At 33.5% G+C, this 144,179-nt stretch overlaps 5 protein-coding genes, 1 long non-coding RNA gene and 1 other non-coding gene across 9 annotated transcripts; 3 read left to right on the top strand and 4 right to left on the bottom strand.

Moving 5' to 3' along the window:
• The first annotated feature begins 1,808 nt into the window (after nucleotides 1-1,808).
• Nucleotides 1,809-13,594, top strand: LOC114936980 (facilitated trehalose transporter Tret1). Its single transcript, XM_085479892.1, has 6 exons — nucleotides 1,809-1,887; nucleotides 4,570-4,820; nucleotides 8,911-9,113; nucleotides 9,600-9,795; nucleotides 11,988-12,276; nucleotides 13,034-13,594. The coding sequence occupies exons 1-6, from the start codon at nucleotides 1,809-1,811 to the stop codon at nucleotides 13,408-13,410; spliced, it is 1,395 nt and encodes a 464-aa protein (XP_085336018.1). The 3' UTR covers nucleotides 13,411-13,594.
• A 39,068-nt stretch (nucleotides 13,595-52,662) lies between these two features.
• On the bottom strand, nucleotides 52,663-109,626 carry LOC114934868 (venom serine protease 34-like). Its single transcript, XM_029307580.2, has 8 exons — nucleotides 109,459-109,626; nucleotides 77,361-77,575; nucleotides 73,772-73,975; nucleotides 73,023-73,230; nucleotides 53,529-53,729; nucleotides 53,262-53,413; nucleotides 52,985-53,138; nucleotides 52,663-52,902 (listed from the first exon to the last, which is right to left on the bottom strand). The coding sequence occupies exons 1-8, from the start codon at nucleotides 109,493-109,495 to the stop codon at nucleotides 52,877-52,879; spliced, it is 1,197 nt and encodes a 398-aa protein (XP_029163413.2). The 5' UTR covers nucleotides 109,496-109,626; the 3' UTR covers nucleotides 52,663-52,876.
• TRNAA-GGC (transfer RNA alanine (anticodon GGC)) lies at nucleotides 85,223-85,295 on the bottom strand. Its single transcript has one exon. It is a non-coding gene; the product is annotated as a tRNA-Ala (tRNA).
• On the bottom strand, nucleotides 88,350-93,719 carry LOC114934866 (uncharacterized). Its single transcript, XM_085479887.1, has 2 exons — nucleotides 92,218-93,719; nucleotides 88,350-88,615 (listed from the first exon to the last, which is right to left on the bottom strand). Exons 1-2 carry the CDS (start codon nucleotides 93,602-93,604, stop codon nucleotides 88,350-88,352), a joined length of 1,653 nt encoding a protein of 550 aa, XP_085336013.1. The 5' UTR covers nucleotides 93,605-93,719.
• LOC146724444 (uncharacterized) lies at nucleotides 101,974-104,191 on the bottom strand. Of its 2 annotated transcripts, XR_014924077.1 has the most exons (4): nucleotides 103,166-104,191; nucleotides 102,302-102,369; nucleotides 102,108-102,226; nucleotides 101,974-102,035 (listed from the first exon to the last, which is right to left on the bottom strand). XR_014924077.1 is itself a non-coding variant. In XM_085479889.1 (3 exons), the coding sequence occupies exons 1-2, from the start codon at nucleotides 104,166-104,168 to the stop codon at nucleotides 102,332-102,334; spliced, it is 1,041 nt and encodes a 346-aa protein (XP_085336015.1). In that variant the 5' UTR covers nucleotides 104,169-104,191; the 3' UTR covers nucleotides 101,974-102,226; nucleotides 102,302-102,331. The 2 variants fall into 2 exon arrangements, 1 of the variants encoding a protein (XP_085336015.1); XM_085479889.1 differs by having other exon boundaries at nucleotides 101,974-102,226.
• A 3,956-nt stretch (nucleotides 109,627-113,582) lies between the features above and the next one.
• LOC114934869 (uncharacterized) lies at nucleotides 113,583-117,895 on the top strand. 2 transcript variants are annotated; one of them, XR_003820378.2, is made up of 3 exons: nucleotides 113,583-113,686; nucleotides 114,129-114,167; nucleotides 116,614-117,895. It is a non-coding gene; the product is annotated as an uncharacterized LOC114934869 (long non-coding RNA). The 2 variants fall into 2 exon arrangements; XR_003820377.2 differs by having other exon boundaries at nucleotides 113,583-113,735.
• A 9,107-nt stretch (nucleotides 117,896-127,002) lies between these two features.
• On the top strand, nucleotides 127,003-133,899 carry LOC114929712 (BTB/POZ domain-containing protein KCTD9). Its single transcript, XM_085479888.1, has 7 exons — nucleotides 127,003-128,231; nucleotides 128,510-128,631; nucleotides 128,785-128,961; nucleotides 129,430-129,590; nucleotides 129,744-129,970; nucleotides 130,066-130,395; nucleotides 130,537-133,899. Exons 1-7 carry the CDS (start codon nucleotides 128,184-128,186, stop codon nucleotides 130,651-130,653), a joined length of 1,182 nt encoding a protein of 393 aa, XP_085336014.1. The 5' UTR covers nucleotides 127,003-128,183; the 3' UTR covers nucleotides 130,654-133,899.
• Nucleotides 133,900-144,179: the final 10,280 nt, after the last annotated feature.

The raw sequence follows: 144,179 nt of genomic DNA, 5'->3' as shown, positions 1-144,179 counted from the left end.
GTATGATTATGACTTTATAGGCGAAATATTTGCTATTTCAGCAAAATTGTATTTAAATATTTCCTAACAAAAATAACTTTTCTTAAAAAAAGTAAGATATCGAAATAAAAAATGCATTTATAGGGAATGCCCTTATAATGAATTTAAACCCATCTTTTCTTTTCTCTCTATCTCTTCCTAGGACATTATCCTCCTTGACCTCCATATCTTCAAAAATTTATCACTAGTAACGCCAATTTATCACTTATTTCAAGTACTTAATCACTTATTTCGAGTACTTAAATTACTATATATCAGTATTTTAAGTATTCGAAATAAGTGATTAATTGGCGTTTCTAGTAATAAATTTTTACAAGAGTGGACAATACATTTATGATATTTGAATAATTTTTAGATAACGTTAATCTTTTTCACAAAAAAATTTCAAATATCAAAAAATACGAATAAGTAAGGCCTAAGAGCCATATGTGGATGTTCCTGCGTACATTTAATGAACAAATTGTGAGGCCGAAAAGACGTTATTTAGAGTATTTATAAGCAGAGAAAAATATAGAATCGAAGGGTCTGAATAGTTCAGTTGGAAGAGCAGTCGCCCGGTAAGCGAAAGGTCTCAGGTTCGATTCCTGATTCAGCGATTTTTGGATCTATATTTTTCTTTCGCATTTATTTATTTTTTTATTTCTTTGGGAGGGTAAGAGGGGTTATAAAATTAAATCTCAGGTATGAGATATTTCATATTATAAAGTCTTGGTATATTTACACCAAGAATAATACGTGTCTTGTGCATAATTTGTTTATTAAATGTACGCAGGAACATCTGCGTATGGCTCTTAGGCCTTACTTATTTGTATTTAATATTAAAAGAATCTTGATATAGTCTTGTTGATTATCAAAAAAGTTATTTTTGCATATTTATTTATATTAAATCTCAATTATACCGGAAACCTGACGTACTAGTAAAAATTGGCTTGTATAGCATCGTTTTCAACATCTAAAAACCTGGTAAAAAATTTTATATGTAATTATATGTAAATAATTACATAATTATATATATAATCTTAAAAAATTATATGTGAAATATTTCCATTTTTATACATAATTATATAAATTTATACATATATAAATTATAAAGGTTCATATATAATTATGTAAAATTATATACATATATTTATATGTATGAAGAAATACTTAAATTATTTTATATATTATATATATAAATTCATATAATTATATATAAAAAACACTTTTATCTAATTATGTATGGACATATTTTATATATAATTTTGCGATTATATGTGTATAACTTTATATATTTCTATATAATTTTATATTGTTATATATAAAAAATTTTTTACCGGAAATTTATAAGAAGCAATCTTTTTGGATTTAAAATAATGAAAAAAAAAATTTTTTTAATTAGTGTTATTTTATATAACAATTTATTGATTCTATACGCATTACTACATAATTGCATTTAACGAATTATATGTAAAATATGTTATCATTCTTGAAAAATATAAAAAAAGATTATGTCAAGGAAATTACATTAGAGAGGGAAAGAAAGAATTATGCAGCGATAATTTGCAGTAAATCATGAAATCAAAACGCTTGACAAACAATAAAGTTTGGTAAAACATCCGGTCGTGTATTAAACGCGAAATCGATATGTTCATATTGAACAGACTCGTCTGTAGCGAGGTCAGTCATACAGCTGAATTCTCTCAACTCGACTTGAATCAGTAATTGACAGTTGGAGAACGACAGCGTGTTTAGACAGCATCATTACGCTCATCACGTCAGTTGCGAAAATGACATCGACATTAGCTTCCGAAATCATTGACGATAATAGAAAGTATTATTGGAATCAGCACATCGCTGCTTTTGTAGGTAAATATATGGACAATATTTTCTTTTGAAAATTATTTTAACAGACATTAAATATTACAATAATAAATATGAGTAAATATTACAACAATAATTAAACAAGGGATTAAATAAGAGACAATAGTAAAAATAATTATTCTTTTACGTCAAAATCAAAACTATGTATACTGAATTTTAAATTCTTTCAGCTTTTTGCGATAATTTATTTTATAAATTTACAAAGATAGAATTTAAATTTTATATTATCTGAAACTAATTATGTATTAATTTAATAGTTCAAAATAATTATGCAGTACGGCTTAATTTTAATTGATTTATTACCACAATATGTTGCCGTTTATTTTTCGAATATTAAGTTGACAAGAACAATTTTTCTTTAAAATAAATAAAGAATTATCATATGCTTAAGTCAAACAAATGTCTTGGTTGATAATTAGTAAATTAAGCAGTATAATGGAATTAAATCCACAATGAGTAAGCTCGGAAAATAATAAATGAGAAGTAGTTGGCCATAGCAATTCAAACAATATATCGCAACTAACAATGTAATAAAATGCGTCCACATAGTTTATAACTAACAATAAGTTAAAATAATCACATAAATTATTACACAGAACGCAAAATCAATCGAAATAAAGGTTAATTACTCATGTAAAATTAAATTTAAAAAATAAATTCCTTCTATGCAAAACATTTATTTAAAAAAAGTCGGCTTTAAAAATAGAAAAATTGATAATATATGTATTTACAGGTTTTTAAATTTGAATTGTGTCTAACAATATTGTATCATCAAATCCATCTCAATGCAGCATCTATTACTTAATATATAAATAGAAAGTACATATTATATTTAAAAAATAATAAATTATGGTATATAATTAATAAATATACATTAATAAATAATTATATATTAATAAAACAATTTAAGATAATTTAAATTATTGAAGAAGTTATGTGTATATACAGTTACAATTACTTTGCTCTTTTAATTAATAAAGAAAAAGAGAGAAAAAGTGAAAGAAAGAAATTGATCGATCTTTATTAAACTCTTTCTTATCTATTTATAATGTAAATCTAATTTATAATATATTCTTTTAACATTTGTTTAAACTGCTCAATTCTTTCACATTGTTTTATCTCAATTAAAGCATTATACTTTTTTGTTCTTTTGTAAAACGTACTCTTTTGTGTACTTGTAATTTTACAAAATTACAATAATGTCTCCGGTTTGTCGTGTTTGTTTTTTCACGTTTCCACCTTGAAATAGGTAGGTAGGTTACGTAACCTGTTTCTTAATTGTTTTGTAATCTATTTCTTAATTGCTCTGATAACAGGTTCTTTAAAATTCTAAAAATAAATATATACTTTATCATTGGCGGATCTTGTGAAAAGGGGGGTTACTTCTAATCTAACCTAATCTACTCCCGCCCTTTCAAAATTGAAAGAAATAATTATAATCCGATTTGCAAAAATACTTTCACTATTAAACCAAATAATTTTATAGAAACCTTTTTCATTATTGACTTCAGAATATGCGCTAATTATAATTACTGTAATATTTTTTATAGTACATCTCTCTGTCTTATAAACATAACATAACCCAATAAGAAATGATTGGTCGAATCGTCATCGATTCAACATCGATTCGACGAATTTGACATCGATTCGACAACGAATTGACGTCGATTTGATCATAATTTCTCACTGGAAAACTGATCTTGCAACATATGCAAGGTGTTCCAAAATTATGGGACACTACTGTTAATAGGGAGATTCCTAAGATTGAGACACCCTGTATACACTTTGATACGTCTCACATTGATAATATAACTCTTATGACCTGATTTTAGCTTAGCAATGTACTCAGCTATTTCTCATATTACTGACAGCGTTACATAATATATTCAAAGTAAGGTGCTATATGATTGGTTTTATACACAGTGTTCTATTCTAAAAATATATTGCTATTATCTAAATCATTTTGTCGAAAAATGTTTCATATATATATATATAAAATGTTCCATCTGGAATAAGACTATGCTTATGATTATAGATATATATGTATATGTATATCAAATGTTTCCATCTGGAATAAGACTATGCTTATAATTAGATGATCTTCCTCGAAACCCTACGTATAAAACATTTTTCGACGAAAGCCTTGGTTTTCGAAAAATAGCAATGTATTTTAGAATAGAAATTTTATATGTATATATATATATATAAATATATATATATATAATTTCTAAATTATTTCTTTTTTAAACAAAATTATCATAATTTTCTTACATAAGCAGTTTCCTCATAACATTTGGCATAAAAATTGTTAAAATAACGAGATATTTTATGCTTTATTCTAACACATTTTGACAAAAAGAATCAATTAAAACATCGTTTCCAACATCCAAAAAATGATAAAAGCATCTTGTCTGGTTTAAAATAATGAAAAACAGAATTTTTTGTAAACTAGTATAATCGTTGGTTTTAGAATATTTTTTAAGAATATTTTGAAAAAATAAATATATATATATATATATATATATATATATATACCTTTTTATCTAAAGCAAATTTGGAATTTTCGAAAATATGCCAATAAGATGTATCGGCAATATAGTTTATTTAATTTATTAAAGTTAACACGCAACAAATTAATAATATATATCCCTTTGTTTATAAATTTAGCCTCTCTCGGCGGTTTCGCTCTCGGTGTTACGCTCGGTTGGAATTCTAGCGCAGCAGAGGTCCTTCGAAATATCTTGAATGCTAGCAATATCGAGATCGGTTTTGTCGGTAGTAGCTTGAACGTTGGTGCTTGCATCGGTATAATATTCGTATCTTTTCTTATGAGATACCTCAGCCGTACCACAATCATATTCTTAACTATACCAGGATTTATCATCGGGTGGACGTTTATCTGCTTCGCCGGCAAGAAAGTATGCTTTTACACTATATCGCACTGTTAAAGCTTAAATTTTGTCGAAATGTCATTTACACATAATAAATTGCACGAGATTAAAGCGTTCTTTGTCACTGAAGGAATCTCAAAGCGTGAAGCGCAAATTTTACTTTGCCTCATTATTGAATCTAATTTTAACGTCAGTCAAATTAGCTCAAATATTGAAGACAATCTTGATGTAAAAACAGAATATTTTATTCAATTTTAAATAAAAAAACGTACAAGTATAATCATTACGTATATAAGTTGTTTTGACACGAAATAGATTAACTTGGTCAGTATATTTGAATAATTATTCGAACAATAGCATAAAATATAATATACACACAATAATGAACAAAAATTAATAGCAAATAAGAGCAATAATTTAAACTTTATTCGATTAAATCTTTACATATTATTCTTAAAGTAAATATATCTAATATAAACTCTAACTATTATTTGTACGTTTCAAAGTTAAAAACAAGAATAACAGAACACAAATCAAATATTAGATGGAACAATAGTAACAATTCGGTCATTACTAACCACAGATTAGAAAACAACCACGACTTTGATTGGGAAAATATTGATATTCTTGATAAAGAAATATATTATAAAAAAAGATTAACATCTGAAATGATTTTTATTAAAAGGCAAATAAATAGTATTAATTTGCAAACAGATACGGAATGTCTTAACACCACATATTTAAATATCAAAGACAAACTGCCTAAAATTTGAAATCATACAGTTACACGTCATGTTTTGTCTGGATTATATATTGAGTGGTAAACAGATAAGGACCGTCAGTCGTTTGAAAGATCTCAATAGTCACAGAATCATATAACAGTGTGAAACGTTATTAATTAAAAGTGTATATCACCAATATATAATAGCGTTTTCGATTGGGGTGCACTGGCTGCACTAAATGTCAGGCGCGTGTTCGATTGGTAGTGCCAATGCGCACTTGACTAGTGTTGCGTGTTCGTTTGAACGCACAACACTCGCATAGTGCGCACTCAGTGCGCACTAAGTGGCACGAGATATTTTGACGGTGCCAGTTCAGTGCACTGGATGCATGCAAGCAGTAGGGCATTCTTTTGAACGAAAATTCGACATAATGAGCAATTCGGATTTGGCTCTCTTTAATATTTTGGAGACATTTTTGGAATCTTCTTCTAGTTCAAGCGAGCAAGAAGAAATAATTACAACTCTTCGAACTAGAAGAATAATTCCAAAAACTGTAAATTATGTAGAATGTGTGAAAAAAATGGATAATGACACCATAAGTGTTATATCTTTTTATATAAACATCGAATCTATACCTTTTTTTAAAATATAATTAATGTACTTAATGTAATAGCATTTTTATACTGAATAATAATAATTTTTATATTTGTCATACGTGATATTCTTGATCATCTTCTATATTTAATTACATATAATAAAAATCATTACTTAACTGAACACAAGATGTCGAGGTTACTTTTTCGTTCTTCCCGGAATCTAGTCAACTCAAGTGGCACTGAAAATTTCGGCGTGTTCTTTTTCACCTGCACTATTCAGTGCAACCCATGGAACTTGTCCAGTGTTCGTGTGAACTGAGTGCGCACTGGTGCGCACTAACTTTTTCCCAATCGAAAACGCTATAAGTCACAACTTTTCAATATATAATTTTAATTGGAGGAGAAAAAAATTTTTCAAGGTAATTTTATTTCATCTTAGATAAACAACTGATGATCATTTTATGTCAGTACATGTTGCGAATTTTTCCTGGCCAATCAACCAAGGGAACGTTTTATCACATGTATTAAATTATATTTTTTATGCTTCTCATTGTATTAACTTGATTTTAACCATTTGACACATAATGTATTTTGCAAGTCTAAATTTCCGACACATCAAATGTACTTGACATTTTATAGACTATCTTGTTTGACGTTGTTATATGAATATTTTTTTAACCGATCTATTGTAAACACTCAATGTGTATTATATTTATATGTATTTATCTTTTTATTTATGCTGAAGAGGGTCATAAAGTTGACCAAAACGTATAAATAATAGTTAGAGTTTATATTAGATATATTTACATTAGGAATAATATGTAGAGATTTAATTGAATAAAGTTTAAATTATTGCTCTTATTTGCCATTAATTTTTGTTCATTATTGTATTTATTTAAAGAGCTTGAAATTGATATAGTTATTATATAATATACACATTAAATTAAATGAAGTCTCTGAATGAAAGCTATCTAATCACTACATAATAATCTGTTAATTTATTGATCTAAACTGCAATTGCATTGAAATCAATATACTAATACTACTAGCAGAATTGCGCACCTTTCACAGATATCCTTCAAATTATCGTGTATGAGTACAGTTTGAACAATACCTATCAAAGGTGTAGAATTCCAGAATAGTGTCAGTGTACTGATTTCAATGTAATTACAATGTAATCAATAAATTAACAGATTATTATGGTCAGATAGCTTTCATTCTGCGACTCCGTACAACAAAATATCTATATCTCGGGAACAAAGTAGAATTTACCCATAGTGCATATTACATTTTTTGCTTAGAATAACCATTCGAATACGTTGCTGAAGTTTGTCAGATTCACGACCGAACATTATATGTATAATGTTGTGTTTAGATGATTTTAAAATTAGCTATTTAAAAATAAGGTAAAAATATGTAAATTTATTTTATTGTTAGATAAGATGAAGATGATTTTATTTTGAATATATTTAGATAAAAGATAAAATTATATGGCGATTTATCTAGATAATTATTTCCAGATAATTTTATTTTTAAGACCGGTTATGTAAACACAGTTATAAAAAATGTAAATTATAAAAAAGATATAAAAATATATTAATATTTTTATGTGCAATGACTCTAAACCAAATTATGTAAATATTATTCTGGATAACTTAGTAAAAATAATACTTGTTTTTAACTAATAAGATGCAGCTATAGACCATACATATTTCTATCTATATGTATAAAGATAAGCCAAAATTTCATCTAGATGATCATCTATATAATTTTATATCTACGAGGTGTGTTCAAAAAGTATCGCGAATTTTGAATTTCCGCGGGTTACGTATATTCGATTTTCGATTTTTTTGTGGCGTTATGTTGGTACTCATGTTTCTCATTTATGCCGACAAGTATGGCCATTTTGAATGTTCAGTTAATTTTTGACAGCTGCTTTGCTTGCACGTGTTTTGGCTCGTCTTCGATTTTTGCCTATTCCAAAAAATGGATCAAAGAATCTGTATCAAATTTTGTGTGAAAAACAAAATTAAGTGCGCGGACGCATTCCGAATGTTGACTGTGGCATATGGTAAAGCTACCTTGGACCGAAGCAACGTTTATCGGTGGTACAAAATGTTTTCCGAGGGCCGAGAAGATGTGAACGACGAAGAGCGTGCCGGACGCCCGAGCACGTCAACAACAGACGAAAACATTGATGAAGTGAAGAAAATAGTATTGGTCAATCGTCGAATCACCGTTAGAGAAGTTGCTGAGGACCTAAACATATCGATTGGCTCGTGCCATTCGATTTTTACCAATAATTTGGGCATGACACGGGTCGCCGCGAAATTCGTACCAAAATTGCTCAATTTTTGGCCAAAAACAACACACTAATAATGCCGCAGCCACCGTATTCCCCAGATCTGGCCCCCTGTGACTTTTTCTTGTTCCCGAAACTGAAGAGGCCCATGAAAGGACGACGCTACGCTACGATTGAGGAGATAAAGACGGCATCGAAGGAGGAGCTGAACAAGATCACAAAAAATGATTTTTTGAAGTGCTTCGAGGATTGGAAAAAACGTTGGCACAAGTGTATAATATCTGGTGGGGATTACTTTGAAGGGGACAAAATAGATATTCATGAATAAATAAATAATTTTTGAAAAAACACAAAGTTCGCGATACTTTTTGAACACACCTCGTATAACAACGATTATTTAGATATAATTTTATTTAGATAACAGCAAACACTAACTATATGTATGTAATATAACTTTTGACAAATATGTTATCAATATCAATTAAATATTTTCACAGATTTTGCTTCTTATAATCGGTCGGTTGATATGTGGTGTGAATGGTGGAATATTCTGCATTCTGATTCCGATTTTTATCGCGGAAATAGCAGATAAAAATTCAAGAGAACAACTTCTTATGTATTTTCATCTCTTGATCAACTGTGGAATTATGTATGCTTTTGTAGTCGCCTATATATTAGATGAATACGATGCTATATGGAGGTACTTGCAATATTAGCGATGTATAACATTTTTTTTTATAAATTTAATTATAATACTCAAATGATAATTAATGACTAAGAAAAGTACACTTGAAGCCGTGTAATATTTTTTAAATGTCTTCAGAAAATTAATTCTTGAAAATAATATATCATACATATTTCTTCTAATATCACCAATTTCTAATACAATATTTCTTCTAATATTACCAACTTCTAATACGATTAGATGCAATCAGATATTTTTCTTTTTAAATTTTTTTCAGGGAAAGAGAAATATAAAAAACATCTTAAATTAAAATTTTATAATTATTAATATTAATAATTGATATTAAAATATCTAAAATATATTGTTATATATATATTGTTAATATAAATCTCATCGCATATTTTATGTTAATCTTAATAAATCATATGAAGTATAAAAGTAAAATTAGGATACTATTTCAAAGAAATTTATGAAATGGTCAATAACGTATAAAATAATTAGATATAGCTTTATCTGCGCTGTAACGTGCCTCGCAATTGCATTAATAAAGATAGTGCCTGAAAGCCCTCTATATCATCTTATTAAGAACAACGAAATTAAGGCTAAGGATTCTTTGAAATGGTACCGTGACCGAGCTTACGATGACGTCGAAATGGAAGAATTAAAATATCTTGCTGTTATAAGCCATACGAAAAAGGTAAAATCTTAATTTTTTATTGTAAGTATTAATCAAGAATAATCAAACGAATATTATGTCTACAATATTATCCACATATACAGATATGAAACTGTATTACTACACTACCGTTAAAAAGTATTTGTTCACCTAGGATAGTTTGTTGAAATGACTATAAATTAATAAAAAATTAATATTTATTTATGATAATCTGAAATTTGATTTTAACATAAAAAAATATAGAGAAATTCAAATTTTGGATTTGTCTATGTGTTCGCCTTTTATAACAGTTTCACAAAGCTTTGGTAGTCTTTTTATATACATTTTTCTAAAATTTCTGTGAATATTTTTTGCACTCGTGTTGTAGTATGTGGAATAAAACATTTCTAACTGTATCTAGTTCACAGTGACTCTATAGGCTACAGATAAAAACAACTATGAGCTTTGTTTACACCAATTGATTCTTTTTATTACTTTGTGCATAAAAATATTGAAGTAACATCGTCGAAAAATGAAAATATTTACGAGATATTTTATTATGTAATAACAATAAATAATATTTAATCGCCAGTAGAGAATTCAAAATTTAGGTTGATATTTTCTTCGACCAAAAACCGGCATGTAATTTGGATGTTCCTTTATTAATTAAAATACGTTTCAACCATTAAATTTTTGGTCCTTATTAAGGATTATTATTAAAAAGTACGTATTATATATTCTTATATTCCGTTTTGCGTAATTAACTTTGGCGTCGCTAATTTTTTTGTAAAATTTTTTGTAATTTTCTATTGATTGTAGCACTTGATAAAACCTAAAAACTTTAATAGTCGAAACGTTGTGTTTTAATTAATAAAGAAACATTCAAATTACATGCCGGTTTTTGATCGAAGAAAATATCAACTTCAATTTTTTTATTATGTAAAATTATATCAAATTAAAGTGTGTAAACCCCTGTGCACACAATAGAGAAATATATTAAATATTTAGGAGAAAATAGAAATTATTTTAAAATAATAAAACATAGAAGACTCTGATAGGTATAAACGACTCTTATACTAGCTTATTAACTCTTACTAGTCCTTCATATCTGAATTTGTATTTTTATACTAGAGTTCTTTCAATTTTATTATTCTAAAATAATTCTTATTCCTAATATTTTGTCTATTGTGCGCAGGAACTTAAATATTTCTTAAATTATTCACTTCTTATCCATTTTACATTTATAACTTTTAATGCCGAATATTACACGGAATCGATTCGTATAAAAAAATTAAAATAGTTCCATTTAAAAAAAATAATAAAAATACACACATAACATGTAAATGATTTTGAAACCCGATTTTCTTTTAGGAAAAAGTCAGTAGCGTGTCATCTTCTTATTTCCCTCTCGAAATCTTACAACTTTTTTTTAAATAAACGAGCTATAAAAGCCAAACGCAGATGTTGTGTTGATTATAACAAAAATTAATTTTTTGTTACAATTAAATAGTTGTGCACAAAGCACGAATTTTTGCTTGGTACACTCTCAAGACTTATTAGGAATTATATATCTCAATTCGAGATTACTTATTCGTGTGTTCTTTTCTGACACCTCTATAGAGAAATAGGCGAAAAAAATATCGGCCAAAAAATTAATTTTCACTATAATCAACGCAATCGACGTCCGCGTTCGACTTCTATAGCTCCTATATTTCAAATATATATTTAATATCAAGAAGCCTTTAAAAATTTCTTAATGCTTACAACTTTTGTTAGAAATCTTCTTTGTAAACGGATAAATAACCGTATTAATCGGAGTAATAAATTAAATAGAACATTCTGTATATACGGAAGATTCGAGGAGAATTCTCCGTTTTAACTACTAAAAAATATTAGTTATTATTGTTAAAATTTAAGCATGTTAATTAAATTTGTAATATGATATTATATAGAGACATATAAAATTTAGCTACGGTGACTAATTTTTTCCGTGAAATTTTTTAAAAATATATAAAATGCTATTAACATCATTATAAAAAAATAAGATACTATGTTGCAAAAAATATTTTAAAGATTTCTAAAAATATTTGCCTCCCCCTCCTCTTCCTCTCTCTCTCTCTCTCTGTAATTCTTACTATTAAAATAGCCTGATATATTGATATAACCCTATACATAATTGATATAATTTTAAAATAATCTGAAATATAATTTTAAAATAAAAAATGGTTTTACAGGACACAATGAATATCTTAAAAAATCGACATATTGTGCGTTCCTTCTTCACGTGCTTCTTCGCATTCTTGGCTCAGCAATTGAGCGGCATTAATATTATGATCTTTTACTCATTGACGCTTTTCAATGTCGGCGGATCGGGCGATTTAACTGCAAGCGAACAAACCATCGTTATAGGTGGAATACAAATACTGTCTTGTTTCCTAGCTATGAGTTTGGTCAACATAATCGGACGTCGAATATTATTAATTATATCTTCGATGCTTATGGGATTGTTCTTGATGTTGTTAGGTAAACAACTTCTGGATAATTGTAATTTTATGATAATAATTATTTATCAGAGCTATGATAATTATAACAATTAATTCGAAAACATTAATAAGTTTAGGGTAATTATTTATATTAGGGTCGATCTAACCTCACAGATTTTAGACCTTAAGAATAACTTTCAAAAGTAACTTTCAAAAATATTATCTCATATATATAGTTTATTGAAAAGATATACGCATATACAAAATTACTATCATGATTATCATGAACAAATTAATGTTTTTTTAATATTATGATTAATATACTCGTACATATATCTAATATCTCAAGATTAAATAAATCTACTACAAATACGTATTAGAATTTTAATAAATCTTCTCCACTTACACGTTAAATTAAAGAAAAACATTTTTTATAGTTTTGTCTTATAAAGTAAAAGCGCGGACGAGGGAAAGACCCTGCTCCTCTCTCTGCATCTTTTCCCTCAAAAAAATTCTGACCTAACCTCCCTTAAAACAAATTTAAAATTAGAAATAGGGTTAGGTTAGGTTAGAATGTTTTGGAGTGGAGGTGCAGAAAGATGAACAAAGACCTTTCATTGCTCACACTTTTATTTTGTAATATACATATATATCATATGTTATAATATGTATATAAAGAGTGTCCCTAAAGCTCCTAAATATCAAGGCTATTAAAATCTATGAGGCCCTAAAGTAAATTGAGTAATGGGAATATGATAAAATAGACTAAAATCATTTTTTCTAAAATATATTTGCAGGATGGTTTTATGAATTGAGGGATCAAGATCCAGAATACGATGACATATATTTTTGGATGCCGCCGACTTGGACAACCCTTTTTTTCGTCGCTTTTAATATTGGTGTTGGTCCGATATCGTGGGCATTGCTGGGCGATACTTTTCCAATGCAAATAAAGGAGATTGCTGTTGCGTCCGCAGTTACTTTCAACTGGCTGTTATGTTTAATAGCAACGATGACCTTCGGGGAAATGCTGGAAGTTCTCGGAGTAACAAAGGTTATGTGGCTCTTTGCTGGTTTTTGCTGGCTAGCTGGAATTTTTTGCGCTCTTCTCGTAAAGGATACTCGTGGTCATAGTCTGGCTAAAATACAAGAGAGTTTTGGCATCGAAGAATAGACGAGTTGAAATGGATAGCGAAGAGTGAACCTGAAATATCGGATGAAATACATGAAGTCACAGATGCAAGTCAAAGATGCAAATCTTCTGCCAATTTTTTAGAAAAGTTTGTCGGAAAATAAATATTTTCTGATACGATAATTTAGTAATCTTCAAATCATTTTTTGCAAGATAAAACAATTGGTTTTGCTTCCAAAAAATCAATTGTTTCATCTTGCGATTTAATGTAAATAAAAAACTATTTAAATTTTCTTAAAAAGAACTAGACGCAAAAATTGATTTTAAAAATCAGGCAAATAAACACATGGTATTTTACGAGTCAACTCGTATATCCGTAATAGACACTGTTGCGACGAAATTGTTCATAAAAGTCTCAATTCAAACAAATCAATCAACACTGAAGTTATATCACATACAAGACACTCGCGAAGACGTAATACTAAATAATAATCTCAATACTTTATAAATTTGTCGATTTAGCCATCAGTCATCAAACAAAAATACGACGATCTAGCAAGAAAATATATTATCTCTGCAATCGCCAAATTATATATATATACATATATATATATATATATATATATATTGGATGTATCCACGTCAGCTGGCGCTCTGCCAGAAAGTGGAAGTTCGCTGTCGTATTTTGTTCTGAGCTGAAATATTGTTAACAGATGTACTTGCGCGACAGTTTTCTCTCTCGTCTAGCTTTTTGACAAAAATAACACGACTGCAAAAGATATTGGCAAAATCAAAGAATAATTTAAGGATTATTGACTTATATGCTTTATTGACAATGCATTATCGAACTTGTCGTCATTTCACAAAAATATAAACCATGTATCTTGAAAAAGTATGGTTATTATAAATTGCAAAGATTAAAAATTTAATGCGGATTAAATGTAAATGTCATATTGAAAAAAATCTGGTTGTATAAATTAAAAAAATGGTAATTTAACCAATCAATCTGTCCAAAAAAGAACAAATTAAAATTCTGGTAAAAAATATCTCATTATTGTAGTACTTCTTTTGATATTGAATTTATTTAACTTTTTAATTATGTAATTTAATTTAATTATTAATTAAATAATTAAATAATTAATTTATTAATTATTTAAACTATGTAAATTAACAACAAAAGTATTTTATGTACTAATTTTTAATAAAATACGTTTGATTGTTTAATATATTTTATTTTAAGAGTGTTCTCCTTAATCGAAATTGCCTAAACAATTTAACTGATAAACACTATTTTCGAAAAAATAGCAAAAATCTTTAAAAATTACAAATATTGGAATTTTTCCTGATTTTTCGAAATGAGTGCTTATTAATTTTGTAAATATTAATATTTTAAAATCAAAATAGTGTGCAAACAACCAAAAAATGCGGTTTTTTGAAAAAAAATCGTAAGCCCGTTTCATTTGTCAGAGATAGCTGGTCGTTTGTTAAAGGCAATGGGATGCCGGAGCGTTGGCCAAACTCCGACGGATTAGCGCCCTCATCTAAGCGGAACTAAAATTGTCGATAATTATCGATAATTTTAATTTAGCTATTATCGGCAGTTTCCATATATTAAAAATTTACATGCATGTCAAAAAAACAATTTTATTGTGTTTAACATATTATATTTTTTTAGACAACATAATATATTCTTACTGTTAAATCATCTCGCAGACGCGTTTTTATCTAAGCGTGTCAATGACAATAAAACATACATGCATAATTGTGTCTATCTTTATCACATAATTTGAACACAATAATATTATATATATATATATATATATATATATATATTTGTTTTTTTGCTTATATATTTACATGCAATTCTTATATACGAGGTGTGATCAAAAAGTAAGGTGACTTTTTGAATTTCGCGCGCTCTGTACACTCTAATGTCAAAATGTTTGTTTGGTTGTGTTGGTACACTCGTCACGATCATATGTTCACAGTGTTGACTATATAGCATGTGTTGTTTTTATGTGAGAGGCATAAAGGTTAGACTCGTGTTTGCGTACTCGGCGATTTTTTGCTGTTGAAAATAATGGAGCAGAGAGTTTGTATTAATTTTTGTGTAAAAAATGGTATTAAGTGTTCAAAAACTCTTGAAATGTTGACAGTGGCGTACAGTGAGTCAACTTTGAGCAAAAAAAATGTTTATAAATGGTATAAGTTATTCTAAGAGGGCCTAGAAAATGTTAACGATGAACCTCGCTCTGGACGCCCCAGCACGTCAAAAACCGACGAAAATGTTCAGGAAGTGAAAGAAATTGTGTTAAAATCGTGATTCGACGATTGTGTGTGTATGAATATAATTACTTATCCTTCACATATGTGTATGAATATATTTACTGAGCATTCATATGTGTGTGTATAAATATATTTGCTGAGTGTTCTAAATAAAACGTTGCAATTTTTTATTTCTAAAAGTATAATTTGTAGAAAATAATGCTGCAAATAAAAGTTCCAGTATTTCAACAGAGATATACATACTTTGATGTTACAGAAATGTTCGTAGAAGGCAATTTTCAATATCATTAGTCAACTTGATTATTTAATATTGATTAGTCTAATAATAAGTATTTATGTAAATTGATTCCTTGTAACATATTCTGCATACAGGGTGACAAAGTCAATAATTGAACGGTTTACGAGATATTTTACATAATCTAACATTATATATATATATATATATATATTGTGACGACTTTTCTCGCCCCTGGAGCACTGAAGTGGCGAGTAGAGGTCGTTGTCAAAAAAAGGGAAAGAGTTATATTATTCCTTAAAAACTCTTACGCGGGAACTGAGGTTGATGGTCGCTCCGCGCATGCCGTAGCAGAACGCCAGCCGACGGACGCGCTAAATTCCCTAATTTTTAGGCGCCAGACGCGGTCTTTCACGCGTCAATTCGCGACACACTAACTAGCACGAATATCCGGCCGGAAGTTCCGCAACGGGCCGGCTGCTCACCTAACGGTAGAGGAGCAGGATGTGGTTGCCGCGAAAGAGATAATAAAACGTAGACTCGAAGTAGACGCGAGATTTCTAATTTTTGATCACCCGTTATTGAGGCGTGACAACTCAAAGAAATAACAGATAATACAGACGCGAACGTATCATGTAAAATATCTCCGATTTATTACAGAAAAAAATAAGAAAAGTAATACAGAACACAATATGAAGTAAATCGAATAACTGTCGGATTACAAAAGAAAATATTAACAAAAATATAATTTCGATAAGTAGGCAATTAGAAAATTTCTCGTGTACTCGGCGTTACAAAATAATACAAAAAAAGGTTAATACAAAACGAAGTGGTTCACTGCAATATTTGCAGAGTGACAGATAGTTACGGTATAAAGCGAACAGACGTCGCTAAGAGTTCGACATAGACGACATATAATGATACTCGAAATACCGCGATAATCTCGACTCGCGAAATAACTTAAACTTTGCACATGTCGGATACACGACAACTCGATAACGTTCTACACGCCAGAAAGAGAGCGGAACAATTAATTCGGCAATCGCGATCGTCAGGACTTAGATTCGAAAGATTCTCAGAGATACTCAGAGAGCACAAGTATCGCCGCAACATGATATAAGTCGATATGTAACGCGAATACGCCAGCGACCGCCAGTTCACGACTATCGCCGTCTCGCTCGCTCTCGCGCGCGCACACGCTCTCTGTCTTTGTCGCTTTCGCGCTCTCGCACACGGTCTCGTTAAATCTTCACTCTCCCTCTCCCTTGCTTATACGCGACAATCGAACTATGAAACGAACAATCGCACTGTTTCCGCGATTCGCTCTATTCACTCACACACGCATGACTCGACATGCTCGCTAAAACGCAATTATACAAACACGAAAAGAAGCGCGACAAAAAGTGAGACGGCGCGACGACTATAAACCCCAGAGAGACTTAAATCGCGAAGATAACGACGACGCGTACAGATTCTCGAAATTTCTCGCCGCTTGACCACGATCGCTCTCGCGAAATCACAAACTCGAAATTATTTCCGATAACGGGCTTAGCCCGTACGCTATCGAAAGACACTAAATTACGCGATTGCGCCAGCACGGTCGAGATTCGGAATTTACTAACATGCGGACGTGTTATTTGCGTGACGAAGGAAGGGTAGCCTCACCGAATGAAAATCCTCTCTCTGTCCTCGGGCCTCCACCTCGGATCGTTAGTCAGCTTCGACTTATTTTCTCTCTCTCTTTCTCGTGACGCGTCGTGTCTGAGCCAGCGGTCGCGCCAATCTGCCGTGTCTGCCGACTCACTATCGGCAGCCGGGCAAATTCGACAAGTCAGGGGTGGGATTCGCGACAGCCAATTATGGCTTTCCGCGTCTTTCCCGATTTTTGAAATTAGTACGGACATGTGTGGGGTACTTTCGGTACCCCTCGCGATAACCAATTTTTATACATGGATCTCGCTGCGGAGGAGCGCTACTGCGAGGTTTTTGCGACCTCGGATGGTGACCTCTTTATTCTACGTCGGCTGACGGGGTTCTGGCGAGGAGGGAGCAGGGTAACGGTGATTATCCGCGGATCTTTGGGGCCCTTCTTGGCGCCTGTTGATGAGCGCGCTCCTGCGGCTCTCTCCCCGCGGCCGTTGGTGTGCTGCCTCCTCTAGGGCCACGTGTTCCATGCGTGTTTTCGCCGCTTGCTGATTTTTGGTTTTTCTTTTCGATAATCCCTTAAATCAATATTCTCGCAGCAAGGCTCCCGCAAGGCATAAAAAATAAAAATAAAACGCGTTAATAATAATGTCTTTCGCGCCGCTAAGTCTCTCGGGGTACGCTCTCGCTCTCTCTCTCTCTCTCTTGCTCGCTCTCTTGGCGCGGCCGCTCGGCTTTACGGCCCCGCGTCGGGGAGTGACGGGCGTCGGGACGACCACGTCACATCATATATATATTATATATAAGAAGAATAGAGATGTAATAAATATGTACCGGATGTTTCAATAAGCGTTACAAATTTTTATCGCTAAAAATGTTTGTAGAAAAAAATGTTTCAAATAAAAGTTTTAGTATCTCAAGGGAGGCATAGTTGATGTCATAGAAATGTTTGTAAGAGGCAATTTTCAAGCTTATTTATTTACTCAATTTAATTATTTTATATAGAATTATTTTAAGCGTTTATGTAAATAGATTTTTTGTAATATTCTGCATAAAAATATAAGAAAATGTAGCCAAGAATTGAACAGTTTCCGAGATATTTCACATAATCTGACATATTTTTTATATAAAATACAAAATATCTCGTAAAATATTTAATTTTCAATAGTCTTGCTTTTATGTATAGAATAATTAGACGAAACAATTGGTATAAACAACAAACATGTTGTTTTTACGAAAAAAATATATAGCTGCATGTAGCAAATTGTATATTTTTTTTTACTGTGTATCTTTTTTTATTTGTCTATAATTATTCTATACATAAAAGTATTATCGAACACTAAATATTTTATTTACAAAATATTTTTTATTTTTTATATCAAAATATGTTAGATTATGTAAAATATCTCGTAAACTGTTCAATTATTGACTTTTACCCTGTATGCAGAATATGTTACAAGGAAAATCAATTTACATAAATACTTAGACTAATCAATATAAAATAATCAAGTTGACTAATAATATTGAAAATTGCCTTCTACAAACATTTCTATAAGATCAAAATATATATATATCCGTTGAAATACTGAAACTTTTATTTGCAGCATTATTTTCTACAAATTATACTTTTAGAAATAAAAAATTGTAACGTTTTATTTAGAACACTAAGTAAATATATTTATACACACATGTGAATGCTCAGTAAATATATTCATACACATACATGTGAATAATAATATTGATAATTATATTGATAATTATATGTAACTCGATAATGAAAAAATATTATATAATATTTTTTTAAATATCGAGGATAAAATGGGCCCCTCCATCGCCCATTCCCGTGAAAACGCAGCCATAAAATGTTTTTTTTTCGTCTCTCCGATTATAGCAAACGAGATATTTGCATTGAGGCGTCTTTTTGCAACGATATGTATTGGAATATAACAAATTATTGATTTGATAAATTTTTATTATTTAGGAAAAGATGACACTTTTTGAATACTAACTTTAGAACCCATCGTATCTGAGAATAATTTCACCGATTTTTGAAAATCGATGGACTCATTGTTAGTATTCTTATATGTTCTATTTCTAGAGCCATTTTCCTCTTGGCCTTCGGTTTTAGTTTTTATGAGTTTCCAATCTTTAAATTGGCACTCTATTTCTTTCATATGATTATTGAATAATCTTTGAAGTTCATTCCACATATGAAAAGAGTCGACAATGCGACGCCTTTGAGCGCATGCTTTTCTGGATACAATTTATATCCAGAGGGCTATTCTCCAGATAACAAAATGATTATAATGTTCGCAAAGTTCGACATTTTTACTACACGTACCTGTATTTGAATTTGATTTCAGGCATTGCATCGTAGGTAACGATTGGATACTAACTTTAATAACCAGAACGCACATGCAAATCGTTCTGGGAGAAGATATTTTTAAAAGCAACTAGCAGACGAATATATCGTCTCTGGTATAAAATATCTTTTTTTAAATAACCAGAACGCACATGCAAATCGTTCTGGGAGAAGATATTTTTAAAAGCAACTAGCAGACGAATATATCGTCTCTGGTATAAAATATCTTTTTTTAAATAACCAAAACGCACATGCAAATCGTTCTGGGAGAAGATATTTTAGAAGCAACTAGCAGACGAATGGATTGTCTTTGGCATGAAATATCTTTTTTTGTTACTACTGCAATTTTATAACTATTATTACTACTATTGTACTATTGTAACTACTATTTATTACTACTATATTTCTATTACTAATAACTATTTAAAATAAGCAAGGGACTGCTTTATTTTTCAGAAATTGTTATTTTTCGAAATTATATTTATATATATATATATATATATATATATTTATTTATTTATGTAAAAAAATTTTATAAAAATTGAACCCCATAAATGTGGAATAAGAATGGGGGGGGGTATCATTAGAATATCGCAAAAAATTTACAGATGGAGAAAATCTTTAAAATTTTAAAATTATGTTTATTTTTAGAATGATCTCAAGAATACAAATATAAGTTTCACTATGGACATCAGTTGCAGGACACCCTATACATACATACATATATACATGCATACATTTATATATACATATATACAATATATACATATATATGTATTACGTATGTATGTATGTATGTATATACAGGGTGTCCTGCAACTGATGTCTACAGTGAAACTTTGTATTCTTGAGATCATTCTAAAAATAAAGATGATTTTGAAATTTTCAATATTTTCTCCATCTATAAATTTTTTGCGATATTTTAATATAAATATATATATATATATATATATTTATATTAGAATATCGCAAAAAATTATAGATGGAGAAAATATTGAAATTTTCAAAATTATCTTTATTTTTATATATATATATATACAGGGTGTCCCAAAAAGATCGGAACACTAAACAATCTCAAAAAGTATACGTTTTACAGAAAAAAGTTTCAAACAAAAATTGTAGTGTAACGGCATAGCCGTTACTATCGCCTCGCGGGCCGAACATCCGCCCGCCACGTGAGGCTCTGGCGCCTAAGGCGCCTCCCTAAACGTCATACACGGGCAGCTCCACCCCGGGGGCGCCCCACTACTGCGCCGTTGCGCTACCCCCGCCATGCGCCCGACGCATGGCGGGAGGCCGCCGGGTATATAAGCCGGCTCGGTGGATGAGTCGGCACCAATCCCGTTCCAGACTCTTATACCAGGTAGCGAGCTTCTCGCTGTTAGGCCGGGCTTCTCGGTTTCTGGTTCCTTCCTTTTGCATCGGGCAACGGGTTTCCCGGTTTCCGATCTTTTCCTGCTACAAGCCGGGCGACGGGCTTCCCGTCGTTAGGCCGGGTTTCCTGGTTTTTGGACACCGTTATAGGCGATACGCCTCCGTACCTAGTACAACCAGTCTTCGTATATCGGGTGACTTGTAAGTCCCTTCCGGACACCGTTATAGGCTATACGCCTCCGTATCTCGTATATCCAGTCTTTGTATATCGGGTGACTTGTAAGTCCCTTCCGGACACCGTTATAGGCTATACGCCTCCGTATCTCGTATATCCAGTCTTTGTATATCGGGTGACTTGTAAGTCCCCTCAGGACACCGTCATAGAATATACGTCATTGTGTAGTGAGTTCGATTTCCGTGCATTGTACATACCGGGTAGTCAGTAAGTCTTTCTGTCCATCGTCCAGGCTATACGCCACCGTGTATTGAGTTCAACCGCCGCGCACTGTATATATCGGATAGTCTGTAAGTCTCTGTTACACCGTCTAGTTTATACGCCTTCGACGCCTAGGTCCGGTTTTGGCCAGGCAACGTAATAAGCGATGCTTTCTTTAGGGGGCAAAATACATCTTTATTTTCTTTAGCATTATATAGCCTCAATCCGTATTACCCGCAGGGTGGCCTGTAAGTCCTCAGCAAACACTCTATTTTTTATTTTCCATAAATAAAGCATTTTTGTAAAGGAATAAGCGAGTCTGAGTCTCCCCTTTCTCCTGAATCCTGGAACCGGCGAGCCGATCCGCGGCGTCGGGAAAGGTGCACCGTTACAGTAGGGAAAAAATCTATTTACTAATCTTATCAATTTGACCTTGGACGGCGTTACCAAGGTCAGAATAAGGTCACCTTGAATTTCTTAGATGGAATCCTATATTTTTTATTACTATATTATTCTGACCTTGATAACGCAATCCAAGGTCTGATAAGATCAATTAATAGATTTTTTACAACTTTTGTTTGAAACTTTTTTCTGTAAAACGTATACTTTTCGAGATTTTTCAGTGTTTCGATCTTTTTGGGACACCCTGTATATGTATATATACACATATATATCGATTTATTTAGCAATCTGTCTGTCTATCTATCGAACTATCTATCGATTTACCTATCTATCTATCTATCTATCTATCTATCTATCTATCTATCTATCTATCTATATGTCTGTTTATCTGTCTATCTATCTATTTATCTATCTATCGATCTATCTGTCTCTATCTCTCTGTCTATTTTCTCTCTTCTACATTGCATTCTTTCATACATGCACACGTATATAATAATTTTTTAAAAATAATGTACATTACCAAAATAAAAATAATTAAATTTATAATCTAAAAATATATAAAAAACTTTTAGGAATATAATTAATTATAAAGTTTTAGTGTATAATTTTTTGTAATAAATAAATGATTTATATGATTTCTTCTCATCTAACTACTGCTCTGTTTTGATAATAATAATGTTATTATCTATTCAATCTCAAAAATACTCTTCAATCTCTAAAAATACAATTTTATATAAATCATTTATTTATTACAAAGAATTATTTACTTTATAATCAATTATAAAAGATAGGCCTGTTTTTACATACACACACACGCGCGCGCGCACACACACACACACACACTCACATATAATTTGTTAGCTAGAATGTGGACAAAAAAATTTTTACACCCTATTCTACATACATACATACACATATACATATATATATATTGTTGCGCCCCCGTGTTACGCCCCTGGATTTACATCTTTGTATCGAAAGATACTTTTCGCGAGATCTACTCTTTACGTCTCCGGGAGATCGTCGTCAAGGGAGTTGTTGTTAAACAACTCGGGGTCTTCTTCTGTTTTCGTGTCGTAAAAAGATAGTAATAGTTTTGCGTCAAGTTTCCGTCTTCAAAAAGCAACTCTAATTTTGATTTTAATTCTGCGAACGTTAATTCTTCAAAATTCTCAACATTTTCTAAAACGGACCGAGCTTTTCCCCTTAAATTTGCCGCGAGAGTAATCATTTTTGCTTTCTCATCCCAATTATTCGCAACGGCTATCAAAAGAAATTGGGAGAGGAACTCCCGCAGCGGAACCCTTCCATCGAATGTATCAGGCTTCAGTTTTAAGCTCGTTTTCGCACGAAAGTCACCGGTCGTCTCGCCTGCGTCTATCACGGCACTCGCGGCTATCGCGGCACTCGCGGTACTCGCGCAAGCTAAATTTAGTCGCGTATCCCCGGAAGCTCTTATATTAGAAGGACTTAGCTGGTTAGTTTGCTGCGAGGAGATCCTCAATTCGAGCTGGTGCAGCTGTTCGTCCTTCTCTCGGAGAAGAGCCTCAAAGCGAGCTTGCTGATGTTCTCGTTTGGCCCGCATTTCTCGTAGTTCTTGCAGTGCGGTCTGCAACGCATCCGTCTCATCTATCTCCATCGTTGTTCGGGAACGCGTCGCTTTCGGCGAATGTTGAGTCGTCATTTTGGCGTTCACTCAGGAAGATGCGATTTTTTCGGTTTTATCCCGGCTGAGCCCTCAAAATGTTGCGTCCTCGGGACGCCTCTCGCTCAGTCACTCACACACAGTCACTCTCACTCGCGCGCGAAATAAAGGCACTCGCGTAATAGGGAAATGAACTTTAATATGAAAATCCAATACACGAAACCAATGAAATATAACAAATAGTGCATTCGTAATGCGAATAAGCTCCGGTCTCGGAAAACGTCCGCACGATGCGACCGCTAGACCAAATCTGTCATGTCACCCGAAAACAGAAGAAGACCCCAAGTTGTTTAACAACAACTTCTTTGACGACGATCTCCCGGAGACGTAAAGAGTAGATCCCGCGAAAAGTATCTTTCGATACAAAGATGTAGATCCAGGGGCGTAACACGGGGGCGCAACACTATATATATATATATATATATATATATATATATAGTATATATATATATATACATATGTATATATATATATATAGTATATATATATATATACATATGTATATATATATATATATATATATATATATATATTGTGACGTGACAAATTGAAATTGTCCGTCACAAGGGCTGAATGGCCCGATCGGGGGAGGGCACGGGACCTCTGCTCTCCCGAGACAGCGAGAGAGAGAGAGAGAGCGTGCGTGCGAAAAGCGCGGGACCGGACGCGATCCCGCTGCTACGCGTTTTCGTATAATTTTTGTTGAGAGTTAGGATTATTTCGGCGGCAGACAGGATGTGCGACGAGTCTCAGCCGAGAGAGAAACCCTGGAGGAGAAATAGGAAAGCATAGGAAGCAGGACGACGGGGACCCCCTTCGTCAGGGACACGCCCGGTAAGCCCAAGATTCAAAATTTCTTCACCGAACATCCGACAACGGAGTAGGTGCCACTGCCTAAAAATGTGTACCTTCCAGGAGCGAGCAGGGGATGGCCACTCAGGTGCAACAAGCACCCGAGTCCCCGCATACGGAGCGCCGGCAGAAAAGCTGCCGCCCCCGGGACATCCGGAATCCCGAAGGAGAGCAAGGAGCGGCCCTGCCGTGCGCTGCCGCGACGACCGCCTACGAAGGGCAACCCGCGGATCAGGACTCCGCGGGTAAGGATAATTAAGCGCGCGGCCGCAAGGATCACCGAGGCCGCGCGCGCGGCCGACCTGATAGCGCCGCGAGTGGCCTGTCTAGGTAATTAAGTCACCGACGTGTCTCCTGAGGGCCCCCGGTTCGGCACTGTCTAGCGAGCGCCCGACGAGAGTGGAGGTCCCGAGACGGAAGCGCGACTGATAGAGATCGAGAGAGGAGAGGACGATAAGGATCGTTACAGGACTGGTGAGACGACGTGGTCATCCTGCTGTCGCCGAATTAAGGTAGCAGGGTGGATGGGTCCCGAATTACCTATCGTTAAGAGATTATGCCGGACTTAGTTGCCGGCCCGTTACAAAATTGCGAGAGATTAGTTTTATTGTCGAGTCGCGGTATTAACGTAACGAAACTCTATTGGGAGAAACTACGACCCATCCACTCTCTTGCGTTTCCGCATATTCTCTCTCCCGCGTGGACAGTCTTCGCGCGTAACATTGTCGCGCGAAAATTACCGCGATTTACGCGTTGCCGAATATTGTTCGAGGCGAAAAATCGGGGAGCTCATAAACGCTTTTGGGCTCATTAAAGTATTGATGTTGTCTTAAGAGAAAAGGCGTGATTACGTTTAATTTTGTGTATGGAATTTATGTACGGCGCACGCGGTGCGCCCTTACGCCGGCCCCTTTGTTGTCGCGCATCCGCGCGGATTACGCGCCCGCGGCGTGGAGTAATATACCCGGTGGCGCATCGCCGATTTAATTAATCATTTTTTTGTGTTATTGGAGACACTACCTCGTTGCCGCGAATTAGTTAAATATTATTCATAACTCGGCACGGCGAACCACTGGTCGTATTGCCTCACCAAACTCTCAATCGTGCGTCTGTGCACGCCGCTTATTTCTGTATATTATATACTCATGTGTCTTATGAACAAAATTTAAATATATGTTTTATTAACTTTAATTCCTCGGGTGATTTCTCGCCGCCACGCACCCGAACCCTTACCCGTACGGAGGCTAGCCGAGCGGGAAAGCTGCCGTCGCGATCTCTCTCTCTCCCGTGATTGACGCCCGCGAGAGGGCTTGGACAATAAGTCCGAGTAAATCAAGACTTAGCGTCCCGCGAATTTATTAATTGAGAGACGGTGCGGCTACCGCACCTGGCGCCCAACTAAATCGAGATTTTAGTTTTCTTTTTATTTTTTTTTTGTTATAATTTTTTTTGTGATCGGACGGAGAGATAGCGCCGAAGGGAACCGATATTCCGCAGGAGACTTTTCTCCTTACGCGACGAATTGATATTCGCTGCGAATTCCGCGCGATACGGTTATAATATATATATATATATATATATATATACATATGTGAGTGTGACAAAAATTTTTTTTGTCCATATTCTAGCTAACAAGTTATATGTGAGTGTGTGTGTGCGTGTGTATGTATGTGTATAACAGGCCTATCTATAATAATTATAATTGATTATAAATTAAATCCTAAAAAAATCATAAAAATGAAAAGGTCAGGCCATGTTCAAAAGAAGGTACTCAAAAATTTAAACGATCTAATAATAAATTATCACGAAAAGTAACTGATATGTTATTCAAGGTGCCAGTTCAAAGTGAACATACGTAAAGTGTATATTATCTAAATTTAGTAATAATATATTACCATGAAAAGTAACTGTGATATTTTATTCAAGGTGCAAGTTCACATTGAATATACATACATATAAGTAAAACTGATTACAATTTGATTCTAGAAAATAAGTGCGATATGTTATTCTTAGTGCACAAAATATAATAGTCGTTTATAGAGATTTGATTTGAAATTCATACTAGCCCGTACAATGAAAAATAATTGCTCGTAATTCCAGAGTACCAATTTGTTAATGACTCAGAAAAATAACATGGCGGCCTGCTCTCAAAAAACTATGATGTTTCTCGATGTCCATTTAGAAATAATGTCAAAGCTCTTACAGAATAATTACTACAACATTTGAAATACGAAAAGTATTACATTAGAAGAAGATTAAATTAGAATAAGGATTCAACGTATTTTTAAAAGCTCTGAACACACAACAAAGTGAATATACAAAACTATATACAAATACCTTTTTCTTCTGTGTTTCTGAAGAAAATTGTAAGTCAAATGAAACCTTGCACTTTGAGAACCATGTCACTTACTTTTCAGAGTCAAATTGATAAATTTTTTTTGTATATTTTAATGATATTTATTTCTCACTTGTATCTTGAATAATTAATATGTAATTTTTTATTGTATATTACGACAAATAATCAGTAAACTTTTCAAGCGTATAGCTTTATTGTAGTTGACCTGAGAACTGTACATTTATAAATTTTACTTAATATACACCCGTTTCGAGCAACAAGGCAAAGTTTTCTGATCAATAACTTACTCCCTGAAAATACGGTATAACACAAATCGGAAGTTGATACGAAAATTTGAAATTTTACTAAAGAAAGATTGGAGGTTTTTAATTTATACAATTTTCACAACTCTTATTTCAATTATTTATTCTACCCATCGAAAGTTTTTTGAGAGCAGGCCGCCATGTTATTTTTCTGAGTCATTAACAAATTGGTACTCTGGAATTACGAGCAATTATTTTTCATTGTACGGGCTAGTATAAATTTCAAATCAAATCTCTATAAACGACTATTATATTTTGTGCACTAAGAATAACATATCGCACTTATTTTCTAGAATCAAATTGTAATCAGTTTTACTTATATGTATGTATATTCAATGTGAACTTGCACCTTGAATAAAATATCACAGTTACTTTTCATGGTAATATATTATTACTAAATTTAGATAATATACACTTTACGTATGTTCACTTTGAACTGGCACCTTGAATAACATATCAGTTACTTTTCGTGATAATTTATTATTAAATCGTTTAAATTTTTGAGTACCTTCTTTTGAACATGGCCTGACCTTTTCATTTTTATGATTTTTTTTAGGATATCACTTACTTTTTAAAGTACAGATATATAGAGCAGCTTTCTAGTAATTCAAGTATCACAAATATATGTATTTTCGATTCTTATCACATAACTTTGTATAAGTAACAATTTATGCAATACAGTTCAAAATAATTGAAATATATGGTATATATGTACATATATAAAATATATAATTATATTATAGTATACATATATATTTTATTTAATCATATATGTAAATGTTTGTATAATTGTAATAACTTTTAACGATACATTGCACATTTATTTCAATTGCAACAGAATGAATTTATATACTTGTATGAATATTGAAAATAAAGAATAGACCCCTCCATCGCCCATTCTGGTGAGAACGCAACCATATATTTTTCTTCGTCTCTCCGATTTTAACACGACATACATATTTCTGTCTGATAATTTTTTTCTTGATGATACTTTTTGAAATGTCATGAAGCCTAGGTCAAATTAGAAACTTATTGCACTCGTTTTAATGCAGCGCTTACAGCAGCTTTTATAAAGCGCCAGAGCAGCCGATATTTTATTTTGGCGCTTACGGCAACTCTTATACAGCGCTAGAACAGTTGATGTTTTAATGTAGCGTTTACGGCAGCCTTTATACAGCGCCATTATTTAATCTGTTCTAAGAACAATATGTATGCCCCTTGTGCTCCTTTGGGCCATTTTTTCTTGAACACTTCCATATCATTAGAGTAATACCATTCCGATTTTGTGTCAGCTCTCAACATACACGTGTAGTGACCACGATTCATTTCTTCACCTTCGTGAAATATAGCGCTTATTACCTTGTACTTTTTTTCATTAATCGTGATATTACTCGTCGGCACGGCGTTAATCCGATTGTTGATAATTTTTTTAGAAGCACCGTTTACAAACGGTGTTTTCTTTTTCAACACGGTGCCCTTACATTCGTTACAATTGCCGTTTATCGTTTCCCATTTAGAAAATTCTACATTAATCAAACTTTGTAGAGTGACACCTTTTTTCCTTTTTAATGTCGAATGTATAGGTAATATTAACAAACTACTGCTTTCCAGCTTAGTTATATTGTAATTACATTTGACATTCGAGCAACATGTTACGCGCTTTAATTCGAGTTTTAATACATCATTGATGTCGGAATACGTCGACATTAGAGCCGTAAAAAATTCCGAAACATCTTGTTGTGTTCGTTCTTCGAAGCGTTTTCCGACAGATCTTCTAACCGCTTGAATGTTGCAATATTTACGTTCACCATACGCGCAGATAGCATCAATCAATGCATTCGATGCTTTATTTTTCAGTATTTGTTGCCTAATACGTACGCAATGAAACGCATATTGTAATATTACATTAGCGTAACACGAAACAGCATCGTTATTGCAAAGGCCATATATTTTTCACGTAACTATACTTTCTGGTTCCTCACAATCATAATTCTGCATATCATCAATGATATTAGGGATATCCCATCGACGATCGTACATTTTCACAACCTTTTTCTCGGACGGATTGATTTGTGGCAGTTCAGATTTGAATATAGATCTCAGTCGATTATATTTTACAATGGCTCTCGAGTTTGCTTTAACTGATGCTGGATTGAAATTTATCAAATGTAGGCCTTCCAATTTACTTACTCGTGACAAACCTACATAGGCTTGACCATCACTGAATACAGTCGTTCCTAAATCCATCATTGCATTGTTACATGTAATTCCTTCGATTATAAATAATTCGACATTCTTTAATTTGTCTCTCAAAATTTTTAAGACCATGTCTGACAATTGCGTATATTTTGGTGTAGATTCATGACTAACGGGTAGTTGAAACATTCTATGGATTGTCAAGCCATCGATATTGAATGCTGCGATACCCGTGGGAGCAGATATGGCAGTCGTTTTTTCCAAATTTATTTTGATCCGATGTTTAATCGTTTCAATTAGAAAACTTTTCCCTGTACCACCCTCGCCACTTACGTACAGTCGCAGAATCTGATTCTTATCTTGTAAAACTTGGCATACTCCATCAAAGACTCTTTTCTGGTCTTCGTTCAATTGCGACATCATTTGCGATAAATCAATCGGGTCGTCAATCTTACCAAAATCTTCCAAATCTTTCATCGCGTCGTCAGCTTCTATCGGATTACAATCCAGTTCATCGTCATCGGATTTGTCTCTGTCTGCTGTTTTCAGATCATTTTCGCGCTTCTCGATTAATTCAGCAACGTTCTCAAAAGCTTTCTGTATTTCTTCGAGCCTTTCGTGATATTTCATTACCTTCGTTAAAACAGACTCTGAATTCTTAAAGGCATCCGTGTAAGTCTCGAATGTACCCTTGAGTTCACTCAAATCTCTCCATGGTTTGAACAGAAGAAGCAGCGAGTAAAAGTATTTTTCGGGCTCAGTTTTTATATTGAATCGATAATGGTTAATTAAATAACCCTTTTTTCGTTTTTTTAAAAATAAACCCGATGCCAGTTTGTAACACTTGACTTCGTCATTATTTGACATCTGTTTCGTAATTTCCCAGAATCTGGCAAAATCGTACAAATTCAATGATTCTAATTCCTGAGGTCTATTTGAATAGTAATCATCGATGAGTGACGAACAGTAAATATTCGTAGAATTTTCATCAAGAGCTTAAATTTCATTAAATGTTTTAACTTTTCTATTTCTCACCTCATTAACATCGATCCATTTGACCATGGTATCATTATCCGTACCGTACAAGGGATTCCCTAATAGTGTATCCGCAGCTTCTAAAGCACCGCATTCTCTGTTATTTAATGAACGCATTGCAAAATTCCACAATTTCGATGCCAAGGACTTATTCGAATCTATCACTTCAAAGTCTGTATTGCATTTTTCCGACTTTGTCGTGTATTTTGTTAAATATGAGTTTAAAAACTCTGATTTTTCTCTAATAAATTGTATGTCCATATTTCCCTCCCAGGCTAATTTGATAGACGGATTATAATCATTTATAAACCTTTCCGACTCCTTGCGAGAAAGATCGTACAATCTGCTCTTACTGCGTAAATTTTTTCTACCGACTATCGAAGTGATAACGTCTCTTAAAACGAAATTCTCAGTAACTGGCCGAGGAAAATCGAACCGACACTTTCTGTATATATTAGTTTCCGTTTTTTTTGTACGCATGCAATATGAGTTATGTTTATGATTTTGATCACTTATTACCGTATCGTACAACGTTGGCGAAACATTTTTATCTGGAATTTCACACGTTACGTATTTTTGAATAAACGTAGCAACTTCTTCATCCGGCGATTTTCCTAATACTGGAGCATCTTTTATCCAAATCATACAATGCATGTGCTGGATACTTCTACGTTAATATTCCAGTCGCCAGAAGTAATGAATAACCTTTCCTATTGGATTATCGGACGAACAAATAAAATCAATCATGGCTTTGAATTTTATGCACATGAATCTAGAAGTACTTACAGGATCGTATGCGATTAGTTCGCTGATGCCTAACTTCTCTTTATCGGGATTCATATCTCGTAAATATTCACCCAAATCGGACCATTTCCATTCACTAGGACTCAAAGTCAAAAACCACGTCGCTGGACCGTAATGCAAAGTCATGCATTTTACATTATTGGACGGTTGTCGCCAAAATTGATCCGTATTTCTCAATTTTGCGAAAATACTCATTAAATTCGATTCTAATTGGTAACCTTTCAATTCGTTCAAGTATCTACCAGCAGTGTATCTCTCTCGTGGGTTAGTAACCATCATCGTATAATAGATACCACTTTTCAACTGTCGGTAGTTAGCATCATTGAGAAGGAGAAACAGATACTGCAGATTCAACCTGAATCTACTATGTTTCGACATCAATCGTGTTCTAATAAATAAATATTCCAGCAATGCAAAGTTTCTATCTTCTCGTTGTCCATTGACACCATCAGGATATAAATCAGGGAAACACATGACATCCAGATATTTATAACGATTATCCATTGGAAAATCTTCAATTTTCACCATTTGATAAAGCTTCAATGCAGATTCGTTATCGATTCTTTTCGCGTGTATTGGGTATATTGTATACTGATCGTTAATATCCGAATGTTCAGTGATTTGTGTGAGAAAAGCCGTACGTTTTAAAACGGTTTGATCATTATTATTTTTGTTTTGCTGTACATTGTACAAATTCAATGCTGGTAATTCCTCAACCACCTCATTTATTTCGTCATTATCGCTTTCCTCATCGACAATCCTATATTCTGTTTCCTGCAACTTATCTTTTAATAGATCATCAGATGACGCTGGAAGACGAATTTTTGAGTAATGAGGATTATTTTCTTTCAACCATTGTAAAGCCTTATACATTTTATTAATATCTACCAAATTTTCCCAAACCACTTTAGATTTCTTGGGTATACCTCGTACGAGAATGTGCAACTCGTGATTCAAATTTATAGGATCTTCCGGAGGACATACCTTATCCAATGTTTCTTGTAAAGGCAGAGGCAAATGAAATGTTCTACCTTTTCCTAAACAGAGTTCGATTATATAAGTTTCTTGATTTAAAATGTGCTATATTTAAATCATTTAATTATTTTTTTCGTTCAAGTACAATTAACAGCAAAAACTGCATATACGTAGGTATGTAATTGACTCTACTGCCATTACTTGAAACAAATACATTATTCGATATTAGCAAATTGGAACTCTGGAATTACGAGTAATTATTTTTCATTGTACAGACTAGGTTTAAATTTTTGAGGACCTTCTTTTGAACATGGCTTGATCTTTTCATTTTTATGATTTTTTGGAGATAGGGTGAGAGAGGACGAATGAGGGTAAGAGAAGACGAGATAGGCGAAAGAGGGTGAAAGAGAACGAAAGAGGGTGAGAAAGGACGTACGAGGGTGAAAGAGGTGAGAGAGGGTGAGAGAGGACGAAAGAGGGTGAAAAAGGCGAAAGAGGGGTGGGAGTGGGGGTGGGAGTGGAGTGGGGGTGGGGTGAAGGTGGGGGTGAGGGCGGGATGTGGGAGGAAAAGAGGTGGGTGGAAGTTGAAGGAGGTGTGAGTGAAAGGTGAGAAGAGATTTATACGCGGACAGAGAAGAAGAAGAAGAAGAAGAAGAAGACGACGTTACTTCATTTTTCATGAAAAACGTCACTTTTTGACCGCTTGTATCTCCGGAACGGCTTGACCGATTTTATTTTTTCTTGGCTCAAATTACTCGTGGCGATGCCGCCTTTCAGGTTATATTACGTGCAATTCAAAATTTTTTATATTTTAGTAGTTCTACACCCCCAAAAAATGGACTTTGATGGTGCAGGATAAGGAGACTTGTAGTGTCTTTTAAGGTCTTTTAGGGTTTGAACATGGCCGGAGACACTACCGCGTCTCCTGATAATCTTTTGTAATAAATAAATGATTTATATAAAAGTATTTTAGAGATTAAATATAATAATACTATTATTATCAAGACAGAGCAGTAGTTAGATAAGAATAATAATCATATAAATCATTTATTTATTACAAAAAATTATCCACTAAAACTTTATAATCAATTATATTCATAAAAGATTTTTATATATTTTTAGATTATAAATTTAATTATTTTTATTTATGTAATGCAGATTATTTAAAAAAAATTATATATACGTGTGCATGTATGAAAGAATGCAATGTAGAAAAGAGAGAAAAGACAGAGAGACAGAAACAGGAATACAGAGAGACAGATAGATAGATAGATAAATAGATAGATATATAAATAGATAGATAGATTGATCGATAGATAGATCGATAGATAGTTCGATAGATAGACAGGCAGATAACTAAATAAGTCGATAGGTATGTATATATATATATATATTTCTTTATAAACATTTTCTACGCATACATACGCATACATACATACATACATACATACATACATGCATGCATATAAAGAAATATACTAACCTTTTCATCCAGCTTTTCTTGAAGGAAACTTTATGTTGACAAAGAGGCAGACGTTTTGCGTTATATTATTCTATGTATGAGAAAGACGAAGATAATATGACTGCCTGTCCTTGTCTAACTGCACGATTGCAGTTTCCTCTATCGCGACATCGCGCAACTAATTTTCTGCTCTGTTTTATTCCTAAATGTCATTTCGCACATACACATGTGAATGAAAAATTCCACAATCGAGATCTTTTTTATTAGACTTCTAAACTTATTTCTGCAAGTTGACTAATATTCCTTCATGCAATTTTTTGGCGGAAGCAGTCTTATTTTGTACGTATAAATTGTGAAACTTTTATACAAGCAAATATTGTTATGACGTGACGTGAGAAGCCAAAAAAACTCGTATTTAAAAATTTTTTGTCTTTTTATCACAAATTCAGACCGCTCCCTTCTTTATTATTGTATTAACTTTAATCGTGGAAAAGCATTTGTTATTCTATTAACGCAATAAAAACTTCTTGATTGTGGAAAAATATCGGTTCGGTCGGTAAAAGTATACCTCCGGCATCCCCAAATCATTGGTAATGTCGGCGATAGGGAAGAGATGGGACGATATATCTCGAAACACTACATTTACCTTGGATCAATTTTTATACGCGATAGAACTTCATTGACTCCACGAATTTTACTTTTGACAATAAATACTACGAACAAATTTTTGGCATGCCGATGGGTTCCCCTCTTTCTCCTGTTTCTTCTGTCTGATCTATAGTCATGGATGATTTGGAAACTCATTGCCTTAATTCTTTACCCTTTTCTTTGTCGGTTTTCGGAAGATATGTAGACGACATTTTTGCGATAGTTCCAAAAAATCAAATCGACATTATATTGACTTACAATTAGTTTAATAGATAGTATCACTCTAGGCTACAATTTACTTGTGAGATTGAATTGAATGGTTGTATTAGTTTCCTTGATACTTCCATTACGAGAGAAAACCCTAATTTAATTACTAACTGGTACCGAAAATCCACCTTTTTGGGAAGATATATTAATTATTATTCTAATCATCCTTACAAGTATAAAGTTAGCACTGTTCTCAGTCTTACGGATAGAGCCATCTTACTATCGGATAGTAGGTTTCACACGCAAAATGGATTGTGTATAAAGCAGATTCTTTCTAACAATTGCTACCCAATAAGGTTAATTAATTTGATCATTAACAAGTGACTGAAGCTGTTACGAGCTAGATCACTTGATAATTATTCATCGAGAAGAAATAATTCTTTTGACACATCGAAGATAATCATTTTTCCTTTTGTAAAAGGATTAAGTTATGATGTGCAAAGAATATTAAATGATTGTGGTCTAAAGGTTTTATATGCTGTTAACAACAGATTAGATAGTTTGATTAGAAAAGGAAAGTACAAACTGCCGACTTATAGGAGAACAAATGTAGTTTATAAAATATCGTGTACAAATTGTGACTTCTGTTATATTGGGCAAACTAAACGTCATTTGGAAACGCGATTAAAAGAACACAACTCTAATATTAAAAAACATGTTTCTAATTATTCGGTCATCAGTAAACACAGAACGATGCTCAACCACGAATTCGATTGGTCAAATATACTTGTAATTTTACCTTTGTAATTTAAAGAACAGGTATTGTACTGTATATTATTATAACTGCAAATTATATTAAAATTTTTTTTGTTTTTTATTGTTTGTAACGGTATTGTATGATCATATTTGTAGCCTGAGGACCCAATTAAAAGTCAAAACGTAGCTTTTTTGTAATAAAAGAACCTTTTATCTTTAGCCAGTGTTGGTCAATTAAGCCCCTGTTTACCTTGTGTTTTAAATAATAGGATGATTGTGTAACAAGAAAATAGATTATCATATTATTATGAAAAAATATAATATATCACATATTATATAATAATGCATATTACATGTATTTAGTAACTATATAAATGCATATTTATATTTTGATATTTACAACTACTTTCTTGTTACGTTACCATTTTAAATTATTTCTTTTATAATAATAACTACTTTCTTGCTACACTTTCTTTTTTTATAAGTACATAATTATTGATGTAAAATAAGGAAGCAATCTTTACCAATAATAATGATTTATATATATGTATATATGAAAGATGTAGTACGATGGTAGCGTTGCAGAAAATTATTATAAAAAATAGTATAAAATGATAACGTAACATAATAAAAGTTGCAAATATCATTATATAAATATATATTAGGTCCTTGAATAAGTTCTCGCTGTTTTTTTGTTAAAAAAAAACATTTATTTAAAATATAAGGCTTACAATAACTTTACTCAAAGTATTGTCCATCATTAGAGACCACACAGCAATGCCTCCAATTCTTCGTCTTCAAACTTTGTCGGTGCTCCAGAACGTTCTTTATCTTCAAGGTCAAAGTCATTATTTTTAAAGCGCCTAAACCAGTCTCTGCATGTCGTATTCGACAGAGCATTGTCACCATATGTTTCAACAAGAATTCTGTGTGCTTCAGCTGCAGATTTCTTTTGAATAAAGCAGTGCAATAAAATTCCCCGCAAAAACACTTTATTTGGCACAAAAGTAGACATTTTCGCAATAGGTAATTAAACACGTGGTTGACACTGTGGTAAACTGTATCTACTAGAATTTGAGGTTACATATAGTACTACTTAACTGATGCGTTTCCGTACGAAATTCCATGCACAGAGTGCCGCTACGCCATCTTTTAAGAAACAGCGAGAACTTATTCAAGGACCTAATATTTATAAAAGAATATGTTTGTGATATACTAAATATGTGATATGCAATACTGCACATATATGTGATTATATTATTATGAAAAAAGATATAGTATATTAGATATACTATCATTAGATAAAAGAATTGCAACAAATTGGTACAGGAAGGAAACGTGTTCGAACAGATATATAAATTTCTTTTCCAACCACCCTTTTAAATATAAAATGAACACAATTTTTAATCTTGTGCATCACGCAATTCTTTTATCTAATGACCAGTTTCACGACGAGAATATTAACATCGTGAAACAGATTTTATTTAATAACTGCTTTCCTAAACAAGTAATCGATCGTTGGGTTAAAAAAAGGATTAATTTTTTAAAACACAGAAACATGAATGAATCGAGTAATAAGCGAAATATTGTTGATAAGTCTCCTTTCATTTCACTATCTGATGTTAATAGCTTAGGCGATATCGATCGAATTTTTAAAAATATCGGATTTAATGTTGTTCATAATGTTCCTAAAAAACCGAATCATTTAATTACACTCGGCAAGGATAGACTGCCTACAGATAAAAAAACTGAAGTAATTTACAAAATTAATTGTAAGGATTGCAACGTGTCATACATCGGACAAACAAAAAGACATCTTTGTATACGTGTAAAGGAACATTTCAGCAACATCAAAATGCATTCAAGTAATTTATCAGTTATCAGTAAACATAAAATTGAATTCGATCACGATTTTGACTGGACTTCGTCTGTTATTTTGCATAGTGAAAAACACGTAAGAAAAAGAGAAATTGCTGAAATGTTTTTTATTAAGGGAAATAATAACGCTATTAATTTACAAAAGAATACCGATAATCTAAGTAATATCTACGACAAAATAATAAAGGTCGTTTAGTCTCCAATAACTCGTCTAAGAGTCTTGACATGTTGTCAAATCGACACTATGTTCGTTTTTGACATCTTAAAATTATAATTTTATTTTAATTTTTACAAGTATGTTTCGCTTCTTTTTCTTTTTATCATTTTGTAATATTGTTAGTGAAGTAATTTTGTTTTTTTATTGTATTAATCTCTGTCTATGTATATCTAGATCACTTGATAAGGACTCCAAGAAGGGTCGAAACGTTGTGATTGAATAAATAATATTTGCCAGTACGGTCGAGAGAAGATTTTTAACTTTTTTACATAAATTAATTAAACTACAAAATATATTTTTACTGCAATAAGTTTTACAGTAACAAATAATTTAATTTTAATATTATTAGAATATTATTTAGCAGGGCGTCAAGTTTTTTTAACTAAAATTTTATTTTTTTTAATTTTATATTAATTTACTATTATATTAATTTATTAGTTTATTATACGATTCTATATACGTATGTTTGCAATTTTAATTTTCCACTAGTACAAGTTTCTACGTAGTAAGATTCTACATGGATTTACAATGGATAATTTTTCATACAATTCTATATGGTTTTGCAATGGTTTATTTTGCATAGAATTCTACATGGGTTTGCAATGATTAATTTTTTATAGAATTCTACATGGGTTTTGTAATGATTAATTTTTCATAGAATTCTACATGGATTTGCAATGAGTAATTTTTTGTTACTGGCATGCCGTTATTGGGCGCCTTTTTTTACCTTTTTTTAAGATAATCAAGAGACACGGTAGTGTCTCGCGACCAGTTAAGGGCGTAGCGGAGACACCGTGTATCTTAACGCGAGTCGGACATTTGAGTCTTTATAATATTTCGAGTCCTCAATAATGGCTGAAGCAATCGAGTTTATACTAGACTTAATCGATAGATTGAGTTCGAATTATATAATACAAGTGTCTTTATTTCTGCTCTACGTGATTTGTAAGCAGAGATATATAAATGCAAAGTCGAAATATGAAAAATTTCTATTAAGAAACGTCCCCGTCATCATTATTATCATCATCGACCACGCATACATAGTAGTATCGTGTTACACGTATTCACACGTATACAACACATGCGCACACATATATCACACGTACACAACACATGCAAGATGCATGTAGTGGTAATCTTGTCCATCTCGCACGTTTTACAACAGATGGCGATAGTGGCGCTCCGCCATATCGGCAGCGTGCGGGGTTATGTTGGCTAACTCTCTCTCTCTCTCTCTCTCTCTCTCTCTCTCTCTCTCTCTCACACACACACACACACACACACACTCTCTCATTCTCACTCACTCACTCACTGTTCGTCTTGTGTACTTATTTAGTACATTCATGATTAAAAATCTATATGCATTAATGTGAAATTTACTTACAATTAGTTTACTTGAAATATCCAATCTCTAAAGTGTTTATCTTATAAGATAGACAAAAAAATCTGAGTAAATAATAAGAAAAAAAAACAAGGATTATTATTGTCATAATTTTTTATCAATTAAGTACTCTCAACTATCCAATAATTAAATAAATACGTACAAATGTGCGCGCGTGTACACACATACACATATTGATATTAAAGAGATTGAAGGAGAGGAAGGAGAAGATAAAAATTTAAATATTCACATATATTTTCAAATATTATATATGAATTTATAGTTTACATATCTAATTAATAATGAATTTCTAATTATATTAAACATATCAAAATAAAGACATACATGTATTTATCAAATGAATAAAATTATTGAATACAGACTTAAAAAATTTATTAAACATAGACTTAAAAAATTAATTAATTAAACATATTCCAAATTTAGAAAAAATAAACTTTATTTATATATGCAACAGCTTTTTAAACTAAATTTTTAAATTCTATTTTATATTAGACAATTATCTCAATCAACATCTATGTCCACATTAGCTGCACTGCAGACTACCTTTACAGCCACATTATCTGCTCCGCGGATATAGCGTTATGCCAATACGATACATTACATGTACTTACTTACTTGCCTTTACTGTACCAACTCTTGTTCTTTCCACGTAATCATGTTTTTACAGTTATCGTTTGCTGTATATCTTCCAACAAACTTTATTTCGTGTGAAGTGTATTTAATTAATTAAATCTCTGCGAAAGATTGAGAAGATGAAGGGATAATTCAAACTATGAAGACATGGTTACATGGAAAAGACAAGAGTTGATACAATAATAAAGACATACATGTATTTGTATCCTGCTGGCATAAGGTTATAGAAGTTGATTGAGATTGAAAAATAATAATGAAAATAATAAAAAAAATAAAGACACATGTATTTGTATCGTGCTGGCATAAAGTTATAAAAGTTGATTGAGATTGAAAAATAATAATAAAAATAATTAAAAAAAGGAAATATTCAATCATCATTTAAAAGCATATTTGAAATCTGTAGAATAAACAGTTTTTGCAAAAAATGTGGAGCATTTGAGCTCTAGTAAGTCTAAAAATAAATGTAAACATCAATTAATAATAACTGATGTTATATATATATATTATATATATAAACCAATTTGTTGCAATATTCACTATAAAAGGTTGTAAGGGTAAGATGGCTAAAAGTGAATAATTTAAAAGATAGTTAACATAATTTTAAATAAACTGAAATATTTCATAAAATAAAATATTTGTAATATTTCGAAGTTTATGTAAGATTATGTAAAAATTATACCTTTACAACGTTTTATAGTAAATATTGCGAGGAATCGATTTATATGAGAAAAATTAAGGTAATTCTATTTTGAAAATATAAGTGACCTTTAAATAACCTTGAAAATCGCCGTTTAGGAAAAAGTCTGTGTCAACTTTTTCTTTTTCGAAATCCTGCAACTTTTATCTAAATTTAATAGAAAATGTATAAAAAATGCTCGACATTAGTACACACACACACACACACACATACACACACATACACACATATGGGTAAATTTATATAAATAGGGTGCTTTAGGAGGAATGATCAGGATTCTAGGATATGATTGTACACATCATTTTAAGCAAAGAAGTTTAGATAAACATGTTTAATAATTGTTCTATTCCGGTCATAAAAATATACAAAAATGAATAATATAATCTCTAAAAACTCACCTTTAAAAAAAGGTAAAAAAAGGCGACCAGTTAAGGGCACGCCATTAACAAAAATTATCCATTGCAAACCCATGTAGAATTTTATCTTATTGCAAACCCATGTAGAATCCTATGAAAAATTAATCATTGCAAACCCATGTAGAATCCTAGGCAAAATTAACCATTGCAAACCCATGTAGAATCGTACCCATTGCAAACCTATGTAGAATCCTATGAAAAATTAATCATTGCAAACTCATGAAGAATCCTATGAAAAATTAACCATTGCAAACCCATGTAGAATTGTATTAAAAATTATCCATTGCAAGCTTATGTAGAATCCTACATTGCAAACCCATGTACAATAGAATTGTATGAAAAATTATTGATTATAAACCCATGTACAATCGTAACAAAAGTAATGAAATAAAAAAAAAAATTGCGCCAAGTGAAAGTAGAAACTTGTACCAGTGGAAAATTAAAGTTGCAGACATATATAGAGTCGTATAATGAATCAGTAAAAATTTAAATTTGCAAATGTAGAATCGTACCATAAAAAAACTTATCTTTTAAAAAAAAAGATAAACAAGATGCCAAGTCCATGCGCCATGTGAAAAAGAAATAAAAAAATTTTAGTTAAAAAAACTGGGAGCGCTGCTAAATAGTATTCTAACAATATTAAAATTAAATTGTTACTGTTAAACTCATTACAGTTAAAATATGTTTTGTGTTTAAATTAATTAATGTTACTTTAAGGTGCATTGTAATTTTGAAACTTAGCAGCGCGCCCAGTTTTTTTAACTAAAATTTTTTTATTTCTTTTTCACATGGCGCATGGACTTGGCATCTTGTTTATCTTTTTTTTTAAAAGATAAGTTTTTTTATGGTACGATTCTACATTTGCAAATTTAAATTTTTACTGATTCATTATACGACTCTATATATGTCTGCAACTTTAATTTTCCACTGGTACAAGTTTCTACTTTCACTTGGCGCAATTTTTTTTTTATTTCATTACTTTTGTTACGATTGTACATGGGTTTATAATCGATAATTTTTCATACAATTCTATTGTACATGGGTTTGCAATGTAGGATTCTACATAAGTTTGCAATGGATAATTTTTAATACAATTCTACATGGGTTTGCAATGGTTAATTTTTCATAGGATTCTACATGAGTTTGCAATGGTTAATTTTTCATAGGATTCTACATAGGTTTGCAATGGGTACGATTCTACATGGGTTTGCAATGGTTAATTTTGCCTAGGATTCTACATGGGTTTGCAATGATTAATTTTTCATAGGATTCTACATGGGTTTGCAATAAGATAGAATTCTACATGGGTTTGCAATGGATATCCCTTTTTCGCCAATAGCTCAAAAATTTTGTTTTGAAGTCTAAAATGTTATACATTTTTATGAAAAAAATTGAAGGAGCCTCATTAAGGAAAACTAAATAATTTTGGTTAAAATTGCATAAACACCATTAAATTTTTTTTTTTTTAATTATTTTATTTGCAAAAATACATTCAAAGACAAAAAAATGATCACCTTATTAATGACAATATATTTATTTTTTTTTAAGTTATAAATATTTAAAATTTTTTAAATTCAAAGAAATCAATGTTTTTAAAAATATATAACTCGGAAATTAATAAAAATAAAAATATAAAAAAATTTATGGAAACTACTTTCAATAGTTACAAAAAGATAAAAAAAATGAAGCAAATAAAAAATGGTCGGGAAAAAAAGTCGTTGATTTGGTATGGAATGCCCTACACACACACACACACACACACACACACACACACACACACACACACACACACACACACACGCACACACGCACACACGCACACACGCACACACGCACACACGCACACACGCACACACGCACACACGCACACGCACACGCACGCACACACACACACACACACACACACACACACACACACACACACACACGCACACACACACACATACATATTTTTACGTTCACCGCAAAAATGTTACGTTCGCCGCCAAAATGAACCACTAGGAATCGCGTCGCACAGCACCGATCACTTGCGCACCGCAAATCAGTCTCGCCCGCTTAAGAAAGAAAAGACCTTTATTTACAATACGGATAAATGCAATACAGATAATACAATACGGAAATACAATAACGGAAATTAGAAATATTGGATCGAGAGTCGAAATCCGCTCGTGACAGCCGCGGTATTCGAACTCAACTCAGCTCAGTTGATCAAAGCTGTTGATCAACAATCCTTAGCAACGCCTTGACAACGCGATGTTCCTTGATCTCACAGAAGACTCGATATTTGCAGACGAACTCAGGGACGCAACGTAACACAGACATAATAATACATATATATATATATATATATATATATATATATACTCGTATATATATATGTATGTATATATATATACATATATGTATATATACATGTATGTACACACACACACACACACACACACACACACCTAAAGTTAAATTGCTGTGTTCCTGCTATCTTTGAAAGTAGGACTTGTAATTAAGTACTAAACCTAGATTAAATTTGATCCGGAAATTAGTCCAATCAACACACGCCCGCGCGGAGACTTATAAGTTCAGAAGTTCCGAAATCGGTTAATTGCTTCTGCGAAGTTTGATCTCAATTTAGAATTCCGGGATTTTAAACTTACTGTTTACAAATCTGCAATTTAGTCAATCTAAATCAACTTAATATGAATATACATATACATACACGTATGACATTTTGCTGTTTGGCTTTGATATGTTTGTATAGATTTGTGTTGATAAATTAAATTAAATTTTTAATAATTGACATACTATAATTTAAGTGTTATATTTTTTAGAATATTTGTGTGATGTATAATTTATAATTACATATATTTATTTATAATTACATATATATACATTCTTCACAATCTACAATATGTAATTCAGGAATCAGCTTCACTCAAAATGCAAATCCAATCGCACAATCGTCTCCACGTGATGCGCTTTAAGTGAAGCTGCTAGCGGTAATTTTGGAAATGATATGCAACTTTACATTTTCTAAATTTTATCTTGAGACAGTTAAAAAATTATAATAGAAATGAAGAAAAGCCACGGATTTTATTCTTCTTAATTTTTTATCAGAGCAAATTGAGTTTTTTCACATATTGTACGCATCGATCATTTTGACCATGTGAATCACTATAAAGAAATATCACAACAAGTCTGTGATTTTTTGTCAAGTTTGAAGTACTAACAAGTAAACCTCGGGAAATGTTAGACTTCGATTTTTTTTTATATTTTTTACAATTGTTTCTGATGTCAAAGTATGAAGAAATCTGTCGTTTTTTAGCTCAAAATAATTTTTTCATTTTTTTAAATTTTTAATTTTGCGCAATTATACGATTTTTCACGTGTTTAAACCAGTTCTTACTTTTTACAAATAAATCTATCCGATTTTGATGAAACTTGACACACAAATAGAACATTAAATAATAGTTTATTAATTTTTTTTACCGCAGTTTTGAGCTGTTTTAAGTATTTTATAAACAATTTTGTAAAAATATTTTTTTTTCTTTGTATCTTTTTTGTTTTATTTATTTTTTCCTTTTTTTATAATTGTATAACTAATTTTTTAAATCTAATAATGGCAACAAATATAATAATATTATTCAATATAATTTTTACAAATGTGAACAGATTCAATAATACTATGATTTGGAACACAAAGGAAGTTTATAGAAACTACATCTATTAAAAGAAACATTTTCACAATTATAAATTTCACATGTATGTTTTTCAAAATTTATACAAAATTGTGAAAATGTTTGGAATTTAGCTGATGGTTTTTGTTTTATATAATCAGCTTTATACCATGCGTAAATTCTTAAAGGTAAACTTCAGGTCTGTAAATTTTATTTGTGTGCAAATCATAGTATTATTGAATCTGTTTACATTTGTGAAAATTATATTGAATAATATTATTATATTCGTTGCAATTATTAAATTAAAAAAAATTAGTTAAAAAAAATTAAATATAAGAGTTTCAACAAGGCTCTGTAATATAAATATAAATTTAACGTATAAGACGGGCAACAAGAGCCAAATCGCGGATGACAATGCGTTATCCTAACGAAACTAAATAATTTTTCGTTAGAATTAAATACCGGTGCACAAGGCACCAAATTTTTACTTGGACACGGCCAAGATTTTAAATATGAAATAATCTCATATTTTGAGATTTAATTTCAATACCCCTTTAACCCCCCTACGGAAAATAAATAAATGAATGCAAGAGAAAAATATAGATCCGAAAATCGCTGAATCGGGAATCGAACCCGAGACCTTTCGCTTGCCGGGCGACTGCTCTTCCAGCTGAGCTATTCAGATCCTTTCGACTCTATACTTTTCTCTGTTATATATATTAATGTTGGTAAACAAACGCATTTTTTAAGCCAGCGTGTATCAAATATAAGAGTTTTAACAAGGCTCTGTAATATAAATATAAATTTAACGTATAAGACGGGCAACAAGAGCCAAATCGCGGATGACAATGCGTTATCCTAACGAAACTAAATAATTTTTCAACGTATAAGACGGGCAACAAGAGCCAAATCGCGGATGACAATGCGTTATCCTAACGAAACTAAATAATTTTTCGTTAGAATTAAATACCGGTGCACAAGGCACCAAATTTTTACTTGGACACGGCCAAGATTTTAAATATGAAATAATCTCATATTTTGAGATTTAATTTCAATACCCCTTTAACCCCCCTACGGAAAATAAATAAATGAATGCAAGAGAAAAATATAGATCCGAAAATCGCTGAATCGGGAATCGAACCCGAGACCTTTCGCTTGCCGGGCGACTGCTCTTCCAGCTGAGCTATTCAGATCCTTTCGATTCTATACTTTTCTCTGTTATATATATTAATGTTGGTAAACAAACGCATTTTTTAAGCCAGCGTGTATCAAATATAAGAGTTTTAACAAGGCTCTGTAATATAAATATAAATTTAACGTATAAGACGGGCAACAAGAGCCAAATCGCGGATGACAATGCGTTATCCTAACGAAACTAAATAATTTTTCGTTAGAATTAAATACCGGTGTACAAGGCACCAAATTTTTACTTGGACACGGCCAAGATTTTAAATATGAAATAATCTCATATTTTGAGATTTAATTTCAATACCCCTTTAACCCCCCTACGGAAAATAAATAAATGAATGCAAGAGAAAAATATAGATCCGAAAATCGCTGAATCGGGAATCGAACCCGAGACCTTTCGCTTGCCGGGCGACTGCTCTTCCAGCTGAGCTATTCAGATCCTTTCGATTCTATACTTTTCTCTGTTATATATATTAATGTTGGTAAACAAACGCATTTTTTAAGCCAGCGTGTATCAAATATAAGAGTTTTAACAAGGCTCTGTAATATAAATATAAATTTAACGTATAAGACGGGCAACAAGAGCCAAATCGCGGATGACAATGCGTTATCCTAACGAAACTAAATAATTTTTCGTTAGAATTAAATACCGGTGCACAAGGCACCAAATTTTTACTTGGACACGGCCAAGATTTTAAATATGAAATAATCTCATATTTTGAGATTTAATTTCAATACCCCTTTAACCCCCCTACGGAAAATAAATAAATAAATGCAAGAGAAAAATATAGATCCGAAAATCGCTGAATCGGGAATCGATAGGATAACGCATTGTCATCCGCGATTTGGCTCTTGTTGCCCGTCTTATACGTTAAATTTATATTTATATTACAGAGCCTTGTTAAAACTCTTATATTTGATACACGCTGGCTTAAAAAATGCGTTTGTTTACCAACATTAATATATATAACAGAGAAAAGTATAGAGTCGAAAGGATCTGAATAGCTCAGCTGGAAGAGCAGTCGCCCGGCAAGCGAAAGGTCTCGTGTTCGATTCCCGATTCAGCGATTTTCGGATCTATATTTTTCTCTTGCATTCATTTATTTATTTTCCGTAGGGGGGTTAAAGGGGTATTGAAATTAAATCTCAAAATATGAGATTATTTCATATTTAAAATCTTGGCCGTGTCCAAGTAAAAATTTGGTGCCTTGTGCACCGGTATTTAATTCTAACGAAAAATTATTTAGTTTCGTTAGGATAACGCATTGTCATCCGCGATTTGGCTCTTGTTGCCCGTCTTATACGTTAAATTTATATTTATATTACAGAGCCTTGTTAAAACTCTTATATTTGATACACGCTGGCTTAAAAAATGCGTTTGTTTACCAACATTAATATATATAACAGAGAAAAGTATAGAATCGAAAGGATCTGAATAGCTCAGCTGGAAGAGCAGTCGCCCGGCAAGCGAAAGGTCTCGGGTTCGATTCCCGATTCAGCGATTTTCGGATCTATATTTTTCTCTTGCATTCATTTATTTATTTTCCGTAGGGGGGTTAAAGGGGTATTGAAATTAAATCTCAAAATATGAGATTATTTCATATTTAAAATCTTGGCCGTGTCCAAGTAAAAATTTGGTGCCTTGTGCACCGGTATTTAATTCTAACAAAAAATTATTTAGTTTCGTTAGGATAACGCATTGTCATCCGCGATTTGGCTCTTGTTGCCCGTCTTATACGTTAAATTTATATTTATATTACAGAGCCTTGTTAAAACTCTTATATTTGATACACGCTGGCTTAAAAAATGCGTTTGTTTACCAACATTAATATATATAACAGAGAAAAGTATAGAGTCGAAAGGATCTGAATAGCTCAGCTGGAAGAGCAGTCGCCCGGCAAGCGAAAGGTCTCGGGTTCGATTCCCGATTCAGCGATTTTCGGATCTATATTTTTCTCTTGCATTCATTTATTTATTTTCCGTAGGGGGGTTAAAGGGGTATTGAAATTAAATCTCAAAATATGAGATTATTTCATATTTAAAATCTTGGCCGTGTCCAAGTAAAAATGTGGTGCCTTGTGCACCGGTATTTAATTCTAACGAAAAATTATTTAGTTTCGTTAGGATAACGCATTGTCATCCGCGATTTGGCTCTTGTTGCCCGTCTTATACGTTAAATTTATATTTATATTACAGAGCCTTGTTAAAACTCTTATATTTGATACACGCTGGCTTAAAAAATGCGTTTGTTTACCAACATTAATATATATAACAGAGAAAAGTATAGAGTCGAAAGGATCTGAATAGCTCAGCTGGAAGAGCAGTCGCCCGGCAAGCGAAAGGTCTCGGGTTCGATTCCCGATTCAGCGATTTTCGGATCTATATTTTTCTCTTGCATTCATTTATTTATTTTCCGTAGGGGGGTTAAAGGGGTATTGAAATTAAATCTCAAAATATGAGATTATTTCATATTTAAAATCTTGGCCGTGTCCAAGTAAAAATTTGGTGCCTTGTGCACCGGTATTTAATTCTAACGAAAAATTATTTAGTTTCGTTAGGATAACGCATTGTCATCCGCGATTTGGCTCTTGTTGCCCGTCTTATACGTTAAAAAAAATTAGTTATACAATTATAAGAAAAAAAGAAAAATATATAAAACAAAAAAGATACAAAGAAATATATATAAAAATATTAAAAAAAAATTGTTTATAAAATACTTAAAAACAGCTCAAAACTGTTTAATGCGGTAAAAAAATAAATAAACTATTATTTAATGAAAAACGTGATCTGATCGCCAGTTGAATTTTTAAAAACCAATAACTATATCCATAACTATATCCGATAAAATAGGGGACAAAGGGAAGCCCATAGGTTACAACTGACAGTTACCTGATTATTTGGTTATTTCCATATGTATTTTAATTCAACAGGTATTTATGTATATCCTATTATATTTTTGAGTTCTTTTTTGCATCGATTATTCACTGATATTTTTATTGTTTTTATTGTATTACCGAAATGTATAATGTAATTTTTGTAGCCTGAAGAGGACCCAATTGATGGTCGAAACGTCGTTTCTTTTTTAATAAAAGAATTTTAACTTTGCCGGTGTTGGTCAATCAATTCTTGCCTAATTTGGCTATTATTTAATGTTTTATTTGTGTGCCGAGTTTCATCAAAATCGGATAGATTTATTTGTAAAAAGTAAAAACTAGTTTAAACACGTGAAAAATCGTATATTTGCGCAAAATTAAAAATTAAAATAAATGAGAAAATCAATTTGAGCTAAAAACGACAGATTTCTTCATACTTTAACATCAGAAACAACTGTACAAAATTTGAAAAAAAATCGGAGTTTGACGTTCCCCGAGGTTTACTGGTAAAAGGCACAAAAATTTAGTCGATCATCGACAAAAGTCGATAAAATTTTATTAATCACCTTACGTAATTTTTTACAAAAAACAAAAAGAAGGAAACTCGGAAAATTTAAAAAAATAAACACATACATACACGCACACACATAGACATTTTTCAAAAATGTTATTTTTCATGTTTTGGGACATTCTGAACATATTGGCATAAAAATCTAAAAAAATTATTTTCCGAAAACAAAGCTTTGTCTATAAGAAAACAAAATTAAAATAGTATATTAGCTAACAAGTGCGGGGGATCGTAAATCGGCCGAGAGTGCAGAAGTTAGGCGCACGAGGCGAAGCCGAGTGTGACAATCCGCACGATCGGCCGATTTATGACCCGCACATGTTGGCTACGATATTTTGTGTGACCGGTGCATGGAAAGGGAGCCCTTTCTAAAATCTCATTATGTGCGTAAAGGGCGACTTTTCGCGCGCTGGTTGCACAAAAAATTTTTTTACCATTGTCGCCATCCCTAAAAAATTTACAAAATTTTGGTACCAATTTCGAGAAAATCAGTCCATTAACAAATGAGTAGTTCGCGGTCAGACAAACAGATAGATAGACAGATGCGATATTTATATGTATTTATTAAAATTACTTTGTATATTACTTCGTAATTACTTCATAATTCATTTTTTATCATAAGTTTTAATAATAGCATTTTAATAATAGCATTTTTTAAATTCTAAATATTATTAAAAAAAGAACACACAAGCAAATTCAGAATATTTTAGCCTTTAGTTTGTATTTTTAATCCTAATTTAAATTTCTATGAAAACAATAAAATAAAATTATGTTGATTTTGAAAGAAATAATAGATTGTTCAAAAAAATTAACATCTTTTCAATTTTATTACATACAATAAAAAATTGAAAAAGGATTGTTATAAAAGTATTAATGTCATCTTGATATTTTTTAAAATAGAATCAACTATTTTATGTATATATCAATCAATTTCTCACAATATTCAGCATAAAATATTATGAAGGATAGTAAAGAAATGAATAGTTTGCGAGGTAATTTATACTTTAACTTTTATAACATATTTTTATGTTTTTATTACACTTTTATAACATATTTTTATGTTTTAATTAAAATTTATAATCACGAATACTTATGTGCATATGCATATATACATATATGTATATGTATGTGTACGTATATCATGTGTATTATATGTATATAACATTTAGTTTATTGTATTTAAATAATAAAAATTAAATAATGAATTAAATAATGAAAAATTTAAATAATTTTTTTCATAAAATTAAAGAAAAGTATTTATGTAGAATTTAAACTTTACAATTTAAGTATTACAATGGGCAAAATTTTTGCTTTTTTAGACATTTATCTATTCAATTTCTGAGCAATCAGTTCAGTACTTCAATATTTTAATTCTCTGTATTGAGATGAAATCGAGAAAATTAAACTAATATAAAAACAAATATGATATATCATTTAGTCTTAAAGCTAATTTCGTCAACTTTATATAATTCTCCTGACTAAATCTATAAAACTTAATACGAGACAGATAGCGAATCGCACTTCGCACAGCGACAAATGAAGGAACTACCTGATTATTAAATTCTACTTTTTTATATTTGCTTTCTTATAGTGGAAGCGTTGTTTTTGTGAAATCTTTTTATCAGATTTTTTGTACCAATGTATTCCAAAGAATACTCCAAAACATCAAAAATTATTTTTTTTTTTTTTTCAAAAATGTCGCTGTATGTGTATATATGTATGTCTATCCACCAATTTAAACGTTGTAAGATAACTGTTTGAGTTATACTTCAATTTGGTAAAATAGGATAATAACTTGTATATATTTACTATCATTTTTATAAAAATGTATGTTTTAAATTTTAATGCAATTTTAATTTTTCAAAAAATGTCTGTGATGGCTTTAACTTCCGTAAATTTTAAGATATTAGAGGATAAATTGTTTTACATAAGTAGACTATTATTAAAGGAGGATTTTGATATTAAATTTGACTAGGATTAGTAAGATTTAATTTTTTATCAAATAATTTATTATTAACAAATGTCTACCTTTTGTTCTAACTTTCATTTCTGAGATATCGAAGTAAATTTTTTTACAGGAATAAAATATCGTTAAAAAATGTTTGATATTGAGTTTGGTGAAAGGATTCATTTTTTATGAAACTTTCATATCAAAATTTTTAAGAAATGTGCATTTTCTAATTTTCACAAATTTTGTGATATCGAGCTAAATTTTTTTGTGTGAATAAAATACCATTAAAAGATATTTGGCATTGAATGGTATGATTCGCTGAAAAGATTCATTTTTATAAAATATTTATAAAATTTTGTTGAAAAATGTATATACATATATATAATATTTGTAGTTGGTCTAACTTTCGTAAATTTTGAAATATTGGATTAATTTTTACATGAATAGAGTATCATTATCATTAGATAGAGAGCATTATTACAGAGTATTTGAATATAGCGAGAATTTTCAGTGAAAGTGTTCATTTTTTATGTCAATTTGTCAAAAAATGTAAATTTTTAAATTTTACAAAAGAAAATGCCATCACCGCATGGATAAGATATAAAAACTTAATGTCTTTGTTACACATCAATGTTGACCGCCTTTCTCGGAACTGCTTATTCCAGTTTTTTACGTTTTCAGTGTTCTTTTATCATTTTATCATTTTATTTAAATTTTGTTGGTTTTCTGCCTTTTTGAATCACTAAATACTGATACGCATAATTTTATAAAGATTATGGCTTAAGAATTTTATAGAGTAATATAAAATTTTTTTTACGTTGAACATAATGTCAGTCATACTTATTCAGTTTCGGTAAAAAACATTTCTTTTTTTTCAAATTATTATTTTTGAATACTACAATTTTTTACTATGTGTGACTAAAGTATGTTGTTGTATTTCAGTTCTTATAAAGTATTCTCTTTATTAAAAAATTAAGATAAAATGTCTTAATTGATTTAGTGTGAGAAAATCAATTCGCCAGTACAAAATTAAAACCTACAATATAAGTATGTAATATTAAAGAAACGACCAATACTGGATTATAAATGCTTTATTCAAATCAATGCGTCATGACGTTTCGACCTGTGGTTTAGGTCATTTTCAAATAAACTGTAAAAAAATATATAATTATTTACCATTGCAATAAAATACGATTAAAAACAACTAAAAAGTACAAGAAATTTTTACATAATCTTGGAGATGACATCATAAATACAGCAATGCGCAAAATTGTAAAATATCACAAAAATAAATATATATAAAGTTAAACTTTGTGACTTCTCGTCAGTAAAAGAGCGTGTTCATATAATACAACGAATTTTAAATTAATCTAATAACCTTATCATAAATAATATTTAGGTTTTCAGTATCCTTTTGAGCATTTAACGTGTTATTAACTTTTTTTATGTAAAACATTTCAGCCAACTCTCTTTTTCTAGTATGTTTTTCGTTATGTAAAATTATTGGATTATCTCAATCAAAGTCGTGATTAAACTCTATCTTGTGTTTGCTTATAATCGACACATTGACTTGAATAAAGCATTTATAGTCCAGTATTAGTCGTTTCTTTAATATTACATACTTATATTGCTCTCTTTATTGTTTCTTCTCCTGAACAAAAATAAATTCAGTTATAAATAATAAATTGAAAGTACAAGATGTATCAAACAGACGAATAACTAAAATAGACAAATAAATGATAAATCATTAAACAAAAGTCATATTTTCTGCATGAAAGCAAATATAATTGAATATTGTCAATGTGTAATTAAAAGTTGATATACATATAAACACAGTGTTATTAAACATTAGTAGCGATATTAAATATTAGTAGATATATTTTATACACATTTTTTTGAAAAAAATGCGAAGTCTCGATTTACTTGTTACGTGACAAAGATCCATAGCTATATGAAAAAATTATGAATATATATAGGTCACTCTACTTGGCAATAATTTGCATCTAAAAAAACACATAATATTAAACCATTTTATAATGATAACATATTTTCGTATTTCTAATTTATTTATTTGTCAATTCTTACCACGTGTCACAGATACTATCCAACCAATGAATTTCCCTACACGTGTATTAATTGCAGGGTTTGAACCACAACCTCTACCAGAAGACGTTATACCACATATTATCTGACGACTTGTAGTAGGATTTTCCCATAAATCAGGTCCGCCGCTGTCCATCTGTGGCCAAGAAAACAGGAAAAAATATAATTTTAAAATCTTTTTATATATTATCGTTTTTGAATAATATTATAATAATTTAGAATTATTATTTATTAAATAATAAAACTTTTGTTTTTATACCTGACAAGTGTCTTTTCCTTGAGTGTACGTACATATATTTTTGTCAGTTACGTCAGAATCATATTTGGCACAGTCTCCAGGATTTATGACATTTAACTTTACTTTTTGTAGTGTATGCGCTTTGGAGCCACCAAATTCCGTCATACCCCAGCCTAAGTAGAATTAGAATAATATTAATAGCGGATGTTAATGTATTTAATAATGAAATTATAATAATGAAATTATAATAATGAAAAATTATAATAAAAGTAATGAAAAAGCACTAACCTAATGCTGTTACAATATCACCACCAAATGTGTCGTCTCTATGTTGAAATGGTAGGCAGGCCGGGCCAACCTCAGCACTATATTCTATGGTACCGTTAATTTTACAAATAGCTATATCGTTATCGTTGTGATTATCGTTGTAATGCTCATGCATTATACAGTTGACTATGCGAAACAGTTTAGTTGCATTGGTCTCTGTACCTATCCACAAAATAGTACACACATGCAAACGAGTGTAGACTTCAGGGAATATCGAAAGTATGTTTTTACCAACTGAATGCAAATATTAAGTTATTTTTAAATATCTTTTTATTGACTATACTGATCAATAAATCCTTTTCCACAATTAAAGTACTTATAAAAACGGACTACACTAGCTATGTAACGGATCGCCCTTTCCTGGCGCCACGGATCGGCTCGTCGGTGCCAGGATTCGGGAAGAGGGGAGACTTAGATTCGCAAGAACTACGCGGTTGTTCTGGTAAAAACAGAATTTATTCAAGTCACCTTTCAGTGGTTGACTTGCTATTTAGTCCACAGATACAGAGAATATTAAGACGGACGAAACGCGACCAGATTATTCGGACGCGAGCACGACTTATAGCTAGAATTTACAAGGAGAAGTACGACGGACGAAATATATACGACGCGGACGCGGATACGGGCGCCCTAAAAAGGGCGAGCTCCGTAGAACGCAGGTGATTCGCGGACAGGACCCGGTGACCAAGAACACTCGGCCTACGCGACGAGAACGCTCGTCGGCCGGGACAGTTAGGAGCTTAGGGTTCGAGGAGTGATTTCTGAGAACGCTCAAGAGACCGGAGTGGGACTGGACCAGAAGCCTCGGCTGAGCCACTTCTTATACCCGCCAGTCGACCCCCTCCAAGCTAGTCTTAGAGTGGGGTGGTTGGTCGGGTGGGGCGAAAAGGCGAATTTCCATCGCGTTTATTATATAGTTGCCCCGAAAGGGGCCGTTTGTATGAGCGCGGGCGGTTGGTCGGCCCTGTGCATGCGCGGCGCCTAGTGACGACTAATCGGGTCGTCACATCACCCTTTTCACGGGGAGATGGGTAGCCGGTGGCTGTCCATGCCGGTTAAACCGGATGATCCAGCGGCTAGTTGGGGTGCGTACCTTGTATCGCCGTGAGATGATGGCGGCGTGGTACGGGACGTCAACCGTTTGGCTGTCCCCCAGGGTAACTCGTATGGGACGTGGCTGGTCCTGGTGTGTCACTGGCGATGTTGGAGCCCCGCTGGTCGGCGGTTGACGCGGTGTCGGTTGGAGTGGCGTCACGGCTGGCAGCCCGGCAGTGAGAAGCGCCGATTGGTCCGCTGCAGCAGGAGGCACCGATTGGCGTGTAGTGGCTGGCGGCCCGGCAGTGGATGGCGCCGGTTGGCGCGTAGCGGCATGAGGCGCTGATCGGCGCGCAGCGTCCGGTGGCGCCGATTGGCGTGCGACGGCTGGCTTCGTTGGTGGTCGGGCTGACTGGCGCGTGTCGGTCGGTGGTGTCGTCGAAGGTTCGGTGACGGCGGCGACGGTGGAGGCCGGAGAGTCCGAGAGGACCGGTGGTCGTCGGTGTAGAATTCTCACCGGAGCTGGTCGGTGTCTGCTCGGTAGTGGCGGTGGCGCCTCGAGGAACACAAGATTCCGGCGTCGCTGCTCTGCGTCAGACCGCTGGATTTAGGTCTCCACTCGTGGTACCGGCCGGTTGGTTTGCCCGGAAATGAACGGATTATTATCCTGGCGCTGGTTAGCTTCCTCGCTCTTGCTCGGTGCTTCCATCGTGACAGGATGAACTCGGAGCCAAGCGGGTCCGTCTTTTATACCTCTAAGGGTAAGAGGTCAGCGGTGCGTGGCGTCTCGTAATTGGCCCTAGCGCGGACCATGACGAGCGACCGTAGCAATTCACTAGCGCGGACCATAAAGAGTGACCGTGTCGGCCTCCGAAGCGCGGTCGGCTGTCCTGCTTGGCGTGCCGTAGGTGCCATCGATAATTAGCGCTGATTGGTGCGTTGCGGATATGGCTGGCAAGTGATCGGCGGCGCTGATCGGTGCGCGCCACTAATGTGCCGCGAGGTACGTATGTGTCCTGTCACGGTCGTCAGAAGGTTTATACCGGACGGTGCAGATGAAGAAGATGGGTACGCCTCCCGATTAACGATGCCGGGTGTTGATTAGCGGGAGCCTACCTTCTGTGGCTCGCCCGCAGGTAGCGGTTCTGAGGCTGGCTTCAAATCTCGGACGTGGATGTGTCGGTGCCATCGACCCCGGTCGTCCTTCAGGTCCATGATGACGGGGGAGATGATGTGACCGACCGTCATCGGGCCGCCAAATCTTGGCGCCAGTTTGGCATTAAAGCCGCGCTCTTTATTTGATAGCTCCTTTTTCCTAACCCGGTCTCCGACCTTTGGGCGCCAGTCGCATCTGCGTAGTCGTAGTTTTGCTGCTGGTGTTAGAAGGCGTGGGCCAGGTTGATTCTGACGATTTCATAGGCGTCTTCGAGGCGACGTCGGACTTCTTCAGGAGCGGTGTTGGCGGTTGCAGGGCGTCGGTCGTCAGGATGCGGCAACTGTAACTCCCGGCCGTACATCAGAAAGGCCGGGGTGTATTCCGTGGATTCTTGTCGCGCGGTATTGAAGGCGAATTGGAGCTGAGGGATGTACTCATCCCAGCGTCGGTGCCGGCCTCTCACATATTGCGTCACCATGGTTTTTATGGTGCGGTTGGCTCGCTCAACCGGATTGCACTGTGATGCGTAGGCGGGGGCGGTCCGGTGTTTGATCCCGAAGGATCGTAGCAACCCCTCGAGCTGGTGTGATCGCAACTGGGTCGTTATCGGAGATGATAATGTCCGGGCAGCCGTGACGGTATATAATGCGCCCGGCTACCTTTCGCGTGACGCTGGCGGCGGTGGCTTGGCGAAGCGGCGTCATTTCTAACCATTTGGAAAACCGATCTTGCATGGTCAGCAGCCAGGTATGTTCATTGGTTGATCGCGGCAAGGGTCCGACCAGGTCAATTGAGACCTGTTGCCACGGATGCGTGACATTGGTGGCCCGGAGTTTCCCGGCTGGCAAGATTTGTGCGGCCTTGTAGGTGGCGCAGTTCCGGCAGTCACGGACGTATCGAGTGACGTCGCGGAACATCCCTGGCCAATAGTATAGGCGGGCCACCCGTGCAATGGTCTTCGTGATGCCAAAGTGTCCGGCGGTCGGGTCGTCATGCAGCCGGTGCAGTATTTCCGCGCGCTGGGGCCTCGGGACGCATTGCTTCCATTGCTCCTCGCTTGGTGAGTCGTGGAAGTTGAGATCGTGCAATATGTGCCGGTATAGCCGGCGGTTCTGAATGCGGTAATCCGCATGATCAGCCGGGTGTTGTTGTACCTCGCGATAAAGGCGTCGGTACCACTGGCAATCTGGAGCAACCTGTATAACACAGGCCTCGGGTTGACAAGAGAGAGCGTCGGCCACGATGTTCAGTTTTCCTTTTCGATACTGGATGTCATAATCGTACTGCTGGAGCTCGAATAGCCATCTCCCTAGGCGACCGGTGGGGGCCTCCAGTCTTTGCAACCATCGAAGCGACTGGTGATCGGTGACAACCGTGAAGCGATAATCCTCCAGATAGTCGCGCATTCGGCGAATTCCCCAAACCACCGCCAGGCATTCTAATTCTGTAGCGCTGTAGTTCCTTTCTGCGCTATTTGGCGTAGACAATAACGCGTTCGCCTTCGGGCAGCTCTTGTGTGAGCACAGCCCCGAGTCCACAAGCGCTGGCGTCGGTCTGGAGGGTAAACGGTCGGCTAAAGTCGGGACAAGCAAGGACCGGCGCGGTGGTGAGCGCCCGCTTCAGCTCGTCAAAAGCCTTCTTCTCCTCAGGTCCCCACGTAAAATGTGCCCCTTTCTGTGGGTCAAGTGTGTCAACGGTGCGGCGGTGGCGGAGAAGTCTGGTACAAAGCGGCGGTACCATGAGGCGACTCCGAGGAATTGACGTACTTGACGGACGGTTATAGGTGCTGTCCACGCGGCTACAGCACTGACCTTGTCTGGGTCAGTTCGAATGCCGTCTTTGTCAACTATATGTTCCACGTATTTAAGACGACTGCAACAGAAGTGGCACTTCTGTGGGTTAAGGCGGAGACACGCTTGTCGCAACCGGTTGAAGACTTTGGCCAGGTGTTCCATATGGGTCTCCAAAGAAGGACTGACTACGATGATGTCGTCGAGATAGACCGATACATGAGGCTCGTGCTCCGGGCCGAGGACATCATCCAGCAACCGTTGGAACGTGGCCGGTGCTGAATGTAACCCAAAGGGCATGACTCTAAATTGAGAGTCCTCGTCCGGGAATCGTAAAGGCGGTGGCTGAACGACTGGCCGGGTCTAGTGGCACCTGCCAATATCCGTCCTTTAAGTCCAGCGTCGAAAGGTACTGGGTCCCGCAGAGCTTGTCGAGTGTAGCGAAAATGTGCGGCAGTGGGTATGCGTCCTTGTCGGAGGCTTGATTCAACTTGCGGAAATCGATACAAAATCGGTGGCCCCCATCTTTCTTTTTTACGAGGACTACCGGGGAACTCCAGGCGCTGCTGGAGGGTTCGATCACTCCGGCTTCTAGCATTTTATTAACCTCGCTATCAATGACGGCCTGCATGGCCGGATTACGTGGCCGGTACCGTTGCTTTATCGGGGCCCCGGGTCGTAGTCTGATCTGGTGTTCGGTGCAATCGGTGGGTCCCTGCACGGATTCAAATAATCGGAGCTCAATGTCCAAAAACGGAAACGCTGGTCCTCCTCTGGCGAGCGTGGAGAGATTCCAGCAGACAATTGGCCGTGAACAGACGCCAAATGGACTGGAGCCGTCTCCCTCGGCCGGTCGGATAGCGGGCGGCAACGTGATGCGTAAACGAGCTCACAGATCGACTCCGATAAGTACCTCACTGCTGAGGTTGTCCAGGACCTGAAAATGGTGGCGGACAGAGCGAGGGCCGATTCGGAAGGCGAAGCAGACTGAACCGGAGGTGGGTGCCCTGGACCCGTCGGCTAAGTTGACCGGTTTTTCGGATGGCTGGATCTGAAAACCGTGTTTGGTTAGGCGTCTGGTCATGGCGGCATTTACGAAGGACACTTCGGACCCGGAATCAAGAAGTGCCCAGGTGGTGAACCGGCGGATCCGAACCAGTAAATGCGGCCGTGGCGTGTACTCTATCTGGACGCGGGTCGGGCAATGGCTGCCTTGGTTCCGACACGCTGGTCGTTTCCCGTCGGAGGATGGCAGTCCCGTGTTAGAACGCCATCCTTCCCGCACTGCGAGCAAAACTTCCGCGCTGGGCGGCGGCAATCGAGCCGTGTGTGCTCTCGCTGTTTGCACCGCCAACAGCAGCTCGAGCGGTCATATGTAGTGGCGGCAAGATTCGCCTCGGTAGGCCGTGAGGCTTTGCGGCGTTGTTCTTGGCGGCGTCGATGGATTTCTTCTCACACGGCGGCGCGGCTGCACAGCTCGGAAACGGTGTGCAGTTCGTTCAGTCGAACGTATAACTGGAGCTCGGGGTCGGCGTTTTCGTATAATTGTTCGAGCTGGTCCTGGCTGGTGTAGCCGCCAGCCCGACGCATCATTGTCTGTACGGCGGTAGCGTATCGAGTGAAAGCCTCCCCCGGCCTTTGTCGCCGGCCTTGTATTTCTCGCCGTAATTGTCGTTGGTACCCGGACGACAGATATTGGGCCAGAAAATCCTTTCGAAATTCGGTCCATGTGGACCGCTGGTCCCTGGTGTTCCTCCACCACAGAAGGGCGTCGCCTTTTAACAGCTCGGACAAACCGGTTAAAAGATCGTGGTCTTCCAGACCATAGGCCACACTGAGTTCCTCCAGATGTTCGAGAAACGCGAGGGGGTCCTTACCATCAAAATATAAGCCCCATTTGCGTATTTGATTAAGGGCCTTAGCCGGGTCGACCTCGGGTGGTTCGAGGGTTCCCCGTGCACTCCGGTAACGGTCCTCGCGGTTAGGCAGCACGTTGAGCGTTTCGGACGCTCCGATGCTCGAATGGGTGACCATCACGTGGTCTCTTATGCGACGGCGGAGGTCGACTAACTTCCCTTCTGGGTCTAGATCGCGGTCGGTGAGATATCGGACGGCTTCCTCTTTGTCTAGGTGGTAGATCCACCCAAGCATGTGGATTGCGAACCGGTGTCTCAGACGGTCGAGTCGAGTCCCTGTTCGAGCGCCATGTAACGGATCGCTCTTTCCCGACGCCACGGATCGGCTCGTCGGTGCCAGGATTTGGGAAGAGGGGAAACTCAGATTCGTAAGAACCACGCGGTTGTTCTGGTAAAAACAGAGTTTATTTAAGTCACCTTTCAGTGATTGACTTGCTATTTAGTCCACAGGTACAGAGAATATTAAGACGGACGAAACGCGACCAGATTATTCGGACGCGAGCACGACTTATAGCTAGAATTTACAAGGAGAGGTACGACGGACGAAATATATACGACGCGGACGCGGGCGCCCTAAAAAAGACGAGCTCCATAGAGCGCAGGTGATTCGCGGACAGGACCCGGTGACCGAGAACACTCGGCCTACGCGACGAGAACGCTTGTCGGCCGGGACAGTTAGGAGGTTAGGGTTCGAGGAGTGATCTCTGAGAACGCTCGAGAGACTGGAGCGGGACTGGACCAGAAGCCTCGGCTGAGCCGCTTCTTATACCCGACCTCCAGTCGACCTCCTCCAAGCTAGTCTTGGAGTGGGATGGCTGGTCGGGTGGGGCGAAAGGCGAATTTCCATCGCGTTTATTATATGGTGGCCCCGAAAGGGGCCGTTTGTATGAGCGCGGGCGGTTGGTCGGCCCTGTGCATGCGCGGCGCCTAGTGACGACCAATCGGGTTGTCACAGCTATAATCCCATATATAAATCATATAAAATCAAAAATTACAGTTTTGTTATCGGCTTCTTTTGTGTCAGTTTGTAACAATACTTATTTAATAAAAAATTCTGCAATTTGTCTGTGTATAAGATATAGCTCACGCAATCGGAGTGACATAAAAGAATATTAATGAATAATTAGAAGTGAGATTACAAATCTAATAAAAATGTTAAATATTAATAAATATTAATAAATTTTTACGCATACATGTGTGTTTAGGATTGAGATGAATTCGCCTCGTTCGATCGAGCGAAAATTCATGTGTCGATTGAAAATCTAGGTAAAAGCGATAACCATGGGCCTAACGCGGCAGCACCTCGCGGCACGCGCCGCGGTAGGCACCGCGGCAGCAAATTTTGGCCAATTAGCGCGTCCCGCGTGTAACCGTTGCGAGCACGCGGTCGATAGCGTGATCGAAAAGGGTCGTTAGCAGTCCGTCGGAGACAGTAGGTGTGGAGAGAGAGTCGGCAAGCTGATCGCAAGTCAGACGAAGGCTTCGTAAAACGAAGTGCGAAGTAGTTCACGTTACAGTGTAACAAGTGCGCGAATATAAGACCGCGACAGATAAGAAAAATATCGCGCGGTATTCTGCGACATATCGAGTGTCGAAAATTAACGGTCCATCGGATCTCGTTCGCGACGCAACATTCACGTTCTCGCGACGAATTCGCCGCTATCTTGTGCACATTACGTGCAAGTGATCGAACACTGCGATTATTCGGATCCTGCTGAAGGATTCATCGCGATAGTCGCTTTCAGATGAATGCATGTCGTGCATTTTTTCTCTCTCTCTCTTTCTCTCTCTCTCTCTCACAATTGTCGTAACACTGTGCTTCCGATCTCCAAAATATTGCACGCGGTGTGCACGTGCCATCGGCCGGCGACTCAACGATTCGGCCAGGATCGCTTGCATCATTCTCACCGAGTGATTGCAATTCTGCTTTAATTCCGTTAATTAGTTGTCGTCGCGAAAAGTGATCGTGAACACGATAATTCAAGATAATTACCGAATCGCGTTAAATCATATGTGCGCGTTCTCGGTAAATTATAACGGTCGTCCCCAAGAGGACAAATTTGTTGTTGAACGCTTCGCGGTCGTGACTTTCAAATAAGAAATTGTTTTCGCGACCAAGGCCATTGGTGCCAATATCGAACGAACAGTTTTTGTGATCGCGAGCTCCGAAGCGAGCAATTGTTCCTTGTACGATGCTTGGTGTACAACTACGCGTTCGATAAGTGATCAATCGTTATATGTAGATTTAGCTGTGTGTACAGCAAGCACTTTCGATTACCATATCGAGTTTTTTTTGTGTGTTAAGTCTGGGTGACGTTCAAATGTGTGACAAATAATAAAGTGAGCTGTTATTGTTAATCAAGTTTAAGATTTCTTTTCAATTCGGCTTCTTGCGTAAACCACTAGTCTCAGCGTACACATGGGTGCGCGACCATCCTATTAAGATACAGTTAACTCAATAATTATATCCTATTGTCCATCCATCACATCTCTCATGAGATTCCTATGATTTCTTTCCAATAAAACTTGAGAGGCGGCGCACGAGACGCGGCCCAAAAAAGGTCGAGCACGCTCGTTCGTCGCAGCTTCGCGTCGGACCGCGCGTCCGCATTAATGTATGTATATGTGTATATGTGCATTGTACGGTAATGTGTAGTGCTAACCTATCGGAGTCCGGCATTCCCTTAAAGTTTAATATTTTGTGTTTTTTAATAGTGTCATGTTTATTTAAGTTTTATTCGGAAAAAAGATTAGATCAGAAAAAGTATGTAATTTGCAATTAACAGCTGCATTTTTTAACACATATGTGTTCTAGTTTTGAGGCTTTCGCGGCCATTGGAATCATCAATGAAAAAGGCTTCCGGATGGATGCCACGTTATTGAATAGCGTAATGCCGACGTTTCGCAAACGTTGCAGTTTGCATCTTCAGGGTTGAGAGCTATTGAACCTTTTTGGATTGTGATTCTTATATATATTTTGGAGGGTTTTTTCATCTACAGGAAAGTATTCTGTTATGACGTCCCCTAGTGGTGTGAATGTATTATTAAGGGCAATGTGCCAAATAGAGTTTATTTGTTTGATAATCTTTATCGCGGTTGAGGTTGTTGGGATGCTTCAGAATTTCTAGAGTTTCACGATGTTTTCTGGCGAAATAGCTTTGCGAGGAGGCTAGTCTGATTGCTTTATCGTATTGTACCGAGTGTCCCGTCTCCATCCAATGTTCTGCCAAGGTTGATTGACTAAAATGACAGTACTTGGCACTCCGTTGGGGTTACTTTATTCGTGTACTAATCTTTCTTTCAGTGTTACATTGGGTTTCGATCGAGTTGTCGCGTCGCGAGGACGCATTTCTTCGACGGCTATCGATATTTTTGTATTCCAGGCTTTCATATCTTATATCTCGTTGTCTTATTAAATTTGCTTTATATATAAACACGATTTATTCCTTTCGCGCGCGAGTAAGTGCGTGAGTTTGACAGTTGTCACAATAAAAATTCCCTTTTCTAAAAAAGACATGTTATTGACATTGTTGTCGCTTTTCCGCGATATTGATTGGCTGTCTCGATTCGCGTTAAATTCGTTAAATTTATAACATCGAGCAGTTATAGAGAGAGTTAATAGTTTGACGGTCGTCTAAATAAAATTAGGATTATTATAAAATTAAATTTCGTATCCCCCTTCACACACACACGCGCGCGCGCACACGCACACGCACACACACACACACACACACACACACATATATTACATAAATATGAATAATGGCGCGCGCGAAGCGCGCTCTTGTATTGTCTAGTAGTAAGTCTAGTATATACAAATTTTATATAAATATGTTAAGATATTAATTATTTTTCGTTCTGCATTCGCGCGCGTATTCGTATACATTCGGAAGATCATATTTAATTTCATATAGAATGCATATGCTGTTATTCAACCTAATGCTATTGCCAAGAGGATAGCAAAGCAGAATGTAGATAAGCGAATTTCCATTATATACATAATTTTAATTCGCCGAATTTTTATTACGTACATAATACTAATTCCCGAATTTCTAGTATGTACATGATTTATCGAATTTCTATGTACATAATATTAATTTTCGAATTTTTATTATTTAAGTTATACATAATTTTAATTTACCAAATTTCTATTACGTATACATAATTATAATTTGCTTGTATTTTTATTATATACATAATAGAAATTTGGTGAATTAACATTATATACATAATAGAAACTCGATAAATTCATATTATATACGTAATGGAAATTCGATAAATTTTTATTCTGTTCGTAATATAAATTTGGTATATTAAATTTATGTACGTGATAGAAATCCGACGAACTAAAATAATGTTCATAATATCATAGGAATTCGGCGAATTTAAATGATGTACATAATAGAAATTCGAAAATTAAAATTATATATACATATAATAGAAATTCGATGAATGAAAATCATGAACATGATAGAAATTCGATGATTTAAAATTATGTAGATAATAGAAAAATTATTACATACATATAATAGAAATTTGGTATTTAAAATTAGATACATAATAGAAATTCGGGAATTAAAATTATGTACATAATTGAAATTTGGCGAATTAATATTATGTATATAATAGAAATTAATATTAAAAACATAATTTTAATTCGTCAAATTTCTATTATGTACATAAATTTAATTCGCCGAATTTCTATTATATACATAATATAAATTTACCGAATTTCTATTATATACATAATATAAATTCACCGAATTAAATTTATGTATAATACATAATAGAAATTTGGCGAATTAAAATTATGTTTTTAATATTAATTCGGCAAATTGAAATTATGTGCATAATAAATATTCGATGAAGTAAAATTATGTAATACATAATAGAAATTCGGGAATTAAAATTATGTCCCTTTTTAAAAAGAGTATTCTTGCAAGTATTGTTGCCGCTTTTCTGCGGTGCTGATTGTTTATGTCGAGTTACTTTGTTGTTAAACTGAAAGTATCAAGCAACTGTCATCGCGAAGATTAACAATTTGACAATTATAAATTAAAAAGGAAATTTTATAAAATAAAAAAGAATACCAATAGCGCGCGCAAAACGCGCGTTGTGTTGTGTACTGATATGAAAAATTTCGTGAAGAATTACTTTTTATATAATCACATTACAAGCGCTTCGCGCGCACAATTGATATTTTTTTTATTGCTGAAATTCATATTTCAACGGACAACTTTTCAGTCTACGAGTGTACATAATTTTAATTAGGAGAATAAAAATGATATACATAATAGAAATTCAGAAAATTAAAATTATATTAATATATAAATAAAATTATATTAATTATATTAATTATATTAAAATTGTATTAATTATATTAAAATTATACAGAGTGTCTCGCAACGTGATGTCCACATTGAAATTATGTATTCTTGGTGTCATTCTAAGTCAAAAAGTTTTAATACATATATGCCCTTAAATCAATTTTTTAAAAGTTACAGTAAAAAAACAAAATTGCATAAAATAAGATAAGTATTATTTTTTGAAGATAATAAGATTATTTATTAAACGATAATATTAAATAATAATTAACTACTTTATCAACTGTGCGGTAAAGTGTCATAAAGGTACTTTTTTCGCACTTGTGCGGGAAAGTAAGTCATACATTAAATCGTTGAGAAATAAACCGCTTTCCGCACGCTAAACAGCAATCGAAAATCGAACTTTCGTGATTAACATTATAAAAAATAATGACCTGCATTGTCAAAATAAAAAAAAATAATAAATCAATTGTAAATAATATTTAAAAATTATAAATAAATAAGTATGTAAATAATTATTTTTGCATTTTTTTCGCCATAACTTTAAAACAATCGATTTTAGGACATATGTGTATTAAAACTTTTTGACTTAGAATGACACCAGGAATAAAATTTAAAATTAAAATTATATACATATATAATGGAAATTCGGCAAATTAAAATTATGTACATAATGGAAATTCAGCGAATTAAAATTATGTACATAATGGAAATTCAGCGAATTAAAATTATGTACATAATGGAAATTCAGCGAATTAAAATTATGTACATAATGCAAATAAAAAATTAAAATTATGTATATACATAATATAAATTCGGCGAATTAAAATTTCTATTATGTTCATAATTTTTATTCTTGAATTTCTATTATGTTCATAATTTTAATTCGTCAATTTCTATCATGTACAATACATAATTTTAATTTGCTGAATTTCTATTAAAAACATAATTTGAATTAACCGAATTTCTATTATGTACATAATTTTAATTCATCTAATTTCTATTTTCCTTTCTAACTGAGAAACTGTATTCGAAACCACTCAATAGCAAAATTAATAAACATTTATCAGATTTTAACAATTATATATATACAAAATTATTTTGTGCAACCGGCGCGCGGAAAGTCGCCCTTTAGGCACATGATGGGATTTTAGAAAGGGCTCCCTTTCCATGCACCGGTCACACAAAATATCGTAGCCAACATGTGCGGGTCATAAATCGGCCGATCGTGCGGATTATCGCACTCGGCTTCGCCTTGTGCGCCAAACTTTCGCACTCTCGGCCGATTTACGATCCCCCGCACTTGTTAGCTAATAAACTATAATAACATAACTTTAAATACATAACTTTCAATATACTTACCCCTCAATATATATAAAACTGTCAAAATATACAATGACAGCCGCTCACGAAGTAAACGCAACGACAAAACCAATCGGCATCGTGGAAAAGACAACAATACATTTCGAGACTTTTGAGATATTCAAGAATCAATAACATGCCTTTTTTAGAGAAGGATTAAACGGTGATTAGAAATTGAGCAAGAACAAAGAAAAGTAAATTTTAAGAAGAAATGAGTGAGACAGAAATGCACATTATCTTCTTTAATTTCAACTTGTTTATTGAGAAGTTGATTAGTAATATTAAACATAGAGCACACTTCGGAATTAACATACAGGAGCAAACGATTGATGTATTTAGATTCACGGACAATATAATGGTATTAGAAGTGACATTGAATGAAATGAGAACGGAGGTCCTCTTGACAGAAGAAATTATATATATAAAGATTAGTGAAAAAAAAACTAAAATCTTAATATATAAGGGGCGCGAAGACAGAGCTAAATCAAAAGATCAAAACGTACATTTATCTAATTAATTAGCAATAAAAGAATGTGATTTTTACCACAGACCTGATTTAATGATTAAACGAACTTACCAAGTGAAGTTCTATCATAATAATGCTGGAGGTCTCGTCCGGATGAATCACAGTGTATTCGTACCTTTTTGCACGTTTTTGCAACAAATTTCAGATTATAAAATATAAGATTTCCATCATAGGAGGCGCGGGTCCCGTTACTATGTTGTTTTATTGTTCAAAAACAGGAGGCAAATCGCAAGGAAAAAACATCAAAGAGAGGGTAATCTAAAGAGTGGGGGGAACTTTATCCGGACGAGATCCCATAATTATGATTCGAACTTCACTTGGTTTAAATGCGTTTAATCATTAAATTATGCCAAGGATCTCGTCCGAATAAATCACAGTGTAGATGTTTAGAGAACGTTTTGCCGATCTTTAACCCGCGAAAGAATCTGAAAAAGCTGGTATTATGATATTAATAAAAAAAAAGGAGGCAAAAAGAAAAAAGTTATTAAAATATGAAGAGTAAAGGAAAATATTTATTATAAAAACATAAAATAGAAACAAGAAAAAATTAATTAGATAATATAGTATTCGCAAACGCGTCAAAATAACAATAGGGCGATTATGAATCTTCACAAAAATTTGAGAATCGGTGGTCCAGCCCGCTCTCTTAATTTAATCTACAGAAATGTCTTTTAGCCGCAAAAGATGTGGACGCATGGCGAGTGCTGTGAGCAGCAAAAACGCTGTTTACTCCGCAGTCAATCAGAGTTTCGCGAATCCTACTTATAGTTTGAACACTAATGGCTTTATACAGTCTCTTGAAGGAGATGAAAAGGTTATCGCAATCCTTAGAACGAAGTTCTTTTGTATGACGCAAATAGTGCTCCAAGAAACTGATAATACGAAGATTATCACGTTCGGTAAAACGCGAGAACGATAGGAGAGGTTGAAAACGGCCAGGGGCAGATGTTTTTAGACGAACTAGAACTCTGATAAGCATCCTTTCTCCGACAATCAAGATTTAAGAAATCCGTAACGCCGCGAGCGTTTGGAAGCGTTGTCCTGAGCCGAGAGCGAGGAGTAATGTTAACTTCTTGGTGATCCTTTTCGAAGGGTAAATCTTCATGAGAAAAGAAAAATCCGAGCTTCGAGATAACAGGAGCAGGATCCCAAATGTATCGAGGCCCCGACGGCTTTAAAACACTCGCTTCGTTACAAAAACGCTTAATTAACGAGTCATCTCCGATTGCATTATAAGATACTAAAGAGACAGCCGATCTGAAAGTATTAAGAGTAGAATGAGAACCAGCTACCCTTAATACGTCCGCAAGGAATTTAAGAACTTCTTTAACGTGTAGAGAAAACGGAGAGACTTGATTATCCTGACAAAAAATCCACCATTCCCGAGGGGGGCGTGTATCTTGTATATTGCTATTGTAGGAGTGAGTGAAGCCAGGAGGGCATCTAACGAAGATTCAGGAACCTGATGGGATTTGAACGCTTTCCTGATAATTTCGCGGCCGCCAGGGAAAGTGTCCTATAGGCCGGATGCTGGTTCCTACGAGGTGAAGAAAGTAATAATTTAGAAGGAGCAAGGATGAGAGGTTCCGAAATTAAGAGGTGACAAAAAATAGGAAATCAAGATCGTGAAGGAACAGTTAGAGTTCCTTCCACTTTGTCATTGACAGTTTTGCGCAACACACGAGGGATAAGAATAAAAGAAGGAAAAGCATAAAAGTAAAAATATTTCCAAGATAAAGTAAAACGATCCACTACAAAAAAATTAGGATCTAGAATCCAAGAAATATATAGATCACATTTTGTATTAAGAAGTGAGGCAAAAAGGTCAATGTCAAAGGGGCCAAATTTGTTTAAGATTTGTTGAAAGCCGGAACAAAGAGTGACCATTCTGTATCGGCATCTGGGAGTTGGGATTCCCTGTCAGTTATTACGTTTTCTGCTGAAGCAATATAGGACGCGAATAAGAAAACGTCTCTCGTTTCACACCATTGCCAGATGTCTCTGACAATAGAGGAAAGGAGAGGATGTTGTACTGAACCGAAACGGTTAATGTAAGAGAGACCTGTGGTGTCAACTCTGAGTAAAATTTTGCAGTTATAAAAATCACCAGCAAAACATTTAAGGCCGAAAAAGGCAGCTTTGAACTCCAGAGCATTGATGTGTAAACTTTTATCAGCTTCTGACCACCAGCCATGAGAACGAGAATTTCCGCAAGAGACATGTCAGCCTGTTAAAGATGCGTCCGAGAAGATTTCCAATGCATATTGGCTCATACAAATGACGTTGAATTTATCCAAATCGGACAAGACTCTGCGCCATCATTAAAAATCATCTTGAAGATTAGGAGAAAGAAGAATTTTTGCTGAATAATCATTCTTTGATTGAACTAGAGTCAAAAATGTTTCGCTCTCAAAACGCTTGATGTAAAAAGAGCCGTAGCAAACTGCCGAACAAATAAAAACAAGCGAACCAATCATGCTAGCAAAATCTCGAATTAAACAATGATATTTGGAAAAAAAATTCGAAATCATGTTGAAGAGTTTTTCTCGACGCTCCGCCGGAATTGCTGATGTTCTAAATTGAAGATAAAACCAAGGTATTTCCTTATCTTTGTGATGGTTCCAACTCCGATTTATTAAAATTAATAATAAAACCTAATAAATTAATAATAAAAGAAGATAATAATTTAATGTGAGCCTGCACGTTCGTTTGACAATTAGCTTTAGACGATTTAAGAAGGAGAAAATCGTCCAAATAAACAATAGATGCAAAAGCTTTCTCTCGAAGAAAAGATGTTACCAGCCGCAGAATTTTAGTAAAAATAAAAAGCACTGTGGAAAGACCAAAAGACTGTAAATTTGTAAATTAAATCTCGCTATTGAAATCTAAAAAATCTTCTGTGCGCAACATGAATAGGAACTAATAAATATGCGTCTTCAATATCTAGAGAAGCCATTTCTGTTCCAGGAAGCATTAGCCGTATGATCATCCTCCAGTTCTCTAGTTTAAAGTGAGGGGGGAAATATCTGAATTTAAATCTTTTAAATTGAAAATAAGGCATATACCCCTCGAAGATTTTTCGCGAAGAAAAAACGGAGAAAGAAATTGGTCTGGAGTAAAATTCACGACGGCTGTGGCATCCTTAAGCAAAAGACAATTATTTTCTTTGTCGCAATGAGAAACCTCTAACAAAGAAAAGTTTGGTTTTTCAAGATGGGATCTTATCGGAGAAGGAGAAGAAAAAGGAATTCTGTATCCTCGAATTGCATCTAGTACTATGTGATCCGACGTCAATTTTAGCCAATTATTAGTGAAAAAAGCAAGACGACCCGCTATTCTTATCGTGTCTAGCGACGACGAGAGCGAGACCGAGTTTGTTCCCAAAAGCGGCTCGAAGTGTGACGCGCCCCTGCATGGCGAGCCGACGAGGGAGGATGACGTACAGGGGCTTTCAAGTTTCCCGGTCTCTTCGCTTGAGGATGATTCTGCTGTTTCGTTGATGTTTGCCTGATCGGTTGATTATTGGGCTTGGAAACAAGTGGAGCTGATCTGAGGAGATCTTTTGCAGCTTTCTCGCAGGCTTGGGCATCTTTCAGATTATCGGCGAAGAAAGTTCTAAAAAGCCACTCATTGGGAGCGTGGCCGGTGCATTCTTGCCGACTAAGCTGAGTGACGGTTTAATAAAAGCCTGTCGAGCCAAAGAAAGGCGATATTGATCTGACAGAAGATGGAAACCATCGCCAAGTTAACGCAAGGCCGAATTAGCCTTTCGGGAAGGAGCTGCTTCACTTCCGGGCCCAGAAGTAACGAGATGGCGAAACCAAAAGCGTTCAACGATACCGCTAGTTGAACTTGAGAATGAGCTTGAAATTCATCTTGTTTAATAATCGAGGCCGAAGGTTTCAAAGCAGAAACTAAAAGTTTATTGAGCTTCGGGGAGCTCAAGATGGCAAGGTCATCCTTAACCTGGTACTGCTTAAGGAGATTGGAACGTCGTTTTTCTTCTAAACTCGAACAAACAATATTCCGAGTAAAGTTGAACATGGCCGAAGGTTATGACGAGTCAGGGGAAGGCTTCTCACAAGGACCGAAGAGCTTATCAATCAACGGGTTGTCATTAAGCGCAACCTCATCTTGTGTCGAATTAGAAGGTTGATCCTGCAAAGTCACCGAGGAGTCTTTTCTACAATAACGTCTGAAAAAATTAAGAAGTGCGGAGAAGAATGGAGTCGGTTATGACCACTCTATGCCACGAATCCCGTAAAAGTAAAACAGAACTCGAGGGTCGGCAAGAGGACATACCTAGTTCAGAGCCCCGGTTCTGGAGAACTGTCTCTTCCTCTATCAACAGATGATCTGAAACCAAAGATTGATTTCCTGGAAAAAAGTAGGTCTTAACTTTAATGGAGGCAAGGCGTTCCTCTTGCAGGAACGCCGTTTTGCAAGATTTGTGTCAAGACATCGTTGAATGGGGAAATACGCGCATTGGTTAGGGTGCGCAAGCAGCTTCGGGAAGCTTCACAAGAATGGCGACGAGATCGACCTCGAGATGAGTCGCAAGATGAATCGCGAGAACTGTGGTGGGATCTCACTTCGCTATCTTTGGACTGGCGACAGTGTGAAGACTTTCGTCGAGAAGAAAAACGGTCTCGGTGCTTCCTTTTCTCCATTAGAAAAACGTAGAAAAATAACTTTTTTCTTAAAAGACACCAAAGAGACGTGTTGCAGTTACGAGCCACAAAAACACAAAGAAACAACACAGTAACGAGACCCGCGTCTTCTATGATGGGAATCTTTTATTTTATAATCTGAAATTTGTTGCAAAAGCGTGCGAAAAGGCACGACTATACTATGATATATCCAGACGAGATTCTTGGCATAATCTCAATTAACCCGTTCTCTCAATTGTATAGATTTTCAAATTTTGATTGTAGATTTAAAATGAGAAAAACCCTTAATGTACAAAATTTTAGTTTATTTACTTATAATCAGAAATTATGTATTGTAAAAATAGAGATATTACCGCAAAACAAACAGATAATTCAGATAATGAATCTGTACATAAAAAATTATTTGTTATTCCATACATTTACAAAATATCAGAAATGAATGTCTCTTTGGTTAAAAATAAGGACCTCATAATAGGATACAGATGTTTTAATAAACTCGACAAAATCATTAAGACACATAAAGATAAAAATGAACATTCATGTAACTCAAATGTAGTGTATAGGATAAACTGTAATGATTGTAACGCATCTTATGTAGGACAAACGAAGAGACAACTGCAGACTAAAGTGAAAGAGCATAGAAACAATATAAAATTAGATTCGATTAGACATTCGGTAATTTCTGAACACATATTAAATAAACAGCTTACCTTTGATTGGAATAATGTTAAAATTTTAGATAGTGAAATTAATTATCATAAAAAACTCATCTCCGAGATGTTACATATTAAGGAACAAAAAAATGGTTTGAATTTAAATAAAGATACCGAATTACTTAGCAAATCTTACTTTGATATTCTAGACATAATATACAATAGCACATAATATACAATAGACATAATAGCAAACATTTAATATAAACACATTAGACAAAATAGGTCGTCAGAGACATTCTCAGATCAAACCTATATAATACACACATAACTAATTGTAAGATAGAGCACAGTTGGAAATGAGAGGTCTTGTCATACGTGACTTTCAGTGAAGAACAACATATATTATAAGTAAGCGTGTGATTTTTATTACTATTTTAATTTGTGTGACACAGTATTAATTAATTAATTTATTTATTTATTTATTAATCATAGTGGGATTGACAACAACGATTTCTCACATAGAAATGAAGAAATTGTACGGAATCTTTCCAACATCTTAAATGTCGCATCATAAGTTGTATAATATGCACAAGTTCAGCGAGATATATATTATATTTGTTAAAATTCCCGACTCATATTAACGAAAGACTTTTAACTTTAAGATATATTATATTGATTTGAATTTTTACTGAAGAAGACTGCGTGCAGTCAAAACGTTTGTTTGTAATATAGATTGAATAAATGGTTTATTTTATATCACCTTTAATAAGTGCTTGTTACGTTGATCTTTAAATAAGTTTCTTGTTGTTAATACATAGTCATTTTTCTCTTTACCGATATTGCATTAAAATATTTGCAATTATTTTATGTCTTTAAATTATAATTGTCTAAATTAATTTGTAACACATACAAGAAAAAAATTATAAGATTTTAATGTGATATTATTACAATTATATATAAACACTTCTCTTTCTCTAATACATTTTTTTTTAAGTATTATCTAGATATTTTAATAATTACCTGTTGTTACATCGTGTTCGCCAACAACAACGCCGATCGTAGAAATATCTCGGTCCTTTACACAATGAGCTGCTGTCAACACGTAGCTTTCAGCTATTATAGTACCACCACAAAATATTGATTCGTTTCCGTTTTTAGTACTATCAACAAGTCCACACATCATAGGATATTCATTTACTCCAGTTTCCGTACCACCTACTATTCTAGTCTAAATAAATGATGAGTTATTATCGATACTTTATTTGAAACGTTTAATCAAATTAAAGTAATTTCAATTAACAATTGTGTACTTGCAACTGAGACATTAGTAAGACTTTTAATGTAAAATACATTATTAATGTAAATTACATATTTAAATTTCAACGTGCTAGAAAGAGCCAGACGGATAATAATATCAAGAAAAATTTATTTTTGTGCAACCGGTGCGCGGAAAGTCGCCCTTTACGCACATAATGGGATTTTAGAAAGGACTCCTTTTCCACGCATCGGTCACACAAAATATCGTAGCCAACATGTACGGGTCATAAATCGTGCGGATTGTCGTATTCGACTTCGCCTCGTGCGCCAAACTTCCGCACTCTCGGCCAATTTACGATCGCCCGCACTTGTTAGCTAATATACTATTCATTGAAACTGATTAGTTGATGCACATGTTACTTTTGCTTCGTATGATATTAAGTAATATGTCACATAAAATGACAAATTATAATTAATTTATTAATAAATATCATTTTACGAGATAAACTTACTTCTTTTTTCCAACCACATTTACAATTGGTTTTATTCTCTGCCTGAATTTCGCATGAAAATCTACCTTTTCTTGAGTTACGTGGTGTATCTAATTTTATAGTTGGATTTATTCCTTTGAGAAAGATTGTCCCACGACCACAATATTGCTGTGCATCATTTTCACCATCAAATAGGATAGAAAAATTCTCTTCAGTACAACTATCCTATAAAATAAAATAATTTTATATAAAATAATATAGCAAAATATATTATAAATAAAATATATTAACTTTTGTCCTATTTCTAGTGAATATAATATTATAATTATTGATATATTGTAATCTGTACTTTAGTTAAATTTATAAAGTTACATCTTACAAAAAAATTTTTTTTGTAGATTTTTTATACTAAATACAAGTTTTTTTGATGCTTTATTTTATACATATAAGAATATTGATTTTGTTGCGGAATAGTAAAAAATTATTTTATAACGGACCGCTTTCCCGGCGCGGCCGGATGGTTCAGACGGGATCACAAGGTTCAGGAAAGGGTTAAATCCAAGAAACGTATGACTCGTTTTGTGTAGCGAAAACTTAACAAGTGTTTATTTGTGTATTTATGTATAAGTGTATGGTGGTGTGTTTGTGTGCGTGGACGCGAGTGTATATAATGTTGATATGCGAATATGTATGTCAATGCAAGTGTGCTAGTCTAACTGTACGCGGCTGGTATATGTGATCGGATGTATGTATATACGTGTGTGCGGATGCGTGTATAAATGCGAGTATAAATATATGCGTATAAATATGTGCGGATGCGTGTATAAATGCGAGTATCAATGTATGCGTATAAATGTGTGCGGATGCGTGTATAAATGCGAGTATTAATGTATGCGTATATGAGAGTAAATGTATCTGTATAAAAGATATGCCAATGCGTGGGTGTATGCGAGTAAATGCGTGTACGGAAGCGTGCTAAGAGAAATGTACGCGAAAATATCTATCATGTATATATAAACTGGCGTGTCCGAGTGTGTTGGTGTGCGACGGTGTTCTACTGGTGATTAGTACGGTGATCGTGTCCTGTAACACATGCGCCAAGTATTATATTAATTGCGCGAGATTAATTGTCGACGCGGAACGTCGGTCTATCAATTCGTCTCGACAATCGGAATGCAGGATTAAAAGGACCGGCTCTTTAAATCCTCACGGCCGCGTTTGTTTTTCTTTTCCGGGCGCGGTGCGATCCCCGTGTTATTATCGTGCGCGAAGCTCTCTTTCTCGCGCGCGAGGAAGCGAGAGAGAGCGGTGGCGGTGCAGTTTTATAAAACGGGTATTCGTTTCCCAGTAATCGCGTTGCGGAGATTCCGTTTGCTTTTTCCCGAGGAAGTTAATGGGAAAATCGGCCGCGAGAACTTCCGATCTCTTGATAAACAGTCGATCTTGCAAGCGGATAGAGTGAGGAGCGGATTCGGTAAGGAGACGCTCGAAGCGGCTTTGTAAGTAGGAACTCATCCACACGAGACAGGGTACCTTCGATCTCTTTATTCTCAGCCTTTTCGGTCACGTTTTCCGGAGCGGTAACTGTCATAAGACGGTACGGAACGGAATGTGTCTTTTCGGTTTTTCGCGAGCTTTTTATTCGGACCGATCGTCGTTCTTCGTGAGGGAAGTGGTAATTCTAAGGTACTTTTCGCGCGGCGTATATATGTCTAGTCATACTTGTATTCCTATATGTATATATCTATATATCTCCATATACCTAGATAAGGGATATTTGGGTTTCGCGGCGCGGGCTGTATCGTTATAATTTTAATGTTTGACTATATATTACTACGTCATATGACGCATCAAAATAACTGTTTTATATATGTATATACCATTCCGAATTAAATACGTTACATTATTTAGTCTTTAAATGTAATTTTCTAGAAATATAAAAATTAATAAGATTTTTATTATTAAATATTGTCTATAAAAGAATCCTATTAATTCATTGGTAATTATAAATCTGTCAAATATATTTTAATAATTTATATAAACATACAATTTTTTTATTTCATTGAATGAGAAAAATATAATTATAAAATAAACTATATAGAATGTCCTGTATCCAGTACTGATTATTTAATAATCTAATAGATTCCTAACGTCATTTGGAGACGACTTTTCCTCAGCAAAAATATCGAAGCACCAATAATTTTCAAGTTTTAATGGAAAATAAAGGTTTTTTCACAAAGTTTTTGTGAAAATAAAATATTAACAAAACCACGTTCAGTTAATTTTAGGTAGAGTTTATTTTAATAGAATTTTAATTTAAGGCTTATTGTTAGTTACAAAAATACACGACATGAAAATTGGAAACATGCAATAAATGATGACCTCTCTCGATATTTTCGTTCAGGACGTTGGGAATCTAACTGTATATCAGTGACTCTGACTCAGATAGCAGTCTGTCAAAATCAGATCATACCAAGTGTTTGATATCAAATGTTGTCATAAAAAAGGTTACAGATTTGTTGCAGAAATAATTATTACTGATGTAATCAACAAATTGATGCCAAAAATTGAACAGATTACTATGCTCACAGAATCTGACAACAGATTGACAACAGAATCTAACATGACTTTAGGTCAGATTATCACCAGAAACCGAACAGTATTGGTGCGCGCACAATTTGATCTCAAGATTTTTCTCGGTTTCTGTCGTCAATCTGCTGTCAGATTCTGTAAGCAGGTTCTGCTAGTAAACAAATTACGGAAATAACGGATGCCGATCTGTTAGCAACTTTTGTAGTTTGTAGCCAATCTGCTAACAATTTGCGCGCATTTTGCTTTCCGGGGAGGTACACTGGATACGGGACACCCTATATTTAAAATGATACCAATAGTCAAAATTTTCAGACTTCTGTAAAAATTTATATATTTATTTTTTTCTAAATTACTAACTACAATAGATGTAAATTAATGAGTGCAATAAAATAGACTCAATGTAGTAGATATACAATAAATAATTAATACAATTTGATAATCACAATCGGTGTGATAAATATAAATAAATATAAGACCGCGTGCGGTCGAAACGTTTGTACTGTATTATTTTATATAGAATAAATACTTAGTTTATATCATCTAATAATGCTCGATTAGTTGGCCTTTTTATACACTAAATTTTGTTTTAATCAATAGACGAGCGAATACACGTTTTTAATATATAAATAAATATATTTGATAATAAAAATTTTATTAAAATATATATTAATTTTTATAACAAATCTCTTTTCAGTTTTCTAAAAGTTAAGTAAAAATATTTTTAATTTAAAACAGAAAATAAATTTTCTCTAACATGTTACATAAATTGTAGTTATAAGTATATGTACATATATTATAGTGTGATTAAATATGAAAATTTGTTATTTTTTTATAATATTACAAATTTTTAAAATTGTGACATTAATGAAAATATTTTTAAGACCAAAATTATATTACATTGCAAAAACTAAAAAATAATAATTTTCTTCTTACATTCTTTTCTGTTAAATTGTGTTAATCTTGAAAATAATGTATTCTAAATCTATGCATATAAACAAGATATTTATTTATAACTTACATGATAAACTGGCATCTCAATACTGCAATTTACTGTAGTAACATAGTAACCTTTTATTTCCCACTTGCAATGATTTTCCCCTTCATACTCATAAGGAAAACCAGGACTTTTTACATCATACTTTTCCCCAGCTTTTAAATCTTTCATAACGCCACAGGTAGATATAGTGACATTTAACATCGAGAAAAACAGCAGGAACCCAAATAAAACCTTGACTACATAATTATAAGATAAATAAAAATGTTTTTTTTTCATTACACTTTATGTACATGTATGTAATTTTTTTATTAAAAAATTTCATGTTATCTAATACATATCTGAAGTTTATTTATTGGTACTTTTTAAGAAAATTTAACATTTTTTAAATAAAAGTAACATACTTTTATAATATTTAAAATTTTTATCATTTGATTTTTAAAGAGCAATAACAAAATAGAAATAAAAAAGTATATAAGTACATCTATTTCTTTTAATAACACATAATATTTTATAAATAAAGAGAATGTTAGATATATATAATAAAAAATTATACAAAGTATACATTTATTATATAGTACAATATACACATAAAATACATAGTTTGCTTTTAAGAAAGAGTACGCAGTTACATGTTGCAAAATTACATACTTTTTAAAAACACAATTATCTGTTTTCTTTCACCAATTGATTGATCTTATTATTCCATGTATAAAAATATTAAGATAAAATTACCGAAAACTAAATATTTTACAAGATATTTTACATTTTACATAAAAAAATTCTGATCTTATAACTTAAGAAGTACTTCAGAGAAAAATACTTTATTAGTGTTTTGGAAAGCTCTCGAAATAAGCTACAAAAATATATATTAAAAAATAGGGGTTTCCATTTAAGAAATTGAAAACTTTTACGTGACCTTAAAATGATTATCTAAGGTTAAATCAATGATACTATCTTATATTCCCTTTGAAATCATAAAACTTTGTACGAAAAGTATTTTTAATCTTCCAAAATTTTCGAAATATTTACCTGCGGCATTTAAAATGGGACACCTTGTATATAAAAGACCATTATTCTCTATAATAGAATAATCTATATAATAGAGCACTATAGACCATTTTTAAGGCTATTTGTAAAATATATTAATAACTAATTTATTATATGTATATTATTATAATTTTAACAAAATGGAAATATGTAATAAATAAAATAAATTAAAAATGTAAATATATAAAAAAAATAAATAAGTAATACATAAATCATAATAAAACACATAATTGATAACAAAAACTATATACATACATTATATATATATATATATATATATATATATATATAATGTATGTATATAGTTTTTGTTATCAATTATGTGTTTTATTATGATTTATGTATTACTTATTTATATATATATATATATATATATATAATGTATGTATATAGTTTTTGTTATCAATTATGTGTTTTATTATGATTTATGTATTACTTATTTATTTTTTTTATATATTTACATTTTTAATTTATTTTATTTATTACATATTTACATTTTGTTAAAATTATAATAATATACATATAATAAATTAGTTATTAATATATTTTACAAATAGCCTTAAAAATGGTCTATAGTGCTCTATTATATAGATTATTCTATTATAGAGAATAATGGTCTTTTATATACAAGATGTCCCATTTTAAATGCCGCAGGTAAATATTTCGAAAATTTTGGATATATATATATATATATATATATATATATATATACTAGGGGGGCTTTGCCCCCATGCCGCTTATGGCGGTCAATCCCCCGGGATCGCTCTGGGTTCATCAAGAGACACGGTAGTGTCTCGCGCCTAGTTACCTGGCATCGCCGAACGAGGCACACCGTGTATCTTAACGCGAGTCAGACGATTGAGTCTACCTATAAAGGACCCCGCAGAAAACATATGGAAAATGGCTTTCGGTAAAATTGGCTGAAACTTTGCCACTTTGTACTTCTAGTAATGCTGATCAAAAGTTACCATAGTCACAAGTCAATCCTACGAGCCGTTTTTGTCCTGGAAAAACTGAAAGTTCGATAATAGTGCCTATGATTCTTTCTCGTTTTCAGCGTTATCCAGGATTAACGACGTGGACGTAGCGAGTATCTGATCCCTTTGTGTGTATGTGTGTGTATGTGTGGGAGAGTGGGTAGGTGGATATGAATGTGCGCGTGTGGGTGGGTGTGTGGATGGATGGGTGAGTATGAGGGGGTGTGGATGTGGGTGTTACCAGAAATAAGGACCCCACGATTCGTCACTTCCGCGACTAGTCGTTAACTACCGTGGAAGTGACGAACCGTGGGGTCCTTATCTCTACTAACACCCACACTCATACTCACCCGCTCACCTATACCCACACATACACACGCACACACGCACGCACGCACACCCCTACCCACACACGCACGCACGCACGTCCCATCTACACCCCCATTCACATACTCACCTATACACACATTTATATCCACCCAACCACTCACCCACACATACACACACATATACACACAAAGGGATCAGATACTCAAAAGGTCCACGTCGTTGATCCTGGATAACGCTGAAAGCGAGAAAGTATCATAAGCACTATTATCGAACTTTGAGTCTTTCCAGACCAAAAACGGCTCGTAAGATTGTGACTATGGTAACTTTTGATCAGCATTATTTGAAGTACAAAATGGCAAAATTTCAGTCAATTTTACCGAAAGCCATTTTCCATATGTTTTCTGCGGGGTCCTTTCGAATGCACAATAATGGCTGAAGCAATCGAGTTTTTACTCGGCTTAATCGATAGATTGAGTTCGAATTATATTATGAAAGTGTCTTTTTTTGCTCTATGTTATTTGTAAGCAGAGATATCATAATGCAAAGTATAAATATGAAAAATTTCTTTTAAGAAACGTCCCCGTCATTATCGTCATCATTATCGTCCATGCATACATAGTAGTATTGTACTACACGTATTCACACGTTAAAATATATTTTGTAGTTAAATTAATTTATGTAACTTTAAGGTGCATTGTAATTTTGAAACTTAGCAGCGCGCCAAGTTTTTTTTAACTAAAATTTTATTCTTTTTAATTTTATATTAATTTACTATTATATTAATTTACTAGTTCATTATACACCTCTATATATATTTGCAATTTTAATTTTTCACTTGGCGCAATTTTTTTTTATATTATTACTTTTGTAGTAAGATTCTATATTGGTTTATAATGGATAACTTTTTATACAACTCTACATGGGTTTGCAATGGTTCATTTTGCATAGAATTTTACATGGGTTTGCAATGATTAATTTTTCATAGAATTCTATATGGGTTTGCAATGATTAATTTTTTATAGGATTCTGCATGGGTTTTGCAATAAATAATTTTTTGTTACTGGTTTTAGTTAACTGGAATTTACTGGATTTATTTGTTTACTAACAAAACCAAAGAAGACGAGAGAAGGCGAGAGAGGGCTAGAAAGCAAGGGAGAGCAAGAAAGGGCGAGAGAGGGCGAGCGAGGGAGCGTTACAGAAAATCATAACATTTTTACATACAGAATGTCCTAGAACTGGCGAAGAAGTTTTTAATGACAAATTTTTCATGGAATTCTAAGTCGAAAAGTTCTTTACAAAAATGTAATTCAATGAATAGAATTTGAATGGTGAGGCATTGAAGTTGACGTATGGGAGCGCATGAAATTCGTGCGGTCAGGGGCGTAACGGCCAAGTTCGGCATGAGTACAACTTATCAAGGTGCCTTTTCACGAGCCGCTGAAACTGATTGTTTGAGCGACAAAATGATCATGTAACAACTTTTGTCGCTGAACTAACAGCGATAATTTTTATACATGAAAAGGATAACAGCGCGATAGAATTGATAAAGTTGAGCGTTTCAGCAATAAATGTTTTGTAATTGAACTGATTCAAACTACAAAATTGTTGATGTTGGATTACGAGCGACAAATCTGTCGCTTTAATCACTTGTTTTAGCAGCACGTGAAATTGCGCCTTCACTCATGTATCGCGCCGCGCCGATGCATGTTTATCGTTACTTTATAATATTTTGTTATTAATAATATTTATTAATTATTTTCATTAATAATAATATTTATCTTTATTAATTAGTCGAGGAGTGACGGGCGTCGGGACGACCATGTCACAATACATATATACATATGTATATATACATATGTATATACATATGTATATATACATATATACATATATATATATATATATATATAGTACATATATTGTTATTTTATGTATATTGTGACGTGACATTTTCCGTCACAAGGACCGAAAGCGGGAAAGGGTACCTCCTCCGTCCTCTCACACTGGAGAGAGGGAGAGAAAGAGGTGAGTGAGAGAAGCCAAAATTTTTGTACGTAATGCGACGACCGCACCCCTCCCGCGTATTTCTTTTATTTTATTTTTAGCGACTTTTTGCGTGCGCGAGCGGCCTAGCTGTAGGGTTACGTGTCTCTACCGGTGAGGGTGGCAGAGAAAGAGGAAGAGGAAGAGCTGTGGATCAAGCGGAGGCCACACATTCCGGATCACATCCAGTAATTATTTATCGCCACGATCATTCTAATTATCCCCACCAGCAAGAACCATGTTACCGTTGTTAAAAGTACTCCTTCTTCCGTAGGTATTCCAAAGGAATAAGGGAATGGCTACCCTGCTCGCAAGGCGCGAGAGAACCCCATTGACAAAATTTTAAATAAAAGTGCTACCGCACGAGCCCGACATCTGCCGCTATGAAACAGTACGATCGACTAGTCAATCGGTCGAGAGGATGTCAGAGGAATAGCGGAAAACGAGAGGCTAGGGAGCACCACAACAGATTTTATAAGGAGAGACACTAGTAATGCGGAAGGATCGGAGGGACGGCGAAGGAAGTAATTAAAAATCGAATTCGCGGGGTCCCGCGAGACGTCCGGCGGCCCTGCCAAGATAGCGCCACGCGTGGCCTATTTAGGATATACTACCGGCGTAATTCCGGCGGGCCTCTCGCTCAACAGTATCACTCATAGAGTACGTTTACACGGCACCCTTAATTAGGTTTAATAACCCATAGTTGTAAAACTGGTCAATCACAGTCATTCCTCTGAATAATGGAACGGCTGTGATTGGCCAGTTTTACAACTACGGATGTTATTAAACCCGATTAAGGATGACATATAAACGTACTCATTGTCAGCACTTATCACTGTTCGGCAGGACGTAACGAGAGACGAAGGCCCCTAATAGCGGATGCCGTCGAGAGAAAACTGCGTAAATACCGATGAAACGAGCGGACCCTTATGTAAAGCTGCCGATTCTTGCGTATGTAACTCGGGAAACACGCGTGTTACGGTATTCGTTGAAGGATTCAGAAATTATTATAGGAAAGTTTGAGAATTATTTTTAAAGTTGTTGCGCGTAAAGTCTTCGTCCCGGCCGATCGCGTGCTCTCTCGCGAGTAAATTTAGAAAGACTCTCTCCCTCTCGCAAACACGCCGACAGTCCTCGCGATCTCGTCTTCGATATTATCGCGTAGAAAAATCTCATCTGTAGTAGTTTGGTTGTTTGTGGTTTTGTAGAGTATTGTTCGTAAGAGCTTATATAGCTCCAGCCAAACAAGAAGAAGAAGAAGAAGTATTGTTCGTAATCGCGTATGAAATATTGCGGAATAGTGTGTTCTTACGCATATTGGTAATGGTGCGTTCCGTCGTACCGAGACGGATTCGGTAATAAGTATTACAGTCTATCTTACGTGCGCTATTATCTCGCGACTTAGCGTGTAGTATTTCTTTCATATTTCATTTTTTTGGATTGTTACATCACGGAGCCTCCTTCACCTTCGCAAATATTCGTCTGTAAATCACGCGGAGCAAACTAGTGATTACGGGAAACTTTTAAAACTGGTAAAAAATATTTAAATAAATTGAAGTTACCCCAGTGATGATTAAAAATAACTCTTAATTTATTCAGTTCGACCAAGCTGGCATATTACAGAAATAACAAATTTTCACAACGTTTCGGCCATCAATTACTGGCCCTTATTAAGTGTATCTACAACATCCATTATTAAAAAGAACCAAAATTATATAATATAATAATTTACATAAATCGTACAAATTAAAACACATACTTAAAAAGAAAAATTACATATTAGACTAAAATTATTATTCGCGACTATACATAGCGGTGTTGATAAAACAAACATGTGAACATAATAATCTCCGGATAAAATTATTTCGTGTTATATAACGTTGATCAAGATTATAAATTATGACATTAATAATAAAACACAGACAGTATGATAAAATAATAAGTCAGCAAGGAAAATAAAAATAAAAAAATAAAATAAAATAAAAACGACACTAAACCTAGGACAGCAATAAATAAATAAAGACAAACCAAACTGTAGCTTATATATTCTGTATTAACATATATATCGGATTTAACTTTTCCGCATCTTTTATGTTTTTCGCAATGTAAAATTTTTGGGTCTTTCCAATTAAAATCGTGCCCATGTGCAACCCGATGTTTACTGATCACATTTTAATTACTAGGATGTTTTTTAATATTACTGCAATGTTCTTTAACACGTGTGGCTCTTTGTTTGTCCCGTGTATGTTGCTTCGCAATTGTTACATTTTAATTCATAAACTATGTTTGTTTTACAGCCATTGTCCACTCTGTCCTTGCCTCTGGTAATTAAGCAATTGAGACTTTTCGGGATGCTGTGCACCACATTGATGCCTACCTTATTCAAAGCTCTGTTTAGATTCTCGCCTAAATTTCTAACGTAAGGAAAGAACATCAAGATTTGGTGTCAAACTTTCTTCCAAGTTCATCATTGTCGCTATCAGACGTACAAGGTGTGTAAATAAAGTAATGAGACTGTTTTGAGATGAACTTTTATTTATAATTTAACTACAATTTAACTCTGTCTCCTTCAAAATAGTTTCCTTGGGAAGCCACACTGCGCCTAAGACATTGTTTCCAGTCTTCATAGCAGTGCTGGAACTCAGAAACCCGAATGGCCTTCAGCTAGTCGGTTACAGCCGCTTTTACGCTAAGATGTCCTTTGAGATAAGTTTTCAATCTCGGGAAGAGAAAGAATTTACAGAGACTCAGGTCAGGCAAATACAGGGGCTGCCGAACGACAGGGATGTTTTTCCGTGCCCAAAACTCCGTAATCAAAAGCGTTGTGGACGGAGTTTTTGGCACGGAAAAACATTCCTGTCGTTCCCCAACCCCTGTATTCGCCTGACCTGAGTCCATGTAACTTCTTTCTCTTCCCAAGATTGACGACTCATTTCAAAGGACATCTCAAGGGACATTGATACGAAAACGTAAAAGCGGCTGTAACCGACTAGCTGAAGGCCATTCGGGTTTCTGAGTTCCAGCACTGCTATGAAGACTGGAAACAATGTCTCAGGTGCAGTGTGACTTCTCAAGAAAACTATTTTGAAGGAGACAGAGTTAAATTGTATTCGAATATCGAACCATGTAATGATTATGGATTTCTGTTAGAGCGTACCGTAGTAAAAGGATTAGTCTGTATTTTGATTTATATTTTATTTTATTTACTAATGTGTTAAAATAATAATACAAAAACAGCGCTAAGTATTTTTGGTACATTACATTTTTTTAAATTTTTTATTTAAATTTTAAATTTTTATTTTTTAATATATATATCTATATCAGCTTATTGGCCATACCGCGATGTTCTTTGCGTCCACGAAAATTAATTTTTTTCGTTAGTTTAGAGAAATAGTATTCTTGATCTGGATCTCTAATTCCTGCAATACTCTTTTAATTTAAAACCTCCTATAAAGCTACAAGGCGAGAAAATATTAGTCTCAAAGTCGGCTGAATCGGGAATCGAACCCGAGACCTTTTGCTTGCCGGGCGAATGCTCTTCCAACTGAGCTATCCAGACACTTACGAAACAATACTTTTCTCTGTCTTTGTAACCAAATAACGCCATGATTTCCGCCAAAGGGTAAATAAATAACATTAAGAATATATAACTCGGCCTCCTACATAAATACAATATATATATATATATATATATATATATATATATATATATATATATATGTGAGCGGCAGTGTGGCTCAGTGGTAGAGCGCCAGACTCGTAACTCGCAGATCGCGGGTTCGAGTCCACTGAGTCACGTAAACATGGAATATTTTTCCGCGCTGCCGCTCATCACCGGAATCGGGGTTTATCTCGGTGGGAAAACTGGGCTCACGTCTTTCGGAAGAGACGTTAAACAGGGGGTCCAAGGGTTGGAGGAGGAGGAGGAAAGGAGGAAAAGATAAGATTGGAGGAGTAGCCGGTGCCTGCCAGGAAAAAGGAGGAATGGGAGACAGGGAAGAAGAAAAAGGAAGGAAGAGGGGGAGAAGTGGATTAAAAAGGGAGCGTAGAGGTTTGGGAACGCTCCTATCAGAAAAAAGCGCCAGGACAAAGGAGGAGAAGGAGAAGTGAGGAAAAAGAAGGGAGACAAGTTTCGACAAAAAGGAGAAAGAGGAAAATGGAAGAAGAGGAAAGGAAAGGAACTGGAAACAAGGAGAAAAGAGACGGAAAAAGGAGGAAGAGGTGAAAGGTGTGAGGGGACCAAAAAGGGAGCGTAGAGGTTCGGGAACGCTCCTAACAGAAAAAAGCGCCAGGGGAAATGGATTTGAAATTGTAAGGTAGTAGAGGAGGAATGTAAAGGTTTGGGTACGCTCCTTAAAAGCGCTTTTAATCCCTAAGGGGGCAAATAAAGAAATGTATGAATATATACATATATATATATATATATATATATATATCGGCTTATTGGCCATACCGCGATGTTCTTTGCGTCCACGAAAATTAATTTTTTTTTTAAATTAAATTAAAGGGGTGTATTGCAGGAATTACAGATCCAAACCAAGAATATTATTCCTAAACCAACAAAAAAAAATTAATTTTCGTGGATACAAAGAACATCGCGGTATAGCCAATAAGCCGATATATATATATATATATATATTGTATTTATGTAGGAGGCCGAATTATATATTCTTAATGTTTTTTAATTTTTAACTTTAAATGTTTTAATTTTCTAAAAATTTTTTGTGCCTTATATTACCTTTTTTGTGAAAATACGTTTAAATATATTTGAATTAAATAATTATTTAGAGATAAATGATTTACTTTATTATATATATATACGTATTTATCTAAATATTTTATAGAAATATATAATCTTACAATATATATACATTTAAGTTTAAGTTAATTAATTACATAATTATTCATGTTATTTAAATTTAAGAAGAAATAAATAAAAATATATATTTTAGTGAATTTATTTTGTTATTATATATATTATAAACATTTTAAAATAAAGCAATATTTATACATTTGTATTATTATAAAAAATTCATCTAAATATTATATACAATATTATATTGTCATTTATTTAGTGCAATTTTTTGATTTCACTACTTTTTTATGCTAATATTTTAAGCTTTTTTCTCGTATTATTAATATAATTATTCAACGCAATTTTTTATTTCAGTAACTAAGAAGTAAAATATATAAGGCTCTGATAAAATAAACACAATAAAAATCCAATAATAGGTCAGTAAGAGTCGCAACGCGGGTGGTAAAGGCGTCAGTAAAAATAATAAAAAGGTATAAATAAAAAATAAACTAAAACAAAAAAATTTATATTAAACGTTTCGATCCTTCCTTGGGATCATCTTCAGTAACTGTCAACACAAAAATAAAGTATGTAACATAAAAAGTTTTTTTAAACACATGACGCTATTAAAAATATCAGACTAAAAATAGATATAAATACAGAAATACGTACATAGGAAAACTTAGCAATTATATAACTCATAAAGTCATAGCAAAATCAGACATAATGGCGTGCGTCGCAAGACAAACCTCTCATCGATTCCAGTCGTTGAAAGACGGAAGTAATGCGTGGAAATGCTACCCATAGCAAAGCTATGAAAAAAAAAACACGTCCAAAACTTAAATAAATTGAGTAATATAACCTAATTAGAACGATAAGAAACTGAGACTCACCAATCCAACACACGCCAAAAGTCGAAGAACAACGCACGACCGTCACGTTCGAGAGTCTAAGTTAAACTAAATGTTAAAGAATAAGCAGACATACACGAATATCCCAAAAACAAAAATAATACAGAATTAAGCAAACACATCAATATGAGTAAAAAATTAAACAGTCGGCATATTTTTCAAAATCGATATATAAGTAGCATGCAAATTTTCGGTATCCTCCTGCTTATTAAGGCCATTTTTTTGTCTCTTAATAAATAACATCTCCGACACAAGTCTTTTATGCAAAAAAGGTTCCTCATCCAAGATTTCCACATTATCCCAATCAAAATTATGTCCCTGTAACCGATGCTCAGTAATAACAGAAGTCTGGTTAGTATTTCTGTTAATATGATTTTTATGCTCTTTAACACGAGTAGACAATAGTCTTTTTGTTTGTCCGATATAAGAAGCGTCACAATCAGAATACGAAATTTTGTAAACAACATTATTGTGTGAGGATCTTGGTAATTTATCTTTATGAACTTTAATATATGGCTTTAATTTGTTTAAACCAGTATAAGAAAGTTTAACATTTGTGCCCCGTATTGTGTTTCTAAATCTTTAAGTTTCGGACATATGGAACATTAAAAAACAAGATTTGATTTTCAGACTGTCAAATCCGAAAAACTTTTATTATTTACATTAATAATATCTTCTTTTTTATTAAATAAATATTTTAATCTGTATGGGTGGTGATAAGGATTTCCAATAAGGCGAGCTTAGTTTGTACCACTACTATTGTGCGTGTGCGTACTTGGCTTGCCGCTGTTGGCGCCACGACTGACTCGTCGCCGGGCCCGATCGTTCGGTCCCCACCATGCGTGCTGCGAGGGGCGCACTCTAACAACATCCTTTTCCTTTTATTAGAAGCATAGCATATACATGGTTAGTGTGTAACAACGTTGCCGTAGAACGCAGGTGGACCGCAAGTTCTTTTAGGTCTGTCCTGGCCGAGCTCGCCCTCAGGACGATAGTCGCTCCCGGCGTGATTTCTTACTCTAGGTTCGGTAACATTAACATTAACATTTTCGTCATCGTTTACATCGAAGTTCAGAGGTGCGTTATTGCTTCTCTCCTCCTCCTTACCTCTATACGGAGCCGGTACTAAATGCCATCGGTTACGCTTTATCCTACTACTCTTTTCCGTTTTCACTAAGAACGAATTAGGCGAACTTAATTTCTTTACTACGAGGGTCACTATTTATATTTCGGGAATTGGCAACACTGATGTCATGTGAGTCCATCTGACGGTTCCATCGTAAAGTTTGACATTTTTGACGATATACGTACTCAGAACATTTTGTCATACGGACGCTATTTGTTTATTTTATATTTAGTTGAAAGTTTCGTCTCGGCAAAAAATGGAACTGAATCGTGAACATTTTCGTGCGATGATTTTTTACGACTTTCGACGTGGATTATCACAACAAGAGTGCGTCAATCAACTTAATTTGACTTTTGGCGATGAAGCTCCATCAAAAACCATTGTGTATCGCTGGTATAGTGAATTCAATCGTGGTCGTAGTTCGCTGTCTGACGAGTTTCGTGAAGGTCGTCCAAAATCGACTGCAGTGCCAGAAAACATCGATGCTGTGCACGAAATGATTAAGCAAGATCGTCATGTAACCTATTGTGAGATTGAGGCATCCCTAAGCATTAGTTCCACCAGCATATATGCGATTTTACATGAACACTTAGCTGTGCGAAAGTTATGTTCGCGTTGGGTCCCACATAATTTGACAATCGCTCAAAAAAAGGCTCGTGTCGATTGGTGCAAAGAAATGCTTAAGAAATACAATCGCGGTGCTTCAAAAGACGTTTATAAAATCGTGACAGGTGACGAATCATGGATATATTCGTATGAGCCCGAAAGTAAGCAGCAGTCGACTGTATGGGTGTTCCAAGATGAACCAAATCCAACAAAAGTTGTTCGCGCACGAAGCACTTCAAAGAAAATGGTGGCCTGTTTCTTCGGAAAAACTGGTCATATTGCAACAGTGCCTCTAGAGGATCGTAGAACAGTAAATTCTGAGTGGTACACAACCATCTGTTTGCCAGAAATCTTCGGTGAAATAAGGAAAACAAACAAGAGACGTCGGATTGTTCTTCATCATGACAATGCGAGCTTTCACACATCGGCTCAAACAAGAGACTATTTGAGCACTCAAAACATCGAATTGATGGGTCATCCGCCGTACAGCCCTGATTTGGCACCCAATGATTTCTTTTTGTTCCCATCCGTGAAGAATAAACTGCGTGGTCAACGATTTTCATCGCCCGAAGAAGCTATTGAAGCGTTCAAAAATCATGTTTTGGAGATACCTCATTCGGAATGGAATAAATGCTTTGAAAATTGGTTTAAGCGCATATAAAAGTGTATCGATCATCGTGGCGAGTACTTTGAAAAACAATAAAAATATATTCGCAGCTTAACTATTTGTTTCTGTTCCTATTCCCGAAATATAAATAGTGACCCTCGTATCTCGCTGTACACTCGTGAGTCGATGACCCATACTTTATTGCCAACACTCAAGCTCGATAGTTTGGTGGATCGATGTCACTTGTCATACGCGTCAGCCTGCTTTTCTTTACTTTTAGTTTTCAGCTCGAATATTTTTTTATGATTTTTGAAAGTCTCTAGATTAGCGGGCAACATCGGTAAATTACAACGTATTCTCCTGGAAAATATTAATTCCGCTGAGCTGTATCCGTGTTCAAGCGGCGTCGATCTATATACAAGTAATCCTTCATTTATATCGTCGCATTTTTTTATTATATTTTTGGCTATTTTTACCGCGGCCTCTGCTGCGCCGTTGCTTTGCTGATATTTTGGCGAGCTGGTTACATGAGAAAAGTTGTATTTCTTAGCGAATTCTTGGAATTCTGTTTCAAATTGCTTACCACAATCCGATCTCACGATTTCCGGTATACCGAACCGAGCAAATGTTTCTTTGCATTTTCCAATGACTTTTTTTGGAGTCAAACTACTTAAGGCGTGGATTTCACAAAATCTGCTGTAGTAATCAGTTATTATTAGATACCACTTTTCGCATTTGAACAAATCTATGCCCACTTTTTGCCATGGTCTACTCGGAAAGTCTTCTTGAACGAAAGGTTCTTTGTTATTCGACCTGTGTTCCACACATTTAGGACAAAATTCGACAATGTTTTTTTAGCTGGGTACTCAGCCCTATCTACCATACCGATTGATTCGCTTTTACTCTGCATTTATTTATACCCAAATGGCCGCTGTGAATTCTGTTGAGTATTTCTAATTGCAACGATAGAGGAATAATCAACCTTGAGTTATATAGTACATATCCTCCCGCATAAGAAATATTATCTTTGAATGCAAAATATGAAAGTAATCCGTCTTTCAATCTATTTTTAGCAGGCCATCCGTGTATGCAGTAATCAATTAATGCTTTGCAAATATAATCTTTTTTTTGTTCAGATTCAATTGTATTTAACATATTCTTGGATGCTGGTAGATTGTTTACAATAAATCTGATATAGTTTTCTATCTCCTCTGAGAAATCGTCTTTAACGCTTTTGTTATCCTCGAGGGGGGCCCTTGATAGACAGTCGGCCAAAACCAGCTGTTTGCCTGGTACGTAATAAATCTCGTAGTTAAACCTCATTAAACGCATATGCATTCTCTGTAATCTCGGGGTGAGATCGTCGAGCGCTTTTGTTTTCAGGATCTGAAGCAACGGCTTGTGATCCGTTTCTAGAAAAACGTCTAAGCCTAATATATAATCTTTGAAATGCTCGCACGCAAAAACTAACGCGAGGGATTCTTTTTCGATTTGGCTGAAATTCTTTTCAGAATCGGAAAGCGTTTTTGAGGCGTATACAACAATTTCGCGATTTTTTTCTTTGTCTTCCTGTATCAATACCGCCCCTAAACCGTAACTTGATGCGTCCGCTTGAACCATAACTTTTTTTTTGATATTGTAATATGCTAACACAAGAGTTTGAGTAATCAGTTTTTTTATGTTTTGAAAGGCGCGTTCTTGCACGTCAGTCCATACGAATTGCGCATCGTCTTTTAAAAATAAATTTAATAGTTCTAACACGTCTGATGTTTTTGGAATAAATTTACTCACATAGTTTACTACTCCCAAAAACTGCACAAGAGTATGTTTGTTTTTGAAGGAGCGCACATTCTACGATAGCTGATATGCGTTTCGGATGTATTTTTATACCTGATTCAGAAACTATGTGCCTCAAAAATTCAATTTTTCCACGCCGAGAATACATTTCTCTTTGTTTAGAATCAAACCGGCTTTCTCGATTCTGGAAAAGATAATTTCTAATATTTCTTTATGCTCGGCCTTTGCTTTCGTATGAATAGAATGTCGTCTACGTGTACAATAACATTTTTTAAATCACCAAACAAATCTGCGAACCATTGAGAGAAATAATCAGGTGCGCCGTTTATTCTGAAAGGTAAACGAGTGAACATAAAACGACCGAAAGAGTGTAATGAACGTAGTCAACTTTTTGCTTTCTTTGTCGAGCTTAGAAACTTGATAGAAACCCGCTTCCGCATCTAATTTCAAGAAGTATTTACTACCCTTAAGGCTTGCTAGAGCGACATCCACCTTTGCTAACGGAAAATGTGATTGTTTTACACTACTATTTAGTTTGGTGTAGTCTCCGCATATATGCACGCTGGCGCTGTTTTTTTTTTGGTACCACCACTATTGGGTTACACCAATCGGTTGGGAAATCTACCTGAGTTATAATACCTTTAGATACTAATCGATCAAGTTTTTCTTTGACTTTTTCTCTCAGAGGCAGGGCTATCGTTCGTGATACTGACTGAAAAAATGGGACTATGTTCTCTTTAAGTTGAATCTTTAAAGGTCTGCCGAATTGACCAATACCATCAAAAACTTTTGGGTATCGTTTTATAAAATCGTTTACGCCCTGATTGCTTTGTAATCTTAGATTATTCAGAACTTTTATGAGATCAAATCTTCTTATTTCCGGCTTGCCCAATAGGCAGTTTTTTAGAATCTCTAATACATAGATACGCGCTTTTACGCTTTGCTTTTTCCATACTATGTTTACATCAATATAGTCTAATAAGGATAATCTTTTGCCGTCCGTCCCTAGCACTATCTTACGGCTACTACGTATTCTATTTCTATACCATTCCGGTACGGCCTTGAGAGATATACACGTCACGTCGGCGCCCGAGTCTACTATAAAGCGAAGGTCGGCACGGAGCTTGTTGACATGTGCTTTAAAAACAAAGTCGCCTATACAGTCGTTTACATCGCTTACCGCACCTAGAAATATTGTCTCCTTCGACTCTTCTTCTGTGTCATCCGCTTCCTCGACTCGATTGACTTTATCGGTGACCTTTGATCTGCATACACTCTCCCAATGTCCTAGCTTACTGCATTTCCGACATCTCGAGCTTGACGCTGGGCATCTCTGCCAGTTCGCATGTTTCGGCAGGCCGCATCTTGTACACGACGCGCTCTCCGCCTTATCGTTCCACGAATGCCGGCTTCCTTTCCCTTTTCTTTTGTTCTCGGCTACTCTGTTTACTTGGGATTGTTGTGACACGTCGTCTCTAATCTTCTTGCCTTCTCTAGCCTGTATTTCGGCTTGCCTCGCCAGTTCGATGGTTTTGTTTATCGTCAAGTCCGATATTAATTGTAGACGCTCGGATGCTCGTGAGTCACGAATTCCGATAATAATGCGATCGCGTATAAGCTCGTCTTTCAAATTCCCGAACTCGCAGGATTCTGCCAGCGTATATAATGCTGTAATGAATGAGTCCACACTCTCTTCGGGCTGTTGAATTCGAGAATTGAATTTGAATCTCTCAAACACGACGTTTTCTCTAGCCGTGAAGTATTCGTCGAACTTTTTCTTCACCGTCTCATACGTCGTGGCGTCGCTCAAATCCGGCACGACTTGGGAAAAAATCTCTTCGGACTTCTCTCCCATTACGTAGCACAACAAATCTATTTTTTCTTTCTTACTCTTCTTTGATGAGTTTGATACCGACAAGTATCTCTCGAACCTTTTGATCCATGTGGGCCACAGCTCTGGTCTCGAAAAATCGAATTCGCTCGGTGGCTGTACCGCTGCATTGACATCAACTTTGCTGTCGGTCATCGTATATGCCTTACTTGCTTTCAACCCCTTCTGATCCCACTTCTGACAGCATGTATGGGTGATGATAAGGATTTGCAATAAGGCGAGCTTAGTTTGTACCACTATTATTGTGCGTGTGCGTACTTGGCTTGCCGCTGTTGGCGCCGCGACTGACTCGTCGCCGGGCCCGATCGTTCGGTCCCCACCATGCGTGCCGCCAGGGGCGCACTCACACAACATAATCTATCATGAATTGTTTTAAAAATAAAATCTGTTGGGTAGCCGTTATCAATTAAAATCTCTATTATTAATTCGAGATTATTCTTGTGGAATCTTGGATGAAAAAGACGAAAAGCTCTATCAGTCAAACAAAAAATTATGCCTCTTTTGTGAATAAGAGGGTGATTAGAAGCATAATTCAAAAATCTTCCCGAAGAAAGTTTGTGATATCAGTCAAAAATTAAAAAACCGTTTTCTAAAATTAAGGTCACGTCTAAAAAATTCAATCTATTATTTGTTCCCTCCTCCAGTGTAAATTGTAACCTCTGATGGTATGAGTTGAATGTATTTAATGCTGATGTCTTCATAGAGGAAGGAACAGCCGTTGCAATATCATCTACATAACGAACGTAAAACGGTAAATAAAACGGAAGATTTCTGATAGCCCAGCATTCTAAATCGCGCATGGTCAGATCTGCTATTATCGGAGACAACGGAGAGCCCATGGGTGTGCCAAAAGTTTGTTGGTAAATCTTACCATCAAATGTGAAAAAAGTAGAAGAAAGCACAAACCGAACTGCCAATAAGAACTCGTCACGTGGTATAGAGCAATTATTATTTATCAAATCCCATCTGTGGGAAACACTATCAATAGCCAGCTCAATAAGGACATTGGTAAACAATGAAATAACATCAAGTGATATCAATTCTCAATGATTATCTATGTAAACTCCGCCATATTTATCTACTAATTGGAAACTGTCTTCAATATAACTATCCGCTAACGGAACAGAATCAAAAATAATTTTATGTAAAAATAAAACGAGAGATTATAACGGAGTGTTAATGGAAGAAACGATGATTTTCAATGGGCAGCCCGGCTTGTGTATTTTTGGAAGTTCATAGGCCCTCGGCAAAACACCATCAGTACAATTAAGCGCTTTATAAGTCTTATTAGATATAAAATCGCAATTTTTCCATCTTGCGAGAACTTCGTGGAGGCAACTAATTAATTTTCTAATAGGATTCTTCTGAACAACAACATACGTCTCATTGTCATTAAGCAAAGTTAACATTTTTTTATGATAATCAGCCTTATCGAGTGCAACAGTTGCATTCCCCTTGTCCGCCCTTGTAAAAATTACATTGGGGTTGTCCCGTATGAATCTCCTAGTTAAACAAAGAGAATCAACAAGCTCTCTATCAAAGGAAGATTTGTTGAAAGGATCATTAGCCAAGTCTTTTATAACAGCAGAAGCCCTTTCTTTAACATGAGAACGAAATTCACCCGATATTTTATTCAAACTAAACTTCGTGCTTTTAATAAACTTAACGATCAAATTTTCTTTATTAATAGCTGGCAAACAAAAATTATCCCCAAGTTGTAAAAGGCCTTGAACTTTAGGCGGGATATGTATAGAAGATAGATTTTCAAACCAATTATCTCGAATATGAAGAGGAGAAGAAGAGAAAGTAGAAAAGGAAGCAGAACAGAGATTAATAGAGAAAGATGTGTCATTAGGAGTGAAAGAGATAGGATTGAAAGAGAAGGTGGGAGAAACAGAATGTTTATTAAGACAATTGTCGTTAATCCCCAAAGATCTACGTGGTAATGAACTTTGTTGGTCAATTCGTAAATTGCAATAATAATCAATAGGACGTATGCTATTAATAATTAACTTTTTTTGTTTATTAAAAAGCCAAACAAATTTTCTATCAATTCTTCTATGCTCACTCACAAAATGGAAAAATAAAGACCTATTCTGTCTACCAAAAAAATTATTACAAATTAATATAGGTAACATCAGTGTAATATCGTGTGTGAATTCGCAAGCAAATCTGTTGGGTAGCCGTTATCAATTAAAATCTCTATTATTAATTCGAGATTATCCTTGTGGAATCTTGGATGAGAAAGACGAAAAGCTCTATCAGTCAAACAAAAAATTATGCCTCTTTTGTGAATGAGAGGGTAATTAGAAACATAATTTAAAAATCTTTCCGAAAAAGTTGGTTTGCGATACCAGTCAAAAATTAAAAAACCATTATCTAAAATTAAGGTCACGTCTAAAAAATTCAATCTATTGTTTGTTCCCTTCTATAGTGTAAGTTGTAACCTCTGATAGTATGAGTTGAAAGTATTAAGAGACAAAAAAATGGCCTTAATAAGCAAGAGAATACCGAAAATCTGCATTCTACTTATATATCGATTTTGAAAAATATGCCGACCGTTTAATTTTTTACTCATATTGATGTGTTTGCTTAATTCTGTATTATTTTTGTTTTTGGGATATTCGTGTATGTCAGCTTATTCTTTGACATTTAGTTTAACTTACACTCTCGAACGTGACGGTCGTGCGTTGTTCTTCGACTTTTGGCGTGTGTTGGATTGGTGAGTCTCAGTTTCTTATCGTTTTAATTGGGTTATATTACTCAATTTATTTAAGTTTTGGACGTGTTTTTTTTTTCATAGCTTTGCTATGGGTAGCATTTCCATGCATTACTTCCGTCTTTCAACGACTGGAATCGATGAGAGGCTTGTCTTGCGACGCACGCCATTATGTCTGATTTTGCTATGACTATGAGTTATATAATTGCTAAGTTTTCCTATGTACGTATTTCTGTATTTATATCTATTTTTAGTCTGATATTTTTGATAGCGTAATGTGTTTAAAAAACTTTTTATGTTACATACTTTATTTTTGTGTTGACAGTTACTGAAGATGATCCCAAGGAAGGATCGAAACGTTTAATATAAATTTTTTTGTCTTAGTTTATTTTTTATTTATACCTTTTTATTGTTTTTACTTACGCCTTTACCACCCGCGTTGCGGGCTCTTACTGGCCTATTATTGAATTTTTATTGTGTTTTTTTTTATTTCACTATTTTTTATGTTAATATTTTTATTTTTTTCTAGTATTATTAATAAAAATAAAATATAATTTATAAATATAATTTTTGGGAAAATATTTTTGATGATGATTAATTGTTGCAAAGATTATTTTTGCTATAAACATAATTTTTGAGAAGATAATATTTTTGATTATTGTAAAAAACTATTTTTGCTGGAGAAAGATATAACTTAGAGCTCTTTTTTTACATCTGTGATGTCTTTTTTAGTGGGATATACATAATAGGAATCGTTATTTTATTAGATAATTTTTCAAACAGCATGATAAATAAGACATTGCAATTTTTTAACATAAAATGACACAGAGTCATATTGATCATCGATATTTTTGTCGACGACTTTCCTTGTCAATAATTATCGGAAAAAAATAAACTGATAAGTTTATGTTTAATTACGTCTTTTGATTTATATAAATAGTTGCATTGTAATCAATGAACATTCTATTGAAAAGTTTGCGATTGAAGATTGCTTGATAGAATTCTCTTTAAAATGACGCCGTCTAATGTTGCAAACGTAATAAACATGTTACTTAGTGACTACGTTTCAAATTATAAATTTAAGACAAATACTTATAACACCTTTTGAAATTGAAGTGCATAATGAAATTCGCAACATTCTACAAAATTATCAAGACGTTCGATATTAATATTTAAACATGATTACATGCTTAATTTTGTCGATCCATCAGAACCACATGGAGCACAAGTTGTAGAGTATATTACATCTGCAGAAAATGAAAATGCTATTTTGATGGTACATATTATGCCACGTCGCATCTACAAGCAGCGATTGATTCTGCTAATAGGAAAGGATACTTTACTCTTGAGACTGGTAAGGGTTGGGGATAATTTTTAAAGGAAGGACGGGGATATAAAATCTGAAACTTCATATTTTGAGGGTATATTATCCCGCGTCACATGTACAAGTTACGATTGATTCTACTAATAAAAAAGAATACTTTACTCTTAAGCTTAATATAGCTAAAATCAATTAGTTATTTCTTTGCAGAATAAATGAAAATATTCCATTTTTTTATAGTACAAATTAGTACAAATTCCAGTACTTTCTATTTCTGCTATTGATTTTAATTTTATCTTTTTTTTATTATGGTCCTGCTAGCTTATTTGAAGGTGGCAGCGCCACTGTGTTTTTGGAAATGGGACGGAGTACAAAAGAGGGTGTTAAAAAAGTGTCGATTTTCGCCCTCAAGTGCAAAATGAATAGACGTTGAAAAATCATTGTTTGGATCCTCAGGTAAGAAGAAATGACAATTATTTGTCCGAGGAATGGTGGGAACATTGCTAGAATAGCTTAAATGTAGTAAAAAATAATATTTATATATAAACGGTTAATAATTGGAAAACCATGATTCTAGTCAGAGTTGTGAGTACTTTGCATGTAAAGATCACGGACTACTTTAGCATTATCCAGAATGCACCACGTGAAGATATAGTCCGCCTAGCATCTCTTAGCAAAGATCAGGAGTCCACAGTTCGTCACTTCTGCGGTATTTAGAGACTCAAAACCCTCTCTGCCGTGTGTGTGTGTGTGTGTGTGTGTGTGTGATGTTACAAATATTCGTATTCGCATTCGCGAATATCCTCTGATTTCAAAGTATTCGCATTCGTATTTGTATTCGCAGAAAATATGCGAATGTTTTACGAATAAGAAAATTAATATTTTAGTATTAAATATATACTTTAGTAAAAGTTGGTCTTTAGAGAAAATAATATATAAAATGTTGTAAAAAACTAGATAATTCAATAATTAAACTTTGAGTAAGATACTATTTCGGAGATTAACTGATATTAAATACTTCGCATAATCAATATGTACAGATTCTTTTGCGATTAGAAATTCAAAATCATGTAAGTGTCGAAAATCGACACTTTTTTAACATTCTCCTTTTTATTAATGGTACAAATTAGTACAAATTGGGTACTAAATATTCTGATATGTCCCAATGAATTCTGCCGATTTGGTTCTGCTAGCTTAATAGAGGTCTACTCGACTCATGGACGGGACACTGCCCGAGCCAGTTAGAGCAGTTGATTCCACAAGACAAAGAAGTACACTTTTTCACCATTCCAAAGACGACGGGCATCATTCAGCCTTTAGATGTGTTTGGATTCCGGATTTGGAAAAATTTCGTGCGAACATTTTCGGACAATGTAATTCTTCAAGAGATAAACGTCAATTTGCACTCCCGTAATCAGGCGTGGATTTACTATAGGGGCTTAATGGGCTATAGCCCAGGGCGGCAAAATATAGGGGCAGCAAAAAATATGGAGACACGACGCGCCGCGGCGGCGCGTCGTGCCGCAGGACCGCGTTTCAGCGGCTGAGGTTCAGCCGTACGCCGCGGTGTGTCGTGCCCACCGAAACCCTATCTTGCGAGAGAAATGAGACTCGATTGTTACATATATGAGGCCGAGCCCGACAACCGGCAATGATACGTGAGAGTTAGCGTGCGGTATAATATATTCATTTTTATGTTCTTTCATATTTTAATATCAAATAAATTTCTTGATTAGTATATATATATATATATATATTTGAATTATTAATCGCGGTTTTTTTTCTTTTTTTACTTTGTTTTTAAAATTTCTTCTTTTTTATAATTTGTATTAGACTGCTACCGCAGTCTTCAATTTTTTTCTTAAATATTAATAATATTATATAAGAAACATGAGTGACGGACGAAAACAGTTAAGTGGAAGTCAGTACAAGAAACGAAGGTTGGATAAGGCTGAGAGAGAACGTAGTGTCATAGAGAAAACTCTTAAAATTGATAATTTTTTTAATCAACCTAAAGTTGTTAATCAACTAAATAACTTTGAAGAACCAGCAATTCCCATTGCTGGTTCGTCAAAACAGCTGGTTCCCATTACTGATTCAGATAATATAAAAGAAATTGTACCAACAGCGTGTGACATAGACTCTAATTCTAATTTCACCTCCAAGTCCCCAGAGCCAACTACCTCGTCTTTTATGATTAATATCAATCAAAGTAATAATTTTGCAGTTAATTCTAATGTGATTGTAAAGGATCCAGCTTTATGGGTAATAAACGATGCTACACGTGAATACGTTTTGCAGCATGAAATTAACCAAGATGTTCATGATAAAAGTTTTGATTTTTCTCGCTCAAAGAGACTTTGTGGTAAGCAATATTTAAATGAATCTTTATTTAAAACCCAACTTGTCAATGGCCAAATAGTAAAGCGATCGTATTTAATGTACTCAGAAAGTTCTGGTTCAGTCTTTTGTGTTCCTTGTCAATTATTTGGTGGAACTACAAAAATAGCAAAAGAAGGATTTGACGACTGGAAGCATGGTAATGATGCATTGAAAAATCACGAGAATTCTTTTGAACACAAGTCGTGTGTTTTAGAAATGAAAATGAGATCAAACACTCTTGGACAAATTGACCCACATTTTTCTTATCAAATAGATACAGAGAAAAAGTACTGGCGCAACGTTTTAAAACGGGTTGTAGCCACTGTCCGTGCTTTGGTAACTTCAGGTTTACCTTTAAGAGATCATATCGAGAAGTTTGGTTCGTCAAGCAGTGGTAATTTTATAATGTGTCTTGAACTTATTTCTGAATTCGATCCTTTTTTGGCAGAGCATATAGCTAAGTACGGTAATCCAGGTCAAGTCCACACTTCGTATTTATCTTCTACTACATATGAACAGTTCGTTAAGTTAATGGCTGAAGAAGTAACAAAACAAATAATTAAAGAATTAAAGAGTGCCAAGTATTTTTCCATTATAGTAGATTTAAGTCCAGACATATCTCATACCGATCAACTTGCAGTGATTGTGAGATATGTTCTGGAAAATGGACATCCTGTAGAGAGGTTTCTCTGTTTTGTTCCGAATGCTGGTCATAAATCAATCGAACTTTTTGATACTATTATCACTGTGCTTGTGGCTTTTGATATCGACATTGCAAATTGTAGAGGTCAATCATATGATAATGCCGCGAATATGTCCGGAAAATATGCCGGATTACAAGCTGGAATTAACAAAATTTCTCCAAATGCTGTATATCCCTGCTCAGCTCATTCCCTGAATTTAGTTGGAGAACATGCAGCAAGTTGTTGTAAAGAAAGTAATGATTTTTTTCTTCTTCTTCAAAATTTGTATGTATTTTTTTCAAGTTCTACTAATCGCTGGGAAATATTACAGAGACATTTAACACAACGTGAAAACAAAACTCTAAAAGGCTTGTCACAAACACGATGGTCAGTCCGTTATGACGCGTGTCAGAGTCTTAATAAAGATTGGAATGAAGTGATTGAAGCTCTTACATCAATTGCGGAAAATGAAACAGAAAAATCTTGTACTCGATGTGAAGCTTCAGGTAACCTTCGTCGACTACAACGCCTTGAAACAACTATTCTTTCTTTAGTATGGGACAATTTATTACAGAGATTTTATTTTTCTAGCAAGAAGCTCCAAGCAGTTGACATTGATCTTTATACTGTAGCAGAACTATACGGTTCACTAATAAACTATGTTGAAAGTATTAGGGAAGCTTTTGATACCTATGAAAATGCTGCTCTTAAAAAATCATTTATTACAGAGTATGAAGATATATCGAGAAAAAAAGGATAAGAAAACTCCAAGACGATGAATCACAAAATTTTGAAACCGAATTCATTGGACGAGAAAACTTTAAAATCAATACTTTTTATGTCATAGTTGATAGAATAGTTGCAGAGTTAGAACGTCGAAAAGCAGTCTATGAAAAGTTGAGCACGAGTTTTGGTTTTTTAACTAATGGAATTACAATGGATGATAAAACTATTGCTAAAAATGCTGCCAGATTAAGTAATGAATATAAAGAAGACTTGCCAGATTCAGAATCATTTCAAAATGAGTGTCTTCATTTCTTTGGATTTTTAAAAAATTTAAATGAACCTCCGAGCACTATTCGAGAGATCTGTAAAATGATTTACGATAAAGGCCTCCAAGAAGTGTATCCTTATATTAACATCGTACTTAGAATCTTCTTATGCATACCTGTAACGAACTGTTCAGCAGAAAGATCTTTCTCAGTACTACGGCGCGTCAAAAATTATCTCCGATCTACGATGTGTGATGAACGCCTCAACTATTCAGCAGTTCTTACAATTGAATATAAAAACAGTTAATCTCGGCTCGAATTATTGTGTTACAATAAAAATAAAATCTCAACGGCAATCGGAGCCTGTGCGGACGACATGCACAAAATTAATAAATTAAAATGAGATCTCAAATCAAACTCATTTATTAAATTCTAAACGTTTCGACCCACTTCGGGTCTTCTTCAGTAGCTGCAAAATACAAAGAAACAAAAATAAAAGATAATCGGTACAAACAGAAAATTATAAAACTCATATACATACAATCCGCAAATAAATTAAATATCATTCTCCTCCCTATTCAAACCGTCCGGCCGTCGGAGCGTCTCCCTAACGGTGACCATCGTCAGGAAGGAAGCAGAGCAGTGACTCCCTTACCAACACTAATCAACATAGTATAGATTAAACGTAGAAAAATCCACAAAAATTAAAAATTAAAAACCGGGAAGTACACTCACCCCGACAGTAAAAACAGAGAGAAGACGATGCTACACGTGACACATCACTCTAACGACTGTGCGGTATTCTACCTCGACCCAGTCGATACATATATACGCAAAAAACAAATATAAAAATAAAATATGAAAATAAAAATAAAAACAACTAAAACTTATCGGCACTCATGTCAAAGGTCTAATAAAAAAACCGGGCTATGTATAATCACAAAGCTAGATTTTGGTAAATTTTTCTATTAACAGATCAAAATTCTCGTTTAATTTATCAGTGTCGCTATGTAAATTTAAACTATTCCTCTGCCGTTTTATGTGGATCATTTCGGATATCAAACGTTTACCTAAAAAAGGCTCCTCGTCTAAAACTTTTACATCCTCCCAATTAAATTCATGGTTCAATAATCTATGTTCCGATATGACTGATAATTGTGACGCGTTTCTTTTTATGTTGTTGCGATGTTCTTTCATCCTAGTTTTCAACAATCTACCCGTCTGCCCTACGTACGACGCATTCACAATCCATACAATCAATTTTATAAACTACATTGTTATGGAGTTCCCTTGGTAACTTATCCTTGTGTACTTTAATGAATTTACGGAGACTGTTAATTGCTGTATAGGATGGAATGACATCCAAATCACGTGTAATGTCCTCAATTCTCTTCGATACATTATTAATATACGGAATATTAAAGTACGAAACTTTTTTCCGCGTAAGGATCTTGTCATTGCATATATTTGCTCTATTGTTATGCAACTTATTATTGTAGCGGAAGAACAACTTTTTTAACCGCGCTTGTAATGTTTGAAATATCAAATTGAGAGGATAATTATTAGACAAAAGAACTCCAATCATAGACTCAAAGTTACCTTTATGGAATTTCGGATGAGATAGCCAAAAAACTCTATCAATGAGGCTGATAATGGTGCCTTTTTTATGACAGAGAGGATGCTGCGATTCAAAATTTAAATATCTGCCTGAATACGTCGGCTTATGAAACAAATCAAACTCAATGCTCCCATTATTTATAATAATGGTGACGTCTAAAAAATTCAATCGGTTGTCAACCCCCTCCTCCATGGTGAACTGCAATCTAGGATGGAAAGAATTGAAAGTGTTTAAAACAATTTTAAGCATGGAGGGTGGGGCCGCCAACGCGATATCGTCAACATATCTAAAATAAAATGGAAATGACATTGGAATCGCAGCAATCGCTCTACTCTCCAAATCTTGCAACGTGATATCCGCAATGATCGGTGAGAGGGGGGAACCCATAGGCGTGCCAAAAGTCTGTTGATAACATACATTATTAAACATAAAATAAGTCGAATTCATAATAAAACGAATTGCCAATAAAAATTCATCTCGTGGAATAATACACTCTTTTTCAATATACCCCCATCTGTTAATTAAACTATCAATAGCCATATCCAATGGTACATTGGTGAACAATGATGCAACATCTAGTGAAACTAGCTTCACATCACTATCCACACATAAACCATTTAATTTGTTCACTAATTGGAAACTATCAGAAATAGCCGAATCAGGTTTCGGAATTGCCTTATATATTATCTTATGTAAAAATTTTGCCAAGTAATAAAGAGGTGTATTCCTAGATGACACGATGACACGTAAAGGGCAATTCGGTTTATGCACCTTCGGCAGACCATACGCTCTCGGTAGAACCCCGTCCGTGCAGTTCAGGGATTTATATGTTGTTGAAGAAATGTAATTCTTCATTTTCCATCTCATTAAAATTTCGTGTAATTGATTAATTAGGTTCCTAGTCGGATCTTTTTTAACAACAGTATAAGTATCCCGGTTAGCCAGCAAATCACACATTTTGTCCATGTACATATCTCTGTTCATCGCAACCGTGATGTTACCTTTCCCTCCGCCTTCAAAAATAAAATATCGGGATTGTCTTACAATTGAGTCAGAAATCGCAAAACGTATAAATTATGATGATATAATTGATTCATTTGCTGATACTCAGTCGCGTAGAAAGATAATAAAATAAGGTAATAAATTAAAGAAGTAATTCACAATTTAAAGGACTTTCATTTAACAAGTATTTATAGTCAAAATCAACAGCTCAATTAAAAATTAAACTATAATAAAAGTAAATATTATAAAACTTATAAAAATTATAAAACTTAAAAAATAAAAAAAATTAAAAAATAAACTTTAAAAAATAAAAAAAATTAAAAAATAAATAATGCGAATACTTATTTAGTCAGCTCTTTTAATTTTAAAGCCACAATTTCCACTTGATTCCTCTCGACCAATAGAGCCAAACGCGATGTTATTGACAATAACATCGCGTTTGGCTCTATTGGTCGAGAGGAATCAAGTGGAGATTGTGGCTTAAAAAATAAACTTTAAAAAATAAAAAAATTAAAAAACAAAAAAAAAACAAAAAACCGGAGTGTGAAGTTCTATCGTGCAGCCTTTTCGTGGCACACTCTGAGTGGTATTTAATAATTTCATTTCATATAATAAATAATTATAATACCAGCTAATGCACGTAGGTTTTTTGCAATATTATACAAGTTGACAAGTTACATTAGATTAAAAGCTGTTACATTTCGGATTTATTTTACACGGACGTTAGGCTTGTTAAAAATTGTTACACTTAGAAATCATTATCATGTTCAGATCGCGTTATGTATTTCTTATAAAAATTCTACTTTTCACTACCATATACAAGGGGCGGCAGCTACTTTTTAGCCCCAAGCGGCAAAATACGTAAATCCGCGCCTGACCGTCAATACTGTTAAAGATATAAAAAATATTTTGTATTACACGTGCAGGCAAAGTGGCACTTTGTGTGCGTGTTTTCTGTGCGGAAAGCGGCCGATTTCCTACGCCGCCATCTAACGGCGACGCGGTGAGTGAATAAGCCGCATTCAAAGCCATTGCCTACGGCTGAGCCGCGTTCAAAGTCATTGTCCACGGCTTTAGCCGTCAAAGGTCAAAAGGCTAAAGCCGTGGACAATGACTTTGAACGCGGCTATTCCTGCACCGTGCCGTCGTAAGATGGCGGCGTACGATCGGCTACCTCGCGCACAGAAAACGCGCACAAAGCCACTTTGCCTGCACTTGTAATACAAAATATCGTGTGTATCAAGTGCGGATTGACAATTGTTCACTCGTGTGGGGTGGTCGCACTCGCCTTCGGCTCGTGCGTCCATTCCCCGCACTAATGACCACATGTCAACTTTCCGCACTTGATACACAATATACTATTAAATAAAAATTTTATGGTTTTTAATGTTCTTTGAAACAGTGCAATCTCCAAATTATGGAGAAAGCAGGGAATGTCAAAAAAATTTGACATTTTTGAAAAATTTTATTACACTGTTTTAAAGAACATTAAAAACTAAAACTTTTATTTGAAACATTTTTATATCTTTGAGCGTTTCGACGGTATTAGATCAGAAGAAAAACAAATTTTTTCAAGGAGATAGTTTACCTCCTAAATGTCAAGATACGTAGCTAAAAAAATATTTTTAATATTTTAATATTTTTTAATACTCTAAAACATATTACAAGTTCGATCAATTAAAATTAATATTAATCAAAATTAATATTGATCGCTAGTGGTGAAAATAAGCTTAGAAAACTTGACTTCGACGTAACTAGCAAATTTTATTTAATTATTTCACGACGTACGTTTCGACCATTTGAGTCGTTGACGAAACATCATAACGATGGGACGTGTTCCTCTTTTAACTTTTAACTTTCGATTTTAAATAACACCAGTGTGATGTTACGTTAACCTCGGTTTAATTGATGGAAATTTCACTTGAAAAGGACCACAACCAAATGGTCGAAACGTCGTGAAATAATTAAATAAAATTTGCTAGTTACGTTGAAGTCAAGTTTTCTAAGCATATTCCAAGTTCATTAAAATAAGTAAAGGTCACTTCCGAATGTTCTCTTGTATAAGAACGACTCAAAAAATTCAAAAGGTTGATTTTTTGGGGTTCTGCCTATGTTGATTTTTAATTTGCATTACTTCAACAAAATGTTTGCAAAATTTCAGCTAATTTCACCGAAACACAAATTCTATAAGAAACAAATTGATATAAGGAAAATATAACGTTTTAAGAAAAAAAATGTAATTTGCATATAGCAGCCATTAAAAAAATATCTGTTTCCTTATATCAATTGATTCTTCTCATTATTTTGTGCATAAAAGTACTAATAAAGTAAAATCATTAGTTTATGTAAGATTATGTCAAATTAAAATATAAAATTAAACAATGTGATAATCAAGCTCGTATCTAATGAAAATTAATACAATAGGAAAAAGCTTTTACAGGAGCAAATATGGATGACTAAGAAAAATTACTGTATTTAAATATAAAATTTACAAAATTTGTGCAAGACGTTTCGTCACTTACTTGTGACTTCTCAATCGCAAAGTTCAATACAATTACATATAATAACGGTTTAAAGATTTCATCTTAAAGCTATAGTTTTCTTGTTAGCATTATAAAATATACTAATTAATATGTCTATGTTCTCTGTATTAATTTCGGCGCTCAGAAATAATTAATGTTTGATCTATGTTAACAAAAACGTACAATTAAACTTTTATACGGAATTTAATAGATATAAATAATATTAGTAAAATTGCAAATACTTACATATATTTTTATTTTTTGCCTCAATCTCCATTATCGTGTGTTATTCTCTATCGACTTTTAGGCTGAATATATCCAGAATCTCTCTCAAGAGCTTTATATATTATTTAGAAAAAAGTGAAATTTATTTATATTTTGTTTATTTTGTCTAAAATCGGGAAATATGCCTTGTCCAATAAATCAATATCATCTATAAGATTTAAACTGTTTTCTTGTTGTTTAATGTGTATTGTTTCTGATATTAACCTTTTGTAATAATTACTTTCACAATCTAAAATTTTAACGTCATTCTAATCCATTCAGCATTGACAATGAATTTTCTCTGTGTTCGTTTGATGTTGTGTCATTGTTCACAAACACACTTATAGATTTAGCAATCGTTGGATTAAACAACAGATGGTCTTACATAAAAAAAGAAACAAATATTCCACAAAAAAAGTTCATAAACATGATACAATTTATATTAAATTCAAGTTATTTTAAATTTAATAACAAAATTTACAAACAGACATTTGGCACACCCATGGGTTCACCGTTGTCCCCAATAATATCTGATATAGTTCTTCAAGACATTGAAAATAAAGTTTTACATAGAATCAAGAATAATATACTGTTTTACCATAGATATGTAGACGACATTATATGCGCGGCCAAACACAGCGAAATAATAACAATACAAAATTTTTTCAACTTATTCCATAATAGAATTAAATTTACCATAGAAATGGAAAAAAATAATAGTATCAGTTTCTTAGATTTAAAACGAATCAGAAGTAACAATAGAATTATCACCAACTGGTATCACAAGAGCACGTTCTCAGGTAGATACCTCTCTTTTTATTCAAACCATCCAACCCATCATAAAATAGGCACAATTTTCAGTTTAACAGATAGAGCATTACTTTTGTCAAATCCCATTTATTATAATAAAAACATAACAATTTGTATTAAACTATTGTTAAATAATGGGTACCCATTGGAATTTATATTCAAACATATCAATATAAGGATCAAAAAAATGATATATGATATATCCAATGATTGCAACTATAATACACATCCTAATTTGACACGAGAGTCACAGAGAAGGTTCATAGGTTTCCCATATGTAAAATGTCTCTCTCAACACATTCAAAAATCATTCAAAAATACAGATTATACACCTGGGTATGCTTGTCTTAATAGATTGGATAGGTTTATCAAACTGCATAAAGATTCCACTGATCACATTTCAAAAAACAACATTATTTATAAAATAATGTGTAAGAATTGCGACGCTTCATATGTCGGTCAACCTAAACGCAAATTTAATACAAGAATTAATGAACATAAAATAAATATAAAACAGTCGAGTTTGAGCGTAGTTTCTAGACATATTATTGACATGAATCATAATATGGATTGGAATGACGTTAGAATTTTAGATTGTGAAAGCAATTATTACAAAAGGTTAATTATCAGAAACAATACACATTAAACAACAAAAAAAACAGTTTAAACTTTATAGATGATATTGATTTATTGGACAAGGCATATTTCCCGATTTTAGACAAAATAAACAAAATATAAATAAATTTCACTTTTTTCTAAATAATATATAAAGCTCTTGAGAGAGATTCTGGATATATTCAGCCTAAAAATCGATAAAGAATAACACGATAATGGAGATCGAGGCGAAAAATAAAAATATGTAGGTGTTTGCAATTTAACTAATATTATTTATATCTATTAAATTCCGTATAAAAGTTTAATTGTACGCTATTGTTAACATAGATCGAACATTAATTATTTCTGAGCACCAAAATTAATACGAAGAACATGGACATATTAGTATATTTTATAATGCTAACAAGACAACTATAGCTTTAAGATGAAATCTTTAAACTGTTATTATATGTAATTGTATTGAACTTTGCGATTGAGAAGTCACAAGTAAGTGACGAAACGTCTTGCACGAATTTTGTAAATTTTATATTTAAATACAGTAATTTTTCTTCATCCATATTTGCTCGTGTAAAAGCCTTTTCCTATTGTATTAAAATATAAAATATCTTGTAAAAAATTTTTTGACCATTCTACCTTTATAACATTTTATGCGAAATATTTCGAGGAATTGATTTATATAAAAAATATGGTGGTTTTATTAAAAAATAATAAAGTTGATCTTGAAGTAATTCTCTAGACTTTGATAGAAGTGTTCAGATAAATCTCTCAACACTAAATAAAACTTTTACTTGAAACATTTTTTAAGATAAAGTTTCTGAGATATTTTATGGATTTTAAAATGAGATACCACCACCACACTGTATATACCATATATATATATATATATATATATATATATATATTAAGCTCGATTAAATTACAAATGTAGAACAGAAAACAAGACACCTTTGTAGCAAACGCTAGTTGTCTCAATGTAAAAGTTAAACAGTCAACTCTAGCTTATGCAATACAGTAAAAAATCATAAGATAAAAAATTAACATTATTTTGAATTTTCACATACCTTCCATATTTCTATCAAATTTCCAACAAAATGCCATTATTTACGCGGTTGTATGTTGTGATAATAAATAACTTTCATAAATAATCAAACAAGTAACTTGTAACGTATATGTATTGCGTCAAGTCCTTCCTGTTTCCTTAACAAAATGCATGAAAATGCAATTGTTTCGCAGAACTTCGTCCTCTTATTATGCACATAATACTGATAACGTGCCGATACTTATTTCTAATATGTCTTTAAAAATACAAAAAGTTTATCTGTTACGTTCTGTTCTTATTTCTACATGCGTAATACCTAAAAACACTAAATTATTCTACAACAATTATAATGCTAATAATATTTTATACAAACGTCGATGAACATATGTTGGTGAATTTAATTTAATTATTAAAAAATTAATATATATAATGCAAAGAATAATTTTAAAAAATAAATAAAACGTAGGATAAAAAATTACATAAAAAATTATACGTACAAAAGTGTTTTTCAATAATAACTTTTCTATATTGATATATTATATAATTATTTGAGCTATATTAAATTTTAAATGTGTATAAAAATTTAATAAAACATCAGCATGCCTTCTTCAAATTGCTTTTATATTAACATATTATCCAAGTCATAATCTTGAATAATTTTTAAAAGATTTTGATCATTATTTATTATTGATTAAAAAATAATTAACAAATAAAGTTTGAGTATTTACATGTTTTTAACGATATCATTTGATTTAATATAAACATTGATGAAAGTTATAAATTTATGTGAATCTATTCTTTGTTTATGTATTAACTTTGTTAATTTTTGACATTTTTAAATATATTATATATTTTTTGTATATATTTATGTAAGCATTTGCGTGTATATATTATAAGTGATGATTCTCATCAGGAAGGGGCAAAAGTTCCGGAACGGCAAAATATCTCAGAAAATGCTTCTTTAATAAAAAAAGTGTTTCAAACAAAAAGAGTAGGGCTTAAAAAACTATTTGGTGACTATTTGGTTATCTGTTTTATCTTGAAATAACCTTTATAAGCCCGGTCAACATGAAAATTTTAAATAGAATCCTCTATTTTATTATTACATATTTTTGTACCTGATGTCGAAACCTTTTCAAAACACACTATAATACTATTTTTTCATTGAGCACTAAAATATTATTTGCAATATTATGAACATTTTTAGCTAAAGAGCCAAGCAGATTTTCAGAATATCAAAAATCGACATCACAACAACTATACATTTCTGATCTGTCAGAAATATATAGTTGTTTTAAATCTTTTTATATCTATTGAAAGTCGACTGGGAGCGGTGAAAATTTTTTCTAAATCTAAGAAAATTTTAGAGGTTCAGCCGTTCTTGGGATTGGCGAATTTCTTTATTTCGCAAATTGATACAGCCTAGGCAGCAAGCATACATCATTTTGACGTCAAAATGACGTCAGTTTGCTACTTAAGAATAATTTTTGCTTCTAAAGCAAGATTTTTGAAATTTTTTTACAGAAATCGGTTAATTTTAATTTTGATGATGCTTGTAACGTATTTTCAAGTTATTAAAAAAGTTATTAACATTATTTTCAATTTTATAGTTATATAATTCGCATTCTGAGACAAGGCATCATACTGAAGTTCATTAATTTTAACTACTATTTTACAAAAATTCAGCTGGTTGGGCTTTAGTCGTTTATTTTAGCTAAACAATATTAATATATGGCTAAGATCAATCTACTATACAGTTTTGAACTTGAGATGTTAGCAATGATTAAATCAATTAAACGATTTCATATTTCCTATATTTAAATTTTTAATTTTACAGTTATATAATTAACTGTCATGTTTTGGTCTATGTTTTAAATAAGGCACATCTTAATTTTAAAATCTATAGATAAACCCTGTGTGTACAAAATTATAGTCATTCACCGTGAAGAGCATCGAATGTCTCATGTTGATGCACTTATTGTTAGTGAAATTGTAAACAATTACAAGATCCAAGGCTTAAATCCATTGCAGAAGATTTAGAATTCAATGATCATGGAAAAGACGAATTAATAGATCTACTCTACAGGAAATGCGCTGATATACCTTTATTTTATTATTCCGAAATTAATAATTTTTAACATGATTTTTGTGCATATCATGATGATATGGCCCATTGTAACATTGAAAAGACTATTCAGAGAATCAATACGATTGGTTTCCTTCTATGTATAAGAAAATTTTTTATTATAGTAATAATTATTTAATATATTTAATGAATTCTTCGGTAAACTCGAAAATTGCTGATTATTCCACAGTTCTTTCTTTAATTTTGTATACTGACCATTTTGATCCTCTTAAATAAACGTCCAATGGCTTAAAACATCTATATTAATTGTGATAGATGCTTTACACGTTTTACCTGACTTTTTGCGCTAAAATGTACTAATTAAAAAATCACGATAAAATATTGATCTTTATTGTTTCTTTCCTTTAAAATCCCTAAATTTTAAGGGTATTACTTATACCTTGCAGGAATTAGCTGATTTCTTCACTTACGAAATGTAAAACACATCAGGTTGCGGTTGCCCCATAGGCAAATTGAATTGTTGAGAGAATCAATAATTTCTTAAATTCTATTTAAAGAAACTGGTTATGGAATCCCAAAAATGGAATACTTTTCTTGGAACAATTCAATATGTAAACAATATGTTTAACTCGTCACTCAAAACTTCTCTTTGCCCAAGTTACTCTTTAGTTATAAGTAACGCAATCACCTTGATGCTGAATTGATTAGAAATCTTAATCATCTAAATAATTCACAATCAGTAATAAAAGCAGTTGCCCGGCAAGCGGCAAAAAAGAGTTCCGATGATCGATTCCTGATTCAGCGACTTTGGACCGATATTTTTCTCGACTACATCTCTTTAGGGAAGCGGGGGATTAGAGGGAAACAAGGTCTGTAGATGAACGATGGGAAGGAAAGAAAAGTCCTCGAATGAGCTGCCATTTTGGGACCACGAAGTTATGTATGTTGCATGTCGATGTGTGTCGTACAAAGTGTTAGTGAAAAAAAAACTGTAGTTGAACAGTTGTCCAGTGGCTGGATTGGCGACGCCATTTTGGGGCTCAAATGCTGAAATATGAATCCGACACTTCCCCTCCCATCGTTCATTTACGGACCTTGGAGGGGTAAAAATCTCGAATTGAGATTAATCCCAAGATAAAAGTTTTAGCAACGTACCAAGCAAATGTGTTCTGAACACAATTATAATGTCATGATAAAAAATAAATTTTTGTTATAAACATTGTTTGGCTTTTATAACTCGTTTATTTCAAATATACATACCATATATTGAAAATTTTTGTTATCCATATACATGATAATTTTCTATCATTAAAGATAATAGTGTTATTTATAGTTATTATGATAAAAACTTTAATTATGATAAAGACTTTAATTATGATAAAGCCTTTAATTATAATAAAGACTGAATAATAGTATAGATAAAAGTTATTTTAAGTAAGAGATAAATAAAAAATAAAATTTATTAAAAAGCAATTTACAAAATAAATTATTTTTATCTATATTAATATACAAAGTCTTTATCATAAATATTTTTAATAACAGCATTTTAACATTTTAAATTACTATTATCAAAGATTAAAATACAAGAACAAATTCAAAATATTTTGTTCAAAACGCGAATAGAATATTCCAGCATATTCTAGACAAGTCGATATTAAATCCATATCAAATGTTCACGTCGTTTTTCTATGTTTTTCAAAAAAAAAACTCGTCATAAATCAACGAGTCATAAACCTGTCACCAACAAAAAACTATCAAAATGTAAACAATTAACGGTATCGCAACCGTTCCGCCGAATACTTGTACTGTAACAAGCATGCGCGGCTTATCACGGGCTCCTCGAATCACCAATGATTACCGCGATCGCCCGCTCGCGCATGCTCTCTTCGGGCCTTCTTTGCGTCAATTATCACAGCGGCCAATTATGAGTAATGCGCTCAGGTCACCTAGCGCAATATTGAAATTACTCAAAATTATTGGCGCTTCACGCGAGGGTGGGCTCCGTCCGGGAAACTATAAAGGGGGAGCTCACACCCGGATTGACAGCCTTATCGCTTTTCCGCTGTGAACCGCATATCGCAAATCCGCTTAATAGTTAAAACCGCAAATTCGTTGACGACCGCCGCTTAATTCTTTCTCTGATTTTGATTAAGTATTTCTGAAAGTAATTAACGTCTGTATTAAGTTTGTGCAAGTGTATTTTGTCAATCAGTGTATGTTATAAAATTAAACTCTTTTTTTTTATACAAGAGGACTTAGCTTTTTGTCGCGCGATCTTCTTTCACTCAGCGCGTTCGTGAACATATTTAAATCTTTAATTTGTATTTATAATCTTAATTTAAATTTTTCTGAAAATAGTAACAATAAATTATATTTATTTTGAAAAAAACAGTTGATTATTCACACACACACACACACACACACACACAAATTACAATAATCTTTCAATTTTATATTAAGGAATTATAAAATATTATACTAAATTTATCTTATAATTTATTTTTTTGACAATATATTTATTATATCTTAATATAATCTATACTTTAATAATATAATATATGTGTATATGTATTATGTATGTACATAATATATTTATATGTATACAGGATGTCCCAGAGCACTTGTACCAACGCTCGTGAGCGCAGGTAGGGCACAGTAAACTGAGCAGAAAAATCTTATACCATTTTACGATTTTCGCAATAATTATTGGGTTATTAATTAAAATATCTTAATTAATTTTTGGGCGAGCGTGTTGCTTAGCTCGATAATTATTGTTCTATCAATATCGCGAATCGGGAGAGGATCGTGAAGACGGAATAGTTATTAGGTATTAGAATTATATTGTCTTTTACTGCGTTTATTCGGATTATCAAATACAGACTTTAACTCTCCACCGAGGAAAACCGTGTATCGCGAGCGCGAGTCAAAATCTATCTGCCCTTCGAGGCCGCGTATTGTCTTGCTTCTCTCGATTTTTCCACGACCTTATTTTTATTTTTAGGTGATTAGCCTATGTATTATTTTGACGAACTTTCGCTTTTTATTCTGTTCGGAAATCACAATCTACCTTCGTCATGCTAGACGCTTATTTATTTATTTATTATTTTGTGTCACCGGTCGCGATATCCTTAACACTCGTCGCTTGTCATATATTTTTTATTTCGTGTTCATTTTATTTTATATATATTTTAATATTCTTGTGGCATTTATCGCCACAAATTTAATATCTTAATTAATATTAAAAACTGATTATATATGTTCAAAAAATGAGCGAATAAATGAAGAAATCCATATAAATACAGAAAAGAAAAAAGAAAAAATATTCTACAATATTTTATAAATGTTATATTAACGTTGCAGAAAATATATCAACATTGCAAAAATTATTACACAATGTGATTTAGGTGCGGACACATCTATTATTGCAAACTTTTTCATAAATAAAGTATAAAACGGTAAATAATGATATTGTGACCGTTTCTTAAACTCGAAAATAAACGTTTCCCTTAAAAGGTTTCCAAGTGGACATTTTTAATTAATTAAAAGCGTTTTCGAGAATCGGTTATGAAACAATTCGAAGAAACATTTATAAAATGTTTCTGAAACAAATATATGTGCTACCTAAAGGAGCGTACATTATCAGTGAAAATTATTTAAAAAAAAACATGTATATTTTATGTCTACAATCCTGATTATTAAATTTTGTTACATCGTTTTGTCGACAATTCTGATTTGTCTTCAAAGCGATTGTTTGCAAACATTATTACATACATGTAATAATTAAAAATACAAATATATAAAAGACATCTTAAAGACATCTTAAAGATGTCTTATGCGCCAATTTTAAACATGGTGCGTTGTCTGGGTTGGCTATATGACTATTTCGTTGTATCCCAGATAACCAAGGATGCTCAAGCAATGTATAAAAATAAAACGCTAACAATTGCTGTTGGTTATTTGCTAAGAATATGAATTAAATCTTTGAATGGTTAATTATAGTTTTGTAGAATGGCCTTTAGATTACACGAATTATAGGTTTCCAACAAATCTCGCGTTTATCGCGTTTGATGGATCTGGAATGTTATCTAAACAGACGAGAAATTGATCTAAATCGATATTTTTCTCTAAAACGTCTGTTAGTGAGGCGATAATTATACTTATTATCGTATGAATTTCTTTGTTAATTAATTTCTGGGTTTTATCATTTGTACGTACTGGTGACATTGGGAAAATGACTTAAAGATTCAGATAATTAGCGTACTAATCGATTTCAAATAATTGATCCGGACACTGATCTTTTAATAACTGTATTAAATCTTTAGAATAGAATTGTTTCTGGGAAGTATTTTCTTCTGTTTTTAACATTATATCGCACAATTCTGCAATTAGTAATCGTTCAGAAAAATCAATTCCTGAATTAGATGGTTCGTTAATCGGGGATTCAAAAGAACTAGGTGGTTCGCTAATTAGGGTTAGTAGGCTAATGAGGGTTCTATTCCTGTGTCAGGGGGAATTCCTTTGTCTAAGATTGGTGATAACTTGGGGAAGTCAGTTCTGAGATTAAAATAATTAAGTGCTTCTTCTATCGAGGGATCAATTAAACTTGGTGGTTCGTTGATCAAGGATTCAAAGAAAATAGGAAGTTCGTTGATCGAAGGCTTGATCTCCGTGTCAAGGAGAATTTCTTTGTCTGCGACAAGTTTATTGTCAAAATCTGGTTGACTAGATAAAGTCTTTAACCTTTTTATAGCCTCTGGAGAAAAGGCAACTATTTCACACGATTTGATGCGAGGTTTATTGTCTGGTGACCGTCACCTGAGCTAATGTAGAGTAGACGCTGCGCGGTTAGCACAAACTTTTTTTCCCGCTCTGTGATTACGTTTATTCCGACATGCGATCTTTTGTTTTAACGTTTTTATATATAATACGTTATGGAATAGTAGGAAAATGATTGTTAATTTAATATAAGGATACTAACGAGGAAGATATATATTGAGGGAGATTGCGTTAATTAAACCACGTTCGATTAACTAAGGAATTTTTCAAAATAACATTTGTTAAATTATTGATCTCCTGGTATCGTTTTATTAGGTAGAAGAAGGTTGAGGAAAATGATCTACATCAGGGCTGCAAGGCGCGCAACATAGACGATGAGGTTCTCAGAGGTTGAGAAAAATGATTTACATCAGGGCGGCAAGGCGCGCTACATAGACGATGGGGTTCTCAGAGGTTGAGGAAAATGATTTACATCAGGGCGACAAGGCGTGCGACATAGACGATAGGGTTCACAGATGTTGAAGAAAATGGTCTACATCAGGACGGCAAGGCGCGCGACATAGACGAAAGAGTTCTCAGAGGTTGTTGGTGGGAGAGTTGCCTATCGGTGCACTCTTCGGTGCTTGAAGGCGATGGATATATGAGGACGCGGATTCGAATAACAGGAGTTCTGACTTTATATTAAAACCTCCCTGGTGAAAATAATTTTACAATTTTTCACGCGAAATTATGCGAAAACTACGATTTTTTAATTATATAATTAGAAGTTTTTGAATTATTTCAACGTGGTTTTTACGTCAAATCTACGCGATTTGGGCCATACTATATTTGTAGTTTTTTATAAATTTACGTAAAAAGTTATGATTTTCTACAACCACATTACGTAATTTATATAAATATTGCAGAATATTTCTGATTTTCTATTTCCTTTATTTATTCAGACATTTGTCCGATTTCTGAACAATCAATTTAATATTTAAGTTCTCTGTGTTGAAATTGTATCAAAAAAATTAAACTAATGAAAAATTGTTGATTATAATAGCTACTTTTTAAATGCTTTATATAATTCTCGTAACTAAAACTTAATGCGAGTTAGATAGCTCAGCTTGCGACGCATAGCAGTAAATGAAAGAACTATATGTGATTACATTATAATATAACAGTAATATTTTGCAATGTCTTCAATAAAATAATTTATATTTGCACAACATTACTGCAATATTTGTAATATGGCGCAATATTGAAATATTTATGCAATATTTTAGCAATATTTCGTGTTGTAGGTGTTGTAGAAAATTACAACTTTCTATGCAAAATCTGAGATCTACTTTCTATAAACAATTATGAAGGCCATTTTACAATAAATTGCAAATATCCCGCCGCTAGTCGTAACCACAGATTAATCTGTAGCTGTGAAATGATCCCAGCAAACACCGATATATAATTGTTACATTGCTATAATAAAACGGAATATAACAGGTAATATAACGTGTACTTTACATGTAACATCCATGTTAGTTGTAATTTCTCACTCATAGATGTAACATTTTAATATAACATATATTACATTGTAGTTATATTGTAATTATATACCAAATAGCACATTGATGTATTGATAAGTCAGTGCTATCTTGGGATATAATGACAATATAACTACAATGTAATATATGTAATATTAAAAATGTTACATCTATGAGTGGGAAATTACAACTAACATATACGTTACATGTAACATGCCTAAGTATATAACATTTATATACTATGTTTGCTGGGATATGTATCGTATTTAGTAGCTGATATATATGTGATATCTAAATTGGACGTGATAAAACGAATAACTGTGCGTTTGCGCAGTTGCAGTGTCATCAGAGTGTCATGGCAGTAAAAGTTATTCGCAAGTATCCACACATGTGATTGCTAAATATATCTGAGGTAAAATATAAATTTTATATAACTTATGTACTACATTAATAATAAAATATACTTATATATATATATATATATATATATATATAAAATAAAATACTTTAAGACTATTGTCTTAAAGTTCGTAGAAAAGTCGAAAAGAAAAGATTTTTGCGATTTATCAGCTTGCCAGCAGCATAGACGTATTATTAATCTCACAAATGAAGATGTTAACTTCACAATATTTACAAATAAATTAACAAATAGTATTGTTAATAATACTTACATTTAGTTATTTAATCGATTTCAAATATATTTTATGTATGCGTAAATGTTATTTTTTTGCTTGTACAAATATTTTCAGATGAAGTATTGTCATCACATTACAATTTGCAAGAAATGCATTTTCAAAAGATAGCGAATGAATGGTTCAGTCTCAGTAAATTAAGGCTTTCAAGAGAAAAAAATAGACATAAAACAGATGTAGGTGATGACAAAAAAAATAGAGAGAATAATGGTTCCATCTCAGTAAATTAAAGCTTTTAATAAGACGCAGGTGATGACAAAGAAAATTTAAACTAATGAAAATTGATTTTTAATTACTTTTCTTAATATAATTATATTATAGTATTTAGTAACAATGAGGCTGTTAAAAATGTATAATGTTAAAAAGTGCAGTGCGTACAAATGATAAAGTTAATAAATTTTACTCCATATTATATTTTATATTGTACGTGTAGTATATTGATATCAACATGACATTGTGTAATTATCATTTATCTTTGAAATTTTATTTTATTTTCCTTTTCTCAAGTATATGTTAAATATTTATATAAATTTAAAATGTAAGACAGGCAATAAGAGCCAAATCGCGGATAACAGTGCGTTATCTCAACGAAACTAAAATTTTTTCCGTTAGAATTAAATACCTGTGCACAAGGCACCAAATTTTACTTGGTCACGGCCAAGATTTAAAATTGGAATAATCTCTACAAGAGATTTAATTCTATACATCCTCTCTTCCCCCCTAAGGAAATAAATGCGAGAGAAAAATATAAATCCGAAAGTCGCTAAATCGGGAAGCGAACCCGAGACCTTTCGCTTGCCGGGCGACTGCTCTTCCAATTGAGCTATTCAGATCCTTTCGATTCTATACTTTTCTCTGCTATATATATATATATATATATATATATATATATAATATATATATATATATTAATGTTGGTAAACAAACGCCTTTAAGCCAGCGTGTATAAATTAAGAGTTTTTAAAAAATTAAAGAGCGTTGATAGGAGAGTTGCCTCCGGTGCGCTATTCAGCGCTCAGGGTGATGGAAATATGAGAATGCGAACGAAGGGAATTATTAGAGTAATAGCAGGAGTTCTGTCTTTATGTTAAAATCTATTATCTAATATTGATGTATTTTCTCATTAATAGGACGATTGGATAATGATTGAAAGAAATCTGCGCAACCTTCGAAACTTGTTCGAATTTTTATGTAATGCTGGAGTGTTGGATAATCTGCGTGATTAACAGATTCCTACCTTTAAGACGACGAACTCTTCGTAGACCTGTGATGTGCTTGACCAGCTTCGCTTCCTCGCAAGGACCTCGGTCGTGGGGTGCTTATGGCGAAATCAAACACTAGGTTGTACGATGCACTGAACTTCTTTATTCGTCTTTTAAGTCGGTTACAAATTGTGTGCGATTAAGAATTAAGAAGTCAGCAAGGTCGACGGCTAACCCGTGACTTGAACAATATACCAAGTTACAAATTGACGCTGGGTTACAGCGACTAAGCGTCGTTGACAAAGTTATATATTTCGAGATTCGTGTTATGATCTTTTAGGATGATACGAAATTGTCGCTGCACTCCTTGGCTAGCGACAATTTAAGATGGTACACTGTAACTTTTTTATGATGAAATGCCGTCGCGCGGTTTTAGGCTGATACGAAATTGTTGCTGCACTCATTGGCTAGCGACAATTTAAGATGGTACACTGTAACTTTTCTATGATAAAATGCCGCCGTTTGGCCAGATTTTCTATAGGGTTTATATACGCCTCAAAAACGAAAAATCCATGTGTCGTGTGCAAATTTTTGGGTGGGAGCCCAGCAAACACCGATATGTAATTGTTACATTGCTGTAATAAAATGGAATATAACAGGTAATATAACGTGTACATTACATGTAACATCCATGTTAGTTGTAATTTCCAACTCATAGATGTAACATTTTAATATAACATATATTACATTGTAGTTATATTGTAATTATATACCAAATAGCACATCGATGTATTGATAAGTCAGTGCTATCTTGGGATATAATGACAATATAACTACAATGTAATATATGTAATATTAAAAATGTTACATCTATGAGTGGGAAATTACAACTAACATATACGTTACATGTAACATGCTTGAGTATATAACATTTATATACTGTGTTTGCTGGGAGGATTCCCACGAAAACGCTTTTCCAGGCAGATATCATAATAAATTTCTTATAAAAGAAGGGGGTTGTTTGGCGGTTCTGAGAAGGCAACGAGTGAGCTCTTCTTTTGACCAAATATGGTCACGAGAATCTATCATGACCATATATGGTCATAAGGATAATAGGCGACGAGAAAATCTAAGAGAGAATAAGTCGTAAAAGTTCATGATTTGTTGGTTCCCGAGGTTCATGACGTGCAGATGTTAGCATCCCGAAAGGCGCGAGGTTGCTTATCGTATCAAGATCGGGGGCGGTCCGAGCGACAAGAAAGTTTAAACGATAGCCGCACGTTGGGGTTTCTATTGTTCGCTTGCTAGCTCCTATACGTTTCTGAAATCGTTCTCTATATAATTCTCTGCTATATTCTAGTTATTAAAATTGCAATTTAATATAATAAAATGAAATTATGATTGGTATATTCTTAGTTACGGTGAAATGTTATATTCATGGAATTTTTATTTATGTGAATATATTGAAAAAAGAAGAATAATATTTCTGATACTAAATTGTAAAAATCCGAGTAGTTTCAATTATTGATGATAGTGATAAAGATAGTAAGGTTCCATAAATATAATTACAAATGAGACGCATCGTTTACGTTATCTTATAAATTAAAGAAAAAGATTTTATGGAATATTTTATGACAAATAGTCGGTCATTAAGGGTCGGCAGTACACCCAGGCAAACTCCGAATTGATATTGGAGACCTCGTGCGGTGACAACGCGAAACTCCGGTTTCAGTGTTGCCAACGCCGAGAAATCAATTCTCGGGTTTTATGTAGTGGTGTATGTCTGTACACGTACATACACCACTGCATCGCTCACGCGGACGCACGTAAGAGAGACAAGGACCGATAATCACGTGTTCTCCTTGTTCCTCTACCGTGCCGGTATACGTGAGATGCCGCCTAAAAATGCTTTCTGGCCTTCCGTAGCAGAAAGCAGTAACGTAGCAAGACTAATAAGCACCCATTTTTGTAAATTTTATATATGCTTATGCACATATGTGGATATATTATTTATATATAAATATATATATATATAAAATATACTAATTTACTCTCAATTATATATGCTACTGTTATTATTTATCATTAGACAATTATAAAACAGAGGTTATAGATTTGGTCTGACTACACTGGCCTCAAATTAAAGTTGTATATATATTTATTTTAACATTTCGACCATACGGGATGTGGTCCTTTTCAAAAATACAGATTGGAATATCAGAGAGTTACAGCATTTCGTCTTTAAAATGTAAGCGCAAATTATGATTCGGAGAGATTTAACTTGTCAAATAATAAAATATAAAATAAATTATAAAATATATACATATATAATTTGTAGTGCTATATATATATATATGTTTTATAATTGTCTAATGATAAATAATAACAATAGCATAATTGAAAGTAAATTAGTCTACAATGTTAGACACGGGTACTTGTTAGGTTTGATAATTTATTGCTTATACTTTTTCGAGAGACAAGAATAAGAGAACGAATATAAATTATTATTAGCTTGTATAGCAATCATAGATTGACGAATATGCGTTGGTTATTCTTGATTTCTTTCTATTATTGATGTTATTGTATAATTTGCTCCATAAATACTTATAACATAAAAGAACTTATGTCGAGTAATATTGATCAATGCAAAGGATGTTCAGTATGTATCACCCAGTAAATTATTAGAGTTCAAATATATCAATATCAATTTTTTAATAATATATTGGAATACAGAGAAATGATAAAAAAATATATTTCAGCAATAAAAATTTTATAAATATATTGAAAATATTTTTACTACACGCGCGCGCGCGCGCGCGCACACACACACACACACACACACACACACACACACACATACACACTATATAAATGCAAAATAATACAGAAAATAAATTTTTAATAAAAATCAACATACCAGCTATTTGTGTGTGCATATGTAGCTGCGAGCATGCAACGGATTTATTACTTGATAAATTTATTTACGGACTTATTTTGCATTTATATATATATATATATATATATATATATATATATATATATATATATAGTGTATGTAATTGTAAAAATGATTAAAATATTTTCAATATTTAAAAATTTTCAAGTTTATCGCCTTATATTTCTATAATTTTTCTATATTCTAATATATTGTAAAAAAATTGATATTGATATATTTGAACTCAAGTTTTTTACGTGATTGAATATTATTGCATTGAGCCATCATACGTTACTCGTAAGTTCTTTTACATTATAATAGTATTTATGTAGCAGAGAGAAAGAGATAAGAGAGAGATTATACAATACAACTTTAATAATCGAAAAAATCACGATAACGCTATTGTCATATCTATGTGTGTGCATATATATAAACATATTAATTTGCATATTATCTACCCAGACAGCACCAAGTCTAAAATTGACGCATAAGATAGCATTAAGAAATCTTTAAGACAGCTATCTTATGATATGATATCAAAAAGACATCTTATAAAGATATCTTACGCGCCAATTTTGGACTTGGTGTTGTTTGGGTATATAAATAAAATATGTACACAAATAAAATAATATTTGCATAAATATTATTTTATTTGTACATATTTTATTTACATAGATTATATGCAAATATTTAAATAAATCATTCGATAATTTATTACACATTTTATTTATTATATAGATTTATATAGATTATATGCAAATATTTAAATAAATCATTCGATTATTTGTTACAGATGCATAATGTGAAATATATATTGCGTACACGAAACGATAATTGGAAGATAATGTTAGGCAAGAATTATTGCTATTCTTATTGTTCTTTTACATATAATATACATATACAGAGAAACAATGATAATACGAAAATCGGTTCTTGCTGATATCTCCCAATAATCGCATTCGTTCAACGCATTAGTGTTTGTGTCTACATGGATGTTACTACATATGCGATGTAAGAGAGACAAGGACAGAATGATAGTCTCTCCTTGTCAAGCTGTTAGCTGTCAGTATGTTACCACGGAAATTTCCCCTGCTCCTTATGAATTTAGTGAGAATCTTATCGTCCAGATATTTCATAAAATAAGTGACATAACTTTGGTTTTTTTTTTTTTTAATATATTCTTGATATAATAAAGTAGTCCGCCAAAGAGTCGGATTTTGCATTTTTGCTCTGAAAAATTTATAATAAATAAAATACGGACTCCTGGCTAACCCAACCTTACCCGTTACTAGCTGCGCATTCCCCCAAGTTATATTATAAATTTTATTTTCATCTTTTTTTCAATAAATAACTCTTTGGCGGACTGCATTTGAGCTTACTGATTAAGAATATCATAAATTTAATAAGATTCATTCAGTAGTTTCGCTAATATCTGGAATATAAGAATCTCTAATTCCCGGCCGGCCGATAGGCGTCTCTACCATGTCGCCTGCCGACCCTTAAAATTTATCAATTTTTATAATTCATTCATCATTGTGTGATTAAGATATTTATTCAGACGATTCATTATTTTAACTATTCCATAAATAAGATTACTCAATTTCAAACACGTTGATTATAGGGTTTACACATTGATTAATAGGTTTGCACACATTGATTATATTTTGCATTTATCGTTTATATCGTTAGGGTTGTAAGAGATGGAGACGACTAGTAATTTATAGATATGCGCTTGTTGCGTTGGATTGGTTGCGTTGCTAGTCCCTAGACTAGTTACAACTAAAAGACTCCCTATGCCGGTATTACGAGGGTCACTATTTATATTTCGGGAATAGGAACAAAAACAAATAGTTAAGCTGCGAATATATTTTTATTGTTTTTCAAAGTACTCGCCACGATGATCGATACACTTTTGTATGCGCTTAAACCAATTTTCAAAGCATTTATTCCATTCCGAATGAGGTATCTCCAAAACATGATTTTTGAACGCTTCAATAGCTTCTTCGGGCGATGAAAATCGTTGACCACGCAGTTTATTCTTCACGGATGGGAACAAAAAGAAATCATTGGGTGCCAAATCAGGGCTGTACGGCGGATGACCCATCAATTCGATGTTTTGAGTGCTCAAATAGTCTCTTGTTTGAGCCGATGTGTGAAAGCTCGCATTGTCATGATGAAGAACAATCCGACGTCTCTTGTTTGTTTTCCTTATTTCACCGAAGATTTCTGGCAAACAGATGGTTGTGTACCACTCAGAATTTACTGTTCTACGATCCTCTAGAGGCACTGTTGCAATATGACCAGTTTTTCCGAAGAAACAGGCCACCATTTTCTTTGAAGTGCTTCGTGCGCGAACAACTTTTGTTGGATTTGGTTCATCTTGGAACACCCATACAGTCGACTGCTGCTTACTTTCGGGCTCATACGAATATATCCATGATTCGTCACCTGTCACGATTTTATAAACGTCTTTTGAAGCACTGCGATTGTATTTCTTAAGCATTTCTTTGCACCAATCGACACGAGCCTTTTTTTGAGCGATTGTCAAATTATGTGGGATCCAACGCGAACATAACTTTCGCACAGCTAAGTGTTCATGTAAAATCGCATATATGCTGGTGGAACTAATGCTTAGGGATGCCTCAATCTCACAATAGGTTACATGACGATCTTAAGGGTCGGCAGGCGACATGGTAGAGACGCCTATCGGCCGGCCGGGAATTAGAGATTCTTATATTCCAGATATTAGCGAAACTACTGAATGAATCTTATTAAATTTATGATATTCTTAATCAGTAAGCTCAAATGCAGTCCTGCCAAAGAGTTATTTATTGAAAAAAAGATGAAAATAAAATTTATAATATAACTTGGGGGAATGCGCAGCTAGTAACGGGTAAGGTTGGGTTAGCCAGGAGTCCGTATTTTATTTATTATAAATTTTTCAGAGCAAAAATGCAAAATCCGACTCTTTGGCGGACTACTTTATTATATCAAGAATATATTAAAAAAAAAAAAACCAAAGTTATGTCACTTATTTTATGAAATATCTGGACGATAAGATTCTCACTAAATTCATAAGGAGCAGGGGAAATTTCCGTGGTAACATACTGACAGCTAACAGCTTGACAAGGAGAGACTATCATTCTGTCCTTGTCTCTCTTACATCGCATATGTAGTAACATCCATGTAGACACAACACTAATGCGTTGAACGAATGCGATTATTGGGAGATATCAGCAAGAACCGATTTTCGTATTATCATTGTTTCTCTGTATATGTATATTATATGTAAAAGAACAATAAGAATAGCAATAATTCTTGCCTAACATTATCTTCCAATTATCGTTTCGTGTACGCAATATATATTTCACATTATGCATCTGTAACAAATAATCGAATGATTTATTTAAATATTTGCATATAATCTATATAAATCTATATAATAAATAAAATGTGTAATAAATTATCGAATGATTTATTTAAATATTTGCATATAATCTATGTAAATAAAATATGTACAAATAAAATAATATTTATGCAAATATTATTTTATTTGTGTACATATTTTATTTATATACCCAAACAACACCAAGTCCAAAATTGGCGCGTAAGATATCTTTATAAGATGTCTTTTTGATATCATATCATAAGATAGCTGTCTTAAAGATTTCTTAATGCTATCTTATGCGTCAATTTTAGACTTGGTGCTGTCTGGGTAGATAATATGCAAATTAATATGTTTATATATATGCACACACATAGATATGACAATAGCGTTATCGTGATTTTTTCGATTATTAAAGTTGTATTGTATAATCTCTCTCTTATCTCTTTCTCTCTGCTACATAAATACTATTATAATGTAAAAGAACTTACGAGTAACGTATGATGGCTCAATGCAATAATATTCAATCACGTAAAAAACTTGAGTTCAAATATATCAATATCAATTTTTTTACAATATATTAGAATATAGAAAAATTATAGAAATATAAGGCGATAAACTTGAAAATTTTTAAATATTGAAAATATTTTAATCATTTTTACAATTACATACACTATATATATATATATATATATATATATATATATATATATATATAAATGCAAAATAAGTCCGTAAATAAATTTATCAAGTAATAAATCCGTTGCATGCTCGCAGCTACATATGCACACACAAATAGCTGGTATGTTGATTTTTATTAAAAATTTATTTTCTGTATTATTTTGCATTTATATAGTGTGTATGTGGGTGTGTGTGTGTGTGTGTGTGTGTGTGTGTGTGTGTGCGCGCGCGCGCGCGCGCGCGTTTAGTAAAAATATTTTCAATATATTTATAAAATTTTTATTGCTGAAATATATTTTTTTATCATTTCTCTGTATTCCAATATATTATTAAAAAATTGATATTGATATATTTGAACTCTAATAATTTACTGGGTGATACATACTGAACATCCTTTGCATTGATCAATATTACTCGACATAAGTTCTTTTATGTTATAAGTATTTATGGAGCAAATTATACAATAACATCAATAATAGAAAGAAATCAAGAATAACCAACGCATATTCGTCAATCTATGATTGCTATACAAGCTAATAATAATTTATATTCGTTCTCTTATTCTTGTCTCTCGAAAAAGTATAAGCAATAAATTATCAAACCTAACAAGTACCCGTGTCTAACATTGTAGACTAATTTACTTTCAATTATGCTACTGTTATTATTTATCATTAGACAATTATAAAACATATATATATATAGCACTACAAATTATATATGTATATGTTTTATAATTTATTTTATATTTTATTATTTGACAAGTTAAATCTCTCCGAATCATAATTTGCGCTTACATCTTAAAGACGAAATGCTGTAACTCTCTGATATTCCAATCTGTATTTTTGAAAAGGACCACATCCCGTATGGTCGAAATGTTAAAATAAATATATATACAACTTTAATTTGAGGCCAGTGTAGTCAGACCAAATCTATAACCTCTGTTTTATAATTGTCTAATGATAAATAATAACAGTAGCATATATAATTGAGAGTAAATTAGTATATTTTATATATATATATATTTATATATAAATAATATATCCACATATGTGCATAAGCATATATAAAATTTACAAAAATGGGTGCTTATTAGTCTTGCTACGTTACTGCTTTCTGCTACGGAAGGCCAGAAAGCATTTTTAGGCGGCATCTCACGTATACCGGCACGGTAGAGGAACAAGGAGAACACGTGATTATCGGTCCTTGTCTCTCTTACGTGCGTCCGCGTGAGCGATGCAGTGGTGTATGTACGTGTACAGACATACACCACTACATAAAACCCGAGAATTGATTTCTCGGCGTTGGCAACACTGAAACCGGAGTTTCGCGTTGTCACCGCACGAGGTCTCCAATATCAATTCGGAGTTTGCCTGGGTGTACTGCCGACCCTTAAAGCAATTTATTTTTTGACATTTTCTTCGAAATATAAAAATTTCGTTAATTTAGTATAATCTATTATACGATACAATTATGAAGAGAGTAATTATTTTCGTCAATGGAACTGATGTTAATGGCAAGGTAATATATTTTGTTTATAGTTATAATTATTATATTTTTGTTTTCCATTTCTCCCTTTCCTTTTCTGTTTATATATATTTTATATTTTATGTATATTTTATATATTTTTTTTTATATATTGAATATTTAATATAATATTTTTGTCTCAAATTTAAAAAATTATCTCTTGTCTAATAAGTTTGATTTATTGTGCATATACTTTAAAAATTATTGAATTTAGTAACAATAATATAGATGTATATTGTATTTTTCATTATGTGGAATTTATTTATATATAGGTATTAGTGGTGACTCACTCATTGGATGAATTATTATCAGCGGCTAGTACAAAATTTGATATAACTGCAAAAAAAATTTTTACATCACAAGGTGGAGAAATTGATGATATTAAATTAATTAGGTAAGATGTTTGTTTATATTTCATGATTTTTTATCAAAATTTTATATATAATTTAATTGTGTGCAATATTTCTTTATAACAGATATATTCTTTTTTTATAAATACTTAATATGATAATAAATTATTAAATAATAAAAGCAACTTTTTTTATAGAGATGATGACATTCTGTATGTTTCAAATGGAGAAAATTTTATACACATAAATAAAGTGTGTAGTTATGATCGAGTAAATACAAATTCAGAATGGATTACACTGAATATTGGAGGAAAATATTTTACCACAACTAGAAACACTTTGACAAAGAAAGAGCCTATGAGTATGTTAGCAAGGTATTGTATTTTATCTATTTCTAATTATTAGCTTAATTATTATAATATATTTTTTATTCTAAATATTTAAAAAACTAAGCATTTTCTTGTGTGTGCCTATAATAATATACAATTATATGGTAATTGAAATTAAGTTGATAAGAAAATTGACTTGAAAATTCAAAGTCAAGTTTGCAATATGTATAATACATTTATTGAAGAATAAAATGTGCATTATTTAAGAAATAACATCACAGAATAAGTATTTTAATGAGGTATACTTTATTTTGATATTTTTAATAAAAATATCTTATTGATTATATTATACATATTTTAAAAGTATAAGATAAGTTGTACATTTTAACATTTTACAGTTAAATATACAATATTTTTTATATACAAAAAATATTTCAACAATAAAACGAATGTTTTACAGTTGTATTAAAATAACATAATAATAATATAATAATATCATGCTTTTATATATAGAATGTTTACAGAAACTACAGATGCGGAACATGCAATACAGCCAAGTAGACAAGATCATAATGGAGCATATTTAATTGACAGAAGTCCTGCATATTTTGAACCATTATTAAATTATTTGAGGCATGGTCAAATAATACTTGATTCAAATGTTAATATAGCTGGTATATATTCTTTTTAATTTAATACTATACACACCCACACACACACACACACACACACACACACACACACATATATATATATATATATATATATGTATATATAGATATAATATAATATTTATTAATGAAAACAAAATAATTATCTTAATTCAGGAGTATTGGCAGAAGCTTGTTTTTATGGTATTGAAGGTGCTATTCGAATCCTTACTGCAATGGCAGAAAAGGAAGAATTGCAGAAAGAGGGTCTTATATCTCTAACTCGCAAAGATGTACTTAAAGCCATCATGTCAACACCAACTAATGCAGAACTTAGATTCCAGGGAGTTGATTTTGTAAGAGCTGATCTTTCAAAACTAGATCTTAGGAATATTAACTTCAAGGTACAATTTATTTTATGCATTGTAAAAGTTAAATTAATTAATGTAATTGAAACAATATGTTAGCAGAAAATCATGTCTATATTTATGTTTTACAGTATGCTATCATGCACCATTGTAGTCTGGCAGGTGCTAATTTATCAGGATGTTGTTTCGAGCGTGCTGATTTATCTCATGCTAATTTGCAAGGTGCACAACTTGTATGCGTTAAAATGTCATGTGCAAATTTGGCCGCAGCTAATCTGCATTCATGCAATTTTGAAGATCCTGGTGGTCTACCGGCAAATATGGAAGGTGTAAATTTGAAAGGTGCTAATCTTGAAGGTAGTAATATGGCAGCTGTCAACCTCCGAGTAGCCACATTAAAAAATGCTATTCTTAAGAACTGCGTTTTGAGGTCTGCTGTTTTGGCTGGTGCTGATTTGGAGGTACAATAATATTATGTATATATTACGTATACATATATCACATATATATTTTATTGCTAATAGTATATTTTTATCTTTACTACTCTACTAATATGTATATTTATATATTTACATGTTTACATGTTTACATTATTTTTTTAGTGCTGTGACTTATCTGGCTCTGACTTACAGGATGCAAATCTGCGTGGTGCAAATTTGAAGGACACTGCTTTTGAGTTAATGTTAACGCCACTGCATATGTCTCAAACAATACGATAACAATGAATGTTATATTGCATATTTTTGCAAATTGAATTTTATAATAATGTGTGTATGTATGTGTGTACGCGCGTGTATATGGGTGATATTATTTGATATAATCTACAATAACTTAAATTAGTAATAATATAAGTATGCTGTCTTCTAAGCTGGGCAATAGAGCCAAGGAAACGAAACGAAAAATTAATTAAACGGAACTGTATCTCAATTTGAGATCCCAAAGTTCCACATATAAATTAATTTCGAAACTTACATATGGAGAAATAAGCGAGAAAAATATAGGTCCGAAAAGTCGCTGAAGCGGGAATCGAACCCGCGTCTTTCACTTTCCGGGCGACTGTTCTTACCAACTAAGCTATTCAGACCCTTTCGATCCTATATTTTTCATTTGCCTTTTTAGTAGATGTTAGTGAATGCCAAGGAAACGAAACGAAAAATTAATTAAATGTTTCCTTGGCTCTATTGCCCAGCTTAGAAGACAGCATACTTATATTATTTATATTGAGAGCCGATAAAAATATTTATTTCTGAGTTTATTCACGCCTTGGGCTAATCACGGCGGTATTTACTAACATCTACTAAAAAGGCAAATGAAAAATATAGGATCGAAAGGGTCTGAATAGCTTAGTTGGTAAGAGCAGTCGCCCGGAAAGTGAAAGACGCGGGTTCGATTCCCGCTTCAGCGACTTTTCGGACCTATATTTTTCTCGCTTATTTCTCCATATGTAAGTTTCGAAATTAATTTATATGTGGAACTTTGGGATCTCAAATTGAGATACAGTTCCGTTTAATTAATTTTTCGTTTCGTTTCCTTGGCTCTATTGCCCAGCTTAGAAGACAGCATACTTATATTATTTATATTGAGAGCCGATAAAAATATTTATTTCTGAGTTTATTCACGCCTTGGGCTAATCACGGCGGTATTTACTAACATCTACTAAAAAGGCAAATGAAAAATATAGGATCGAAAGGGTCTGAATAGCTTAGTTGGTAAGAGCAGTCGCCCGGAAAGTGAAAGACGCGGGTTCGTTTCCCGCTTCAGCGACTTTTCGGACCTATATTTTTCTCGCTTATTTCTCCATATGTAAGTTTCGAAATTAATTTATATGTGGAACTTTGGGATCTCAAATTGAGATACAGTTCCGTTTAATTAATTTTTCGTTTCGTTTCCTTGGCTCTATTGCCCAGCTTAGAAGACAGCATACTTATATTATTTATATTGAGAGCCGATAAAAATATTTATTTCTGAGTTAAATTAGTAACATGAAATATCAATTTTTTGTATCATAAAACATACAATAAGTAATTATTTTCTAGTATGAGTATTGTTAATTAATTTACAATAATATTTATATTATTATTTTATTTATAATATTACTGTGTAATAATTCAGGTGTTAATTAATATGTAAAATCTGATGGTTTTTTAAGTGATTTATGTTAAGTTCATACATTTTAATTTTTTGCTATAACAAGAATTTCAGAATATTTATAATATATTTGTGTTATGTATATATATGTGTGCATTTTTTCGTATATTTTATAATCTGTGAATTATTTATGTAAATTTTTATTATATATTTTTATTTATCTTTAATTGATAGCATTTTGTTTAATTATATTATTCAAATAGTTTAAAAAAGTATCCAATTAATGCAAAATTTTAATTAATAAGAAAAGTTGAAATATTATTTGTAATAAAAATTGAATTTAAAGTTAGCCAACTTTATTACAAATTTTATTTCTAATATAATTTGTAACAGCTCTTTAAAAAATTAATATACATATAAAAAGCAATAAGAGCTAATTAAGTTCATTCATTAATATTTATTTGTGGAAAAAGATTTATAACATAAAATATTAGACAGAAAGAAGTTCGAACGTTTATTCGGTTGCCTTTTTCAACCTTCTTCAGCGCATCATTTAAAATTAAAGATGAATAGAAATAAACAATCAATTATTCATAACTGTCAATATAATAAAACTATACAGAAACACAGTTATTCGCATAAAACTACGTCAAGCTATTTTTTTAAGAAACGAAATCAACGCATTTTTAAACCTGAGCATTTTTATATATTCTGTTCCTCTAATCGTCATTCTATGTAATTGTCGCGAAACAAATCTCTCGCTAATTGTTCGGTTACGAGGTCGGTTGCGAATCTCGATAACAGCAATTGTTAATATGTTTATAAAATCATTGTATACGAAAAATTAACATTGAAAGATAAGTAAATTAATAAAAATAGACTTACAATTAAATCGAGTAAGATATTATATTGTGACGTGAAGGCTTTCAGATGTTGATTGCTCGAGGTTACAATAACGAATGATTTTTATCTTTCAGAGAGACGACCACACAACGGTGAAAATAGTTAGTTGTTTATGTTTTTTAACTTTTATATCTTAGGTAGTCTATGTATTAACGTTTTCTGGTAGATGTCTGAACTTCCTTTCTCAACACCGTTTGAGTCAAAAACGAGGTACGATAATGAGGTTGGTGGATCGAGCCTTCTTATTATCAAATCCAGAATTTCACAAAGAAAATTTAGAGTTAGTAATCAAAATATTACTCGAAAATAACTATCCTCTGAAATTGATTTTTGACACCATGAACGAAAGACTAAAACATTTAATAGAACAACGGAATATTCTTATAAACAAGAATGACCAAAATTTAAAGGTCTCATATTTCTGCATCCCATTCTTACCGACACTCACTGAACAATATAGAAACATCATTAAAGATATGGATGTTAAACTCTCTTTTTATAGTCTTAATAAATTGAATAAATATCCCAATAAGCACAAGTACATCCTATGTACGTACAACGGATGTCCGGTCGGACATTGTGTACATCCATCGGATGTCCAGATTACCTGCAGCGGACGTACAAAGGACGTCCATTGTACGTCCGTTTGCAACTGGTCTGGACGTCCATAAGTCGTCCATTATTGGTCATTTATGGATTTTAAATGGATAAATTATGTATCTAACGGACGAATTTTGGATCTCATATAAACTATTAGGTCCTTGAATAAGTTCTCGCTGTTTCTTAAAAGATGGCGTAGCGGCACTCTGTGCATGGAATTTCGTACGGAAACGCATCAGCTAAGTAGTACTATATGTAACCTCAAATTCTAGTAGATACAGTTTACCACAGTGTCAACCACGTGTTTAATTACCTATTGCGAAAATGTCTACTTTTGTGCCAAATAAAGTGTTTTTGCGGGGAATTTTATTGCACTGCTTTATTTAAAAGAAATCTGCAGCTGAAGCACACAGAATTCTTGTTGAAACATATGGTGACAATGCTCTGTCACAGATTAATAGACAGATCGCCAAAGGCCTGCCTAAAGAAGAGACCGCCATCTTCGTGCAATAGACTTTGCCCCTTACCGACACACTTTGCCCCTGGTTCGAGTCCGTGCTAAATTCGTAGACTTGAACCAAAAGACTTTGCCCCTGGTTCGAGTCCGTGCTAAATTTCGTAGACTCGACCAAAAGACTTTGCCCCTGGTGCAAGTCCAGGCTAAATTCGTTTGACATTACCAACAGACTTTGCCCCTGGTGCGAATCCAGGCTAATTGATCATGAGACCAATTTGAGAGATTTGGCCCCCGTTGTGTGTGTGTGTGTGTGTGTGTGTGTGTGTGTGAGAGAGAGAGAGAGAGAGAGAGAATATTTTACATATATGCATATATATATAAAATTTATTAAATATAAAAAATATATTTTTTACACATAAAATGTTTTTTTATTGAAATAATCACGATTTTAAATGTGATATAACACAGTGTTCAAAAATTTTTTAATTAAATTTTTTAATTAAATTTTATTAAAGAAAATTACTTGAAATTTTTTACATTAAGAATTTAAAGGCTCCTTATTCTCTTGTAGAAATTTATCACTACGCCAATTAATCACTTATTTTGAGTATTTAAAATACTATAATATACAGTAATTTAAGTATTCGAAATAAAAGTGATTAATTACTCGAAATAAGTGATAAATTGGCGTTACTAGTAATAAATTTCTATAAGGGTTGAAATAAAGTATAAGAGATAAATAGGCTATATGTGAGCCGTATGCGAAATGTGAGATGTAAGACGCATATTGAAATTTAATTTTTCGATATAACTTTCAAAAATGTACACGAGGTACAAAAAATTAGCTTGGACATTTGTAAGACTTAAAATTGGGATTAATTCTCAATTCTATTAATTAAATTTCGATATAACACACCTTACATCCGCGCACGGCTCACATATATATAGCCCATTTATTAGTGCAATTTTTAAGTTCCTTATTTTTCAAAGTTCACCTTTTTACGTTATCAAATATTTTTACGTTTTCAAGAATTTTATATTTTTACTTACCGCAGTTTCTTATCCAAATGTAAAATTTTTTATCGCAGTCTATAAAAAATTGAAACAATTTACAATTTTATGATATAATATTATTATTATTACAATTTCTATATATATGCACATCTGTCAAATATCGTGATTTATTTCACATTATTATTATCTATTTTAATAAAAAAAAAACAAAAACACTTGCAACAATAAAAAATAAACCGCCTGCCGCGAACGGAAAATGCCAAGAAAGCACGCAATTTCCGCGAATCTCGTAATTTTTTTGAAAAATCAACAATTTCAACGAAATTGTAAATTCTTCAAATCACTGCACAAGTATAATTCACAATAATAATTTTCAGTAACTACGATAAAAAATCGTATACTGAAAACCGCAAACGAAAGTGCAATGGGAGTAAGAGTAAAGTCTGTGATAAAATTAATTGGCAATAGAAAATTAATAATTTTCAAATAGAAAAATTTTGAAATTACCGAGGATTTACAAATAATAAAGTAAAAATATTAAATAATTTATGTTTTCGAATTTTGCTCGCGGAGAGGATCTTTAAAACAAGATTTTTAGAAGAGAGGACCTTTAAAATATAAACAGGCAAAAACGTTGGAAAAATTAAAGCGCGCGTTTAAACAGATAAACGCAATGAAATAAATACGCAATTGTTTTTACTTATCGCTGTAAGCTCACAAGCTTCTGACGTGCTACACACTTTTATATAATATATACAAGGTGTCCGGTAACTAACGGACCAATGATTAAGGGCGGATTCTCTGGCCAATTTGGAGACGATTTTTCCTTAGCAAAAATGTTGAGAAGTCAATAATTTTCGAGTTATAAGCGATTGAAAAAAATAGGTTTTTTGAAAACTAAACGTTTTGGAGTTAAAAGTCTAACATAATTACATTCTTCAGTTAATTTCAGGTAGAGTTTACTATAATAAAATTTTAATTTAAGGCTTAGTTATAAAGATACATAATGACAAAGATTGGAAAGTTGTAAAAAATGATGACCTTTTTCGACATTTTCGCTGAGGAAAAATCGTTCCCAAATTGACCAAAGAATCCATTTGTAATCATTGGTCTGTTAGTTACCGGACACCCTGTATATTGGACACGAGTTTCGTTTGTTTCAGATTCTCGAGAGTTGAAGTAGGAACATACGAGTATCATATATCGTTTGTGACTTGCCGAATGAAAACAAGACAGAGAGCGAACAAGATGATGAGCTTAATAGCTCATAATGTTATAAATAAATAAATAAAAAATTATAACCTGACCTACTAGTTATTGAATCTTTTTTTAATAAAATATTTCATTATTATTATCATCTAAGTCTAAGTCGTTTAATTACTTTTTAGTTTTTTAATAATTAATTTAATTTATTCTAGTCATTTTTATATGAGAAAAATAATATCACGTATACGTTTTATAATGAATTAATATATTTCGGGAACCGAATTATATATTCTTAATAATATAAAAGTGTTCAAAAATTATATTTGACTTTTAATTTTAATTATTTTATAGCAAAGAGTTCCGAAATCTCTTACACACATAATGGGGATTTTGTTCATCCATATAATTCGCAATTAAGTATATATGTTAATTATTAATTTTAATAAAATAAAAATTAAAATTAAAGGTCAAATATAATTTTTAAACACAAATATATTAAATTAATTATAAAACGTATACCCATGATAGTATTTTTCTCGTACAAAAATAATTAGAGTAAATTAAATTAATCATAAAAGATTAAAAATTAATTAAAGAATTTAAACTTATATTTTATATAATAATAATAAAACATTTTATTACGTCAAACCGTCGTGAAATAATTAAATAAAATTTGCTAGTTACGTCAAAGTCAAGTTTTCTAAGCTTATAAAACATTTTATTAAAAAACAGATTCAATAAATATAAGTACATGTTATATATATACTTATATTTATTGAATCTGTTTTTTTTATAAAATGTTTTATTATTATCATATATAATATAAATTATTTAATTATTTTTTAATTTTTTTATGAGTAATTTAATTTGTTCTAGTTATTTTTGTACGAGAAAAATACTATCACGCGGGTATACGTTTTATAACGAATTAAATATATTTATGTTCAAAAATTATATTTGACCTTTAATTTTAATTTTGTATTTTATTAAAATTAATAATTAACATATATACTTAATTGCGAATTATATGGATGAACAAAATCTCTATTATGTGTGTAAGAGATTTCAGAACTCTTTGCTAAAATAATTAAAATTAAAAGTCAAATATAATTTTTGAACACTTTTATATTATTAAAAATATATAATTCGACTCTCGAAATATATTAATTCATTATAAAACGTATACGTATTAGTATTTTTCACATATTAAAATGATTAGAATAAATTAAATTAATTATTAAAAAACTAAAAATTAATTAAACGACTTAGACTTAGATGATAATAATAATGAAACATTGATTAAAAAATAATTATAATAGGTCAGGTTAATATTTTATTTATTTATTTATTTATAACATCATAAAATTCTGTCCTTTCCGAAATACGCGAACGCTACGAAAAGATAAATCTCGTACATGCCGCCGGACGAGTTCATGAGCATGAGACGCTCTTATCTTGGGAACGTATTAATAGTTACTGCATTGACTACTACTACGATATGGCGCTGAAATCAGTGAGAAATACTGGTCTCTCCTTCATCCAGACCTTTGGCGATCTGTCTATTAATCTGTGGCTCTGTCGAATACGACATGCAGAGACTGGTTTAGGCGCTTTAAAAATAATGACTTTGACCTTGAAGATAAAGAACGTTCTGGAGCACCGACAAAGTTTGAAGACGAAGAATTGGAGATCATTGCTTGATCAAGATCGGGCGACGGACAATACTTTGAGTAAAGTTATTGTAAGCCTTATATTTTAAATAAATGTTTTTTTTTAACAAAAAAACAGCGAGAACTTATTCAAGGACCTAATAATTATGGATCTAATGGACGAATTTTGGATCTTTTATGAATAAATTTTAAATCTTTAATAAACATATTTTGGTTCTTTATTATACATGTATATCGTTGAAAATGACATTTAAAATTCATAAAGAAGAAATTTATAAGCAATAATAAATTTGACATGCAAAATTAATTTATTTTTATACTAATCATAAAATATTGCAGAATATTTCTTATTTTCGCATTTTATTTATCCGAATTTTTATTTGTTCAATTTTTTCAATTAATTCAATATCTAAATTTTTTGTGTTGGGATAGTATCAGAAAGGTTAAACTGATCAAAATAATTATAACATATTTAACTGTAATAGCCACTTTTTACATGCGCTTTATAATTCTCTTAACTAAATTTAATAGCGAGATGAACAGCGAATCTTGCGTCGCATAGCGGCAAATGAAGGAACTATTACAAGATAATATTGCATAGTATATTTTGCAATGTCTCCAATAAAATATTAAATTTATAATATTTGCACAATGTTGCTTCAATATTTATTATGATACAATGAAATAAAATATTTATGCAATATTTTAGCAATATTTCGTGCTGTAAGAGAATTTGATGGACATCCTGTGGACGTCCAAATATTAGTCACTGATGGATGTCCGAAATCGGATGTACAATGGACGTTCATTTCATGTCCATGGACGTACATACGTAAAATGGATATAAAATGAACGTCCATAGGACGTCTTGTGCTATCTGGGATATTAAAGTACATAAAGATCCTATTCCTAAGTGTTCAAATACTAATGTAATATATAAGATAGACTGTAAAGATTGTAATGTGTCGCGGATTGAGAATATCGAGCGATAAAACCGAAGTATTAAGCTTTCGCGTTAATTCAATACAATTTCGGCACGGCAGCACCTCCTGAGTAAAGCGTCGTGTAGTCCCACCAAGGATCTCGCCGAACCAATCAATATCGCGCCTTGTATGCTCAAAACCAAGACACGAATCGATTGGCGTAGATAATCGATAACGCGCCGACGTGGAATTGGAATAAGGAGACTTCCGCCTCCTTCTTTGGATTCCTTCTTCTTGCTCGAGATTTCGATCCGATAACAGGGACCCAGACGTGATTCAATCGGTTTAATCGACATTCGCGATACTAACAGTTTCGCAAATGAAATATCACATTGTTTGCTGACATTCTCGTTTTGAGGAAGCCGAATCGATCGCGGAATTGCCGCACGATTTGTACATAACGAGTAACTTCTCTCGCCACGTGATTGTGAGTGCTTTCGACCGGCAGCAACCATTATGTATCCGCCTGTGTCGTCAATATTTCGCGCGTGTCGTCAGATCCACAAGATTCACAATAAGGATCTCGTCGCATGCATCTTTCGTTAGTTGACGGGCCTTTGGTAATTCGTATGTTAATTGTTCACGCGTTACACGCGTGTTCGCCGAGTGCGATTGTGCTCCGATTTCTGTGAGAATCTCTGCAAGGATCACGTGATCCTAGCAGGATTGGACTTCAAGTTTACACGCATTCAAATTTTCACGCGTTACACGCGTGTTCGCCGCGTGCGATTATGCTCCAGTTTTGCGAGAATTTCTACATGGATCACGCGATCCGCGTGGGATTGTATCATCAATTGTGTAATTAGTATGGCACAAACATTCAAATAAATAATTATATCTGTGACTTTAACCACTGCTTCACTATTAAATCGATCCGGACATTGGTCATCATTCACCGTCCCCTCGGCGCACCTATCGGAGCATGAACCTCCCCCCTCTCCAAAAAAAGTTGAGATCGAGACTCGACGATTCAAAACATAATGCATCGTATGTTGATCAGACTAGTAGGAAATTATCTACCAGAATATCAGAACATCAATCTAATATACATAGAAACGTAAAGAAATCTGTAATCACTGACCATATAGATTAAAATATAATCACGAATTTAGTTAGGACAATGTAGAAATACTTGACAAAGAATCACAATATAACAAAAGATTGATTTCAGAGATGATATTTATAAAATGGCAATTTAACAGTCTTAATTTAAAAACAGATATTGATGGCTTGCCAGTAATTTATGACGATACTAGCTTTTCGGACCGCGCGCTTCGCGCGGTCCTCAAAGCCTTTCTTCAATTTCTGTAGATATATTAAATGTATTTATCATATACTTTTAATTTCAAATCCATTTGCTTCATTTATTATAACATTTTCTATTTCCTTTGATATATTATTTTCTTCGATAATTGTATTTTCAAATTGATTTATATTTATTTGATCATCTTCAAGTACTGAAATTTTTTAATTAAAAATATATTAGGTTATATATTATATATGATAATATAATATAAATAAAACGATTAACAAATTTATAAATAAAAAGAAAAAACCAAATTCTCGCAATCCCCAAAAAATTACAACATTTTGATATCAATTTAATGAAAATAGGTCCATTCTCATAAAAGTTTATAAAATTTTGGTCCCGATTTCGTACAAATCAATCCATAAATACGCGCGCGCATGGGTAGATGCATGAGTGAGTGTAAAATTTAATTAAAGAAAATAGCAGGCTTCTCAGAAAAATTTAATACCTAATTAATAATTTCTAGGGAATTGATCTATTAATTCATAATGGGTAAGTAAAGGTATAAAAAAATCATTAAACTTAAAAAATCTTTTTTTGCAATATTTCTGAACATTCTAAACACATTGGCGTAGAAATTTGAAAAAAAAACATATTCTCCTCTGAGCAAAAAAAATAAAAATTAAAAAATTAAAAAAAAAACCTACAGCAGCCACCCCCGAAAAATTTGCAACATTTTGGTACCAGTTTCACAAAAATCGGTCCACAAATGCGGAAGTAGTTCGCATACATACAGACAGACGGACGGTACTTATACGAGGTGTGATCAAAAAGTAAGGTGACTTTTCATTTTTATAAAAAAATATTCATTTATTCATCCAAAATTATGTTATCCCCTTCAAAATAATCCCCCTCTGATACAATGCACTTGTGCCAGCGCTTTTTCTAGTCGTCAAAACATTTCTGAAATGCATTTTTGGGTATTGCTTTGAGCTCCTCCAGCGATGCAGCCTTAATCTCCTCAATCGTCGTTCTTTCATAGGCCTTTTCAATTTGGGGAAGAGGAAAAAGTCGCACGGGGCCAAGTCTGGTGAATACGATGGCTGAGGCATGATGATAGTATTGTTTTTGGCCAAAAAACTACTCACTAGTAACGACGTGTGCGCAGGTGAATTTCGCTGACACACGTGTCATACCCAAAACATCCGTTAAAATTGATTGGCATGAGCCAAACGATATGTTAAGATCATCAGCTATTTCTCTAATCGTGATTCGACGATTTTTTAACACAATTTCTTTCACTTCCTGAACATTTTCGTCGGTTTTTGACGTGCTGGGGCGTCCAGAGCGAGGTTCATTGTTAACATTTTCTAGGCCCTCTTGGAATAACTTATACCATTTATAAACATTTTTTTTGCTCAAAGTTGACTCACCGTACGCCACTGTCAACATTTCAAGAATTTTTGAACACTTAATACCATTTTTTACACAAAAATTAATACAAACTCTCTGCTCCATTATTTTCAACAGCAAAAAATCGCCGAGCACGCAAACACGAGTCTAACCTTTATGCCTCTCACATAAAAACAACACATGCTATATAGTCAACACTGTGAACATATGATCGTGACGAGTGTACCAACACAACCAAACAAACATTTTGACATTAGAGTGTACAGAGCGCGCGAAATTCAAAAAGTCACCTTACTTTTTGATCACACCTTGTATATATAGATAATACATAGACTACCTAAGATATGAAAGTTAAAAAACATAAACAACTAACTATTTTCTCCCTTGTGTGGACGTCTTTCTGAAAGATAAAAATCATTCGTTATTTTAACCTCGAGCAATCAACATCTGAAAGCCTTCACGTCACAATATAATATCTTACTCGATTTAATTGTAAGTCTATTTTTATTAATTTACTTATCTTTCAATGTTAATTTTTCGTACAATGATTTTATAGACATATTAACAATTGCTGTTATCGAGATTCGCAACCGACCTCGTAACCGAACAATTAGCGAGAGATTTGTTTCGCGACAATTACATAGAATGACGATTCGAGGAACAGAATATATAAAAATGTTCAGGTTTAAAAATGCGTTGATTTCGTTTCTTAAAAAAATAGCTTGACGTAGTTTTATGCGAATAACTGTGTTTCTGTATAGTTTTATTATATTGACAGTTATGAATAATTGATTGTTTATTTCTATTCATCTTTAATTTTAAATGATGCGCTGAAGAAGGTTGAAAAAGGCAATTGAAACGTTTGAATTTCTTTCTGTCTAATATTTTATGTTATAAATCTTTTTCCACAATAGTATATTGTGTATCAAGTGCGGAAAGTTGACAATTGATCACGAGTGCGGGGGATGGACGCACGAGCCGAAGGCGAGTGCGACCACCCCACACGAGTGAACAATTGTCAATCCGCACTTGATACACATACTATTTTGTATTGCAAGTGTAGGCAAAGTGGCTGTTTCGGCGCGTTTTCTGTGCACGAGGCGGCCGATCGCACGCTGCCATCTTGCCGCGGCACGGTGGGGGAATAGTCGGTTTCAATACATTTCCTACGGCTTGAGCCGTATACAATGACTTTTAACGCGGCTCAGCCGTAGATAATGGCTTTAAAACCGACTTATTCACTCACCGTGTCGCCGCTAGATGGCGGCGGGGGAAATCGGTCGCTTTCGGCACAGAAAACATGCACCGAAAGTGCCACATTGCCTGCACGTGTAATACAAATAAATATTAATGAATGAACTTAATTAGCTCTTATTGCCTTTTATATGTATATTTATTTTTAATGTTTTCCTTTTAAAATACTTGTTTGCGCGTACGCTCGATTGTTGATGTACGAACGTTCGCGCACGAAGCTACGGACACCGACAATCGGGTTGTAAATCCGATCGTCGAACTCCGTCTCGTGTATCGGTTGCACAAGAAGGTTCCAAGTGGACTGTATCTTAAGGAGGGTGGATGCGCTCCGATTGGTGCGCGGAATAGGTAATGATTTAAGCCGCGTGCCGAATCGAGAACTAGAATACTGAATTATATGCACACATTACAAAAACAATCTATTTATTAATTAAACTAAATTTGTCCGGGAATCACAATATACAAAAACGCAAATTAGTTTGAAACTTTTACATAAAATCTTTAGCTCAGAAAATAGTCACCACGAGAACACGTACGACGTGATTGCTAAGCAGCCCGGGCTATCTCGCTGTATGGTATCTAGCATGTGTTGCATGGAACCACCGAGAAACTATTTGTTGCATAACAATTGCTATTGACGATGAACACGCTCGAAACTCATGTATCGAATCTTTCGAAATCTCACCTTAAGATTTCGTACACGTTGCCGATTGCGGCGAATGCGATATTAAATTCGCGAACCAAATTGTCTCATTTAACATGGATAGTCACTGATCACATAAAACGTTACAGTGCGTTGAGCACCACGGGCTCGAAGGGATGAAAAAAGGAACGCAAACACAATCACGACATCAGGTGTCAGTCCCAAGTGACTGATCACGTGATCTGCGCGCGCCAACTCACGTGATCTACGCGTGCCAAACGAACACGCGCGAACCTCATGTATCGAACAGATACTTTTAATTAATACAATTATTACGTACGTGTAAACGATCGGATTTCGGCACCTTGATATTTCACCGCCGCGCGAATTCTGGTCACACGAAATCACTGAATATCGCTTCGTTGAAAATGTCTTAAACGCAAACTTTATGTCGCGTATATAACGGTGCACCTTGCTGCTACCGTTAATTAACGAATGTCAAAATGAACGTATTTCACATCTCACATATCACTGAATCCCAGCAGGAGATCAATCTGACTATTTTTTTTTTTACAAAACGAGCTACGAACTATTAGAATCGCGACGAGAAAACCCACATGTGACTGTTCGCAAAGTCGAGCCGAGAACGAATGACCAAGCTCGATGACGAGGCAGTTCATCCCCGATCGATTCAATAATCGAACGCTCGAAGCGCGGCGTGTAGGTTCAGTGCGTGCTGCCCCGTGCCGGATTAAATCAAGAATT

The sequence above is a fragment of the Nylanderia fulva genome, unplaced genomic scaffold, assembly GCF_048542155.1.
Source record: "Nylanderia fulva isolate GAGA-0341 unplaced genomic scaffold, ASM4854215v1 Scaffold131, whole genome shotgun sequence".
In the NCBI taxonomy this organism is placed as follows: Eukaryota; Metazoa; Arthropoda; class Insecta; order Hymenoptera; family Formicidae; genus Nylanderia; species Nylanderia fulva.
This window is presented reverse-complemented; position numbering and strand designations above follow the sequence as displayed.

Coding starts and splice junctions, on each gene's coding strand:
- LOC114936980 (XM_085479892.1), top strand. CDS start 1,809: ATGACATCGACATTAGCTTCCGAAATCATTGACGATAATAGAAAGTAT. Junction 1,888..4,569: donor GCACATCGCTGCTTTTGTAG/GTAAATATATGG, acceptor TTATAAATTTAG/CCTCTCTCGGCGGTTTCGCT. Junction 9,114..9,599: donor GAATACGATGCTATATGGAG/GTACTTGCAATA, acceptor TAAAATAATTAG/ATATAGCTTTATCTGCGCTG.
- LOC114934866 (XM_085479887.1), bottom strand. CDS start 93,604: ATGACCGACAGCAAAGTTGATGTCAATGCAGCGGTACAGCCACCGAGC. Junction 88,616..92,217: donor TGATCGATTAGTATCTAAAG/GTATTATAACTC, acceptor ATTCGTTCTTAG/TGAAAACGGAAAAGAGTAGT.
- LOC146724444 (XM_085479889.1), bottom strand. CDS start 104,168: ATGAACAGAGATATGTACATGGACAAAATGTGTGATTTGCTGGCTAAC. Junction 102,370..103,165: donor TCATCCGAAATTCCATAAAG/GTAACTTTGAGT, acceptor GGGTCGAGGTAG/AATACCGCACAGTCGTTAGA.
- LOC114934868 (XM_029307580.2), bottom strand. CDS start 109,495: ATGGCATTTTGTTGGAAATTTGATAGAAATATGGAAG. Junction 53,730..73,022: donor CGAACACGATGTAACAACAG/GTAATTATTAAA, acceptor TTTTGTGGATAG/GTACAGAGACCAATGCAACT. Junction 53,414..53,528: donor TGATATTGTAACAGCATTAG/GTTAGTGCTTTT, acceptor AATTCTACTTAG/GCTGGGGTATGACGGAATTT.
- LOC114929712 (XM_085479888.1), top strand. CDS start 128,184: ATGAAGAGAGTAATTATTTTCGTCAATGGAACTGATGTTAATGGCAAG. Junction 128,232..128,509: donor GAACTGATGTTAATGGCAAG/GTAATATATTTT, acceptor ATTTATATATAG/GTATTAGTGGTGACTCACTC. Junction 129,591..129,743: donor TTCAAATGTTAATATAGCTG/GTATATATTCTT, acceptor ATCTTAATTCAG/GAGTATTGGCAGAAGCTTGT.